General features: G+C 40.9%; 5 protein-coding genes across 7 annotated transcripts; 2 read left to right on the plus strand and 3 right to left on the minus strand.

Moving 5' to 3' along the window:
• Nucleotides 1-29,016: 29,016 nt before the first annotated feature.
• CMC2 (C-X9-C motif containing 2) lies at nucleotides 29,017-43,143 on the minus strand. Of its 2 annotated transcripts, XM_081118406.1 has the most exons (5): nucleotides 42,799-43,027; nucleotides 35,713-35,828; nucleotides 31,438-31,509; nucleotides 30,923-30,959; nucleotides 29,017-29,385 (listed from the first exon to the last, which is right to left on the minus strand). In XM_081118406.1, the coding sequence occupies exons 1-5, from the start codon at nucleotides 42,980-42,982 to the stop codon at nucleotides 29,324-29,326; spliced, it is 471 nt and encodes a 156-aa protein (XP_080974532.1). In that variant the 5' UTR covers nucleotides 42,983-43,027; the 3' UTR covers nucleotides 29,017-29,323. The 2 variants fall into 2 exon arrangements, with proteins under 2 accessions (XP_080974532.1, XP_080974533.1); XM_081118407.1 differs by lacking the exon at nucleotides 30,923-30,959 and having other exon boundaries at nucleotides 42,799-43,143.
• A 59-nt stretch (nucleotides 43,144-43,202) lies between these two features.
• CENPN (centromere protein N) lies at nucleotides 43,203-60,973 on the plus strand. The gene is made up of 11 exons (XM_081118408.1): nucleotides 43,203-43,296; nucleotides 45,971-46,151; nucleotides 48,382-48,427; nucleotides 50,648-50,707; nucleotides 51,009-51,085; nucleotides 55,433-55,609; nucleotides 57,157-57,258; nucleotides 58,692-58,755; nucleotides 59,256-59,368; nucleotides 60,251-60,377; nucleotides 60,737-60,973. The coding sequence occupies exons 2-11, from the start codon at nucleotides 45,981-45,983 to the stop codon at nucleotides 60,817-60,819; spliced, it is 1,020 nt and encodes a 339-aa protein (XP_080974534.1). The 5' UTR covers nucleotides 43,203-43,296; nucleotides 45,971-45,980; the 3' UTR covers nucleotides 60,820-60,973.
• Nucleotides 60,974-64,452: 3,479 nt separating this feature from the next.
• ATMIN (ATM interactor) lies at nucleotides 64,453-78,411 on the plus strand. The gene is made up of 4 exons (XM_081118409.1): nucleotides 64,453-64,802; nucleotides 74,599-74,724; nucleotides 75,433-75,632; nucleotides 76,391-78,411. The coding sequence occupies exons 1-4, from the start codon at nucleotides 64,476-64,478 to the stop codon at nucleotides 78,201-78,203; spliced, it is 2,466 nt and encodes an 821-aa protein (XP_080974535.1). The 5' UTR covers nucleotides 64,453-64,475; the 3' UTR covers nucleotides 78,204-78,411.
• Nucleotides 78,412-88,278: 9,867 nt separating this feature from the next.
• LOC308547721 (uncharacterized protein C16orf46) lies at nucleotides 88,279-100,374 on the minus strand. 2 transcript variants are annotated; one of them, XM_081118490.1, is made up of 5 exons: nucleotides 100,273-100,374; nucleotides 96,154-96,247; nucleotides 94,686-94,755; nucleotides 93,046-93,302; nucleotides 88,279-90,833 (listed from the first exon to the last, which is right to left on the minus strand). In XM_081118490.1, exons 4-5 carry the CDS (start codon nucleotides 93,253-93,255, stop codon nucleotides 89,835-89,837), a joined length of 1,209 nt encoding a protein of 402 aa, XP_080974616.1. In that variant the 5' UTR covers nucleotides 93,256-93,302; nucleotides 94,686-94,755; nucleotides 96,154-96,247; nucleotides 100,273-100,374; the 3' UTR covers nucleotides 88,279-89,834. The 2 variants fall into 2 exon arrangements, with proteins under 2 accessions (XP_080974616.1, XP_080974615.1); XM_081118489.1 differs by having other exon boundaries at nucleotides 100,146-100,374.
• A 4,954-nt stretch (nucleotides 100,375-105,328) lies between these two features.
• On the minus strand, nucleotides 105,329-116,241 carry GCSH (glycine cleavage system protein H). Its single transcript, XM_081119973.1, has 5 exons — nucleotides 115,984-116,241; nucleotides 112,695-112,774; nucleotides 111,386-111,449; nucleotides 107,325-107,456; nucleotides 105,329-105,467 (listed from the first exon to the last, which is right to left on the minus strand). The coding sequence occupies exons 1-5, from the start codon at nucleotides 116,129-116,131 to the stop codon at nucleotides 105,370-105,372; spliced, it is 522 nt and encodes a 173-aa protein (XP_080976099.1). The 5' UTR covers nucleotides 116,132-116,241; the 3' UTR covers nucleotides 105,329-105,369.
• Between the last annotated feature and the right edge of the window lie 3,970 nt (nucleotides 116,242-120,211).

Below are 120,211 nucleotides of genomic sequence, written 5' to 3' on the forward strand. Positions count from 1 at the left end.
GGGCTCAAAGTCTTATCTCTGTGATGCAAAATTCAAAATCCAGAATGCAAAATTCATTCTTTGTGCCAATTAAATGAATGAATCTATTTTTATTATACAAATACAAAATAAATACATGTTAATTGTAGAAATTTTAGAAAATACTTAAGCCAAAGGTGGAGGGGGGGGATGGCAAAGAAATGGGAGGATTAGAAATAATCATAATCATTACCCAGAAAAATCATAATTTCTCATTAATACGTCCTGCTAACCTAGCAGGGGTTAATATGCTCATTTGGTGCCAAGCCAATCTCTCTCTTGTTCCTGTTCATCCCTTCGTTGTGCAAACATTTGTTAGCACCTACTATGTGCCAGGCTCTGAAGCTACAACAATGAATAGGCAATTATGATACAGTGTGACGCCTGCCATGATGGGAAATAAAGAGGGCATGGGAAGGCTTCCAACCCTGCCAGGTTGTGGGGCCAAGAAGAGATATTTAACTAGACTTAATGAATGGGTAGGAATTAGCCATGCAATGGGAATAAGCTGTGGGGCCCGAGTTGGCTGGTTGTGCAGAGAGTGGCCCACACGTTGGAGAGACTAAAAGATTCATGTGGCTGGAGCCTAGATTGCAAGGAAGGGAAGGCCAGGACACTGAGCCAAGATAACCCGCCAGGGTAAGATCATGAAAGGCCTTTATCCTGAGAGAATGCAGAGCGTCTGTGGCCTGTGTGTGACTGGATTTGAGGAGGGGTCATACTGAAGACAGGGAGGGGAATTAGAAGGATTCTTTACTCGCCAGCCCTGGCTAGAGATGCTAGAGGACTGTAGAGAGGGAAAGGAGAGAAGGGACAGATTAGAGAAACACTTAGGATGGAATCATCAGGGCTTGGTGAGTGTCTGAATATGGGGGTGAAGGGAAGAGAGAAGTTGCAGATGACTCGTGGGTTTCCACATAAGCAGGTAGATATACTCATGGTATTAGTCACTAAGAGGACACCAGGCAGAGGATGAGTTCATTGCTTGACATATGGAGCTCCCGGTTTCTATGGGATCTCCAGCTGGAGCTGAACAGGGGGAGGTGAATGCGGTTTGTGCTTCTGTCACTTGTGGCTGGTTTTCAGGCTCCCCGTGTGGCATCTGTCCCCATCAAACTTCTCCTCGTTGTTAATTAGTTGTGTCTCTGCTTGGATAGCGTGTTTTGGACTCTAGTCCTTAACTAATTCCAAAGCAAATGGTCACACAGAGAAAAAGTTAAACAACTTGTTTTGTCTACACGGCACCAACATTCAAAACAAACAAAAACCAAGCAGTGGATTCATGTAAGTGTTTAAGCTCTTAAACTCTCCACCCACAGCATCTGCTCACCCAAAGGCACGGCCCTCCTGCTTACCCAAGGTTACCAAAGGGCCCATGTCACCAGGTCTGTATTCTGTTGGGACTCAGGGGGTCACCCTGCTGAGTTAGCGTGACTCGGGTTAGGCTGAAAAGAACAACACATGAAGACAGCCGGCCCCAATATTCTACAGCTGGCTGAAGACTCAGCTCCTGATGGTGGCTACAGGACATCTTACAAGGGAAAACAGGAAGACTAAGGATGTGAAAAGAGGCTGCCAGGGCTCAGGAAACTGGCTCAGAAGATTTGACAGTGTTTAACTCAAATAACAGTCCAGTAACAGCACCTTCTTGTGCCTATTAGCTGTCTTATGTCTGTTCCTTTGAATCTCCCCTCCCCCTGCATCTGGGAGAGATCCCCCATCACACTGAGCCCCTCCTCTCTAGCCTTGACTATCAAAGTGAGCCACCGGCAGACCCTCCATGACTTGTGGGATTCTCATGGAGAATCTGGACATTTCTGAACCCCCCACAGCATGGGTTGGGTTCACTTTTCATCCAGATCTTCTGCATCTTGGATCCTACACCCAAAAGCCTGTCGGGTGGCTCCCTTGTCCCCATCTAAAGGTCTGCCTTCCTAACTCACTTCCATTGCACCAGGAGGGAAACATGGTCGGCTTCCTGAATGGATTTATGCAATGCATGCCTTTGTAGCTCCAGGAAATGAACCAAAAAGTTCTCCGTTCATCATTTCATCCACCCACCCTCCATCCATTTAATAAAATATTTATCAAGCACTATGTTATGAGGATACAAGAGTAACAAAAACAGACACAGCCCTTATCCTCATGGAAGTTACAGTCTAGTGGTGGCAACAGGCATAACGCCTGGGGCTCAAGGAAGCTGTTCCTGTTCAGCAAGGCATTGCACCAGGGGAAACAGAGGAGAGTGTTTCATTCATCTCTGGCTGTGACCAGATACCTTGGAAAACCCCAGATTCTTTGTCACATGCTGTCATATGTGACATAAGGTCCAAGAGTACTTCCCATAAGTTACAAGAGTACTTACACAAATTGGGTTCCATGAGCATTCTACTTCTCCCACATATCTCCAAGGAAGCTTTGCATGCTCAATCCTAAGAATGGCCTGGACAAAGAATCGGAAGTAATTTATCAGCTGCTTCAGGGGTTGGGAGACTAGGTGAAAGCGTTGAAGGAACTAAGAACAAACTGGTAGTTACAAAACAGTCACGGGGAAATAAGGAAAGCATAGGGAATATAGTCAATAATATTGCGATAACTATGTACGGTGCCACTTGGGGTACTGGAAATATCGAGGGGAACACTATGTAAAGCAGATGATGGTCTAACCACTAAGCTGTACACCTGAAATCAATACAAAGTAAAACTGAAAGAAAAAAAGTTCCTAAGAAAAATGCTTTGATTACCTGAGTATTCAACTAATATAAAAACAAATCATTCCTTGAATTTAAAGTAATGTTTACTCTCCATAAGCCAAGGTATCCCAACCAGTGAGATGCCACCTCACTTCCTCACCCTATTCTACCAGCCATTCATCCTTGTCTCCAGGAAAACATGTTTAATTTTCAGCATTTTCATTGCTGCCACTAACAATTAAAATTCCATTAACGTTGAGAGCTCATAGCAAGAGAGCTCTCAGGATTGTGCCACTTTAGCTAAGACGCCCAGAATTTGGCCCACAGAGGTAGAAGCTGATGTGTTGACAAATGGCAATGAAAGGACAATGGATAAACATGGATTATGCTTTTCAGAGGTTCTCTTATTTGTCAAAGGAACTGCTTAACATGCCAAGAAAAAGGATTGGCTGATAGATTTAAATATTTAAGAGTCAAAAATTTTAGAAAGGAAGATGTCACAGAACTAAAACTACAAGGCCCTGGTTGGGTAGCTCAGTTGGTTGGAGCGTTGTCCCCATAAGCCAAGGTTGTGGGTGCCACCCCCAGTCAGGGCACATACAAGAATCAACCAATGAATGCATAAATAAGTGGAACAACAACAAAAAAATCGATGATTCTTTCTCTCCCCCCCATAATAAATAAATAAACATTTTTAAACAAAAAATACAAGAGTTAAAGCAGAAAGGGAGATAAACAAACCGTGTTACAGCCATGCAATGGAGCAGTGGAACACGACGCAGCAAAGAGAAAGAACACAACACGGGGGTTACACCAGGGGAGAGCAGCCAGACTCAGAGGCCACACAGCACATGTTTCATCTGTACGACATTCTGGAAAAGGCGAAACTATGGGGCGGAAAAATAGATGGGTGGTTGCCAGGGTCTGGGGTTGGGGAAAGAGGCCCAAGAGGGAATTTAGGGGGGTAATGAAATTGTTCTTGATTTAGTGGTGGTGACACAACTGTATGTATGTGAAAACCCCTAAAAGGGTGGGGTTTTGCTGTAGTAAATCTTACCTCAATTTTTAAAAATTTAAATGTGAAGAAACAGAAGAAAATATTTAAAATATGTTTTTGTTGATTTTTTTAAAGTGAGAGGAAGGGAGAAGGAGAGAGATAGAAATACTGATGAGAAAGAAATATCGATCAGCTGCCTCCTGCACGCCGCCTACTGGGGACTGAGCCCACAGCCCAGGCCTGTGCCCTGACTGGGATCCACTGGTGACCTCTTGGTGTCTGGGACAATGCTCAGTCCATGAGCCACACAGGCTGGGCCAGGGGAAAACATTTAGATTAAATATGTCAAGCCCTGAGGTAATTCAGATTTATATGGGCAATTTAAGACCCAATAGATTGATAGGTAAAAGACATAAATAGACAATTTATATGGGTCAATACAATGTGTAAAAGAGCATAAGGAGAAATCCATGCTGTTCAATTTTAATACAGGCTAAAGCAACCTTGACATATCATTTTAAACTTACACAGTTTGGCAAATTTTCACAAAATAAACAATAGGTAATGGGGGCCAAGTTGGAGCAAAACTAGAAACTCGTTCATTATGGGTGCTATTGTAAATTAAGAGGACCTCTTTGAAAAGCAATACATATTATAAAACATTCCCAATAATTTCATTCTGGGAAACTTATCCTAAGGAAAAAAAAAATTCAACAAAAGCAAAAAGCTACATGGCACAAATATGTTTATTACTCTCTCAGCTATTACAGGAAAATAACAACTAGAAACGATCTAATAATGTCCAACACTAGAGAAGGGCATCGTAAATTATGACACAGCCAGTACAAATGGCATCTGGCACACTGAGGAGAACTGGAAATGCTAATGATGTAGTCTTGGGTTAAAAAAAGATACAACAGTATATGTGCAATAATTTTTCACCAGAAGCAAGAATTAAATTTTATTCCCTATGGACAAAAACATCTCAGATGCCCTGGCCGGTTTGGCTCAGTGGTTAGAGCATCGGCCCGCGGACTGAAGGGTTCTGGGTTCGACTCCCTCGAAGGGCACATACCTGGGTTGCAGGCTCCATCCCCCCCCAGTCGGGGCGCATGCAGGAGGCAACCAATCGATGTGTCTCTCTCTCTATCTCTCTATCTCCTCCCCCTCCACTCTTTCTGTAAAGCAATGGAAAAAAATAACCTCCAGTGAGGATTAAAAAAAAAATCTCAGATATTTCAAGATAGCAGAAGCAAATAATATTTGGAAAACAAGTATAGGGGTTGTATTAAACTTCCATTTCTCTTCTGCTGCTTCTCCCTTTCTAGCTGCACAGAAAAGTCATACCTTCTAAGCTTTGGTTCCTTCATTTGGAAATCGACGTAAATAATAATGTAAAGTTAAAAAAAAAAAAAAAGGAAGGGAAAATACTTTCTAAACCATAATATACCATATAAACAAAATGTTCAATGACCAGGAAATAGCAAAGACTTAAGGTAATGTTTCTACAGGAAGTTGGAAGACTAATAAAGAGCAGGGCTGATGACAAGATTTTAAACAATTTCAGTTTTTGCTGTGCTTTTTCGTGTGTGTGTGTGTGTGGTGTGTGTGTTTATGAACTGGTTTTAAAGTAAACTTCGCTGGAAATGTTTTGTGTGTTTTTTAATTCTCACCCAAGGATATGTTTATTGACTTTGGGGGGGAGAGAGAAACATGGATGTGAAACAGAAACATGGATCAGCTGCCTCCGGTGCTCTCCCCGGCCAGGGATGGGCCCTGTAACACGTGCCCTGACCGGAAAACAAACCCCAAAACTTTTTGGTGCAGAGGACGACTCTCGGACCAACCGAGCTACTCAGCCAGGGCTGGAAATGTTTTTAAAATTGAAAGAATGTGTTCTAACTTAATTTATTCCCCAAGCTACCTCTTAACAACTTGAAAAGAGTTTCTTCAATTTTTCATTTTTGGGGTAGTTCTTACCTGATGTGACAATACTCTCAATTCAGTTAAACTGTTTGAATAAATTTGATATGGGGACATATACTATGTGTAATTTGGAAACGACAGTGAAGAAATAATATAATTACCACAGTGTCTTGAACATAAATATTGAAGGAGTGAATAAAGGATCGAATGAATAAATATGAACAACAAGGGCCAGGAAGGACTCTTTTTTTTTTAATCAACGTGGTGGGCCTTTGGCCAACTGGGTGTCATGGACAGAACACAACTACAGAAATTCCAGGTTACCAGGTTTAAGATGGTGATTGAAACTGCATCTCAAAATTTCCCAGCCCTAACATCTAACACAATGAGCAAAGTAGTTAAACCAGCAAGTGTGTGTGTGTGTGTGTGTGTGTGTGTGTGTGTGTGTGTGTGTGTGTGAAAAGTCATCAATAGCAGTAAAAGAAGAGCCAAAGGGTAAACTAAAGAGAAATCAGTTAAGGAAAGAAAAAATTGGGGAGCAAAGCAAAAGGTATAACATGGCACGGCTCTCAAGCCACCCCCACCCCCTAGTAGTTGTAACTATAAATCAACAAAATCTAGAGCAGTTTTACTTAATCCCTCAATGCTTGCCTTCTTCTCTTCTGATATAGAAATAAGGGAAAGGGCTGCTGGGAAGAAAGAGGGAGAGGGCAGGAAACAACCGAGAAAAGTGATCAGAGAGAAGGGCAAGCTCCAAACCTCTATGGTGAATTGGAAAACAAATCACGAGGCTCTCCCAACCCCCAGGGAAATGGTAGACACCCTCCACTGAGTGGAGTGAACCTTGATCCAGGATGTTTGGCATCGTTTAGAGGAGAGAACAGAGCCCAGGCAATTCTAACAGAAAGCATTTTTGCTGGCTGATCTTTTTCCCAATCTCCATCATTCTCCCAGGCCTCAGATAAATGGATGGAACACAAAATACCTGGCCCTCAATCTATAGCTTGGAGAGGAAACAATCTGGTTTCGGATAGGGTAGGAAGACAGTCAAAACGTCATTCATACTATATAATTGCAAATAGAAGGTCTGCTCAGAGCTGCCCCAGCATAAGCAGGATGAATAGAAAGTCACATAAACTATGCAGACTCACTGCAAAAGAAAGACAGGAGGGGAGGGAAGGGAGGGGGGGAGGGAGAGAAAAAATGTCAACCAAAAAGAAAGTATGGCTCAAACAAGAGAAGGAAATCCCTTATAACTACTTCATACTGTACAGCAACAAATAAGAATGTGGATCTCAATAAAACAAGAGCTCTGAACAAGATAATAGAACAACAGAGTGAGATTTTCTAAATGGAGACTGTGAAAGACTAAGGAAACAAATTGAGGACCCAAACAACAGTATTATGGAACTAATAAATCATTCGGACAGCAAAGAATGAATAGCTCTTGTGCTGAAAATTGAATTACTGAAATAAAAGGCAATTAAAATGACAAACATCTTAAAACTGTTGAACAGAAGCTAACAGATATGGAAGGCAAAAATTATCCAACATATGCTTGGCCGGCATGTCTCAGCAGTTGAGCACTGACCTAGCATCCAGGAGATCAAGGTTTCGATTCCTGGTCAGGGCACATGCCCGGGTTGCGGGCTTGACCCCCAGCACGGGGTGTGCAGGACAAGGCCGATCAATGACTCTATCATCATTGATATTTCTATCTCTTTCTCCCTCTGAAATCAATAAAAAATATATATATTTTTTAGTTACCCAACATACGGATATTTGATTCCTTAAATTGATAATCCAACAAAGATTTAAGATGTACTTAAAATACATAATACAAATAATTTTCCTGAAATAAAAATTAGAATGACTTTTCAACTCTAAAGGGCACAGTCCATTGCAGGAAAACTTTACTCAGAATACTTAATACCAAATATATCCCAGTTAAGTTTGGATGATATAGGTCAAGATACAGAATTCTTCCATCATCCAGGAACAAAAATAAATTACCTACAAGGAAGGAAAAAAACAAACAAACCTAGCTATCTTCAAACAACTCCAGAAGACAACGGAATAATGTCTACAAAGTTCTAAATAAAAGAAAATACATATTAAGAATATTATACCCGGCCCATAATGTTGTTCAAGCAATATAGGAGCTATAAGTCATTCTTGAAACAATGATTGCATTCTTGAAAAACAAAATCCAGACAATTGAGAGCTGGCCTTAAATAAGTAATTCAGGAATGTAAAAGAAATGGAAAAAGGGTTGGTGATGAACATTGAGTTTCTTTAAAAATAGAATCAACAGTAAAGAACTATGGGAAATATGTTTCTATAACTAAAGGGGAATGTTATACACCTGGAAAATTAAAAATAATCATCATGTAACTTTTACAAGTGAGGAAACAAAGAGGTGATAAGAGAAAATGCATAAATGTTAACGCTCTCATCTTTCTTAGCAAGAATTAATTGGGGAGGGAGGTAAAAAGAAGAAAAAAAAGAATTAATTATACTATCTAAAAACTGAAACATGGAGCTTTAAAAAATCTCCAACCACTTAGTCTCATTCTCTCTTCCTTCCCCCTCCTTCCTTCCCCTTTCTTTCCTCTCTCCTTAAAGGAATATTTTATTATATCTCATGATAAAGATACATTTATTTAAAATTCAACAATTCCTTCCATTTCACTATAATATCTTGTATTGAATTCAAGTAAAATAAAAGCAAGTTATGAAGTTGAATACTTTTTAATAAAAGCATCTCATTTTTACAGTTCATATTTATAGCTATCCCCTAACTGAATGCATAATCATAACACAATAATACCTAATAAAAATATGCTGGGGGCAGTGCTCAGCCAGTGTTGATGGCGGTTGTTTTCAAGTGGTGGGGTTTTTCCTTTTTACACGTGTGAACTTTTCTCCACCTTTTGACCTCTTTAAAAGCAAGCACTTTGTCTCTTAAAAGACAATAGATGGGTTGTATTATTAAGTGCTGATTCCACAATCGACTGTGCCAAGATGTTCAAGGGGAAAGGAAGAGAGGGGAATGAGGAGAGGGAGGCAGGTGAGCAGAGAGAACAGGGGGGAGAATGGACCAGGCAGAGGGGAGGGCAGGAGAGAGGCATGAGGGGAGGGGAGGCCGGGGAGGCGGCGCCCAGGGGAAGGACAGGGCCGAGCGGGGAACTGGGAAGGGGGGGAGGCAGCGAGGCAGGGAGGGAGGGCGCCGTGAGAGGGGAGGGCCCCAGGGCGGGGAGAAGCCAGCAGCTCAGCCTGGCCGTGTGCTGACCTACTTTTCTTGGGTCGATCTGTTTGCTGCCAAAGCTACTGTTGAGACGGCCCGCTGCCTGGGTTAGAAGCACAGACTTGGGAGGAAACCAAGCCGGATCCAGTCGCTGCTTCCTCCTCTGGGCGCCTGAGTTGTCAGTCTCATCCACCCCGGCTCCCCAGGGGAAGGCACAGTCCCTTCGCAGGCTCCGGGGACAGCCTTCTCCAAGAGATCAGCCGGTTTCCTCTGTCAATCCCGAGGCGCCCCACGGGATCTACAGCCAGAGAGCAGGCTCCCTTCAGCCTGGGCAAGAGCTAGACCCCTGGGCTCTGGGACCCGCACCTCTCCACTGATGTCCCCTCCAGGCCTCAGGGAGGCCCACGTGGTCACACACACACACACACACACACACACACACACACACACACACACACTCTTCTTGGTCCAAGTCAGCCTCCCAGAACCTGCCCCTGACTGGTAGACCAACAGGCTCAGGTTGAGAGTGGCAGAGCTGAGCTGACAACTTGGGCAAGTCTCCTATATTTCTTGTTTTTAAGATGGAGAAAATGCCATCTACCTCTCAGGATCGGGGTGAGGACTGACTAAAATAACCTGTGTGAAGGTGCCTCAAGTGGCAGTGGGCACATGCTGTATGCTCCTGGTGCATAGTGGGTGCTCAGTATGTTCGTTTCTCCATTCATGAGGAAGCTGCTTTACAGGGGGCGCCAGCTGAGGGCTCCAGGTGCTGGCCAAGTCACTCTACCCACACTGGCCAGGAATGATTTATGTCATCTAGTTCCTTATACCCTGAGGCATGAAGTCCCCAAGCACTTGGGGAAATGCCTCCTTTCTGAAATATTTCCTGTGAAACAGCTTGGCCCTATCCCATTACCTAGAGAACTGTTTTGGATTATTGGTATAAAAATAATAATAAACACTTAAAAAGCAATTGTTTTTGGTGCAGATGGAGGTTGCCAGAGCTTTAGATGAAATAACTCTGTTAGGCTCCCAGCAGCAAACTGAGTCTCAGGAGGTAAACTGAGACTGAAATAAACAGACATTTGTCATTTGGTGGTCACATGGCATCCATTCCCTCTTTCTATGGTTAGTATCAGCTTGATTTCTTCTGGGGAAGTTACCTCCAGGTGATGCCTCCTGCCTCTAGGCCTTCCCCTCCAACCTCTCTTCCATGTTGTAGTCAGGGCAATATTTCTAAAATCTTACATCTCGTTATGCCAAGAGCTTGAAACTCTTCAACACCCTGCCCCTTTCCCCTCAGTAAAACCCAGACTCCTAATCATGATAAACAAGGTCTTGTATTCCTTGTGACTCTGCCCCATTTCTTCTTATCTCTCAACACCCCAACCCACGCACCTTCCTCTAGCTACATGAAATTCTTCACTGACTCCTGGACAGTCTTTGCTTCTTTGAGCCTCCAAGCCACTTCATGTGCTATTTTCCTCTGCTTAGAATGCCCTTCGCCCTCTTCTCTATCTAGAAAACTTGCTCTTATGCTTTAAGACCAAGCTCAAACACCTCCTGTTCTGAGAGACCTTTGCTGATCCTCACAGGCAGAAATATGCCATTCCTTCTTCTGAGCTCCCATTTCACCTATTCCCCAATTCTGCTGAGCACATGGTTTACTGTTTTGCATTAATCCTGCACGTCATGTCTCAATCTGTTCCCTCTATCCACATACCACCTCACATGGAACTGGCTGAGTGAATGGTACTGGTTGGGGATGGGAAAAGGAGTCTTCGGTTTGCTTTTTTTCCCATGGGAAGCTGGTCTGATGTGGGCTTGTTTACATTTCTGAGAGTGAATAAGACATAAGCATGGAACTGTGGGCAGCCATGCTGCCACTTACGAGGCAAACACTGCCTGGGAATGGAGCTCAATCCAAGGAAGACACGGTTTGTGCATAGAGTGAGTCCAAGTTCTCATGGCGACATTTGAGCCCCTAGATGCAGCTGTGCCAGAAGTCAGGCACAACTCAAAAATTTCAGTTGTGTAAGCCATTCCCTCCTAAGCCATTTTGAACATGGATTTTTTCATCTATGGCAAGCAAAAAAAAATCCTGATCTTGATATCCTTAAAGAACACTGAAGTAAGAATACCCCTGGATATAAAAACTTTAAAATCCACATGCCATACACCAAGAAAAATATATAGGATCAACTTGAAGAGACAGAATGGCCCTGTGGCTGGCAAGACTTGACTGCAACCTAACTGAACAAAGACTCATTGGGGCATACATCATGCCTGGACTCCAAGACCTGACATAGAACATGTCCATCAGAAGGAGGGTTAGTCTGACATGGTGTCTGGACAAAGGAGGGTAGTGAGGGAAAAGTTGGCAGTGCCCTTCCAAGCACCATCCAAGTATCAGTGTCCTTGGCAAGATTCCTTATCTGGTGTGGGGTCTCTGAACTGGGTTCCATGGCTGAGCTTCCTGGAGTTTTGTTAACCTCCTGAAATTGTATGTGCAATGGTGCATTTTTCACAAAAGAGTGTCCGTAGCTTCAATCAGATTCTCAGAGAGGTTCATTACACTAAGTAGGTGGATATTTGCTCATGTAGTAAGTGAAAGTGTTTCAGGCACCCCAGCAAAGAAACTCTTAAAACTGTACAAATTCTTTTGTATATTCCAGTCTCATTCTTAGGACACTACCCTCTGATAATCAGCTTTCCCATTTGGCTTGCCTCCAGAGAGAAAAAGCAGAGAGCAACCAATAGGGGTGCTTGGTTCCACTGAGAGCTGTGTTTCTCGTTGTGAAGAAATGGGGGACATCAGGGAAAGGAGGGAATGCATTGTCCTAGGCAGTCCCAATGCAAGTATATCAGAACTTGGGGATAAGTATTAGTATTGTTTGAGCATGTTCCAGGTGCTTTCATGTTATCTCATTTAATCATGACAAACCTGTGTGAGAGAAATTATTATCCCAATTTTTATAGGAGGAAGTCAAGATTTATAGAGGTTAAGGAATTTCCTCAGGGTCACACAGCTGCCAAGACTTTGTGTTTTCCATTCTGCCAACAACTACCACAAACTACATCCAAGTGATAATCACCCATTGGTCTTTGTGGTCATTTTGGTTATGGTGCTACTGTTCTGATACCCCTTCCACATAGTTCTAGCAGTGAACCATGCCTCCACCCCTGGCCAAGGGTATATGAATCTAGGTACAGCTCCCTGAGATACCCCCTGGACAGAGAGATTGATTTAGGGATGGAAACATGACCCAAGTCAGGGCCATCAGAGTTCTTCCCTGGATTGTGTAAATGGAGACAGCAAGGAGGCCCTTCACCTCTTGGGTCTTAGAGAAAGCTCATCTTCCAGAGGAGAGAATAAAGTCAATCAGAAACTAGAGGAGATGAGAGATGGGCAGCAGGAGCTCCAGCAGCACTTGGCTTCCAGTTCCAGTGCTTTGCATTCTGTGAACTCCCATAATAGCCTGGACAGACAGAATCAGTCAATGGGTAGAAGGGTGAAAAAATAAAATTCATAGCTACCTTTCATTGCACTTATTCTTCCCATGAAAACTCTAAAGTAGGTTCTAGTCTTTTTACCAAAATGAGAGAAAAAAGGAACAAATTGGTTAAGTAAATTGCCCGAGGTCACACATAGGTAAGTGGCAGAGCAGAACTTAGGATGCAGGGCTCCAACTCAATCACCATGTTATATTGCCTTCCATCAACATGATGAAAGTGCATGCCAATTTTTAATCCTACCAGTAAAAGCAGAGAGATGCTATGCCTCAGTTTGAGGAGGGATCTCGAAGTAGTTTAATACCTCCAATGAGGAATGTTTGCCCCAGAAAATGAATTATTCCTAGCTTACCTAGAGAATCAATGTATTAGTCAATATTTTGCTATAACAAACAACTCCAAAAATCTCAGTGACTTACAACAACAATATTTATTTCTTGCACTCAGGTTAGCAGCTCAGTCGCATCTCTGCTCAGCTCTAATCCCCATGTCTTCTCACTCCAGAACTCAGGCTGAAGGAGCAGCCACCATCTGGGGCATGCCGAGCTTATGGCAGAAGGCAGGAAAGGCGAACTATGCAATCTCAGTGAAAGCTTCTGTTGGGACATAGCATAAATCATGTTCACTTACATTCCATTGGCCAAAGCAAGTCACATAGCCAACCCTGACAATATTTCCACCTACTGGAATAACTTCTAGAAGAAATATATTCCTCTTACTGGCATCACTCCTGGAAGTCAGGTGGCACAGTGTGGGGATTCATAGTACCCTCACAGAGAGAAAGGAAACGGTTGCAAACAATAACACAATCAATTATACCAACAAACAAGCATGTGCTGGAACAATGGAACATATGACAAATCTACCTTTCATCACAGGCAGCCCTCCAGCAGGGCTGATGGGAGAACACAAAGCTCCCAGACTTTCTTAATTGAGTGAAGACAGCCTTAGCTGCAGACAGGCCAGATTTCAATGGCAAAACAGAAAGTCTTGAGAACTAAAGCATTCAATATCTGGAGCCCAGACAAGGATACACAAAAGGCCACAGAATACACAGTGGCCCAAGGGGATACCTGATGGGTGTGTCATAAGAATAATCATTTTCTCAGAACATTGGGTTGTGAATAATTTCCCCTTCTGTTTTCTTTTCTTTTCTTTTTTTGTTTTTTGGTAATCCTCACCCAAGGATGCTTTTTCCATTGCTTTTCAGAGAGAGTGGAAGGGAGAGACAGGGAGAGAGAGAGAGAGAGAGAAACATCGATGTGAGAGAGACACATCGATTGATTGCCTCCCACATGCTCCCTGACCAGGGCTGGGGCTCAAACCTGCCACTGAAATATGTGCCCTTGGCCAGAATCAAACCCAGGACCCTTCAGTCCTCAGTCCACAGACACTCTAACCACTGAGCCAAACCAGCAAGGGCCCCCTTCTCTTTTCTATTGAATTACTGTGCTACTTTCATTTTTCTTAAATCCTCACCTGAGGATACATTTCCATTGCTGAGAGAGAGAGAGAGAGAGAGAGAGAGAGAGAGAGAGAGGAGGGGGGGAGAGAGAGAAACATCCATCTGTTGCATCCCCTACGCACAAGGATTGAACCTGAACCTTTTGGTACATGGGACATGTGCCCTGACCGGGAATCAAACTTCGATCTTTTGGTATGTGGTCCAACACTCCAACCAGCTGAGCCACCCGGCCAGGGCTTATGCTACTTTCTTAATAATAAAAAATAAGCATTTGTTTAAAAAGGTATGTGCCCTGCCTGGCCAGGTGTGGCTCAGCGGTTGAGCATCAACCTAGGATCCAGGAGATAGAGGTTCAATTCCTGGTCATGGCACATGCCCGGGTTTTAGGCTCGACCCCCAGTGGGGGGCATGCAGGAGGCAGCTGATCAATGACTCTCTCATCATTGATGTTTCTATCTCTCTTCCCTCTCCCTTCCTCTCTCTAAAATCAATAAAGATATATCTATATCTATCATCTATCTATCTATCATCTATCTATCTATCTATCTATCTATCTATCTATCTATCTATCTATCAAAGATATGTGCCCTTCCTGAACTTTAAACAGCATGGGCAACGGCTTTTCAATGCCAAAACACACAGTGTTGAAGAAGATTTATATGTTGATGGCATTACCAAGGGTGTATAACTTCAGTCCTGTGGGGGAAATGGTCCTGCCGCCTACTGCAATAACTGACAAAAGGAAAGGTGGTGATCAGCATAATGTCTTCCCTCAGGTTGTGTGTATGTGAACAAACTGAGCTTCACTTCCAAAACCTAGATGTTCCAGGAATTTTACACTCACAGATCCCATCTGAGGTTGAAGACAGAAAAAGGAGACCATGAGTTCAGTATGAGTTGGAGATCTTGGGTTTCCTTCTAGCCCAAGAAGGGAGATTAGGCAGCATGGGTTTTAAAATGTCTTAGCTGGAACTGAATCTGTGAGAAGTCAGCCCTGTGGTTTTTTAAAAGTTAAAAATTAGTTTGGGCCCGTTTAAGCCCAATTTGATGCAATATGCATAGGAACCTAAGGCATGGCTTTGGAGTTATACAGACCTTTCAACATTGGTCCTGTCACTTGATGGCTCTGTGACGGTGGGCAAGTAATTTAACTTCTCTGTGCCTTAATTTTCTCCTTGAAAAATGAAATAATAATAGCGTCTACCTCATTGGGGTGTTTTTAGGATTAAGTACATACCCCTAAAGCTCTCAACACAGTATTGACTATATATAGTAAGCAAATGACAAGTTTTGGTTATAAATACTAATGTAACAGGGACAGAAATGGTTGATATATGTGTTTGTAGCTTTCCCCCTTCCTTTTCTATTGAAGAAAAGCTGGTGTTACTTGATCAGTTTCCTCCTGCTCTCCTCCTCTTTGGGTCCTATTGAAGAAATCCAGCTAATCAATGGGAGAAGACCAGATAGGTATTTGTAATGGAAAGGGTTAAACCGAACAACAGCAAAAGCAACCAATTAATAAGAAAGGGAGGGAGCAGCAGAAGGAAGCGGGGAGAAGTGGGCCCGAACAGTGGGGTATTTGTGAAAGTTCTGAAAAGAGTAGAAAATGAAAAGCAGGATGAGATATTTGGGAGCTGTTGCATAGTATGAGAGGTAGTAACTGATATATGCCAAGGAAAGGGATTCAATCCATTAACTATTGCTGCATAATAAATTATACCAAAATTTAGCAGCTCAAAACAATAAAGATTTTTTTTGTTCTCCCCATGGGTCAGGAATTTGGGAGAAATTTAGCTGGGTTGTTCTGACCCAAGGTCTCTCATGAGGGTGCAGTAAAGATATTAGCCAGGGCTGCTGTCATCCGAAGCCTGATAGACTGGAAGACCCGCTTTCGAGATGACTCACTCATGTGGCTGTGGGCAGGAGGCCTCAGTTTCTTACCACAAGGGCTCTCCAGAGGGCTGCCCAAGTGTCTTCACAATGTGGCAGCTGACTTCCCCAGAGTGAGTGATCCAGGAGAGAGAACAAGCAGGAAGCTTCAAGGCCTTTTATGAACCAACCTCGGAAATCACTCACCATCACTTCCACTATACTCTATAGTGAGCCACTAAGTCCAGCCTGCACTTCAGTGGGAGGGAATAGGACTCCATTTTTGGAAGGAGGTAGTGTCAAAGAATTTGTGGACATATTTTAAAACCACTGACAGAACTGAAGGGAGTGTTGCTGTGGGTGGTGATTTGGCGTCCCTTGAATATTCCCGGGGGACTGCATGTGAGGCTTGGAATTATTTTTGCTTTGACTACACAGGTTTTGTTGTTGTTGCTTTAATAAGACATGGTCCCTAGATTGGTCTATATAGTTCAGTATCGTTTCCTTTATTCCTGAATGATACCCTTTAGCATTTCTTGTAATCCAGGTCTGCTGGAGGTAAACTCTCTTAGCCTCTTTCTCCTTCTGGACTCTAATGACACATATATAAAACTATTTAATATTGTCCCACAAGTCCCTGAGGCTTAGTTCATTTTTCAAATCTTTTCACTCTGCTCTTCAGAATGGATCATTATTACTCATCTGTCTTCAAGTTCCCTGACCCTGTCTTCTGCTATCTGAAATCTGCTGCTAAATACTTTCAGGTATTATTCATTTGTTTTTACTCTCACTTCTAGAATTTCCATTTGTTCTTTTTTGTGGTCTCTATTTCTTTGCCAAAATTATCTACCTGTTTATTCCTTTAATTCTCTGAACATATTTATAATCGGTCTTTTAAAGCTTTCATTTTCTAAATCCAATATCTGGGCCATCTTGGGCTTAGTTTTTATTGCCTGCTTTTGTCTTAATAAAAGATCACATTTTTCTATTTCTTTGTATGTCTAGTTTTCTTGATCGAAAACCAGATGTTGTGACTAATACATAGCAGGGTATGTATTACTGTGTACATATCTAGATTTTGTTATCTTCCCCTGAAAGACATTGATTCTGAAGTTTAGTTACTGGCAAATCATTTTGAACTAATGTAGAGTCAGTTTTATGACTTGTTAGTGTGGATCTGTAGAAAACCGAAAGTGTTTCCCAAGACCCTCCAATTTCATAGAACTCAACTTCCAAACTCTGCCTCTACTGCAAATGTTGTCGTGGCTTCATTTTGGGTTTTGTTAGGGAAGGTCAAGGAGGTCTTATCCTAAGGCAGTGGTTCTCAGCAGGGGTGATTCTGCCCCTAGGGGACACCTGAGAATGTCTGGAAACACAAGTTGGTGGTAGGGCACTACTAGTATTTAGTGGGTGGAGGCCAGGGATGCTGCTAAATAGCCTACAGTGCACAGGACAGCCCCTCACAACAAAGAACTCTTCCCTCCAAAATGTCCATAGGATGAAGGTTGAGAAACCATGCTCTAGAGCACAAGCCTTCCTCGTAAGGTGTGGTCTTTCTAGCATCTCAGCCGATGACAGGGGTATTAACAAGCCATTAATCTCTCCACTCTAGCAAAGCTGAAAATCCAATGAGCCCCAGCCCTGCGCACCCTCTAGTACCTAATACTGTGCTCTCAAACCTGTAGCAGCTGCTCTCTGGTGAGCCCAGGTGGTCTTGTTTGCACATGTGTGTCTCAGCCACAGGCTCAGAGGGGACTTCCACACATGGCTCTCTCTGTACAGCTCCCTGCTCTCTGATATTCTGCCCCATGGATTCTAGCTTCTTCAGTTGCCCTGATCTCTGATCTCTGCCCCCTTCAGCCTGTGGGACCCCTGTGCTCTGCTCAAATTCCAGTTCTTTCTGCCATAGTTGGAATATTGTCCCCAGGCAAGGAGCCGGACGATTATGGGATTCAGCTGTTGATTTTCTTATCTCTCAGGGGTCACAGGCTTGCTATCCTTGTTTCCACTGTCTGACATAAGTTTCCCTCTATATTTCATCAAGTACATAGTTGTTTGTGGTAGAAAGGTTAATCTGCCCCAGTTACTCCATCATGACTAGACACTGAAGTCCAATGTGTTTATCTTGGTCTTTCTACTTCTAGTTGGAGCCTTGTAGAATTTGATGAACCTGAAGAATTACGATAACATGTCCACACTGTAGGTGTTCCCAACCTGTCACCCACTGAAGACATTTCTAGTTCAGATCCTCAATCAACAGACATGTCCTGTAGCCCCATCATGAGCAAGGTTCTCTTACAGAGGACAAATCAGTTTATTCTCATAACAACCCTGAGAGGTATGCATCATCATCCTCGCTTTTTTATGAAATAAACTTGTGTCAGGAAGTGCAATTTTCCTAAAATTTAGAGAGATAAAACAGATCCGGGGATCATATGGAAATAATGTCAGAAACGTGAATTGGTCTCTCTGATTCCAAGTCCCATATCCTTTCTTTCCTTTCCAACGTCCACAGCTGTCTTTCTGGGATCTATCTACAACCTCTCAGAGGACAGTAAATGGCCTCAAAACGTGACTAGTTTTTCCCTTCTCACACCCTTCTGCTCTCTGCTAATTTTATTCATACATTTCTTTTCTGGCAAACCTGTATCTGCTGCTGGGCCTCTTTGTCCACATTTCTCCTGGGACATAGCTGAGCCCAAACATTGCCTGTCTCCCAGGGAGCCAGGAACTTACACTGTCAAGAACATGTTGTCCAACATTTACATCATGCACCTTCATTTCCTTTGTTAAAATCTTTTTTTTTTTTAAATCACCTCTCAAGTGTTAACTAAGCAATTATCCAACTTGGATAAGAACTTAATGCTTTCTGTGGAACACCAGTGAATAGTGACCTATTTATTCCTATTCTTATGAATTAGGAACCACTTTTTAGGTTGAAAATACAACCATGTCACCTGTCTGCACTATCAAATCACAACAAAGAGCAACTATGTTGTAGTGAGTTGAATGCTAGCACCCCAAAAAAGGTATGTCTATGTCCTAATCCTCAGAGCCTGTGAATGTGACCTTATTTGGGAAACCAGTCTTTGCAGATATAATTAAATTGAGGGTCTGAGATGAGACCATTCTCGATATCCAGGTGGCCATAAATACTCTTACAAGTGTCCTTATAAGAGACAGAAGTGGAGACACAGAGACACAAGGAGGAGACTATGTAAAGAGATCTGAGTGATGCCAACAGCCATCAGAAGCTGAGAGAGACGAGGGACAGAATCCCCTCTAGAGCCTTCAGAGAGAGTACAGCCCTGCCAACACCTTGATTTCATACTTCTGGCTCCCAGAAGTATGGGAGAATAAATTTTGCTGCTTTGAGACACCTGGTTTGTAGTAATTTGTTATAGCAGACACAGGAAACTAATACACATGTTCTCAAAAAAAGACAATCTGACAATAACCACACTGGACTCTTTAAGACCTTTCCCATTAATATTTGGTTTCCTCCCTATTTGTGGGTTTCCTTGCTAGTACTGATAGCCAACCATCAGGGTGGGCTATGAATGTTTAAGTAAAAATAGGAGGAAAACTTAAAATTGAGTAAATTAAGAAACACTTGAGTTTCGGGCTGATTAGCAAATGATTGCTGTGTGCTTCCATAGCAACCTATGTGGTAGTTAGAATGCTGCAAGACGATGGAAAATCCAATCCAAAGGAGCTTAAACCTCAAGAACATTTACTGGCTCACATTCTGGAAGAGCAAAGGTGGGCTGGGCTTCGGAGCCGGAGTGATACGGTCGACAGATGGAATAATCTCTCCACTCTGCCATTTACAGGGCTGGTAGCTTTTTAAGGCTGCCCCCTCACTGCTGGAGGAAGGCTGCCATAGGCAAGCAGGCTGGCTACATGCTTCCTCTTTTAGGTCCAGGAAGAGAGTCAGAGAATGAGAGACAGAGACAGAGACAGAGACAGAGACAGAGACAGAGACAGAGACAGAGACAGAGACAGAGACAGAGACAGAGGAGGCTTCCTGCAGCTCTAGCCTTAGAGAAGGTGCTTCCCAGAAGACTTCAGCAAACCTCTCCAAGTTCATTAGCCCCAACTGAACCACGTTAGCCCTTTTTTGAACCAATTGCTGGTAAGAATGATGGGTCACCCTCAAACCAATGAGGGTGGGTCAGCTTCCTTGAGGCTCCCATAGGATGCATAAAATGGGGTGTGGCTCAAAGTAAATAAAACAGAGGTTCCGTCAGGAAGGACAAGGAGGGGAACAGGTGATGGGTAGCTATTGTATATAAATGATAACGCAACAATACTAATGTGCCCACCATCCCATTTACCTTAAAATATAAAATACAGCCATGGTTGAAGATACCTGCATTCCCCTGCACAATTACATTCCTTCCTCCTCCTTAGAGTTACCTGCTGATTTAAATTCAAGGCTTATCATTCCCAAGTATTTGATTCTACTTTTACTATATGTTTGTATGCCTAAGCAGTACGTTTCATTCTTTTGTGTTTTCGAACTTAATAAAATGGGATCATACTGTACATACACTATTCTGCAACTTGCTTTTATTGTTCATCAGGTTTGTGAGACATGTCCACAGGAATATGTGAAGTTCCAGTTAGCACCTTTTCACGGATGCCTCCCGATGTGCGAACGCATTCATTCATTCTCCTGTTCGTGAACTTAGGTTAATGCTCCCCCCCCCCCCCTTAAATACTCCAAAAAAGCTGCTGTGACCATTGTCAGTACAGGATTCTGTGTATCCCTGAGAGTGTCTTTTGGGTATATAAGTAGGAGTGGCATTATTGAGGTATAAGGTATGTACATCTTTAACTTTTGTTATTCCACAGAGGCTATACCAAGTTATGTCTCCATCAGCTGTGTGAGAGTTCTGCCCCCCCCCCCGACACACACCCTTGCCAACATAGATGAATTCAACTTTAAAATGTGTTAGGCTTTTGTTGTTGTTGTTGACAGTATTACAAATGTCCCCCATTCCCCCTCCCCACTCCACCCCACTTTGCCCCTGTCCACCCAGCCCCTGTCCCAGCCCAGGCCTTCACCGCACTACTGTGTCCATTGGTTAAGCATCTAAGTTCTTGGTTAATCTCTTCCTAGCCCCCCAACCCCCTCCCCTCTGAGATCTGTTGGTCTGTTCCATGCTTCCATGCCTCTGGGCCTATTTTGTTCCTCAGTTTATTTTGTTCATTAGATTCCACATATAAGTGAGATCCTGCAGTATTCGTCTTTCTCTGGCTGGCTTATTTCACTTAGCATAATAATCACCGGGCCCCTCCATGCCGTTACAGAGAGCCTTCCTTTTTACAGCAGCATAGTATTCCATGTGTAAATGTCCCACAGCTATTTAACCCACTCATCCGTCCACTGTTGGGCACTTGGGCTGTTAGGTTTTTATCTTCCTTAAATAGTCTGTCGCTCTTACTACTCTCCAAACTCCGTGTGGGCAAAGACTAAGTTTGTTTCATTCATTCCAAGCCCCCACACAATGCTTAGCGCTTGATAGGTTTCACCAGGGAGGGCAGGGTCCCAGCCTCACTCTTCTCAGTGTAAGTCCTTTACTAAGTCGTTAGCAGTAAGAAGGGTCAGTGGACCAGGTGGCCCCAGTAAGATAACTTTGGAATTAATTGGTGTTAAGAATAGGCACCTGGCCCTAGCCAGTGTGGCTCAGTGGTTGGAGCATCGGCCCGCACTCAGGTTTGATTCCCAGTCAAGGGCATGTACCTGGTTTGCAGGGTCAACCCCCAGCTCCAGTCAGGGCAAGTGCAGGAGGCAACCAACCGATGTGTCTCTCTCACATCGATGTTTCTCTCTCCCCCTCCCTCCTTTCCTTCCTCTCTCTCTCTTTCCTTCCCTCCCTCCCTATCTCCCTTCCATCCACTTTCTCTAAAAAATCAATAGAAAAAATATCCTCGGGTGAGGATTAACCAAAAAAAAAAAAAAAGAATAAGCATTTAAATCACTGAAACAGAACAGAAAGCCCGGCAATAGACCCACTCACATATGGTCGATTGATTTTTGACAAAGGCACCCAGGCAATTTAGCGGGGAAAGAACAGTCTCTTCAACAAATGATGTTGGAATAGTTGGGTATCCATAGGGAAAGAAGGAAACCTTGACTCACCATACACAAAAATTAACTTGAAATGAATCACGGACCTAAATGTAAAAGCTAAAACTATAAAATTTCCAGAAGAAAAATTAGAAAACCTTTGTGACCAGGAAATGTACAAAGATCTTTAGAACACACACACACACACACACAAACCATAAACAATAAAAGAGAAACTGGTAAATTAAACTTCATCACACGTTGCTAACAGGAAGGAGGGGGGGTCCAGGGGAAAATCTTGCTATTAGCTGAAGCAGCACATACCCAGGGTCTAGAGGATGGGAGAAGGTGTCTTCACCTTTGCCCTCAAGCTGCTATGGGTCTTATCAAGGAGCCCTCCACTCCTCTCTCCTTCCCCCCCAGTGCTCCTGGTCACTTAACCCCTCACTAGGCCTCCTGGCCAGGGTCTTCCTCTGTCTCTGGCTCACGCTCAGTTACTCAGGTCCATCTGGTTTACCCTTTGGTGGAGACTGGGGCTAGGGAGCGGTAGTGAAGTAGGTGGGTAAGCAGGGAGGAGGGGACGAAAAACACAAGGAAAGCAGCCTCCCTGGTCCCACCTCTGTGGGGAGCATATAAACACATCAACTTCTCAGTGCAGGACGCTGAGAAATGGATTTCGTTTTCCCTCTGCTTTTGCAAATACCTCCTTCTACTGTCCTTAATATGAGCCAAATTTCTAGAAAAGGACAAGTGTGTACCACACCCACAACGGTGGGGACAGCATCCAAACTTTTCCTGCTTGTTCCAAATCTCTTCCCTGCAGTGGTTCTCAACAAGGGGAAGTAGCGCCCTCTGGAGGCATGTGGGTGCAATGTGTGCGGGCATTTATGCCATCCTGCTTGGGAGCTTACTGGGGCCGGGCTGGGGATGTTGACCAGCCTGCAATAAGCAGGACAGACCCGCACAGTGAGGAACTGGCTGGCCTAAAATGCCAATAGTGCCTTCATTTAAAACACTGTGGATGCTGGGAGGCAGAGTGAGGCCTGTCATGTTCACAAGTATGTCCCCAACACATAGCGCAGGGCCTGGCACAAAGTGGGAGCTCCATAAATCCTTGGAGAGTGAAAGGCGTACGTGAACGCGGCATTCTGTGGCACCAGCTCACAGAACTCAAGTGCCTGCTGCACTTTGAAAACGAGGGCGTTAACTCATCAGTCAGGAACACTAAATATCTGAAGAAAAAATATCCTCCCTGCCCAGAAGTGAAAATTTTCTTTAGATGTAGGGAAGAAGATTTTGTTCTCTATCCCTGAGAAGCTACTGAATCCTGTCTCCTCTCCCATTCAGAAATCTGAGTGGCACTGAATAGAGTTACAGTAAAAAAAAATAAAGAATGCAGAAATGCGCAGGTATCACAAAGCAGCCAAAACCTTATGCACTTTAGCCCTCCCCAAGGACAGCGATCAAGATTGAACACAGCAGAGCAAAACTTGCCACATGGGCTTTTGAGAGGAAGTAAAGGGAGCTCTCAAGCCCATCTTACTAGAGGAGAGGGCAAGTGGCTAAGAGCTGAGCTCTAGATCAGAGGTCATGGATTCAAACCTCAGCTGTGACACCTAGTAGACTAGATACCTAGACTTTGGGTAAGTTGCCAAATTTCTCTGTGCCTGTTTCTTCATCTATAAAATGGGGGTGATGATACCCTATAGGGTAATGTGAGGATTAAATGAGATGATGCAAGTAAAAGCACAAAGCACAGTGCCTGGCACTTAATAAATGCATTATTATTGTTTTAATTATTTGAAAAGCAACCCTAGAAAAATGGCCAGTAATAAAACCACTGACCACTTGGGGAACAAGGAGACACTCAGCCATTTAACCAGAGGACATGAGCAGATGAACAGAACGTGGTGTTCTTCAGTGACACAAATGAAGTGATTTTATTCTGCCTCGAAGTCATTTTGTTCCCTGGTTGAACAACAGTGTTATGACTCACATTAAATTATAATTGTGTTTCTATATCCCTCTGCTGATAAATATTTCATTTTTAGGACTCTTTTGCAAAAAAAAAAACAAAAAAGACTTCCAGTCAGCTCATTCCTCATTCAAACTTGACAAATCCATTTTTCTTCCTCCACCCCCTGCCCCAGGCCACTGTTGACATTTTACTCTATCACGGATTAGATTTGTGTTTTACTCCAATAACTGAACATCGATAATAACGAAAAGACTTGGCATCTGTTTTCTGTTGAAATGTGAAAGCTTCAGAGCAATATTTACAAAACCCACTTCCCCAATCACTGCTCTCAGATTTAATTAAGTAACAGTAAAATATGACATTTCAAATCAGAGTTACAAGCTGTTCTTAGCTGTGGCAGGCCAATCCTTTATATGTTCAAGTTTATTAGTACGCTACTTGAGAAACATCACTTACCCAGCTGATCCAGCAAATGCTCTCTCCTCTCAATCACATGCAATACAGTTGGGGTTTTCCAGACTCAAATCCCAAAACCCCCTTCCACATGTTTGAGAGGCTGGGGGTGATATGGGGAGTATTTCAATATTGGTAGTGTATAAATTGAGGTATATTCATGAGCTAATCAATTGTTTAGTAAAGATAGTCTGATATTAAATCAATTGTTTAGTAAAGATAGTCTGGTATTAAATAAATCGAAGTAGGAGCAGGAAAGAATTATTTTTTATTAAACTCAAGTCCACATTCAGAAAGCTGAGGAAATTTTCCCTGGGAGAGCATGTGGACAGGCAGCAATGCTCACACATCCAATTACACAGCCACAGTATGTAATTTAAAGCAAACTCACTATTATTAAATATGACTAGGTGTGGTAATATTTACACAAATAAAAGGCAAATCACAATAGAGTCAAGAATTTAGCACTGGAAAGAATGTAATCCAATCTTTCTTCTATTCCCATTTTACAGATCGGGAAGCTAAACAGAGGGGAGGTCAAGTGCCATAAATCCACAGGCATAGTGGGAGGCAGAGTCAGGACCAGGTCTTCCGAGTCTTAGCTCTTTCTTAAGAAGGGAAGTCATGCCTTTGGCCTGCTTGGGTGCCCTTCTAACTTTCTCAAAATGTTTCCAGCACTGTCTAATATGGCAGCCACTAGCCACATGTGGCTATTTTTAATAAAATCTAAAATTCAGTCCCTCAGTCAGAGTCACAATTCAAGAGCCCAACATGTGGCTACTGGCTACTGAATCACACAGCACAGATACATGAACGTTTCTATCACAGGAAGGTCTACTGGACAATACTGGACCAGGTACATGGAAGGCCCCTGCCCACCTTTCTCCTCTCATCTCATTCCAGTGTCTCCCTTGCTCCCAGTGCTCCAACTCCACAGCATTTTCTCTTTCTCAAACTCCTTTCCCAGAGGGAGCTAAAAAGGTAGACAGGCCTCATATTGCCAAGGCCTTGAGTGTGTACTTTATTCTACAGGGATCAGGAACACCAGGAATATTCAGAGTAAGACCTTATCAGTCGTGTGGGGTGTTTCTCTGGCAGTACTGTGAGGGTTGTATGGAGGAAGGCCAGACAGGAGCAAGGAGAAAAGTTCTGAGCAGGACTTTGTGACCTTCTATATTTAGCCTTAGTGCTCTTGACGGATATGATACACTCCTGTAAGTAAAGGTGGCCATCCCACAGAGGTAAAAGAGGTGAAGATGGGGAGCCAAGACCAAGATGGGATGGAAATTTAAAGAAAAAATGACACAAAACAACAACAAAGCCTCGGGTAAGATTGCCTTTACAGTTACAGCATCTTTTATTGCAAACAAAGTTATCCCCTACAGATTATTTAGTGCTTAGGCCTGATATACTAAGGATTCAGTGGTAAACAAAACAGTAAACTAGTCCAACAATCTCATTTTAAAAATAAGAGTTGAAATCCAGACTGAAAACCCTGTCAGAAGTCATACAGCTAGGTAACAACTTATAATTAGCCCAAGCCCATCTTTGCAGGTCCCAACAGTTCTTGAGATGGCTGGCTATCAAGGTAACATGATTATAAAGAAGAGGATTGTGCTCAGCAGTGGAGCATCGACCTATGATACAGGAGATACCGGTTTGATTCCGGGTCAGGGCATATGCCTGGGTTTTGGGGTTGATCCTCAGTAGGGGACATGCAGGAGGCAGCCAATCAATGACTGTCTCATCATTGATGTTTCTCTCTCCCTCTCCCTTCCTCTCTCTGTAATCAATAAATATATATTTTTTTAAAATAAAGAAAAAAGAAGAGGGTTGAGGGCATCTGAGCTCTTAAACTCTGCTGCCAGGGCACAAATCCAACCATCCATAATGGCATAGGCAGGTCTCACTTCCTTCCTAATCTACCTGACATATGGTTATTTGCTCTTCTAGAAAATGACATGCCCCTGGAGACTCTTTGAACTCCAATGGTCCTCAACTACAGCTGCTGTCGCACAAGTCATAACAGTATTGCTTTAGTATACATTTTATATTACAGGTGCTTCAACTGACAAAACATTAGCGGTGAGAAAGGTGATCATCAGTGGGCAACCATTTGACTTGATTCTTTGCAATTCCTTCTGCACAGCAGTGGTGTGCCATGGGGGGCTGGACTCAGCTGGTACCAGCTCAGGAGAGCCTACTAAACATACATCTTCCCAACTACACCTTCGGTGACATCAGCTTGGTAGCTTGAAGTCTGCCTTGGCAGGAATATTTACAACACAAAAAATGGCAAATGGTACAAATTAGCACCTTTGATTTTGAGAGCCAGTCATTAAACATTTACCGGCATATCACTGGTTATTGGTGGCCATATTGGTGTATCTGAGATTCTGGTCCTCAGAGAGCAGAAACAGAGCCTTGCTCTTAATTCTTTGTAGAAGAAACATTACATCCTGCACAGAAAGGCACTTATTGCTCTCTGAAAAGAATACTTTGCATGTCCTACAGTGCTTCAAGTTTTCAGTTTCTAATTTGTTTTCTAGAAAAAACATTATCACTGTCACCATGGGCCCTGAATCTCATGCATTTCTGCATCCTCAAATATTTCACTCCATAAATTAGTCACTCCCTCTTTTCTGGCATTCTTTCAACATATACGCATTCCCAAATGTCACTCACCATTTTCTTTTGGTTTTGTAAGAAGTCCTTCTCTCAATCCTACACTGTCCTTCCCTTCAGAGCCAAGCCTTTTCAAATGTGCTTATATCCTCCAGTTCCACTTCAGCTTCTACCCACTCCTTACCACACTAAAGGGCTCTAAGGTCACAGACGACAGAGAAACCCAATCAACTGCCACTTCAGCCCTTACTCTGATCCAGTGACACTCCCTCCTCCGTAACCCTCTTGGTAACCTATGGTACCAATCACTGTGGTTTGCCTTCTACCTCTATGCCTGCTCCTTCTCCATATGTGGGGCTCCCCCTCCAGTCCTGAAATATTAATATAAATGCCTAGAAGCCCCACCCAACTGTCAACTATAGATACTTCTGGGAAATTGTGATATTGGGATATACAGGATAACTTTTAATCTGTAAAACTTACAAATTGACTGTTCCATAAAAATGTAGTACTTATACAACTTAAAAATTAAGTACCCCAAAAATTTCATTCTGTTCTACAAAACCCACATGGTCCACTATCAACATTGGCCAAGGATTGTTAGCTCTGATCTGCATGCTGCTGTCGCCCAAGTCTGTTCCAGTCCAGGCGACTCTAGTAAGCTCCAGATCTGAATACTCAGAAGCCTAAAAGCCATCTCCACCCAGAGCATCCACACACCTCAAACTCAGCACTTCACACCACACCTCTCCTGTACTCCCTCCCCTCAGGGCAAGGCAGCAGCAGCTAGCAGGCAAAAACCAAATAAATACCTGAGACCTCTTAGGCTTTTCTTATATGCTACACCTTGTCCATCATATTGATTCTATATTCAAATTCCCTTCAAATCTAGTCACTCCTCTTGATCCCAAGACACTGCTTTAATTCAGGCCCTCATTTTTTACCTAAATTAGGGCAAAATCTAATCCGTCTCCCTGGATTTAATCTCCAAACTATAACCAGAAAAATCTTACTAAAAATACAAATGGAAAATATTCGCCCCCCCTAACTAACCCCTCAAGAAACCCAAATCACCATATTAAAATTTGCAACTGGTCACCACAGTATTGAAGAAAAAATTCCAACAGACTTAAAAGCCATTTCTGATCTTCCTCAACCAACAGTTCTCGTATTCCAGTCATGCTAAATGACTTGGATGTATTCCATTTTCACTCCATCTGTCAAAGGTCACCTGTGCGAAGCAGCTGTCTTGGAATGGCTCCTTCTTCCTGAGGGCTAGGCATGGATGCTCTATGTTTTCTGACACCTACCTAATCATGGCTCTTACTACATTACTGTAATAGTCAATTTGTCAGTTTACTACAAGCTTCTAAAGACAAAATGTCTCATTTCTGTACCTGTACTGCCTGACACAGGAGAACACATGACTGAATAAATATTCATAAACCTCCGTCTTGAAAGCGACCTCAGAATTAATTCTGCATTCTGCTTCTTCCTCCAACCCTTCATCAAATGTCTGTTATCCTGTGTAAACACCTCGCTAAGTGAATGTCCAGTCTCTTAAACACTTCTTGTGATGGGGAAATCACTCATTAAACACTGACACCACCAAGGTCTCATGCTGAACATACAAAGATATCACGAGAAGTTCACAGTTCACAGTCTGTTGACAACTTATCTGACAAGATCAAGCCCTGCTGTCATGTGGCTGGAAGTTGCTGACTTTCAGATTCTTACAGGCTCAGAAACACCAGGCAGAGAGAATGCTGCTAAAAATGAGTATGGGAAGAAGAGCCCTGTACCCAGCAAGAGAAGGCATGCTGGCCTAAGGTTAATGCCCAGGAGTTAACTAGCACCTAGGGTGGTGGGCACATCCAACCAAACAAGAACCAAAGTCTGCCAAGACTTAAATCCTAATTAGAAATAATTTCATCAATGTTAAACATTTAACCTTTCAGAAAACAGTTCTTTAAAAGCAATAAAGTTGAAACATTTTCATATAGTTAACACAGCTGGGAATTTTCTCAAACTCTTTTTGCTTTAGCTTGTATCTTCAATGTTTAAGCTTCAGAATTGCCACGTTGTCAAAAAGGAAAGTCTAATGGGACCATTTTGCCCTAATTCCAGGAAAGTCTAAGAGAACAGAGAAAATAGGATTCAAGTCAATTATTTTATTAAGGGAGATAGGTTACTCGGATATTAACTGTACATTAAACATATTAAAAGTCAGGTGCGTTGGTAAAGGAATCAGAATACTAAGGCTCTGCCCAACATATGTTCTGAATCCAGGGTTTCCATATTTCTCCATGGCATGATTTCTCATGGGTCACTTGCTATTCAAAAGATTCTGGAGACCGAATGAGATAGGATTCTTTTGGTTTTATCAACCAAGAGTCTTCAGGTCTTCTCTCAGCCAAGACATCGAGTGAAAATACAATTTATGCTTCAGATTCTCCTGAAGAATTAGAAAGTCTCTTTCGCATCTGATTGCCATGCTCCCTGCTCCTGGTCCTCTTTTCCATGTACTAGAAAATAAAAGGAAGGGGGAGAAAAGAGCAGATTATAGTGCCATTTACATCAATTAAGTTCAATATTTTAAAATAATTGCAAAATAAAAATGTTTTTGCTGACAAAACTCGTCTTTTATTTCCCTGAATCTGAGACTGGAAACTGTGACCTTAGAGTCTAGTACAATTTTATTCAATACAGTACAGTATTTACATCCTAACAGATGCTGAAGTCTTTTCTGTACTGAATTAATTTCCTCTCAAAATATGAATTCAGGAAATATTTAAGATGAATGAGTTTTGTCCCTTTTCTCCAGGAGCTCAAAACCTATTGAATCACCCAACTTCTGATTGAATACTTCTAGTTATAAGGAGCTCACTATCTATTTAATTATTGTTCCAGAGTTTTTTATGTTGAACCAGTGTTTCCCAGTAAATTCTCCTACTGCCCTTTATTTCGTATTGCCTGCTATAGTCTTTCAAATATCTGATTACAGATAACCCACTCACAATCTCTGGAGGATGAAAGGACAGAAAAATGTCGATATATCAGGTAATGAAGCAACATAAAAACCATACGGAGGACATAGAAAATAAATTGAGGAGAAAATCTGAAATTTATATGAAAATATACTCAGACAAAATAAGAGTATGTACAACATTCTATCAAATAGTCACTAACAGCTCGGAACTACCTCAGAAGAAAATATCCTATGATCTAATCACCAAACCAATGGCAAAATCATTAAACAGTAAGGAGAAAAAAAATCTAAACTTAGGAAAAAAGCTATGTTACACAACTGAAAGCATGTGAGAAACAAACAGCTATACCAAATAAAACAGTGTGGGCTTCATCCTTCCATAATCTTATTAAAAAGGAACACAGCTCTATGTTTAGTTGCCATCTAAATGAGCCTTTGCATATAAGGAAAAACTCTTCTAAAATATCAGTTTAAAACACTTAAACACGTACATGTTTGTTCACACAAAGAAAATTATCACCCTTAACTCAGAACTCTGGAAAGTTCTTTAAACAGTAAAGACACTTTGGAAAGGGATTCCAGGAAGGAAGGGGGAGACCAAAGTAGAAAATATAAAAATGAAAGATAGATGCTGGACAGCTTCAAATATTATATCTAATACCTTTCAATACAAAGCTAATGGGGGTAAATCATTCAAAATCACAGAAAATGAAAGAAAATTAGAAGGCAGATTTTTAGTAGTTATAGATTTTTAAAGGTTCTAGACGTAAAACATCTGACGAACAAAACAGAAATGACATTAAATTTCTTTTCAACAGTTTAAAATGCACCTTGTTTTGTTAGCAGTACCTGTAAAAAGACAATGAATTCAGTATTTTGGCTATCTACCCAAGTCCAAATCTTAGCCTAAAATTGGGTTCAGGAAATGAGTCTTTGCAAATAGTCAGACTAGATCCCTATGGTTTATACAGACCATAATTATAAAGAAATTCAAAATTTTAAAGCTGTAAAGAGCCTAAGTCCAGCCTCACCATGTTATATAAGGAAATTGAGGCCCAGAGAGTTTTAGTTACCTGCTGTAGCCAATTGCTGATTGACAGGTCCTTTTTGCTGAAAAGAGATTCAATTTCCCAATTTTTTTTTAATTGAACAAAGACAATTATAGATCAAGTCCTGTGAAGAGAATCCTCTTTTCCCATTGCATCTATATTTTTTTCAGTTAGTTTACATTCAATATTATTTTGTATTAGTTTCAGGTATACAGCATAGTGGGTAGACAATCATATACTGTATAAAGTCAGTTTCCCAAACTTTAAAATTCATCCAGGGGAATTACAGTGATTATAAAAAGAAAGTTGTTTTCATTTATGTGCATGCTTAACAACAGTGATATTCTAAAATTGTCCCCAAAGGGGCTTTCATTTCTCCCCTAGGTTTTAGGGGGGTATATACATATAAAGTCAACTATTCTCTATTATACTAAAATTTTAGGGGGGAGGGGAATATAATAATAGCAGTAATATATAATATTGTTTAAAAATGTTCTGTTCTATTGGTAACCATTTCCATCCCGCAACACTTTTCTTACCTCATTCTTCAAGCATTTTCTCATCTCCCGATCAAGGTCATTGCAATGACCAAAAAATTTCAGAATGCTGTGCTAAAAGGAAGAAAAAGTGTAAAATACTTCATCCCATAATATGCTAAGGTCTCTGGCACATAGAATTTAAATACTTATTCTTATAGCATGGGTTTAATGTGTCACCTTGTTAATAAGCAAATAGTTAAATCACAAGTATAAAATATACAAATAAACAGGCTTACCCTGGCATTCCTAAAAAAGAGGAATAAACGCTCTATAGGTAGAAATAAAATTAAAAAAATACTTTTCCTTGCTAAACGGGAAGCCTACTTAGCTGCCAAACCTCACAGAGCAGAGTGTGAATTTTATTTCCTAATGTCTCTTTAAGGGCATGTTAAAGTCGCAGCACAGTTCACCCTCCATTACAGGGAGAAATGTCAAAGAGCAGTGGGGCCACATTAATGTGAACTTCCTTCACTAGCAAACACTGCCCCGTAGAAGAGCTACTAAATAAACACTTGGTGCCAAAGCCATTTTTTCATTTACCTCCTTTCAAAATGTTATCAAAATAAATCATAAACATGTAACACTGTTATTAGATGGCCTATATGGGTTACATAAATAAGCCACTAATTCACAATATAAGGAAATCTATGTCTGAAGTTCAGTCTGCTTTGTTTGAAAAGCAAAAATAAAAATCTCCTAGTGGTTTCAAGTCCTGTAACTACTATCACGGCAAAAAGTACGCTCCAAGCAGATTATGATGAAGACTTAAGTCAATAACCTCAATTTTAGTAGGGCCATATCTAATGTGTTTGCATATCGCCATTTTTAAGGGTGGATTGAAGAGAATGGTAATCTCCTATAATGATACCGTAAATGCTGAACTTGTAGTTGTAATAATAAGCACGTCTTTTCCTTTTCTCTCTAATTAAGGCTTTCATGAAAACAAGGCAACACATAATTAGTAAGCTATGCCTCATGCTATTACTTTTTTTTCCTAATTCATTACAACTTTAAATGTACTTTTTTGGTCCACACTGGAAAACCACCAAAGTTTTTCTGGCAATCATTTAAGATAGACTGACAGCTCCTACTGGTTACCTAATGACCTCTTCAGAATGAATAGTTTCTGTGTATTTTTCCTAAACTACTTCCTTAAAAACAAATAAGCAGGGACAATGCAGTTTCAAAACACACCTTCTGTCAAGTAGAAATAACAGAAAGGATTAAACTTTTAGAATGCAAGGCAATATTTCATAGTTTAGCTTACATTTATTCCTATCATCCCATATACATACATCTTATTTTAAAAATCCAAGAAAAACAACCAATTTATATTTTTGCTTTCACCTGAACATTAAGACCAAATAAGAATTATACTCTTGTGACATTATGTGAAAAACCCAAAATGCCCAATGGAATTGGTAAAAGACATGCCCATGTACTGCAATTCTCTTGTACACACATAGCACATCTCACTAGTGCCTGATGTCTATTTCTAGAGAGCCAAACTGGCTAAGCAATTGATTGAATAAGTGAATCAATTAATCGATGTGTGGAAGACAATGGCCCAGGTGCTAGGATACAACAGTGAGCAAGGTGGGCCTAGGTTCTACTGTCATAGCAAATAGTCAAAGGGAGGAGACAAATAATGAAGTGATTGCTATAAAGCAATGGTTAGCAAAGTGTAGTCCAGGGACATCCAGGAGTCCTCAAGACCTTTCCAGGAGATGCATAAGGTAAAAACTATGTTCCTAATAATCAAATATCTTATTTGTTTTGTTCACTTTCATCCTCTAACATGGGTACGGTAGAATTTTCCAGAGGCTACATGAAGTGTAATGTCATCACAGATTGAATGTAGAGGCCGTTATGAGAATCCAGCTGTATTCTATTAAGTCAGACATTAAAGAGAATTGTAAGAATGCAAAAGTAATGTCACTCTTGTTTGTTTGTTTTAGAAACTAAGAGCTTTTATGAAAAATAACTACGTTAACATATGAGTTTATTATATGTTTATGAGTTTATTATGAGTTTATTATATAATGATTTTTAAAGAAATCATTTTTTAATTTCTCAGTTTTAATTTCTAAATTCAGTAAATATTGATAGATACAGTCCACATAAACAAAGTTATGGTCCTCAATAATTTTTAAGAGTGTAAAGGAGTCCTGAGACCAAAAAGTGTGAGAACAACTGCCACAAAGTAGGAAATGTATTATGTATGGTGTTACAGAGTGACTATCCCAAGAGAATCTAGGCCAGGAAAGAAGAAAAGGAAGAGGAAATGACAAATTAAGCTGAATAAAACCTGGAAGGTGATAAAAGGGCGTAGCAAATGGGAAGTGAAGATAGTAAGAAAGGCTCTAAAAGATAAGCAGAGGCCAGTTTCATGAAAGGTTTTATTCTATAGACAAAGGGAGCCATTACAGGGGATCAATGATTAAACTTACATTGGAGAGGTCACTCTAGATGCAGTGTGGAGCATGAATTAGGACAAAGAAGAATACAAAACTGTCAGGGGACCAGTTGGCCCCAGTAGAAAACTTTGGAATTAACTGGTGTTAAGAAGAGACATATACAGCGTGTCCCAAAAAAATGTATACACACTTTGAATAATTATAAAGGCAGTATTTCTTAAAACACATTTCATTTTCAAAATGTAATAGAATCAGCTGTTAAAGTGTGTATACATTTTTTGAGACACCTTGTGTGTATGTGTATACATATATACATACATACATACATATATATATATGGTCATGGAGCAGACCAGAGAGCCCAGGAATAGCATATATATCAAGGGAGCAGACCAGAGAACCCAGAAATAGACCCACTCACATATGGTCAATTCATTTTTGACAAAGGCACCAAGGTAATTTAGTGGGGAAAGAACAGTCTCTTCAATAAATGATGTTGGAATAATTGGGTATCCATTGGGAAAGAAAGAAACCTTGACTCATATCTCACACCATACACAAAAAATAACTTGAAATAAATCACAGACCTAAATGTAAATGGTAAAACTATAAAACTTCCAGAAGAAAAAATAGAAAAATCTTTGTGACCAGGAAATATACAAGATCCTTAAAACATAAAAAACACAAACAAAAGAAAATACTGGTAAATAAGACTTCATCAAATTTACAAATTGCTCTTCGAAACACGTCCTTAAAAAATGAAAAAGGATGCCACAGACTGGGAGAAAATATTCACAATACACTTATCAGACAAAAAGAACTTGTATGCTTAATGATAAAAGTAATTCTGACAACTCAATAATAAGACAACTCAATTTTTAAATACTGCCAAAAGGCTTTATATGAATGGCCAATAAGCACATGAAAAGATACTCAAAATGATCAGCCATCAGGGAAATACAATTTAAAACCAAATGAGATACTACCACATACCTATAGAACAGCTAAAGCTAAGAAGACTTACAATATCAATTCCTGATTTAAATGGATGGTGAATACAGTTTTCCTAAAGCACATTATCAACAACATTCTTTGAACCAGTCAAAATATCTGACTTCACATGTCATAGGTTTTACTTACTATCTTACTTTTATTCTTAAAATTTTGCTCATTTAATTCATACTTACTACTATTATAATTTGGTACACCTACAGTTTATGAATATCATAAGAAAATAATGCAGCATGCAAAATTAAAGAATACCACAAATGCTCCTTATAACAGTCTCATGCATCAGCTATATGAAAAAAAAAAGCTAAATAGTCGACATCTGTAAAAATATCAGCTCAATTTAATGCATTCCAAAAATGGGCTTCTTTCTATTTTGGTTTTAACTATGGAATTTTACTTCTAGTCCACTAACAAGTAAACCTGTCAAGTTAGGTCGATCATAATTTAAATTAATATCTAATTATAAAAATGTTTCCATTTCCTTTAAACACAGAATGGTAGACATCAAGGAACAGAAAAATCTTAAGACTAATTCCATTATAATCAGAAGAAGAGTCAGAACTGATCATAATTGTTCTAGTGCCCTGTACTTAGGAAAAGTATTTCATTGTAAGAATATGGATTCTAACACATATCATTTCAAAAGATCCCTAACAAACTTTCATCCTTGATTTTTACTAATCATAAAAGGAAGTGACTTCTGAAAAATTACAAGCATCAATTGCTAATCTTTACTAAGCTAAGACATTATCATTCCCTTCCATTAGTGAAGATAACATTTAAATTACATCAGTGTGTCAAAGCTAAGTTTCACTTTTACTTTATGGCCATTTTTCTGAACTCTTACATTTTTGTGACATTCCTTAAGTAAGTTAATCAAGACGTTGCATTCTTCAGTGTGCAAGTGTGGAGATAAGTCAGGATGCATCTTTAGGAGAAGGTGATGGAGCACAGCAGAGCAACCTGTGGATACAAGAGTGTCTTGAATATGTGTGACTATATTTGTTAATGCAACCTAAAACTATTTTCATATTTTCAGTAACAACCTCCAGTGACCTTTATCAGAAAAGAATGTTGACCTTAGGCAAATTATTAAAATTGAGCCTCGGGTTCCTTATCCAATGATTTAACAGATTCAGTAATTTATCAGGTGTTTAGAGAACATGGAAGTTCAGAAATAAGCAGGACTCCTTGACAGACCTGATCCTGGAAACAAGTGATCAAGCAGAAACAGCTTGCCTATATTAATAAGCCCCACAGTCCTGAAACTGATTACAACTCATTTTGTTCAGATGAAATTCTACCAATTAAGAGAATTGGCTTATTAATCCTTTAAAAATGTGTATTCCTCTGAGAGGTTAAAGGGAAAATTAACCCTCTCACATTAGTGTGAAATAATATAGACTACTTTCTTCCTGACAGCTGGCTAGGAAAATCTAAACAATGAAAAGAAACAAAAAGCAGGTGGAAAATAAATTTTTCAAATTTAGCAGATATACCCAGAAAATGCAATTATTACAATGAAAACAAGAAGCTGAAATCCCTGAAATTGGTTTGTTTCATTTACATAGAAAATTAGCAGCCAAGGTCAAAGGAAAATCATTATTATGAGGTGTGTGCTATAGTTATGTAGCACTATACACCTATTGTTTTGTTGGGTTTTTTTAAAACTTGGGAGACATTTACTTACTTTCCCATATCACTAATTACTGATGAGTAGCTAAATCTTATACCTCCTCTGGAAAAACCTACTGTCTTTTTAAAACCTATTCTTTTTAACTCAGAAAAGATTACCAAAAGAAAGGACCAATTAATTGCTTTAATCTTTTAAAAGTTCTAAAAAAGAAAACATTGGAGAAAATTATGACCTTAAATTGGGCAAAGAGTTCTTAGATATATAAAAGGCACAATCCATAAAAGAAAAAAAATGATAAAAATTCGTAAAAATTAAAAACTTTACAGGCCACCCACACTTTGGTGACATGTCAATGTAGGTTCATCAACTATACCACTCTGGTGGGGGATGTTGATAGTGTGGGAAGTTGTGAGTGTGTGGGGGCAGAGGGTATACGGGATCTCTCTACTTTTTGCTCAATCTGGCTGCAAACCTAAAACTGCTCAAAAAATAAAATCTACTACAAGCCACAGAGTAGGAGAAAATATTTACAAATATTACAAATATATCTAGAATAATATAATATAAAGAATGCTTACAAACAACCCAATGTTTAAAACGGACCCCAAAAATGGACAAACGATTTGAGTAAATATTTCACTAAAGAGGATACAGAACTGCTTAAGCACATGAAAGACGCTGAACACCATTAGTCATTAGGGAAACGCAAATTAAAACCACAATAAGATACTACTACACATCCACCAGCATATCTTCAACCAAAAAGTCAGACAACACCAAGCATTGGTTAGAATATGGGGAAAATGGACCTCATGTATTGCTATGGGGAATGTAAAGCAGTACAGGCAATCTGGAAGGCAACTGGCAGTTTCTTAAGAAGTTAAATGCAAACTTACCATATGACTAGAAACTGCACTCCTAAGAATCTACTCATGAGAAATGAAAACATACAGGGTGGAGCAAAAGTAGGTTTACAGTTGTTTGTATGGAAATAATACAAGAATAATTAATACAAGAATAAATTGTTTCATGTACTCACAACTGTAAACCTACTTTTGCCCCACCCTATATATCCACACAAAGATATGTATGTGAATATTCATAGCATTATTCATAACAGCCAAGACTGGAAACAATCCAAATGTCCAATAACCAAGTAAGTGGATAAACAAATGTAGTAATATTTACACAAGGAATACTATTTCTCAATTAAAAGAAATTAACAGATGTGTCAACATGAATGAACCTCAAAAGCACTAAGCTAAAAGAAACCAGCTTCAAAACACTACATTGTATGATTCCATTTATATGCAATGTCTAGAAAAGGCAAATCTGTAGACAAAAAGCTGATCATTAGTTGCCTAGGCCTGAAGGTGAGAGTGGAAAATTAATTTGCTAATGGACGTCAAGGAATCTTTTTGGGTGATGAAAATGTTCTAAAATAGGATTGGAGTAATGGTTGCGCAATTGTATACGTTTACTAAAAACACTGAATTCACTTATAATGGGTAAATTTTATAGTATGCAAATTATACTTTAAAGCTGTTAAAAAGAAGTTCCGAGAAATTCATACTGCCCATCCACCTTCCGCTCCCAACAAATAAAATCCTTAAAAATGTCGACAACTCCAAATAATCACAACATACCTATTTCAGATTTCAACTTAAAAAAATAACATCATTATTTCACTGAGTAACTCACACACACACACACACACACACACACACACACACACACACGCTATACCGCAGGTGAAGACTGAAAATCAGGCTTTCACCCAACTGAGCATTTGAAATGGAAACTGGAAATGCAGCCTACTTCAAGTTTTTTTGCCTGTCACTGATTAAAGTCTTTTTAATAATATAAATTTTTTGCCTCAGAAAAATGAGGTCTCATACAGTACAGCAATTTAAGTATCAATTATGCACGTATATTTATGTATAGTATCAGTTATCTGGTTTCTTCCTCACTTATTTTTTCTGAAGGTAGATGTACACTGGTTCAGTCACCTAGCAAATGTCTTTAACATTTTATTTTGTAAATATATTTGACAAAGTATTTTTGCTTATTTCTATCAACCAGCCCTCAAATTTGTGCTTTTGCAGTTCAGAAACAAGCTGATGATTTACTGAAATGACTTCTTTAATTGGCAAAGTAAACACCTGAGAAGACACTTGGCTGCAGAGATAAAAAACATACACGTATGTTATATATAAACATAAATGTATATCATGATATATATAACTCTAAAACAACAGCACTGTTCTTAGAACACACTTAAATGAGTGTTGCTACCTTCCAGTAGTCATCTTAAGAAGCCTATTCTAGCCCTGGCCAGTGTGGGACAGTTGGTTGGAGAGTAGTCCCATACACAGAAAGATTGCGGGTTTGATCCCACCAATTGATGTTTTATTCTCACATCAATGTTTCTCTCACTCTCCTTCTTCCTTCCCCCCCCCTTCTCTCTAAAATCAATAATTAAAAAATTTTAAGCCGATTCTACTAACACTATTATAAACTCAAAGTAATTTTTATGAACTAAAGAAAAGCTAAATAGCCCTGGCTGGTGTGGCTCGGTGGATATAGTGTTGGACCAAGCACCAAGGTGTTGCGGGTTTGATTCCCAGTCAAAGGGCACATACCTGGGTTGCAGGTTCAATCCCGGCCAGGTCTGGGTACATGTGGGAGGGAGCCAGTCAATGTATCTCTCTCACATCTCCCTCTCTCTCTCTCTCTCTCTCCCCTCCCTCCCTTTCACTCTCTCTAAAAAAAAAAAAAAAATCAATGAAAAAAATATCCTCCAGTGAGGATTGACAAAAAAAAGAAAAAGAAAATCTAAATATATGTTCCAATTCTTATTTGAAATTTCTTCAAGGCCATAAGAACATACCTACATTATTTGTGTGCAAAATAATTTGTTAAAGATTATGTGCTAGGCACAAGTCTAATAATCCTCCCAATAACTATAGGAAGCAAGTACCTTTCAGTTGAATCATAAGAAATTGTCTTTTTGTAGGTCAAAATACGCATTTCCCACATTTTCATGGCAAAATTAAGTCCCAGTCACACAGTAAGTGGCAGAGTTACTACCAAGGTAATCTCTCACAACAATTTTTTTCCCATGTTCAAAAAGGAAAGACATACCTTCCCAGTAGTTTGTGAATGAAATAAATTCAGATAGAAATTTCCCAAAAGGCTTCCAGTTAGCTACAAGTTCAACAGGCACTAATTCTAGGCCTAGTTTCCAAAGATGTTAATGTAATATTATCCTGTATTATTAGAAATAGAGGGTCTGTCTACATCAAGAAAAAAAGCAGTACTATACTAAACCTGATCAGCCATGTCCAGAATATTTACAATTTGAATATTCCTGGGGAGAGTGCTCAGGATAGTGACCGCTCTGATGCTAGATTTAAACAGGAAACTATTAATGAAATTGGTAATATTTGCCAACTTAGGGGAGCCCCAACAGAGGAGACAGATAAAAGGAAAAACTTGGTTAAGTTGGACAAACAATGAATGTGAAAGGAGAGGGTGGTTTGAAGGCAAAAATTGTAGACTCAGCTATTCGTAAGTTGTATCACTTTGTTTGCTTGATCTGAGACCTAAGTCTCTTCTTTCTTTCTTAAAAGGGAATTAACTCTTAACCTATATATCTCCATGTTTGTCATAAGGTTTAAAATAACACATGTGAGAGTCTCTGAAACAGTGAACAGTGCATGTGACATATGTAAAGTGTTATTTGTATGTCTGAAATGCTCTGTCACATAACAGAAAAGGCTGAACTGAATTTACTCTGAGGTGTTTCTGAGAACAGGATTAGAAACCAAAGGGTGGAAGTTACAGAGGCAGATATCATCTTCATGGAACTGTCCAACAATGAAACAGGATGCTATGTGAAGCTCTTGGTTATCTGTCCAAAAGTGCGCAAAAGAGACAATTAGGGATGTCACAGAGTATATTTTGGCATTGTATTCTTAAGTTTCTTCTCAAATCTAAGCTCGCAATTAAATGACTAAGACATTTCCAAAACCAAAATTCATATTCAAATGATAAACACCTGTTACTACTAGGAATACAGAAAACAATTTCTAAAGGGTACTGCCAAGGTACTTATGAACATCAGCTGCACCACTGAAACAAAGAGGGAATATTCATTTGTGATAAGCCTTCATGCAAGGGTGTTTGCAATGAGAAAGAGAGGGATAAATCTCATTATTAATCAGTTAAAAAACAAAATTTCAGTCCCACTGGCATTTAGAAAACATCAGAAGGGTTAACTTGTCACAATTACAACACTTCCCTCCCCATGCCAACTCCACCCACAAGTAGGCACCCATTGATACCAAAACAGTCAGCTTAAAAATAAATGTTCATTAATAAATAAGTAAGTAAATAAATAAATAAATAAATATTCAGCTATGACAATTTGATGTTTTGATAACTGGCTAATAGGTCCATAACAAGAAATTTAAAATTTTACTTGAGGGTAAGCTGGGAGGGTAGAAGCAGTAGGGTACTCTTACTAACAAATATAAAAATTAGTCATATTGTATTCACTCCTTTACCTTATCCTACGAAGACTTAAAGGTAAAATATTTCTAATGAGTATCCTATGATAGAAGATTTCAACCACCAGGTGGCACAATGTCAGAAAATTAACCAAGAGTAAGCAATACATTAACTCATAAAGAAAAGAGAGTAAGCCTTCTAATAACACATTTTACCAGATCTATGATTACAAGGGGGAAACCCATATTTTAATGTCACTTTTGTTTTCTTTGGAAAGATTCTTCTATTGTGTGGCTGTGCCAGAAAGAAATTTACACTACAGTCGCAATTTCTAATGTCATTTTAAAACAAGCAGAAAACAAGACCAGAAAAGTCTCTGAAAAAATCTGTTCTCCAGAAAAACCTGTAAACTAATATTTAAAGCTTTCTAAAACACATTTTTAAAGCCTACATTTCAGAAAGCATTGGAATGAGTTAAACTGGTTTTTCTCCAACTATCTTAAACTATGCATCATATTCAGCAGAGGTAGCAGGCAGCAGGTAACAGGGAACTACCTACCCTACCCACTTCTACTTATCACTGCTGCAAAGTGACCAAAATCTAAACACATGCTATTAAGTGACTGGTACAGACCACGCCCCACTGCTACTGAGAGCAACCGCTGGGCCTCCGGGAGGGCTGGACTACTCTAACTTCCACCACATGGCTTCTTAAGAAATGGGCCAAGTTGTAGCTTTCCCTGAACACTTAGCAGCACTTACTCGGTACTGAGCACCCTGCCAAATCACGCGAATTTCAGAGGAGAAAAAATTAGTCCATACACCTCCAAAGAATGCACAGGCTACTGAGGGAATATTCTTATAACTGCACATAGTAAATGCTCAATAAATGTTTGCTGAATGTTGAGTTTAGGATTATCATAGACGTGAAAACTGGTTCAGACCCCAACAGGTGTTTTTTTTAAAAAAAAAAAAAAAAGGAGGGGGATGGAAACCAGGCTCATTTTAAATCAACTAAACAAGTACAGAAGCCTGTATTGTATAGGAAAGGGGATACAAAGGGTGTCACAACAAAATTCCTTTGCCCGCGCAAACTTCTTTTATGCATTTAAATTTTTAAATGAAGGTTTCCAGAACTCGGATTTACTTCAAGCACCTATTGCGCAGCCACAGGCACGGTCACCGAATAAAAGGGACATGAACGTCTACATTCCTGGAAAAGTGGACTGACTGGTGGCGATCTTAGGGGCCTCTCCCATCGCGAGACGGATTGGTGGCAACTCTGGCTGCAGCTGAGCCGCGCCCGGACAGCCTCTGCTCCCCTACATGCAAATTCTAAGCTACACAACCAGCAACGACGAGCATACGATGCACTGAGCGCTCACCACGCGAACGCCGTGCTCGGGGCTCCCCTCCTCACGGTCGGCGCGATGGGTTTACGCCCTCAGTCACAAGGCTCGAGCGTGGCGGGACAGACCGCAGGGGAGTGAAGGATCCAGGCCAAAGCCTGCCCTCTACGAGCAGGTCCTCGGCAAAAGCCTGAGGGCGGTCAGCTCAGGACGCACCTGTAGCCACCCTGACCAAACCCTCGGCGCGGAGGCCACGGCCGCCCCGGGGACCGAGCGTTCCAGGTCCCAACCTCCAAGGACGACGGAGAGTCCCGACAGGACGCGGCACGGAGGGGCGCACGCGAGCAGAGGACAGAAGGGCACAGGTGGGTGTCCCGCGGCCTCCCCGGTCGGAGAGAGAGCGCTCCTCTGAGCCCCCCGGACCCCCAAGACTCACCCGACTCGTTGCCACACGAGGACGGTTGAAGATGCCGCACGCCAAGGCCAGCCCGCCTGGGCGCAGAGCCGGGCCAGCTCCCGGCCCGTAACGCTCCTACGCTCTCCACAGCCGACCCGCTCCGCCGGCCCCCGCCGCTCGCGGCCTCTGAGGCGCATGCGCCACCCGTCCAGGACGGGCCCATTTTTCGGGAGCTGGAGGGGAAGCGAGTCCACAGAGGCCCTGCAAAAAGCAAGCTGAACCAACAAGTCAGATGTCGCGGCTGAGGTTAACTGCATTTAGACAATATTTTCTGCTGAGAAGAGCGATGTGGGGGCTCGCCGAGTTTCGCTTCGGTCGTTCCTCCCACTCGGCCCCCCCTGCGCTAGAGGTACAGTCCAAAGTTTGGGCCCCCCCCCGTGGGCGGGGCTCAAGGGCGGTGGGAACTGCAATTGGTGGCTTTGAAGGCGCAGCGGGCGGGAACCGCGGCTGAGGAGTGAGGCGCTGGCGATGTGGAAGGTAAGGGAGCCCCTAAGGGCGTGGAATCGGGACCCGGAGGGCGGCGGGAGCCTTGAGGAACCCGCATCCCAAGGCTCTGGGGCGACTTTTTCGTGACTGCCATACGTCCTACTGGTTCGGGATTGACGCTGGGTCTCGGCCAGGGGCGGCGGGGCAGTGACTAGGTTGAGGCTTAGGAGAGGGCAGTGGCGCCTGGTCGTGACCTCACATCCGCCCGCGTTGGGGCGGGGCCTGCAGGAGCTGGCGTCTGCGCAGAGCCGCCCCCGAATTGTCACGTGACGGGCTACTCCACTTTCCCAGCCTTGCGTTGCCGCTTTACCCGGAGTTGGGCGTTTTGGTTTTTCAGTTAAACTTAGCTTCTGTCTTTTTTCATTCATGCAGCCTCTCGCGTTACTTCTTATGCTCCTTGTTGCAGCTCTTCAACGGTGTAGCTCTACAGGAAAGTTACTTGAATGGACTGTTCTTTTTGTCACGCGTTCATTCAACAAATATATCTTGAGCACCTTCTGTAACCCAGGCACTGAGGTGCTAAAATGCTAGGAAATAAAATTAGATCCTCACAGGGAATCAGAGTTTACTCAAGAATTTTCCAGCTTTGTTGGTGAGATTGAGTGCGCTCTTTCTACTAAAATTCTTTAGAATGGCATTCCACAGACTTTACCCGAAATTTAGAATCTTCTGAGGCCCTCTAAAATGCAGAATCTTAAGCCCTACTTGGTGACCCCACATCCCCAGTTTAAATAGATAGGGCGTAGGAATCTGCATTTTAGCAAGGCCCTCCCCCTCCTCCATTGTTTTTGATGTTTCACTGATTTAGTTGGACCCTAATCCTTCCCAGGTTACCCATCTCCTCAGGCACACCGCTTAGGGAAAATAATACTTCATTCCACAAGTATTTGTCATCTAGAGATATAACCATGAATAAGATGAACACAGTTTCTACCCTCGTGGAGCTCAATAAAATATTGTTAAGCAACACAGTAATCAATAAGCAAGATAATTTGAGATAGTTCTGTAAAGACAAGCAGTGGAAGGTGGGTAAATAACTCTAGATTGGATGGTCAGAATAAGCCTCCCTGAGAAACGTCTAAACTGAGACCAGAAATACAAGAGTTGCCCATGTGAGTATGTGCAGGAAGAATCTTCTAGGCAGGGGTCATTGCAGATGCAATAGACCTTGCTAGAAGAATCATTTTGTTTTAGAGGAACTAGAAGGCCAAGGTAGCTGGAGCTCAGAAAGCCAAGGAGATAGTGGTAGATGATGGGGACCGAGGCAAGATATCAAACAATGCAAGGCCTCGCAGACCATGGTGTCAGGATTTTAGTCTTGATGTTAAGGCAGTTTGCTTCTGTATCTGGACAAGGAAACAAATCAGGCCAAATTTTCATGAGACTGATTCTTTTCTCATGTTCTTAACTCAGTTATTTTTCTCTTTCTAAATAACTCGTAATAGTTCCTGTTTATTTTTATTTTAACTGTTGTTTTCAGTATCTTTTTAAAATACTGTCAACATCCATATCCTTTTGGAAGTAGTCAGTGGTAATAAATTATATGCAGTGTTCAACAAACACTTAAATGGTAGAAATAAATCACAGGATTCTTGGATACTCCTCTGTTTGTCTTTGGAAATCCTGTAGTTATAGTGGCAGCAGATGAGACTGACAGACTGACTTTGCCTCTTGTTTAAACACAAGCACCAAGGTCTGTACACTCTTTCCTAGAAGATAGGCTGTTAAAGGAATCTAAAGTCTGAGGATATCTTTGTTTAGAAATCATGCTTGCTTGCCTTTTTATGTTCTGTATTTTGAGAGAGAGATACCCATTAGTGTTCCCCAAATGAGGTAACAGAGTTGAGATCAGCTGTCACCCTTGGCCTACAGTTTCTGCTCTGAAGAAGGTAATAATAGGGCTCAGAATCCCCTTCCCTATGCCACAGCTCTAAGAGAGCCACTAAGTTATGTCTGGAAGATCATTACCCTGTCTGTTGCTGAGGGAACTACACCAGATTTGGGGCTCAAGACCTTTTGGGCAGTTGAAGCATCTCGCCTTCAGGCATGGGGCAGGAAAAGTGAAGTAATAGTTTTATGTTAATTGGCAGTGCATTAAAGGAGAAACTGCAATCCTCTCTACCTCCAGCTTTTACTGTGTCTTGTAAGCTCATAAATCCAGCTGTTTATTCAGTTTCTCCACTTTAAGGTTACAATTAACCTTAAAATTTACATGTTCAAGGCAGAATTCTTGAGCTTTCCTCTGCCTTCTCATTGCCCCCATTAGTATTCCCCATTTGGGTGTTTGACCTACAAATCAAAATCCCAGCTAAAAATATGATGCTGGAAAAAATTCACTGTTAAGTTAAACTTCTGTGCTTGGTTGATTTTTTTTTTATTTTTTATTCCTCACCTGAGGATATTTTTCCACTGATTTACTGAGAGTGAAAGGGAGGGAGGGGAAGAGAGAGAGAAACATCGATGTGAGAGAGACACACATCAACCAGTTGCTTCCTGCACGAGCGCCAAGGAGGACAGGGAGTCAACTGCAATCTAAGTATGTGCCCTTGAGCCGGACTCAAACCCACGACCTGTCCATCCTTGGGCCAACACCCTAACCACTTAGCCACACCAGCTAGAGCTGTGCTTGGTAATATTTTGTTGTGCTGTTTTTGTTTTATTAAAGTGCCAAAGAAATGGATGAAGTTGTTGCTGAGTTTATCAAGAGGACCATCTTGAAAATCCCAGTGAATGAAATGATGACAATCCTAAAAGCCTGGGATTTTTTATCTGAAGATCAACTGCAGACTATAAACTTCCGGAAGAGAAAGGAATCTGTTGTTCATGACTTGGTTCTGCTTTGTGAGGTAATAATGTTCAAAATGATTAACCCTGGCCCAGCTGGTGTGGCTCAGCGGTTGAGCATCAGCCTATGATCCAAGAGATCGAGGTTCGATTCCCGGTCAGGGCACCTGCCCGGGTTGCGGGCTCAGTCCCTGGTAGGGGTGGTGCAGGAGGCGGCCAATCAATGACTCATCATTGATGTTTCTATCTCTCTCTCCCCCCCTTCCTCTCTCTGAAATCAATAAAGATACATATTTTTTTAAAAAAGATTAACCCTGAACATCATGCTACCCACTTTGGTTTTTTCTTTCTTTCCTTAGTCCAAAAGAGACTTAAGGCAGCTGCTAAGGTATGAAGTGATGAGGCTATGTACTACTATAATGGAGAAGACACTAATTTTTAATTGGTTTTTCAACTTAACAAAACTGCTTACAAATCACTAAGAAAAAAAGTGAATACCATGGGGGAGAAAAAAGAAAAGATAACCAATACAAGTTAAAGTAATGAGCAGTATTCTTTTTTTACCTGTCAGATTGTCAAAGATGAAAAGATAATACTCAGATGTATTGGTCAAGTTGTGCAGAAAGAGACACTCTTTCACATGTGTTTATTGTTTGCTTTTTGTTTTAAAATGATTTCAGACTTTCAGGAAAGTTGCTACTACAAAGAACTCCCATTCCCTTGTTCACTTTTTTTTAAAGAACAGTTTATTGATTTTGACTTTTAGAGAGAGAAGAAGGGAGAGGGAGAGGGGGAAAGAGAGAGAGAGGATCATTGATATGAGAGCATGACATTGATTGGCGGCTGTCTCCTATATGCCCCCTACTGGAAGCCCCAAAACTCAGGCATGTGCCCCATCTGGGAATCCAACCCATACCTTTTAGTGCACAGGATGACACCTGACCAAGTGAGCCACATCAGCCAGGGCCCTTAAGTCACTTTTTTTTATCTTTTTAAATTTTTTTAATCTATTATAATTACTTGTTTTAATCCTCACTGAAGGATATTTTTTTCATTGCTTTTCAGAGAGAGTGGAAGGGGGAGAGAGCGAGAGAGACACCGATGTGAGAGAGACACATCAATTGGTTGCCTCCCGCACGCACCTCAGCAGGCTGGGAATTGAGCCTACAACCAAGGTATGTGCCCTTGGCCGGAATCTAACCCAAGACCCTTCAGTCCGCAGGCCAACGCTCTCACCACTGAGCAAAACCAGCTAGGGCCCTTTATTCACTTTTAAATAAATATACTTTATGGCCCAATAATTCTACTTCTGGAAATTTATGTGGAAAGACCATAAAAAATAAAGATAGATATGTAAATATAATTATTAAACATTTACATATATATAGTTATAAACATGTAAATACTGATATATAAATAAAAATGTTCACTAGTATTGTTTAAAAAAAAATTGCAGACAACTATACATAGAAGATCAGCTAAATAATGATACATCCACATAAAATATTCTTCAGCCATTAAAAAGAATAACCTAGAGCCTGGCTGTTGTGGCTCAGCAGTTGAGCATCTATCTATGATCCAGGAGATCATGGTTCTATTCCCACATGCGTGAGCTTTGGGCTCAATCCCAGTAGGGGGCGTGCAGGCGGCAGCCCATTAGTGACTGTCGTTATTGATGTTTCTATCTCTCTCTCCCACTCCCTTCCTCTCTCTGAAATCAATACAGATATATTAAAAAAAGAAAAAGAAGAATAAACTGGATCTTTGTGTACACACTGAAAGAAACCATGTGCTATGCATGCATATAAATGTGTATGTATAGAACAGTGGTTCTCAGCTGGGATGATTTTGTCTTCTGGAGGACACACTGTCTGGAGACATTTTTGGTTGTCAAAACTGGGAGTGGGGTGCTACTGGCTTCCAGTGGATAGAGGCCAGGAATGCTCCTTAACATCCTACGAGAACTCTCCAAACATGGGATTATCTAACTCAAAATGTTAGTAGTGCCTAGTTAAGAAACCCTGTTATAGAGGAAGTCCAGAAGGACAAAACAAAAAATTGAAAGTGATAAATGAGGAGTAGATTGTGGGAGAACAATTGTGAGTACCTATACTAAACATTAATCAGAAGACATATTTATTCCTCAATGGGAGAGCATAGATCAGAGACAGGTTGTCAGTAAGATATTGAGAAGGTACTCTTACTCTGTTCCAAGCAATTCTAAAACATGCTGTAAATGGGGTAGAATCAAACCTACAGCCATGCATACTGAATATTTTACCTCTCTTTCAGGAGAAGCATGCGAGTGTCAGTGACGCTGCCGTTTTAGACATCATTTGTAAGTTCTGGTGACTTGTATTTACATTTAATCAATCCAGTTTCATCAGGGAGGCAATTTTGTATGTACGGGCTTAGATTCTAGAGTCAAGTTGACCTGGTATGTGAAATCTCTCACTTGCCAGTCTTGTGCCCTTTGTCAAATCACATTACCTTTCTAGGCCTCAGACTTCTACTAAGTAAAATGGAAATAATAATAGCACCTATTAGTATAATAATATTACAGTATAGCACAGGATCATTGTGAGGGTTAAATAAGATAATGCTTGAAAGGCTCTTAGCACAGTAACTGGCATATAATAAGCACATAGTGAATATCTGTTAGGCTTTATATTATTAACAATTGAAAATATATTTCTGAAAATTTGTTCTTGTTATAGTGCACCTTGTAAGGAATGTAAGGATTAAAACTGACTGGACTTTGCACATGGTGTGGTGTAGGGGGACTGAGTGGGAGGAGCACACATGGCTGCAGAGTCTATAGGTGCAACTAGAAAGAAAGTATAGCCCCTTGCTAAGATAGGAAACACTAGAGGTAGACCAAATTTGTCACAAAGATCATGGATTAGTCTAGGACGTGTTCTATTTGAGGAAATGTCTTCATGTGTATTTAAGTTTTACCACTTATCATCATGAACTTTGTGTGATTGTTTAATGGAATCATTAACAACCAAAAATTTTAATTTCTATTATTAATATAACAACCTTATTCAGAGATCAGTTAGCAGGCCATTCAACTCTGAAACACAGAACCAAGAAGAGAATACCAGAAAAGAACAAAAACCCATCAGATGCTGTCTCTTGGGCAGGCATCACGTTGTGCCAGATTACACCTGTTTTAGACAAAATTTAGGGAATCAAGAATTGTCAGGCCATTGCCGTAAATGAGGTGAGAGGGAGAGATGGGGCCACCACAGTACCAAATAAAGAAAAAAGAAGACCCTAAACTATAGGAACGACAAGACAGTACAACAAACACAGCAAGTTGATGCCCTTGAGTGTTGGAGCCAGCAGCCCCTTTTTATGGGGTCGTCCTAGGTGCAGAGACACAGGGATGCAGACAGAGGTCAGTGCAGGGACAGTAAATCCTGGCTGATAATGTGGTGGGATTGAATTTAATAACTTCCTAGGTCCATTTTTACTCCAAGACACTCCTTTATTTTATTTTATTTTTTTAATTGTTCAAAATATTACAGATGTCCCCTTTTTTCCCCATTGACCCTCCTCCCCTCCCCAGTCCCTCACCACACCATTGTCTGTGTCCTTGGGTTATGCATATATGCATATAGATTCTTTGGTTAATCTCTCCCCACCCACCCTCCCACCCCCACCTTCCCTCTGAGATTCAGCAGTCTGATCCATGCTTCCATGTCGCTGAATATATTTTGTTCATCAGTTTATTATGTTCTTTAGATTCCACATAAAAGTGAGATCATGTGATATTTGTCTTTCTCTGCTGGCTTATTTTGCTTAGCATAACATTTTCCAGATCCATCCATACTGTCCCAAAGGGTACTCTGAGACACTCTTAAGTTTGTAACTTCTGAAGGGTGTCTTCTATATCGTACATTTGTTCATTCAAATATATACGTAGTGCTGATTTCATGCCAGCCAGTGTCTAGACACTGGGAATACAACAGTGAACAAGACAAAGTCCTATATTCCACAGGATTCTACACAAGCAGTATACAGATGACCATCTAAATATATGATGTGATGTCAGATAGTGGTAACTGCTATGAAGGAAACTAAAGCAGGGCAGGATGGGGAATCAGTTTAGGTAGGGTGGTCAGGGTAGTCCACTTCATAGGTGGCATTTTAGTAGAGACTAGATGAGGTGTGGGAATGAGTTGTGCAACAAGCTAGGAGAAGAATGGTCCAGACAAAGGAACAGCCAGCCAGTGCACACGCCAGTTACGGGGAGCATGTTATTCCTGTTATACTCAACAAATGCGGCATTCTGTGTGGAAACAGAATAAATGATCTGACTTAAGAGTAAATGCTAAAGCTCTGCTAGACTGAGTAATTCTTTATGATGTGTTTTATTTGTCTGGAGTATATTTAATACATGTAAAATTTATATTTGAATAAAAATGTATAACCGAACTTGTAAATTACTATTATTTTCTCCACCTTCATGTTGTTAAAAATATGTATTCATAAGCACATTACTTAAAAGTTCTATGATGTAATAGTAAGAAGTTCTTCCTCCCTCTCTCAGATACTCAATTTCATCGACACCAGAAAGTTTGGGATGTTTTTCAGATGACTAAAGAACCAGGTAACATTTTCCCTTTTAAAAGTGAACATTTATATTTGATATTTTGGCAATTTAAAAATGAATAGCAGTATGTTCCTCTGAAATCTGTTTCCTTTCAAAATGAGGTGATTATTACTCATTTACCGGAAAATGAAATATATACTTGGTGATGCTGTGTCAGTACCAGCAGCATTTGTGTGATTAGGTCATTATTGCTTTTTGAGGTTATGCAAAATGCTCACCTCAGGGTCTTTGCAAGTGTACTTATTAAAGACATTGTAGCTCCCTTAATTTTTCTTTATTTTTCTTTTCACTTTTACAGGTGAAGACATTGACCTTTTTGATATGAAACAATTCAAAAGTTCATTTAAGAAAATTCTTCAGAGAGCATTAAAAAATGTAAGAATAAAATCTTTCTGAATGTCCATGACATTCAATTTCATGGAATCTGTGCACTTAAAATTTGCTAGTACTTTTTTTTATTTTTAAGAATTTCAATTAGTAATATTCCATACTATTCTAGTCCATAACAAAGACAAACTTTTTATTATGAAAACTTTCCTTTTCCCTCACTTCTCACTTCAAGGGCAAATGCTTCTTTCTCAAGAGCAGCCCCATCCAATAAAACTCTGTGATGATGGAAATGTCCTTTATTGGCACTGTCCAGTATATTAGCTAATAGCCACATTGGCTGCTGAGCACTTGAAATGTGGCTAGTGTGACTGAAGAACTAAAATATTGATCTTATTTTAGTTAAATAGCCATGGGTGCCTATTGGCTCTTGTATGGGTCAGTGTAGCTTGAGAGCATCCACAGAATTTTACTGCCATTCCATTTCCACAAGCAACACCTTACTATCTTTAAAAAAAATATATGTGTGTGTATACACACACATATATACGTCTTTATTGATTTCAGAGAGAGGAAAGGAGGAGAGAGAGATAGAAACATCAATGATGAGAGAGTCATTGATCGGCTGCCTCCTGCACGCCCCCACTGTGGATCAAGCCCACAACCCGGGCATGTGCCCTGACCAGGAATCGAACCTCCTGGCCTGATCCATCGAACCATCTCCTGGATCATAGGTCGATGCTCAACTTTTGAGCCACACTGGCCAGGCAGTGTCCCTTTTTTTTCATACACAAATTCCTTAATCTGTCTTTCCATCTCTTTACCTCATCTTTTGTAACTTGTCATTCTTTCTACATATCCAGTTGTCACTGAACATATTTTCTCCTTTCTTATAATGACCTTTCTATGTGTACTTTGAATCCACCTCCTACATCCTCATAGGGCCTGCATGCTTGGTTTTTCTCTATTCTTTCACATTCTCAACCTCTTCATCTACTGATGCCTGCTCTACCGCTTATAAACATGCCTAAATCTCAGAAAAGTACATCCATTGTCCATGCTCATCCTTAAGCATAAAACTCTTTGGGGGAAATATTTCTTGCTCCTGACGTGTCCCTCAGGTCTCAGAAGAAGTCCCTTCACCACCACCCCTTCACCTTTTTCCAGCAGAGCACTGACTTAACCTGAGTGAGAGCAGCTGCTTGCAAGGGACACCTATTCTGGTCTCTTGCTCCAGGACTGGCTCTGCCCCTGTGAGGGAGGTCACCCAGAGTGATTCTGCCGATCGCCACATGGGCAACTCTGGCTCACTCTGGGTTTTATTGTCCAGAGGGCCACTTGCCTGCAGATATGAGCATATCAGTAGTTTCTTTGTAATACAAGTTATATGTTTGCCTCCACCTGCCAACTCTTTTGCCTTATTTCTTAGTTGTTCCAGAAGGATAGAGAAGAGGGGTGTTATTTATCCCTTCAAAGACCTCCCCAAAAAGACCTTTCGAAAGGGTAATCCCTTTTGTCAATTGACTGAGGATTCCCAGCTTGTCTTTAATTTCCTCCTCCTAACTTAACCAGCGACTGGATAACCCCACTTTCCCAAAGGCTGATGATGGTGATGTCATGCCAAGTAGCATCTCCTGGTACTTAGGATTGAAGAGTGACTCACCTGCTGCTCTAGGACAGGCATCTTAACCCTTTTTGTGCCAAGGACCCCTTTCGCCATTAGTGAAGCTTATGGGCCATTTCTGGGAAGAGTGTTTTTAAATGCTATAAAATAAAATACGTAGAATTACAAGGGAAACCAATTACATTAAATTAACATACAGTTATTAATGTATTAAAATTCTAAATTGTGATATAGTAATGCATGTGCTTCTTTTTTAACATAAATAATCTCATGGTGGGTCTACAAACAACTAGTTTCAAGGTAGTAATGGGTGTAAATACTATTTTTGAGGTATCTGCAACAATTGTAATGTGATAAAAAATATTTGGAATTTCTGTGAACAACAAAGTAACCGATCCTAAAATTCTTTTGTTTCCTACCTTCACAGTTGAAGGAGATGATAAATTTCAGTTGAAATTCGTGCAAATAAAAATGTCATTTTTTTCTCCCACCAAGTTCATAGATGCCCTGAATTCTAACTATGTACTTTAGGTTAAGAACTTCTGCTCTTGAATTAATTGGGTATAGAAGGTGGTGTGAGAAGGCACAGGGAGGCAATGGATGGAGCCTGTGGTTCAGGGATCCAGTCCAGAGCCTGAGAGAGAGATAGAGAGAGAGAGAGAGAGAGAGGTAAAACTATTCAAAATACAAAGTTCTTGGAAAACTTACAAAGAAGAGACAAACAAAAAATGTTTCAATTGTAAAAAGCACATTTACTCGTTTTTATGCCTGTATATGCATGTGTAATATGGATAGTCTGTATTAAATATGTGGTAATTCTGTGTGTTCTAAGCTTTATTTGAGTCTCAACACTAAACTTTTTTTACTATGTTCAGTAGCTTGCGGGTGGTAGCCAGTAACTGACAGTTTAGGGGTATGGTCCCAGGTTAGCCAAACCACTGAGGAACCTTGGTGGGATTAGTTACCTGGTTAAGCTTGAGCATTATTAATCTGAGCTATCATTTGTAAAAAGTGCTTTATCCCACTATTGCCAGGCGATATCTATTGCAATAGTTTCTTTGGAAAATAATAGAGCCTGCATTTGGGCCCCACCTCTTCAGGTATCTGAGTATCTTACTGTAAGAATGGGAGACGGAACACCTGAAAGCCAGCCGGGTCAGCGTTATACTGACTCTGTGGACATCCTTTTCTCTTAGCCCATTGATTTTTGTTAACCATTTTGGATCGTAGACCCTCCTGAAAATTTTGATAAGCGATACAGTGCCTCTCCAGGAAAGCATACACTTAGACATATACACATGACCGTGCATCCAATTCAGGGAGGTCACAGGCCTCTTTGAGCCCCTCCATCAGCCCTCACTTAAAAGGTTGTCATTCTAGTTCTGGCCGGTATGGCTCAATGGTTAGAGCATCGGCCAGTGCACAGAAGGTCGTGGGTTCGATTTCTGGTCAAGGGCACATACCTGGGTTGCGGGTTCGCTCCCCGCCCCCGCCCCTCCCCCCCCAGTCTGGGTGGCTGGGGAAGGCAACAAGTCAGTGTGTCTTTCTCACATCAGTGTTTCTCTCTCTCCCCCCACCTCTCTCTCTGTCCTTCTTTCCCTCCCTCCCTCCCTTCCACTCTCTGAAAAGCAATGGAAAAAATATCCTCAGGTGAGGTTTAACAAAAATAAAAATGTTTTTAAAATAAAGACAAGGCTCTCATTCTGGGCTAGAGAGACTACCTGAATATGTTGAGTGCTACCAGTTTTCCCCCTCTAGTTAAAGTGTGCCGTCTATATACTTTATTCAGTCTTGATTTTACAGGTGTTTTTGCTTTGGTAATGTGACACAAAGAAGCTATTCAGAATAAGACCCTATCTTCCATTCAAGGCAGTAGTGGTCCCCCTGTTGGGGCTAATTGCTCTGCTGCGCACTCAGTGAAGGCCAGACAGCTGTGCAACCTCTCTGCCTGGGACTGGGAAGGGTTCCTTGTCTGATGCACCAAGGAAATTTGGAAAAGCAGGCAAATAAAGAGTGGACAGAGTCAAAGTGACTGCCTTCTTAATGCCAGCAGCCACTTTACAACCTGCTTTACTGAAGTAAGATACAGGAGGGAGGAAATAAAGGGACATGGGCCAGCCAAGTACACCTGTCTCAAATGCCTCCTTTGCAGGATCTGAGCTCTAAGAGGGAGCTAATCCAAAGTAGGCTACTGAATTCCAGACCAACTGGTAATCATATTTAAACATTTAGAAACGTCTACATTTTATCCATGAAATGGAAACCAAGTAGAATTTTCTATATTCTCACCACATAACTTTTCTTTAATTTTTAGCATCTCAACTAAATGCATAAAAGCATTAAGATTAGTATATTTTTAAGCCTATTACACGTAAAAATGTTACTATTAAGTTTACAGTGCATGCTGGGTCTATGCTCCATGCTAAAAAGGCTCCATTTTATAACAAATAGATCATTTGTAAGGCTGCCTTACTTCATAAACTCTTACAGATAGAGAGGAACAGTTTTTCAGGACAGGCCCAGGAAATTACTGACAAATTTTTATATCACCCTGATTGTAGGTTTTTTAAATTTTCTTCTTCCAAAAGACTGCAAAGCATATATATGTCTACAAAACAACCACAAAATATTTTCTCAAAGATTCCCAAAACACTAATGAAACGTAGAAGAAAAGACTGGAAGATTACAGTGAAATCCGTCACCCTTAGAAAGCACATGTTGTTGGTGCCACAAGATTTTAATAAGGAAACTTAAATATTTTTTTTAATAAGGTCTCGGTCACCTTCAGAGATGCAGAAGAGAATGCAGTATGGATTCGAATTGCCTGGGGGACACAATATAAAAAGCCAAACCAGTACAAACCTACTTACGTGGTGTATCATTCCCAGACTCCATATGCCTTCGTTTCTTCCTCCCGGCTGAGGAGCAGTATTCCCCTTCTGGGTCAGGTACGGAACCAATTACTAGAGCTATAATATTTTATTATCCTCTCTCAGAGGCCCATGTGGGTTTAAGCATTGTATGTAAAATGCCACATGTAATTCTTGATTTCCTAAAATAGGGAAGTGTGGCTCTTCTGCAAATGGGAAAGCAGCATAAGCATTGGTTTGGAGCTTTTCATTATTGTCTTTTAATCTAGAAGTAATGCATGTTTAATGTAAAAATTCCACCAACACACAAGTCTCTAAATCAACAGTCCTTTTAAACTTGATACTCTTTTTCCCAGTCCCAGTTACCCAAGATAACTACTGTTAACAATTTTGTTATTTGCTTTCAGAAGATGTTTTATTATAAAAACCATAGTAGCATAGCATGTATCATTGGTGTGTGTGTTTTTAACATTTCCATGTAGTTCCATATCATATACCTCACTACTTTTTTGTGACTGCATAATTTGCCTATTAATGAACGTTATTTTCATTTGTAATATTTTCCCCACATTCTGTACACATGACTGCTTTAACATAAGAAGGAGCCTCTCTATTCAGAGCTTGCTGCTTGTTACAGCTCTGGCTTCCTAGCAGCTTTCCCCAGAATAAGCCATCCCTACCTAGACCTGGCGGCGGCTGCTGCTTCCACTCTCTATTAATATTCACAACTACAGTGGCACCTCAGTTGGTTCCAGAGCTGCCACTTGAGCTGGTTGTAGGTGAGCAGCTCCACCATCCTGGCTACGTCATCTCTAATGCTAAGTGGAACGTGCACTCCAGAGTGTGGATCTAAGAGCTAGAGGATACTGGTGGGTGGACTTGCTTGTCATTTAAATTCCTTGGCTGTTTACTGAAGTGGCAGAAGGATTTCTACTGCTGCTCACTTCTACTTCCCTTTAGCACTTCACTCTGCTTCTTTACATTTGGGATCTCTTCCCCATAACAGATAGTGGTCGCTCAGCCACTTATAGCCAGATGAGTCCACCCTGCCACAGCTGGTTTAAACTTTACCCCAAAAGCTAGTGTTTATTGTCATTGTGTATCTTAAGGCAAACTTACCTCTACTCTCTAGTGCCAGGTAAATATTATTAATTCTGTTTTAGCCTCCTAATTTGTTTCCCCAGATAATGGGAAGCTTTTATAAACTGCACTTAATATGTACTTTTTTCTTCAATATTTGTCCTAAAGCATACATATTTGCATTTTTGTGTGGCAGTATCATTATAGTATTATTAGATGACTGGTATTCTAAAATGGTAACATGTGAGTATTCATTGTTTATTCCTAAATCTGAACTTAATTTATTAAAACTCCTAACTTTAAATAGGATCGCATTCCTAAAAATGGTACAGAAGACTTTGTATTTATGAGAATTTTAATGCCATTAACCTTTTTCTGTTTTTTAAGCTGAGTAACAGGACATGAGATTACATTTTCCTGGATTTCTTTTTACTCTTAAGTGGAAACTATTCACTTACTGCAACTGCTAATTTTACTTTAACAAATATTATAAATGTAGGAATAGACACAGTAATCCTAATATTCTTGCTCATTTTCACTTCCAGGCACTGACAATTGCTAGCAAACACCATCGGATTGTGAAAATGGACTTCAGAAGCCGATATCTGGACTCTCTTAAGGCTATTGTTTTTAAACAGTATAATCAGGTGAGCCAGTTAGTGACTATTTAAAATTAAGTGTCCATTTTCTCTTTACCCCTGAGTTAGAAGCCACTGAGCAAGTGGGAAAATCCACCTCCAACAAAAGAAGATCACTTCAGGTATTATTGAAGTCGAGAAAGCTTTCAGTTAGTTAACATGAAAGGAAACAAAATAATGCCTCACTATCATCTTTTGATAATCGTATTGTGTTTTTTACTGCTCATTAGTCATTGGAGTCTATGTTATAGATCCCAGTTTCCAGGTCAGCTATTCCCATTAGAATTTATTTTCTCTTTAGAATAACTTAGCATTCCCTTTTCAAGATAATTACAAAAAATTAATTCTACTTCTCTCCTATTATGCAAATGACAAGTAGAATTAATTTTTTGTCCCATCAGTCAAGCAGGTGATACAGGGGTTCAAAGTAAAAGAAAAGCATTGGCTTATTAAGTCCCACAATTTATTTATTTATAAAAATTTTTAAATGCATCATTTCCTTTTAATGATAAGAACAGAGCTGGCCTTACTCACGGACTCGGGGTTATTTGCTCCTCTGCATGGCATCTGTGTGCTCATATGGTCAGACTCCTATAGGATGATTGTCAGTGCTCTGTGTATAGCTTTGAGCTCTTAGATATATTATTATACAGGGTGGGGCAAAAGTAGGTTTACTTGGAAAACAAGTACCATCTTTATCTGTATGGAAAATAATACAATAATAATACAAGAATAAACTCCGTGTTTTGTGTACTCAATTGAAAACCTACTTTTGCCCACCCTATACTTATGTATTTCATCTGTTCTAAAAAGAAAGAAGTGATAGCTCTGTGGGCTACTCTAAGGGACAAAAATCTAACTTTAAGAAGTTATATAATGATTTTTCTCCCATAGCAGGCCCCTCCCCTCTTACCCATCACCCTCCCATCAAATTGATATTAACTGTTTTGCACTGACTGTTGCATTCCTAGGAAAATACACATTGTCAAATACTATAAAAACAGTGGCTTTAGTGGGGGAAAGTCAGAGAAGGGATTTGAGAAATTCAGACTTCCAATAGGGAAAGATATTTTTCCAAAAGGAATCTCAGTGCGTTCTTTAAGGTTATAAAGATATAGCATAAAGCTGAAACATGACACTGCAAATTCTCCCTTGATTTCTCTAGCTTTTGCACTCATTATATATTTTTTCCAGATCCATTTATAATAACAAAGTACAGAGCTCCTCAGGTAAAACAGCCATGTTGCTGGCCCCAGCAGTCTCTGCCAATATCCTGCTCTAGGAGAAATGCTCAACTCAGCCTGGACACAGCCTCAGTCTCTTCTTGTTGGAAAAAATAAAGATAAAATTAGACATACTTTTATGTACTAAAACCAATTAATAGCTGCATTTTCAGGTGTAAAAATCAGGAAAACATTCACTTTTTTTCTTCTTTTCCATAGACTTTTGAAACTCACAACGCTACTACACCTCTACAAGAAAGAAGCCTTGGGCTAGATATAAATAGTATGTGTGTTTTAAAATAAAAACTGAAATTTGGAAGTACACTCTTAAAAATGAAAATTTTCCTATCTCTTAGGGATGAGTTGGCAGTGAAGTGAAGTGGTATAGCCATTCTGAAACACTTTTATAACTTTCCGATGGCATAGGAACTGCCGTTGATTTCATATTAAATAAAGCAAGATAGAAAATTGTGTGTATTTTATAATCCCAGTTTAAAAAATACACTTCTTTTTATTCACTGAAAAAGGGGCTAGACAGGAATATATTAAAATGTTAACAGTACTTATTTCTGTGTGGTAGAATTATGGGTGGTTTTTATTTTCTTTTTTATCAGCACACACTTTCCAATTTTCCCACAGTAAATTATTACAATCAAGAGAAGAAACAGTAAACATTATCTTTAAATTACACAAGCAAGTCGAAAGGTTAGGATTGAAGGGAGGATACTTGAAGGATGAAGTAGACTCCTAACAGCTGCTGTATTTGAAATCTCCCACCTGTAGTGGACTCGAGGATTATTCATGAAAACAGAATAGAAAAAGACAGAATCCAAAGAGCAACTCAGGAATGCTTCGGAGACTGTCCCCAGCCAAGACTGGAATTCGCACAGTACAAGGTAGGGCTTGGCTGTAAACTGTCTACAGGTATCAATATTTTTTAAAAGAACAAAACCTTTAAGTGAAAATGGTTCAAGAAACTGTTTTTTATTCATTTGCCGCCTTAATTTTGTATAATTGATGAGTTAAAATAGACTTCCCTATCATATGTAGTAAGTTCCTCTATTAGTAAAGAAGAACGTTGGAGATTTTGAATTTGCCTTTTCTTTTCATCTTTCCAAGTAGTAATCCTTGGATATTTGGTGATATTATTAATTTTTTTATGTGTGGTAATGTTATGGGAGTGAAAAGGGGCCCTTTTTAGATGTTCGGATACATACTGAAATCTTTACAGATGGAATACTATGGTGTCTCTGGCTTTGCTTCCGAATAATCCAGTGGGGGTGGGTTGTAGGGAATGGGAGATGGGGTAGTAAATGGAAAAATACTGACCATTAGTTGATCAGTTTCAGCTGGGCGATGTGCACATGGGACTTGTTATGCTGTGCTCCTTACTTTTATATGTTTTTTTAAGTCTTCTGTAATGAGAAGTAAAAAAGAAACCCTGGTAGTGATTCAAAAGACATGACATTTTTATATTGAAATAGGTTACAAAAGATAGTGCTAATTTTCCATTAAGAATTCAAAAAAGGGCACCTGTGGGTGGAACTGACATCAAGGTCTCCTGTTTGTCGAGCACTGTGCACACTTGTCATTTCGTGTGTGCTATCCTTTGACCTGCTGGCTGCCCTCTACATTTGCAGTTAGCAAATTTATGCTTCCCCCACTCATTAATCCCTATATTTCTTGATGATTATAATTAATGAGTAATCCAATTCTGTTATATTTTGCCATTCCAACCAAAGTATTTAATAGTCATTTATAAATATACTTGTTGACAGCTTGAAACGAAATTCAAAAGTGACTTAAATAGAGGCATCTTGGCTGAAAGAAAAGAACCCCTCCGGTGCCTAGTAAAGTTCTCTAGTCCGAATCTTCTGGATGCATTGAAATCCTTAGCACCAGCAGGTAAGTAGTTTACTTTGCAAGCTAGAAGAATTAACAACATACTACATTCACTTCATGGCTAGCTGGATAGCTTCTGTCTAAAAAATTGTGTTTTAGACATGAACCCTTAATATTGACAATTTAGAAATGTTCAATATAATTGTTGGGAGTGATTCTTTCCGCTTCCTCTTTGCTAATTTTACCTTTGAGCTTTCTCATAGCCAGTCTGGTATCCCATTGTGCCCTCTATTGCATATTCTGCTTCTGCACTTAATGGGGGTCCATAATCCACACTCTAATCTTGCCCATTTTTAAACTGACTCAAATCTTTGCCCTGTGATTATTTTCATTTTCTCTTCTTTTTCTTTTTTTAATTTCAGGTATTGCAGATGCTCCACTTTCTCCATTGCTCACTTGCATACCCCAAAAGAGAATGAATTATTTTAAAATTAAAGACAAATAAGATGTATATGGTTTTGTAAGCATCGCATCTCCCTGACTATATTACATAAACATTTCACTTCATGGCTAGCTGGATGGCTTCTGTCCAAAAACTTGTTTTTTAAATATGAACCCTTAATATTGTGAACCCTGAATATTAAAAATGTTCAATATAATTGTTGGGAATGATTCTTTCCTCTTCCACTGGGTGCTCCCTCTCCCCCATATCCTGCAAAGCATAGCAATTGTGGGCCTTTAAGAAGTGACAGGATGTCACTTTTTCTCACACTTGTCTCTCTGTCCTAGAGAGGTCTGGTTCCAATTGCTGGTTTTCAGGAATTTTCTCTTAAGCTTTGGATCACATAAAGAAGCACCAAGAAACTACCCAATTCAAAACTTCCTAGAGAATCATAAAATTGGTGCATTCATAGGGTAGACTTGGGTCTATTAAGTTATTGCAGAGGTAGCATATCACAGATGATTCAGTTATATAAAATAATGGTCTCATTGTAAATATATTTTTCAAAATCTATTTTATCATATATATGACATTCAAACTGACCAATTTTATACTGATTTTGTGAATAAAGATGTTTAAAAACTGGTACATAAGTTACTTTTGATGAAAATCAAAAAGAGGCTTAATGTACAGATACAGTCAGAAAAAGGGTTAAAGTATGCTTTATAATACAATGGCATTTTCTACAGATTGTAGGTATCTTACGTGAAAAATATGTTTTTAGATTTAGCAATGACAAAGATACTTTGATTATCTCAGAGTGAGGCACTGAGTCTTCAGGGGCTTAATAATGCTAATTTCCTTATAGATCATAGTGGTTGTTTAAAGCATCTGTGCGCCCAGGGCAGGCACTTTGGCTTGGTGCCTAAATGCCTGCGTTAGGTTTGCACAAAGGTGCTGCATGTTCCTGGGTTGGCTTCTCACAGCTCACAGCCCTCCCTGGTGATTAGCAAGGGTGTGCAACTGGAACCTGAATGAGAAGGTGCTAATCATATTACCCAGGCTACAGTGGGATCACTTGTGGTCCCACCCTGAGGCCCTCCCAGACAGAGGCACCTGCTTAAGGAAATGAGAAAAGACGGAACTCTTACAGAAACACATAGTGTATTCAAATGCAATCTTGGAAACAGATAGAGCAGTAAATATACATCCAAGGACTTCTATAGCCAGAGGAATTTACTACCTAATGTAAAATTAGGTAAGGGGAATTGCTTCAGAATAATGCAGTGGGATTTTTTAATTTTTTTCTAATTAAGAATTTACCTAATTTTACATCAGGTAGGTTTCCAAAAATGAATAATAGCTAACATTTATTGAGCACTTAAATATATGGCTCAATATATGTAAGCACTCAATAAATATTAAGTGTTCAATAAATAAAATACTGTGCTAATTATTTTATATGCGTTATCTTATTTTCATAACAATCCTATAAGGCAGGCAGCATTACTAGTCTTATTTTGCTTATGTGAATAACAAAGCTTAGGCTAGTAAGTGACTGAGGGAGCCCACATTAACCACAGGCAGTCGGACCTTAGAGCCTGCTCTCTTAGACACAGTATCCCGTGGATCCTATCCCACACATGGATGTGCGGGTTTTCTGGCCCACAGTACTTTTTCAATCAATTAGTTCCTATGGTGGGCAAAATAATACCTCCCTGCTGAAAGATGCCCACATCCTAATCCCTGGAATCTGTAAATATGTTACCTTACAAGTAAAGGGACTTTACAGATGGGTAGAGTTCCTCAGTGGACCCAATGTGATCATTAGGGTACTCAAAAGTGAGAGAGAGCAAAAGGACATCTGACTACTGAAGAAGTCAGAGTGAGATAACAACTCAACTCACCATCACTGACTTTGAGAAGCTGGGAAAGGCAAGTAAACATTCTCCCGTAGAGCCTCCAGAAGAAATGCAGCCCTGCCAACACCTTATCCTAGCCTAGTAGACTCATTTTAGACTTCTGATCTCCAAAACTATAAGATAATGAGGAAGGAGTGAAGATAGGGAATATATAAATTGGAGTCATTTTCATCAAGCTGCTAAAATTATTAACATGAAGGTTGAGGCATGAAAGATTCCATTTTTGTTGTAACTAGCCTGGGAACTTAAATTTTTTTGAACTCTCCAGTCCTGCATCAATTCCTGGATTTACAAAATGGACTTCCAGATAACCCTCTGATTATCCACTGAAGAATTCAGGTACCCAGACTACCTGATTACCCCCTGAAGGACTCACATATACATCCACCTTGACATCCATTATCCAGACCACAGATTGTGACCAAACCTCCTGGTATCCATCATCCTGACTGCCTGACATCTGACTGATAACCATCCTGGACCAACCCTAGGGCTAAGAATGCAGGACTGATAATTCTCAAGAATCTGCTTTTTACTCTAAGAACTTTTAACTTTTCTTTCTTCTTTGGAACACTTTTTTGCCTTCCTATGTACCCAGTTTGCAAACGCCAAGACCCTTGAATCAATCTATCATTTCTTTCTTTTCTTTCTTTTTTATTTTTAGAGGGAAGGGAGGGAGGAAGGGAAGGGTAAGAAAGAGAGTAACATCGATGTGAGAGAGAGACATCAATCGGTTGTCACCCGCATGCACCAGGACCAGGGCACGGGATGAACCTGCAACCCAGGTTCCGTTACAGGGAATTGATCCTTGGACCAACACTGCAACCACTGAGCCACACAGGCCAGGGCTATCATTCTAGCCAAAGCCTCCAGGTTCTTTTTGAGTTCCTTTGACAATAACAAATCTATGTTTTAAGCCACTAGTTTGGGGTAATTTGTCATTATGGCAATAGAAAACTAAATCAGATGCTAATATATAAAAATTGGATGTTTTCACATAAAAATCTTGAAAAACAAACCTAGTGATATCAAAGATGGGTAGCAGCTGCTCTCCTTTAAACAAAGGATGTATTTCTCATTTCACTAAAGCCCTCACCCCTCCCTTATGTCTACACCTGACCTACTGTTCTCATTTACATGACCTACCTAGTCTCTCTAGGTACTTAGGTTTTAGAACCCTGCCCTGAGCTACACTGTCTCCCAAATAGTAATTGAATCTCATCTGTTAAAATACAGGTGAGTAAATCCAGCCTCCCTAAAATGAACTCTCATCCCTTCGTTTGCATAGTGTGACCTAGGACTAGTTAGTTCTCGGGAAAATTTATAGTACATGCCTGCTATGGCTGTTTTGAGGGCAAAATGAGACACTAGACGAAAAGTGCATTCCCGGGTGTCTGGCACATGTAAACCCTAAATAAAATACAACCGTTAACTAACATAATGTTGCCTGTCCTGTTGAACATTTGGGTTATTTCCAATCTTTGGGAAGTAAAGTTTCTGAACGCATTACTTTTTCTTCTCCAATAACTGCCTAAGGTCAAGTTTCTAGGAAGGCAGAGAATGGATGAGTGGAACCGATACCTTCTACCTGTTCGTAGGAATACCAGTGAAGTATAGCAACCCGCCCGCCTCGCCTGGCAGCGGCTCCCCAGGTATGCACTTCAATACCGGCAGGGGGCGCCGCGCCCAGCCCGGCCTGGACGGACGCTAATAAGCCGGGCGGCCCCGCCCCCTGCCGGAAGTGGCAGTGGCGGGAGGCGGGGCCTGCGAGGTGGGCCCGGCTGCTGTGCGGGAGCCATGGCGGCTTCTGAGGCGGCGGCGGTGGGACCCGCGGCTGTGGCCTCGGGAGCCCCGGCCGGCCCGGCGGCCGCGAGGGGAGCCGCCGCCGCCTCTGGCCTGTGGCGGCCACCCGGACGGCTGAGGGGCAGCCGGCCTCGGCCCGCGGCGGCGAGGCAGCAGCCCGCGGGTCCGGCGCCGCCGGCCGGAGAGCTGATCCAGCCGTCGGTGAGCGAGCTGTCCCGGGCCGTGCGGACCAACATCCTGTGCACCGTGCGCGGCTGCGGCAAGATCCTGCCCAACAGCCCCGCGCTCAACATGCACCTGGTCAAAAGCCACCGCCTGCAGGTGAGCCCGCCGCCGGACGCCGCCTCCTCAGGCCTGGCGCCGACCGAGCGCCTCGCTCGGGGGCGTGGGCGCGGGTCCTGCCCCCAGGGCGGCGCGGGGGGTCCGGAGTGCGCTGAGGGAGTCGGCCCTCCGCCGGCCAGCGCCCGAGGGGCTTCCAAGAACCTAAAACTAGTCAGAGGGAGGAGGGCGTCCCGGCCGGGGAAGGTGGGAGCGAGGAAGCGGGAACTCGTGATAATAGGAAAACACTGTGTCATGCGGCTCCGCTGTCAGGCTCCGAGCGGCCGCCGCTGCCGGCCTCGCACCGCGCGCCCCGGGCGTTTACCTGGGCAGTTCTCCCTGCAACCTCGCGAGGCCGGGACCTGCCGTCTTCATTCCATTGATGAGAAGCAGGTTACGAAACCGGGGGAGTGCTGGTCTTTAAACCTGGTCTCCGGCTCTGAAGCCCGGGTCCTTCACCACGCCCACAATGCCTCCTCCTCGGGCCTGGAAGCCCTGCCCTGCTGTTAAAGGGGCGCTGGCTGCAGATCAGGCCGCGCACCGGCGCCGAGGAGTTTCGGTGTCGATAAAATCAGCGCAGGAGTGAGACCTAAGGGAGATTTCCCCAGTGAAGGCGGTATAATAATAGTCTGAACATCCCTTCCACCTTTTGTAAAATAGGGCGGTGATTTTCAACTTCTAATGCACATCTGAAAAACTTATTAAAAATCCAGGTGTTCAGTCCCACCCAGACCTATTAAATCATAATTTCTCAGTCATTACAATAGGAGGTTTCCTTCCACCACTTAGAGAGCCTTTCTTTGCCAACAGTGACATAATTCAAAACCCCAAGTCACTGAAAGCAGTTTTGTGAATGTGTAGCTTTTTTAAAAAGTTTTTCTAAAATATGTTTTTATTGATTTCAGAGAGAGGACGGGAGAGAGAGAGAGAGAAACAAGGATGAGAAAGAAACATCTATTGGCTGCCTCATGCAGGCCCCTACCCAGGTAGGTGCCCCCATCAGGAATCCAGTGGGCCACCGCCTGGTACATGGGATGACACTCAACCAACTGAGCCACGCAGGCCGGGCTGAATATGTAGCTTCTGACAGTCTGAACTGATGCAGGAGAAAGTTTCAGTTACCTAGTATATAGCATGTTCTGTCTATTCCCAGGTAAATCCTCCTTGGAAACTTCCTTAGAACCAGGCTTCTGATAAGAAGTAAACAGAAAGTCTGAAAGGGCAGATGTGTTGCCCATTAAGAGTAACCTTTTAGTAGGCACCAACTAAACAGAGATGCAACAACGTTCTCATAGGAAGATCAGGAGCCCCAAACAGGAAGTGTACATGGAGGTATGCTGAGGAAGACCCTGCAGGTGGGGTGTAATTCTCCTCAGAAGTTTAGGGTTTCCTCCAGGACACAAGTGAAGTAACTCTGGAAATGGGCTTCTCTTTCATGCTAAATTTTAACTAAATCCTTCCTTTTCTTAACCGTATAACTTGACTGGTTGAATATATATTTGTAGGAATTCTGCAGCCTAATCCCTTGGTTCTCGAGCTCACGTACAATAGCCATCACCCACCTTCAATATCTTCCCCTCCCTGATAGACATCTAAGGCCAACATTACATCTCTGAGCACAAATGAAGCTGCCGGTCTAATGAGGACCGTCCTTGTGTTGGCCTGGATCATAGGTCGATGCTCAATTGTTGAGCCACACTGGTGGGGCTAGGAAGCACTTTTTAACAGTTTATATTGTTCTTTTCTCTGGAATTGCTGACTGGAGCTCTACATCTCTCAAGACGTCATGAAGCATCTGTTAAGCATAAAGATAGCACTTACTCTTCAGGACTTTGGTAGTATGTATACAATAGGTTTATTTCTAATTCGTTTTTAAAATATGTAAAGTTCAGGAATTCTGAAGATACCAATACAGAAAATATAATAGGCCTAAGAAGGAGGATTATGTTTGAGGAAAAGACAAACTTTTACAGTCAGGTCTTTACTTGGACTTCAGCATTTCATAGTATCAGTATCCTCCCTTGCTTAGAACCTGTGTAAAGACATTTCTTCCAGTTCTAGTCATATTCATTTTTCAGATTTCTCTTTTCCGAAGACAGCATAGTGTACTCAAGATCCCTTTCTGAACTAAAAATGTTGAACAACAAAATAAAGGACTTTTCTGAGTTTCCTTCCTAGATTACTAGAGAGACCCGTTTTAGCAGGAATTAAAGAAATCTCACTGACAACCATCATTGGTTTTTTCTTGTCAAACAGGCTCACTTTCCTGATTGATTCTGCCTTTCTAACCATGGTACACAGCAGCCTCTGAGCATCTGCTGTCTTGGTGGAAGGAGAGGGGGTTCATTTTCTTTAATGAAAGTGGCCTATGTGACAAAATAGCCATATCTGTATGGCAGTACCCCAGTGTGGCAAGTCTATACCCTCATTCTGGATCCTGAATAGAGGCTCTTGAGTTTAAGCATTACTCTTGACACTTGATATTCTCAAAGTATTGGAAGGAAGAGACCTGGGGACAAGGGCTGACTGGGAGTTCCTTGTGGTTTTGAAAGCAGGCTGTGTTTAGACCAGAGATTCCACTGCCAGTCAAGTGTGCACCTGCTTTCTGCTCTGAAGCTACTCTGAGTATATCTGGTTGGCACGTTTGCATAATATTCAGTGGAAATTTTCCCTTTCATTCTCTTAGTTACAGCTACTTGCATAATTGTAATTTCTCTCTTGGTTTTTCTTTTTTTCTAATTATGATAATTTTTTATTCCATTCCCCATTAGTTGTTGTGTGATTCTTATTCTATTCTAATCATAGAGATACCCTGCCCCTAACCAAATATTCCTTAACCTAAATGATTAGCAAACCCTCCTGAAGGATGATGGATAAGAGTGGGATTGTAGATAAAGGGAGCATGCTGCCTTTTGGTTTTATGTGGGTTCTTAAGATACATGTCTCTATTTCTATCCTATAAGGAAATCTGGAAATATCCTAGTTCAGCCTTGCCTATGGGGGAAATCTATGGAGAAATGAAAGCTGGTGATTTAGGGAAAGGAACAGTAGGAGTAAGTGGGCATTTCTGATGCCCACTTACTCGTACTTTTAGAAATTCTTTTACTCATTATGTTTGAAAGCAGTGAAAAGGACAGGAGGACCCTTAAAGAACCTCTTATCCGGCAACATTTATATTTTTAAAACATGGCTTAGAGGATTTTGTATTGTGTTCAGCCCAGGCGTTTGCTTTTAATGATTTGCCAAGAAGGTTTTTTAAAAGCAAAGGGAGGAAGGAACAGTTCCAAGTTGCTCTATAGACCATATTGTACAAAGACTTCTAATTTTAAATTTACAATAAGAAGACAACAAAGTTTTCTTCTTGGATGCTTTCTGTGAAGGCAATCAGGTGTTAGAGTAGCTATAATGCCTTTTTCTTTTCTTTTTTTTCAGTTTTTGCTATGATTATTACCATTCTTTCCTAGTACCCTCTCCATTTGTTTCCTTCCTCTTGCTTTTCTCTTCTGTATGTTTACTTTTTCCCATCTTATTTTTTTATTGTTCCCCCTCACGAGTTCTTTTTCAAATTCTTTTACTTAAAATTTTTTTTAACATTTTATGAAATGTTTATTTTTATTTTAAAATATTTCATAAATAGGTACTCCAAAAAAGTACACAAAACATGAAGTATTTTGTGTACTTTTTTTTTTCAGTTATGTATGTACACAAAAAATAAAGTACAGCCCTGGTCAGTGTGGCTCAGTGGTTAGAGCGTTGACCTGTGCACTGAAGGGTCACAGGTTTGATTCCTGGTCAAGGGCACGAACCTGGGTTGCAGTTCAATCCTGGCCCCAGTTGGGAGGTACTGAGGGAGATAACCAATCGATGTGTCTCTCTCACATCAATCTCTCTCGCTCTTTCTTCTCTCTTCCATCCCCCACCCCTTTGCACTTACTGTCTCAGAACAAGAATGGAAAGAAGGCCCAGAAACTAGGGTGGAAAGGTGGTGATGTCAAGGTGATGACCCTCAGAAAGCTGGAAAGTGAACAGTGTCAGGTTGTTGCCATGCCTGTAAATAACAGCAATAGGGAGATTGTTGATGTCTAATATAGCTGTCTTTAGTGTCCTGATGCATGATACAGTTTTGGCCTTGGTGGCCACTTGAACATATTCAGTATAATGCCACAAGTTTTTATTGAACATTTACTGTTTAAAACATTTCCAGATGCAACAGAAAATACAAATATATTCCTTTCCTTTAAAAGGTTTGGGGAATTTTAAGTAGTTCCATTAGATATAAGAGAAATGACAGAAGAACGTGGTAGTTTGAAGCTATATGATAAGGGACTAGAATGTCCCAGGCTAAAGAAATTTGGACCTGGGTACTATTGGGATGCTATTGAAAATGTTTAAGTGAGGTAATAACATGATGATAGCTATACTTTACAAAGATAAATCTGACAAATTTAAATGAAAAAGAGATTGAAGATCTAGAAATTAGTTAAGAGGTTGATGACACAGTTCAGAGTCAGAAGAACTTGAAAAATGATGGTAGCAGTGAGAAAGGCAAGGCAAGAAGGTAATAGAAATTTAAAAAGAGAAGACATGCCAAAACTTGGAGTCAACCAAGATGTCCTTCAGTAGGTGAATGGATATATTGTAGTACATCCAGACAATGGAATATTTTTCAGCACTAAAAATAAGTGAGCTGTCAAGCCATGAAAACACATGGAGGAAGTTTAGATGCATATTACCAAGTAAAAGAAGACAATCAGGAAAGGCTACATGCTGCGTGATTCCAACTATATGACACATTTTAGAAAAGGCAAATCTTTGGAGAGAGTATAAAGATTAATGGTTACCAGGGTTTAAGGAAAAGGGTGTTATGAATAAGCAGACACAGCCTTGGCCGGTTTTGCTCAGGGGTTAGAGCGTTGGCTTGTGGACTGAAGAGTTCTGGGTTCGATTCTGGCCAAGGGCACCTACCTTGGTTGCAGGCTCGATCCCCTGCCCCTGTCAGAGTATGTGTAGGAGGCAACCAATCAATGTGTGTCTCTCACTTTGATGTCTCTCTCTCTGTCTCTCTCACTCCCTCCCCCTCCCCCTCTTTCCCTCTCCCCCTCCCTTCCTCCCTCCCACCCTTCCACTCTCTGAAAAGCAATGGAAAAAATATCCTTAGATGAGGATTAAAATTTTAAAAAATGAGCAGACACAGGATTTTTAGGGCAGTGAAAGTATTTTGTATGATACTATAATGTGGGTACATGTCATTATATATTTGTCAAAACCTATAGAATGTACAGCACCAAGAGTGAACTATAATATAAACTATGGATTTTGGGTGATAGTGATGTGCCAGTAAAGGTTCATCAATTGTAACAAATGTATCACTCTAGTAGTTGTTAGTGGAACAGGCTGTACTGTTTGGGGACGGGGTATATGGGAACTCTGTACTTTTCACCCAATTTTGCTGTGAACCTAAAACTTCCCCCCAAAATAATAAAGTTTATTAATATTTTAAAAGTGAACAGGTATATGAGAACATGATAGGGAGTCTGAAACAGGATAATAAAAAGATTTCTAAGTAGAATTGAGGATGTACTAGAAGTGAGCATGAATTTTGTAGTGCCCCTGTAGGAAGAGTTTCATGGAACCGTTGACAGCGTAGAACATAGAAGGGGGCCATCTCCCTGGCGTATAACTAAGAAGAATTTGATAATGCTCAAGTGAAGGAAGGATTTTAGAGTCTTTCTTAATATTCTCCCCACATTTCATTTTCTCTCACTGATAACAGTAGATAGAAAATATAGAAGTTAATTAAACTTACTTCATTAAAAAGCACTGGATGAGTTGGTGAATGGGATGAGTTTGGTAATGAGAGACAGTGTCAGTTGTTAACGCCAGCAGATGCCAGTTTAACAAACATTTCAGAAGGCTTTTATTTTTTTAATCCTCACCTGAGGATATTTTTTCCATTGCTTTTTCAGAGAGAGTGGAAGGGACAGAGGGAGAGAGAGAAACATCAATATGACAGAGACACATTGATTGGTTGTTTCCCGCATGAGCCCCAACCGGGGCTGGGGATTGAGCCTGCAACTGATGTATGTCCCCTTGGCCAGAATTCAACCTGGGACCCTTCAGTCCAAGGACCAACACTCTGACCACTAAGCCAAACTGGCTAGGGCTCAGTAGGCTTTTAAAAGGACAGTATTTAAGTTAAAGCACTAGTTTAAATTAGCTTATTGGCATTAAGTTGGTTGGCAAAAAGCAGTAAAAGAAACAAAACTCTCTGCAGCAAATATCTAATAGCTATAATAATTAATTGAATAATTATGTAATAAGCATTTTTCTAAGCCCTATACATTAACTAAATCCTCACAACAACCCTACAGCCCTGAAGTAGGTTCTGTTATTATACCTACTTTGCAGGTAAAGAAACCAAAACAGTTAATTTTTTCAAGGTTGCAGGAAAGTGGCAAGGTAGAAAATTCAAACTCTGGCAGTTCATATTCTAGAGCCCATGGGTTTAACCACTACACCAGTGGTTTGTCGTCTTCTTTTTTTTCTTGACTCCTGCAAGCCGCCTACTGGGGATGGAGCCAGAAACCTGTACATGTGCCCTGACTGGAATCTAACTGTGACTTCCTGGTTCATGGGTTGATGCCTAACCACTGAGTCATGCCAGCCCGGCACATCAGTGGTTCTTAAGCTAAGGCTATTCATTAGGATCATCTGGGGAGATTTTAAGATCAAATATAGATCCCCAATCCCCAACCAAATCTAATTATATCAGAATAACCTGAAGTTGGGACCAGGCATGAGTGTTTTTTTAAGTGCCTCAAGTGATTGACTTTTTACAGGCCAGGGTTGAGACCACTGCTCTACACTGGACTGCCTTTCTAAAAATGCTTTGCTTTTAGCATGCAATTGCTCTCTTCTTTAAGCATGAAGGCAATACCAAGAGGTATATAAAATAGTTTATGCTCCTAAGAAATTTAGTTGGGAAGACTAGAACTCTAGAAGAAAATGATAGTATTTAAGATAGCTTAAGTTAGTTACTATCTTGGAATTCATTCAAGGACTAGATCTTTAGATCTGGGTGGTGAGCAGAACAAGGAAGTGCTGTTTATTGAGAATGTGTTCTGGGCTAGGCACTATGCTAATCCAATTCAAGATAATCCTGAGAATTAACTATTTTGTTCTAGAAATGAGTAAACTGGCTCAGAGAGGTTAGAGACCCTGTCCACGGCCATACCACAAATCCATAGTAGAAATGGCTTACAGCCACAGCGCTGTTTCCACCATTGCATTTTGCCTGAAGGGAGACAGGAGGATGTGGGACAAACTAGGCTTTTTAAAGGACAGTCTTCCAAGAATGCATATAGAAGGTGGAATTGGAAGTGGGAAGAATGTTAGGCTGAGTAGGGTAGTGTATGAAAAGGGAACAGCAAAAGATACAGTTATAATGATAGACTGAAGGCATAGTGAGTTGGGATTTATTTTACATACCTTTTTTTTAAAGAGCATTAGGTGAGCCCTGGCCGGTGTGGCTCAGTTGGTTGGAGCTTCATCCCATGCACCAAAGGGTCATGAGTTCAATTCCCAGTCAGGGCACATGCCCAGGTTTCAGGTTCAATCCCCAGTTGGGACTCATGCAAGAGGCAATAAATTGATGTTCATCTCTCCCTCTCTCTCTCTAAAATCAATGGAAATATATCCTCAGATGAGGAGTAAAAAAAAAAAAAAGCATTAGGTGATATATACATATAATTTTTTGGAATGTCAAATTTGTTATAACATTAGAATAGGAAGTAAAATTATTTAGGAGACCATTTAAATATTCCAGATGCTTATGAATATCTAGACAGTGTACTGCAGTACGATTATAAAAGGACCTGTGTGGAAGACATAGAGGAATAACTGACTGAATATGATATCATTAAAAGGTAAATTATGTTGTTTAAAACAAGAATGGCTTCTTCTCCCCTCTAAATGAATGGACTCAGATGCAACAAGATCAACATGTTCTGCTTGAGATCCAGTGAGAAAGCAAAGGGACAGAGTCCTAGCCAGGCAGTTATTAATTTCTCCCTTCTTTGGTACACACTGAAGGGAAAGAAGGAGGTAGGTATGTTCCAGAAGTAATGAATCCTTTCTCATCAGTAGCAGCTGAGGCCTGAGCACATGTCCTATTGTTTCCAGTAACCTGTAGAGAGGTCCAACACTTTCTTTTAGGGCCACCTGGAAGGAAATTAGACAAGAATTATACTGCAGGTAATCAGGGGTCTCACACCTAAGGTATGTCAACAAACTATGTCATCAAGGGCAACAAGAAAGAGCGCTTCAAGCTAAATTAACTTACCAGTTACAGTGGAACATCGGTTCTTGAACTTAACTCATTCCCAAAGGCTGTTCGAGAAGCTATTTGTTTGAAAACTGAATCATTTTTTCCCATTAGCAAATGTTCTCATCACAATTTCCTGAGATGTTAGCAACTTGAGGTTTAGCAATAAACTGACTCATACTCTTGCATTCTCTCCTTTGTTTCTCACCTGAGAGACCCATGACTGATCTAACAGGTATCAGTATGAAAGGGTTGTTCTAAAACTAAGACATCTTTTTCGTGAACAACTTGGTCAAGAACCGAATTGTTCGAGATGGGAGACATTCGAGAACTGAGGTTTGACTTTTGAAAACTCCTAGCCAAAAAGTCAATCACATACAAGGTTACTTACGAGTTAATATATATAAAGTGCTTAGAACAGTGCCTGACAGAGTAGTAAAAGCTATGTTAGTACTGGCCATTATAATAATTATTCAATTTCAAACATAGCATGCTATATAAAAGTTGTACCAACTAGCTTTAGCTACTTTCGGGGCAGTGTGATAATCAGAGAAAGTCACAGTATTATTTATCTGGAAGGCCGACACCAGTCAATGGAGGTTTTTACAGGAGTTCATACTAAGGCACTGGGTGTGGGATAAAAGGGAAAGGAAGGGAAGACTTAAGGATAATACAGAAATCTTGAGCCTGATAAACTGTAAATATACGACTTGCAAATAGAGAAGGTGGCTTTAAGGTGTTAACTAAACTTATAGAAAAAAAATTTTATGAGTTTGTTAAGAGTTTATGTGCCCCAAACAGAAGACATGCCTGGAAGCAAAATCTCAACAGTGAGAAAAATGCTTCCCAGAATGACAGTTTTCAGTTTCTTTTAAACATTTGGAATAAAGAAGGGAAGTGAAAAAGATTACATGAAAATGGGAAAAAGCAAGGCAGAGAAATCTTTATGATAGGATTACAGGATAGTTGAAATGCTTTCTTGAGATTACATATCTGAGGGATGAAAAAGGTATTTCAAAGGTATGTTAACCTAGATACACAAAAACCATGGACAGGACTTGCTTAAGGCAAAGGTAAACTTTCACTAGGTAAGTTATAAACCTGAAGCATGACTACCCATCATGATCTTCCTAGTTAGGAATTTATGATCAGACCACCCTGTGAAGTTACTTTTAGTTAGATTTATTACAGAGCCCCTTTTCGTCCACACAGGGAAGAAATTGTAGGTTTAGAATGGATAGAATTTTAAGCAACGTAGTTTGAGCTATAGTTTATATACCATAAAATTTACCCATTTTAAGTGAATAAGCAATTATTTTAGTATTGTGCAACCATTACCACAATTCAGTTTTAGAATATTTTCATCTCCCAAATAAGATCCCTTGTTCCCATCTTTAGTCATCACTTATTTTTACTCCCAGCCTGTTGTATTGATTTTTTTGAAAATAATTATTTAAAGTAATTTTTCTTTTTCAGGATGGCATAGTAAATCCAACAATAAGAAAAGATTTGAAAACCGTACCGAAATTCTACTGTTGTCCAATTGAAGGATGTCCTAGAGGCCCTGATAGGCCATTTTCTCAATTTTCTCTTGTAAAACAGGTATTTTACTTATCTTAAATATACTTCTCTGAGGATGAACTGCAAATGGTATAAGCCTAGTGTGCATTCTAATTACTTACCAAATATAACTAGAGAATTGAACAGAAAGTTGCTTGTAAGGATAGCCACCCAAGAGTCTCCAAGAGGCCCGGAAGTGGATTCAGAGAGAAAGAGAAAACGACCAATTCAAAGAATGAGAACGTGTGTACTTCATTTCTCTTGTGTAAATCTGTATGCCTCCAAGGTCAGACAAGCAAAGGCACAAAGGAAAAGTTCTCTCAAAGGATTAAGAAACTGCAGAATTTCACAAGCAGCTATCTTAGGAGGGAGGGGCCCAACAACTGGGGAAAGGGATGATTCAGGACTAGAAGAAATTGGCAGTTGAAATACATCCCTGAGTATTTGCTGGAGGGGGTCCTATGAAAAGCATTGCAAAGACTTTTTCTTCTGTCTGCAGCACTTATTTATAGATCAGAACCTAAAGGCTGGGTACTATGGATTGTTTCCAAAACTGTCTCCACACTTTTCACAAAGCAGAAGTGATAGGGAAAAGAGGCTTATGCTAAACTGCCTGGTTTTACATTCTTTTGATTTGGACTGCTATGTTTTATCATGTAAAATCATTGTTAATTTGGGTATGTTGATGATTTTTTAAAATGTTTTGAGCAGTTGCAGTTTTTCATTCTGGTCCCTTTGTGTTCTTCCTAGCACTTTATGAAAATGCACGCCGAAAAGAAGCATAAATGTAGTAAGTGCAGCAATTCATATGGCACTGAATGGGACTTGAAAAGACACGCAGAGGATTGTGGGAAGACCTTCCAGTGCACATGTGGCTGTCCGTATGCCAGTAGAACTGCATTACAGTCCCACATCTACCGAACTGGCCATGAGATCCCTGCAGAGCACAGGTAAAGGGTGGCTCAGAAGTCAATAGCTGTGGGAAGGATTTCAAATGCAACTTCCTGGAAAGTCATTAGTGTAGAAAGAAAGGAGGAATAAAGGAGAAAAGAGGAGACGTTGAAGAAGGGGTCTTTCAGAAATGGCAGCAGTACTAGCAAAGGAGCCGTGTCTGCTTGACCCAGTTGTTCTTCCTTATTCTTTCTGCCAACTCCTTTTAAGGGTTTCGTATGAAAATATATTTCATTTTATTTATTTATTATTATTATTTTTAATCCTCACCGAAGATATGTTCATTGATTCCAAAGAGAGTAAGGGAGAGAGAGAAACATCAATTGGTTGCCTCGCATACACGCCTCAATTGGGGATCAAACCCAGCAACCTAGGTATGTGCCCTGACTAGGAATCAAACCCACAACATTTTGGTGTACAGGAGGATGCTCCAACCAACTGAGCCACCCAGCCAGGGCTGTACTTCATTTTAAAGGTAAAATTTGTATTTGGGGTACTAGCAGCTTCCTACTTTAGAAATGATAAAATTTGCATTATATAATGTTAGTTTTCTTATGCTTACAAATCTGAGTTGAGTTCTAATACTTAGAGCTGCCCCCCCCCCCCCAAGAAAAGGTATGCTTCCTCCTTCCCTCTGTGCATGTTTCTGAACTCCTGCCTGCCACAGAGTGGGCTGAGTTCTCAAAGAGCTTCAAAAGAAGGGATTTCTCTTCACTGGGTTGAATCTGACCTCTTTTTACTCTGTCATTGTTTTCAGGGATCCACCTGTTAAGAAGAGGAAAATGGAAAACTGCCTGCACAACCAGAAGTTGTCCAATAAGCCCATTGAATCATTGAACAACCAACCAATCCCAAGACCAGACACTCAAGAATTAGAAACTTCAGAAATAAAGCTAGCCACTTCATTTGAGGACTCTTGCGGTTCTAATACCAGAAAGCAGACTCTTACAACAGCTTCAAAATATCCTCAGAAGTTGCTTTTACCAAAGCCCAGAGTGGCTTTGGTTAAACTACCTGTTATGCAGTTTTCTCCTATGCCTGTCTTTGTGCCTACAGCTGACTGCTCGGCCCAGCCTGTGGTGTTAGGTGTCGATCATCAGGGCTCTGCCCCCGGTGCTGTGCACTTACTGCCTTTGTCAGTAGGAACTCTGATCCTTGGCCTTGATTCAGAGGCCTGCTCTCTTAAGGAGAGCCTCCCTCTTTCAAAAATTGTAAATCCTGTTGCTGTTGAGCCAATTAGTACAGGTGTTCAAGTGAACTTGGGTAAAAGTCCGTCTAATGCTATGCAAGAACTAGGGAGCACATGTCAAAAGAACGGCATTTCTTCGATCAATGTACAGACAGATCTGTCTTATGCCACGCAACACTTTATACCTTCTACACAGTGGTTCAGCCCTGATTCCTCTGTATCGTCTTGTTCTCAAACTGATCTGACTTTTGGTTCTCAAGTTTCCCTTCCCATTAGTGTTCATACTCAAACCTTTGTGTCCAGTTCTAAGGTAACTTCATCTATAGCTGCTCAGACTGATGCATTTTTAGATGCCTCTTTCCAGTCAGGTGGGATCTCCAGAGAAACTCAAACCAGTGGAATGCGAAGTCCGACGGATGACCGAGTACAAATGGACCAAGCTGTAATGTGTGGAGACATTTTTGAGAGTGTCCATTCATCATACGGTGTTTCTACAGACAATATTATAAGCAGCACCTTAGTAGGAGAGACTGTCACTCATGGTTTGTTACCTCAGAACCATCCTAAGACTTTAAGTCAAGATATTGAGAAATCTGCACCAGTTATAAATTTCAGTGCACAGAACAGTATGCTTCCTTCACAGAACATGATAGATAATCAGACCCAAACTATAGATTTATTAAGTGATTTAGAAAACATCTTGTCAAGTAACCTGCCTGGTCAGACACTGGACAATCGTAGTCTTCTGTCTGACACAAGTACTGGACCTGACACCCAGCTCCCATCTGGCCCAACCCAGAATCCTTCAATTGATTTTGATATCGAAGAGTTCTTTTCGGCCTCAAATATCCAGACTCAAACTGAGGAGAGTGAGCTCAGCACCATAACCACTGAGCCAGTCTTAGAATCACTGGACATAGAGACCCAAACTGACTTCTTGCTTGCAGACTCTTCTCCCCAGCCCTACAGTTATAGGGGGAATTCTAATTTCTTAGGCCTTGAAATGTTTGACACACAGACACAGACAGACTTAAACTTCTTTTTAGACAGTAATCCTCATTTGCCTCTGGGAAGTATTCTGAAACACTCCAGCTTTTCCATGAGTACTGATTCATCTGACACAGAGACCCAAACTGAATGCATCTCCACTGCTAAAAACATATCTGCTCTGGAAAGCAAGGTTCAGTTGAACAGTACGGAAACACAGACCATGCATTCTGGCTTCGAAACCCTGGGGAGTTTGTTCTTCACCAGCAATGAAACTCAGACAGCAATGGACGACTTTCTTCTTGCCGATTTGGCCTGGAACACAATGGAATCTCAGTTCAGCTCTGTAGAAACCCAGACATGTGCAGAACCACACACGGTCTCCAAATTCTAAAAGGAGTCACATGGTGTGGGACGGCATTTACAATTGCCTTCTAGATTTAGAAATGAAGAGTGAAAACAACAGTATTAACTCTGTTGAATGTAGTTAATATGCAGTTGCTTCAATTCTTTGAGGTTCTTTGCCTTTTGTACTTGTAAAACATGAAATTTGTGTATAAATGTGAGTGTATTATAAAGTGAAAATGTTGATCTAAAAAGGATTATATTGTGTTGCCTACATTTGCCCTTCCACAGCTAGTCTTCCCATCTTTTAAAAAAAAGGGGGGGAATCTCACACCTTTTAAACCCATCTATCCATTTAGCTGAAGCCAAGCTTACCAAGTACTAGGGTACAGACTTTTCAAATCTCCAAAATATTTTAGTCCAAGTGTGACTTACTTAAATTGCACCTAAAATATTTTTGACAGTTCTTGTTAGAAATTCCTGTTCCCTGATAGTAACACCTAAAGAAATTCAATGCTGCGCCATCAGATTAAAATGCCGGTGCTTAGATGGTTTGAGACTCCTGCTGCCTGCAGCTTCACCTGCTTTGACATCTTACTGTCTTCTGACTTGCAGACACAAGTGAAAACTACATCTGTCTTTAGCTTTCCAGACAGTTTTCATGTAGTCATTGCCATCTCTCCCTTTACGTGAAGTATTATTGATACCAATGTAAGTGTACACTACTTTCCTTACAAGAAATGTGTTGTAAAATTACTGCTTAAAGTAGTAGTGGCAAGCAATTAGTGTAAATAGTGATCCTTCTAGTCTGAATAACTGTCATTCCAATGGGTTGTGGAATCATGCCTATTAGCTCATACCGAGTGTGCCCTATAAACACCCTCTCCTATTTTCTAGAGTAGGCCAGGGTGGTGCTCCAAGGCTGTTTGTCAAAGTACACAGGCTGGATCTGAGTTTTGTCACTAAATGTTTAAAAAACAAACATGGAAAGGGAAAGGGACATCCCCTCTTACATTTCAATGCATTGCATTAGCTTGAAAGAGAAGAGTGCAGTGAACAATTATTTTAAAGTGAATCTTTTCACCCACCTCTCATCTTTTCCTTGAATAAGGAAAGACATTAGTCTAACAAGGATATTATTTGTGCCTTGAGGATAGCAATTATAGAATAGGTCCAGCTTCTGCATTTTGTTGCTTTATTTTTTTAGAAAGGATAATACCAACCAGTCTTCTTCAAAGAAACAGGTGAAGACCAATTGCTTCAATAATCAAGGACATGTATGTTTTGAGGTGGGAGCATGGTCAAAGATGCTTGGGGGGTCTGTATTTAAGAGATCCTGAATTCTTGATTGTTGGCAAACTTTCAGGCAAGTAAAAATCAGTGTAGTCTGTAGGTTTTTGAACTTCACACACACCAAAAAAATGCTCTGTTCCTTCCATGGCATATGCTTGTGCCACTCAAGGCTAAATCCTCAAAATATAAGGAGGGGACTAATCATTAAATTGTGTTGCTAATCCCTATTTCATAGAATTATTGTTCATAATGGATAAATAACACATCCCAGGCAGATGAGCTCTACCTGGTAGATAAAAGTTTGCTTTGGTCACAGTTGCCAATGAATATGGATTTCAAAACAAACATAAGCCTTAACTTAGGATTTCATTATGTTTTAGAATCATCACTGCCTTAATGTTCAAACACCTATTTAAATCCTCCTGGTAGAGGAGAAATGCATGTTTGTTTATGGCTTTTTGTAAATATAAATGCAGTGATCTATGGCTTTAAATTTTTTTTGTTTCCGTGGCTTTAAATTTTTTTTGTTTCTGTGGCAGTACTTGTTATTCCAGACAATAGAGTTATTTACAGAAAGTGGAGCATGTAATAGTTCTTCATGTACAAGTAAGTGCTGTTTCCCCCAAAACCTTAGTTACCTGAATTGTTCTAAGATTATTTGTAAAAACTGAAATTCGGTGATTAAAGAGATGTAAGAATTCTCCCATTTTTTTGTGAATTCTTTGACCTACTCATAATGTAACTTATGTTGTTGCCTTAATTTTTCACAAACTCATTATCTTCTAAAAGTCACATGATGAAATGATTGTGCCTAGTTATTTTCATTATTGTTTTACCTCTGGTCATAAAAACATATTAACAGTTTTCCTAATAGAAAATGAAAAGATACCCCATTACCAAAGTTTCTATTTTTATGTAAATTTATTTTGATAAAAACTATACACCTTACAATATAAGTTTTTGGAAAATATATTCAAAAGAAAATTAATGCATTTGCCAATTATACAATGGAATGGCTTTTTGTAAATAATGTGGTTCTGGCTTAAGAGGAAAAAAGGAGTTAAATATGAGTTCTTTGTTTGGTCACTAATTTGCAGAAAAACCAAATCACTGCTTCTGATTTTCTTAACATAAAGGAAAAATAAAGGTAGAAAAATTTTGTAGGCTTACTTGAAAGATACCATGTAAAGTTTGAAGCTACTTTTTTTTTTTTAATTGATTTCAGAAAGAGGAAGGGTGAAGGAGAGAGAAACATCAATGAGAGAGAACCGTCGATCAGCTGACTCCTGCAAGTCCCCTACTGGGGATGGAGCCCACTACCCGGGCACATGCCCTGACTGGGAATCAAACCAGCGACTTCCTGGTGCATGGGACTACACTCAACCAACTGAGCCACACCAGCCGGGCTGAAGGTACTTTTGATGGAAAGAAAATGTATCAGTGTCAAACTCGTTGTGCAGTTGTATTGTTTTACTTATAATGGCAAATGACATGTTGATATTTACATATAACCCTTCATGGCCTTAATTTTAGAATGTCTATCTTAATTGCAATACAAACATGCTCATCAAAACCTGCCACCTAATATTGACTCCAAAGAGTATTACTATCTAGTATATTTAGATCAGTGCTTCTCAAACTTGTCCTCGAATGCTCTTGTAATTTGGCGGGGGGTGGGGGTGGGGGGTGGTTAGGGATGAAGCTTTTGAAGTCTCACGTATTATGCAGTCTTTTTTTCCTTATATTTCACAATATGTGTGTGTGTGTGTGTGTGTGTGTGTATTCTCATCTGAAGTGTATTAAAGTACCACTGATTAGATTTGACCCTAGGAAAGGAAATGTCAATCTTTTGGTTTATACATACTCCCAACATCTAAAACACTTTGTTAAGTGATATGAATTTTAATCCAGCTTCTTCAGCAAGATGTTGGCTAGTATAATATTCTTATGGCCAAGAAGGTAGTCTGCTAAATACTATTGTTGTTGCAGTGTTTACATCCGAAAGATTCTCTCAGTCATGCAAACTGTACTTATTAGCAGATACACTGATATATTGTTTACCTGTTGAGAGAGGCAGGCTACAGAGCAAGTGGAGAGAAGTCTCAGGTTGTCAGTGTTGTGAAACATTAACAAATGCGAGCACTACATTTAAAAATATGTATGTTTGAGCCCTGGCCAGTGTGACTCAGTTGGTTCGAGCATCATTCTGTGCACCACAAGGTTGCTGGCTTAATTCTGAGTTCAATTCCCAGTCAGGACACATGCCTAGGTTGCTGGTTCAGTCCCCAGTAGGGGTGCTTATGGGAGGCAACCGATCGATGTTTCTCTCTCCCTTCCTGTCTCTCTCAAATCAATGAAAAATAAATAAACAAAAAAACTTTCCAAAAAAATTTCAATAAATAAAAATATGCATGTTTGAAAGGAGCAAGTGCCCAAATGATGTGAATGAATAAAAGCATTGTCTTTAATACTTGACCCAGAAGAGTACCAATATTCATTCAGTTCTTTCAACAAACTTAAGAAAAAACTCCAAATTTTATATTACCTTACTAATAAGCACATTTGTAATTTTATTCTAATGCCACAATTTCAAAAATAGTGAAGGTTAGCAAGCATGGGAAAAACTATTGCCAAGGCCCTTCCATCAATTTTTGGTACTTTACTCTCAAGCAAGTTAATATTACAGGACATAAGGCTAGAAAAATAAACAACAAAATTAAAACAAGCGATACACTTTTTTTTAGTTTATCGATGAAATTATTTCAGAAAATGAAAAAAATGTATCTCCATGGCAACTTTGTCATTCTCAAAAGAACATATGTTACCTCAATGTGAACAGACTTTTTTTTTCTTCCCCTAAAAAAGTGAGCTTAGTAGCACGGTATGCATCAACAAGACCTTGTTCCAAGCCTGGTGGCATCTTCTTACTGCTTCTGCTTCTGCTTTGTATTCTTTGTTTTCTGGTGATCCGCTGCTTTTCCATGCCCTGGGTGAGACACTTGGTTTTATAATTGCATCTCAAACATGTTGCTGCTTAGGGCTGAATTTGAAACAAACCCCTCTCCTACTTTGTCCTGTCTTCTTTTTCCTGTGCTGTACTGAGAAATTTAGTGACTTCAGAAAATGTAGAGTTCATGCTGCAGTAAAAATTTGGCAGAGGTCTATGCATTTGAATTAACTTTTCACAAAAGGATATTTAACCTTAAAAAGCTCCTCAATAACTTTTCCCTATTTAAAAAGTGAGCCTTCAAAAATTGAGATTTTATATAATACTTTTGAGAAACCATCCAAACCTTGGCAAACTATGCTTTAGGAATTATTTACTCTACGTTGTCTTATTTCAGTTCATGGTAATAATTTTTGTTTAGCTATACTTAAGAGTCTAATACCGTTTGTGTTTTTGCAATCCTCACTCGAGGATATTTTTCCATTGATTTTTTTTTTAGAGGGAGGGAGGGAGGGAGGGAGGGAGGGAGGGAGGGAGGGAGGGAGGGAGGGAGGGAGGGAGGGAGGGAAACAAACATCAACATGAGAGACACATCCACCAGTTGCCTCCTGCGTGCACCCCAGTCAGGGTAGCAAACCTGCAACCCAGGTATGAGCCCTTGACCGGGAATCGAACCTGAAACCCTTTGGTCTGCGGGCATGTTGACGCTCTAACCACGGAGCCACATCAGCCAGGGCAAGAGTCTAGTACGTACTATTTTTTTTTTAAATATATCTTTATTGATTTCAGAAAGAGGAAAGGAGAGGGAGAGAGAGAGAAACATCAATGATGAGTCATTGATCAGCCGCCTCCTGCATTCCCCTGACTGGGGATCGAGCCCCCAACCGGCATGTGCCCTGACCGGGAATCAACCCCGATCCCTTGGATCATAGGTCAATGCTCAACCACTGAGTCACGCCTGGCCGGGCTAGTACATACCATTAATGAATTGTAAGTTGATCCCAATTTTTTTTCCTTTTTCACATTTATTTTGTAAGATATGGTATATATTTAAACCATTTGAATCACATTCTGCAATGAGATATGTGCCTAAATAACAGGTCTTCAGATTTAAAGTTCTCTAAATAGCTATCTACCATAATAGTGTCTCCCTGACATTCCATTTTCCTGAAATTACATTAGAGAAATCAGTCAAGAGGATTTGGGTGAGTAGCCACAGAAATTAAGCCTTCACAAGTGAAGAGTATCAGGACCAGTGGCATTTATCCCAAATTAAATGTTTAATTCAGAGATTACTAGTTTTCTTCAGAACAACATGCAGACTAAAACCAATGAAATTGCTAACAGTTCTTTCCCATTTAGAGGCTTGGTTAAAAGCCATAACCCTCCTGTGGTGCTGAAAGTAAGACTAGTTTATAGTATGTTTTCAAGTTTGCTGATTTTAAGTTTTAATAAGCAGATAAATTGTTTCATTTTAACAGATACACAGGGAAGAAACATCTGTATTTTGAACTAAATGGGAGAAAAAGACATTTTCTTATGTATTTGTAAAGAATCAATTTTCCAGTGGTTACTAAGGAATGTCATGCATAGTGCTGACTGCCTCTTAATTTTAACACCGATTTAGCACAAGCAGTGAATGTAAAGAGAGTATTGCTTAGAGAGTAGAGATTTCCTAATAATGGCATCAAATGTGAATACATTAACTTAGCGTCTTAGAATTTTCTTGAATAACTCACTACAGTGATAATGCACATTCTCCTGAAAGAGGGATGAGTGAATGCCAACAGCTCTTCCTGGTTATGGCTAAATATGCCCTATGCTGCTATGAGAGAGATTATCTCAGAGAAAAGCAGGCTTGTCGTCGCCTCCTTCTAGACAGGACCTAAGCAGGTAGTACCAGAAGACCCTGAAGGACCAGGTCAAACCTGAGGGCACCACAGGGCTTTAGATCCAGAATACCTGTGCTTTCCAGGATGAAACCAGCAGATCTCCCACATTTCCTTCACCTCTGTAGCAAGGTTTCTGCTTGCTCTATAAATAAAGCTGTCAGAAAAGCTGCAAACAAAGGCATTGGTTTCTAGAATTACTAAATCTCTAAAGCGGTGGTTCTCAATGAGGCTGATTTTGCCCTCGTGGCACTTGGGAACATCTGGAGACATTCTTGACAGTCACAACTGGGGTTATTATTGGCGTCTAGTGGGTAGAGAACAGGGATATTGCTAAGCATCCTACCATGCACAAAATAGCCCCCACCACAAAGAATTACCCGACCCTAAATGCCAACAGTTCCAACGCTGAAAAGCCCTACCCTAGGGGTAGGCCAGTTGGTGAGGTAGAACTTAAGGCATCATGGTAGACACAACATCAAGCGGGGCTGTTGGGTTCTTTAAGAAGTATGTGTTTTTGAAAGTGTGTTAGTAGAAAAGGTTGAGTCCTCATAGTCTTATGTAAAAAATAATTTTAATCTCTAGGAATTTTATTATCAGCAACTTTTGCAATGTACAAATTGAAATTCATTTAGATTTTTTTAAAATTTCACACTACAAAGCAGGATCCAGAGTAAATATGATTAAAATCTCTGACAGAAATAACTATTTGTGCCCTGGCCAGTTTGGTTCAGTGGTTAGAGTGTCAGCCTGCGGGATGAAGGGTTCCGGGTTCGATTCCCACCAAGGGCATGTGTCTCGGTTGCAGGCTCGATCCCTGGGCCTGGTCTGGGCATGTGCAGGAGGCAACCAATCGATGTGTCTCTCATATTGATGTTTCTCTCTCTCTCTCTCTCTCTCTCCCTCCCTTCCACTCTCTCTGAAAATGCAATGAAAAAATATCCTTGGGTGAAGATTTAAAAACTATTCACCATTTTGAGTCTCTCATACTGTTTGCAGGCAAGTTAACTAGGCTAAAATGACAGAAATAGAAAGGACTTTAGGTATCAACTCCCTCATTTCATAGGGCAAAGGCAGCAATGCTCAGTGGCAAAGCTGGGCTGTTAAAAAAAAAAAAAAAAAAAAAAGCCCTGGCTGGGTAGCTCAGTTGGTCTGCACACCATCCCCATATGACAAGGTTGTAGGTTTGATACCTGGTCAGGGGACCAACCAACGAATGCATAAGTAAGTGAAACAACAAATTGATGTTTCTCTCTCTCTCTCTCTCTCTCTCAAAAATCATTTAAAAAAAGAGAAAGAAAATATCCTAATGCCTCATTCTCAGCTCCTAGGGAAAAAGGAAGATGGTTCTATTTTTACTTATTGCACTGGACACCGGAATTACCCTAAGACAAGAAGATATGCAGCAGCTTTGATTGGGAAATTGAACTCGACAAGTAAATTTTTTCTGTAGCATCCCAGCAGAGGACACAAAATCAGTGCGAGAAGCATGTACTCTACAGAGTGGTGGTGTTTAGACTGGTGCAGTGAAAATTCAGGCAAAACATGGTGAGGAAAAGAACCAGGGTATGAAGATGGCCCAGGGATTGATTAACAGGGTCCCAAAGAGCCTTAGTCAACAAGTTACAAAGCGGAGTTTTGAGGACTATGGAAGAGTGGAGGCCCATCAAGCTCCAAGGAACAGCTCACCACGCCCACAGGATGGCTCTACAACTTTGAAGTCAGTCATCCATTCAGGGAAATAAATGATCCAGCTATTTATATTTGACCTGACCAGGACATTCAGGAAAACCACAAATCTCTGTTGGCGTTTTACACACATGACCTCATCAGGATCCTTACCACATCCTGTGTCTGAAGTTGCTCCCATCTTACAGAAAGGAAAGACGCTCTCCAGCCCTCCTTCCTGCCTTATGTGTTTTCCACCCAGTCTCCAACTGTCCCCCACCTGGGAGACATACTGGGAGCCTTCAGAGGCCCAGGCTCCAGACCTTGCCCTGGCCTGACTGAATTCAATCTCTGTTCATTGGATTCTCCTTGGGTTACAGAAGTAAACGATCCCTGATGTGCATGCATATGCTCGGGATAAAAAGAGATAAAAAAAGGAGGTCTGAACTCTTAGAAAGAGCAGTGCCTTGAAAACAAGTGGAATTATTGTATCGGGTGACTGGCCAGTAGAACTCAGGGCAGAGTTTAGCCTGGGCAGCAAGAACAGCACGACACCGAGGCTCTCGCGGCTCCCAGTTAGACCAGCAGACAGCAGAAAGTGTTTTCTCTGGTAGCAGCAATTGTCCTGGTCTGCCCTCTGTCACGGCCACAGGAGCCCCTCCGTTTCTTTCTTCCCCACCTTGCTTCTCAGGAGCCCCTAAACTACAGCACCAAGTGGACCCAAGTTTAGATGCCCCAAAAAGCCCCAGATGTGAGGCCTCCAGCCGTGCAGGTTGGCCTGCTTGGCCAATTGAGGGGAGCCCACAGAGAGATGGGCTGGGGCTTCTGTGGTCTCTCTGGGTCCTGAGGCTCCTACACTTAGAGGGAGAGATTGAAAGCAAATTTGATTCTGGGTTCAGATCATTTTATAGCATCATCTTTAGAGTATAGGTACATTTCACAATAGGGGCAAAGTCCAGAATAAAAAAGAAGGAAGCTAAACATTAGGAAAAGTGTCCCTGAGGAGCCCAAGTCCTGTGTGCTTGTCTAAATGTACACAGCCAGGTCCAGAATCAGAACATACTTAAGGTCTCCCCCTTGCTCTTCAAACATGCCATTCCCTCAGCTCTCTCTTGTCAGGTTGACATTCTGTCTGCCCAAGATCTCCTGCCCCTCGGGCCCCTCCCTTGCCTCACCTAGACCCTCAGCAGCATTCCCAGGCCTCAGCCCAGCCTCACCCAGTAGGTGACCTCAGGCCCTGTGTCAGGTGCTGCCACTGTTCCACTTTGTGATTTTTACGTTTTCAAGAAAAATGGGAGTTTAGAAAATTTTACTCATGAGACATCCAAAAATAATAGAATGAGGGATGGAACACAGAGCTCTCCATGCTTGGTTTGGAAAGGACTAGAGGGACCAAAGCCTAACTGAGATCATGACGTTGAGGTAGGTAGGAGGCTGCTGGCACCTGTATTATAACATGCTTGACTCCTTACAACAGTAAGATTTCCCCTGTAAGTTTTCTTAGTGACCTAGAACCCTAATGGGGTCTGCATTCTAGTAAACATTTAGCCTTTATCTAGTCTTGGACATCGAAGACCAGTTTGGGTGACCCAATTCAATCTGAATGGAAATTGGGACAAGGCTCAGGTGACTTTATCCACAGAGAAACAAGCTAAACCTGGGCTAATGCAAATAGGATCCCCAAAGGGACTTCATCAGATATCTAACAAAGTGATGCCAACAAAACAGTCTTATGTATTTACAGAGGAATGTTCTGCTCAGTATTTTGTTGACCAAATTATTTGCTTAAAAAGGATACTATGAATCTTTAATAAATTGGGCGACTCCTTTGTTCAGACTGGCCTTCCACTTAATTCTAAATTATTGCTATATGTTTACCCCCAAATCTGCAGAATTTACAACCCCACCTCAACAAAAAAGCTTCTCATAAGAAAAAAATATTCAGTTGTAACTTATATCAGTGTTTTCAAACTGCCTCAAGATCTCAAAAGTAAGTACATCTGGGCTGAGTAGGTGGGGCTCCATCCTTCACTCATGCTGGTCCATACCCTTCCCTCCCAATCAAATACTTTTGACTGTTCTGCATATTGAGCTTATTACTCCGCTGCTTGTAAAGGGGGCTTGAGAAACCAGACTTAGGCGGGCAGGTGCCATTGCTGGAGTGTCCTCAAACAGTACCAGGGCCAACACCCCCACTGTCCAGAATCGGTGGGGAATCAGGACCTTTTCTTGGGGATGGAATCCAGATGGCTCCTTCATTCAGGGAAGAAGGGATGGGCGGAACCTAAAAAATGCTTCTAGACTATAAAGAAGTGTCCAACCTAAATAGGCAAAATATACCTTTTAATGAGACTGCTGTACTATAATCATTCCTGCATCTCCGGTGTTTCCTAAAAACAAAGGAACAAAACAAAACGACCTACACTAAAGAGCAGTTATGGAAAGCAGATGTGTACAAATAAAGTCATCATTTAGGAAATGGAAAGTCCAGAGTTCAAGTCCAACCTGCCTAAAGCAAATTCAAACTGGAATTACAGAGCAGCTAAATGGTTATTCATATTACAATGTTTTGGTGTGTTTTTTGCCAGAGCATTCCTCTACATAGCATTGTTACTTGGCATTCAAAATATAACTCATTTACAAACAATGTGTAATTTACATACAACTTCAGGAAATATGCATTGGAGTAAAATGAGCAGGGAGAAGGGAGAAAGTAACAGCCCCATTCTGTGAGTGTCTGTCTGAGGTTGTAGAGTTCCCAAATATTAGATGCGAAGTAAGGCTGGAGGAAGCATGTGGGGTGACAATAATCACAGTGACTTTTTTCCCTCAAAAAAACTATTCTTAACCTGCTTTCCATGATGGATTTTGTGGAACTGTGGCTAAAACTTCCCAGACACAGAGACTAGCATGAGGCAACAATATAAGGATATGTCACTTTGGACACACAGGATATGATAAATACGGTAAACCCATGGATTTAAGTCACTTTGGACATACAGGAAACAATGGATATGGCATACCCATGGATATAATACAAGGATATGTCACCTTGAACGCAAGGATATTCATTTAGACACAGGCTGGAGTTTTTCTATTAAAGCAATGCTTCAGATTTTTGTTGCAAGAGAAAATGAGGGACCAGACAGATATCTCCCTGGTTTAAAAGGCCAGGAAAGCTCTGGCCCATGCGACTCAGTCGGCTGGGCATTGTCCCAGGCACTGAAGGGCTGCCGGTCCGATTCCTGGTCAGGGCAGGTCAAGGCATGTGCCCAGGTTGCAGGATCGATCCCTCAGGAGGCAGCCGATCAATGTTTCCCTCTCATATTGATGTTTTTCTCCCTCTCCCTTCCTCTCTCTCTAAAAGAAAATCAATTTAAAAAATCTTAAAAATAAAAAAGATTGGGAAATAATTTTATCCAAAAAAAGCCCAGTACACTTAGCCTAAGGCACTGGGGTAGGGCAGAAAGAACCCTTTCCAGTGGGTTCAAGGGTGACACCGGGGCGTCACTGAGAGAGACCCTCTTCAGATACCCCACCCCCGCTTGGCTTCCGTTGGGAGAGCACATGTGAGGCAGGCAGAGGCTGACACTGGCATTACCAGTTTGCATTTTGTAAACGACTAAGCAACCGAAGCAAGCAATGCATAAATATGGGCGTTTTGAGAGTAAATCAAAATCCATACGACGAATTTATTTCCTCTGGTTCTACTACAAAAAAGGGTCAAGAGAGGGAGGGAAGCAGAGAGAGAGCAAAAAGGAAGGGAAAAGAGAAAGGGGGGGGTGAGGGAAAGGAAGAGAAGAGAGTATGGGCTGGGCGCAGGAGAGGGGGCGCGAGTGAGTTTCCAAAGGTGCTTATTCCCAGGGAGTGACATTGTGGTGGTTCAGAGGAATCTGTGAGTGGAGACGGGAATAACAACTCTGCTCACGGTGAGGGACGGCAAGAGAGGTCTTGGGAGCACACTGGTCTCCAGTGTACGGGGCCTGGTTTCCTGCTTGGCCTCCTTGAGAACGCACTTTTGGATGTTCGTGGGAGGTCTCAGCTCCCAGGCTTTGAATCTGGCTTTGTAGCTTTGCACTCTCTGTTTCTGCAAAAGCTGCACGGTGGTGAGAGAGTGAACAGTGTTGGAACTGGGAGGGCACACCAGCTTTTTCTCACCCAGGAGGGACCAGTGCAGGCAGTCCAGCTCCGGATTGGCCAGCAGGGGTGTCTGGACCACTGGGGAAGGAAAAGGCTGCATGCAGTTGGCCTTAAGGTGCTTGGCCAGCTCAATGGGTCTCTTTCCATCTTTCCCACCAACTATTTTCAATCCATATGCACAAGCCACACACTCATCATTTTCCACACTCAGCACCTTCTCTTCTGGCTGCAAGAGAAAGTTCTTACTCTTCTTACCCAGAACATCCAAGCCATTTGGGACTGAAGCCTTCAGGGGAGGCAGAACTAAAAGGGCCTTGGAAGTCAATGAGTCTGACACAGAGGGACCTCGATCAGTGCCTCTGCTGGGGTTCTGGTCCCTAACAGTGTTGGGGAGGGCCCACTCTTCCATGCACCAAATAAACTCCTTTATTTGGAGACTTTTTTTCTCTTCCTGATTGTAGGAGGGAAAGCACATCTTGCTAATCCTCCTGGAGGCAGTGGTAGGGCCTCCAGGGGGGCTCTGAGTCTTGCAGGGGCTACCTCGATCCTTCTCTGGGCCTGCTTCAGCCAGAGCCCCTGACTCCAACTTCCCAGCCTCAGACTGAGGCTTGGTCTCAGGGATCCCTTGGGAGAGACCGACACAGAGTAAGCAGCTGCTGACACTTTCTCCCACCTTCATCTTTTTAAGCTTCTTCCTGGGCCAGAGACAGGCAGTTGGAGAAGTCTTTCCCCAGCCTTGAACCTGCAAATAAAGCAGCGTGTTACTCTCAACTGAGCTGCTCACTCTAGCTGCCCCAATTCTGGTCACAGCCCCATTTTGGCCATCCCATTTGAACTAATATTTTTCTTTAAACAGACATTTTCTTCTACTTTTAATACCTATTTTTAGCCTCATATTAAGCAGTAGTATTTAAAATCTGAAATACTAGCAATAGGATTTATAAAATACTAAGCAACAGTATCTGTAAATGGCCACCTTGATGTGCTGACTATATTTTTTCAGATGTACATTAAAATAAATTTGGAACTATTAAATAAAAATAAATTAAAAATTGTTTGTCTTGTTCCCCCTTCCAGGCTCTGTTTACCATACTGGGGGAGACTGCTGCATCGTGGGGCTGGAGGGAGAGCGGATGAGCAGAGGCAGGTCCATGCCAACAGCCCTTAGACGTGTATTTCAAAGTAGTTACCTTCAATAGTAAACTGAACCTCTAAACTTAAAATTCTTAAATAGGACTATCTGGCACGGGAGTATGCGTTTGGAAGGTCATAGATGGGTGGGGGTGGGGAAGTAGAGAGAATACTAGAGGGCTCTTGAAGACATGATTAAGACATGATTCTTTCAACTGTCAAGTGGACTTGGGCGAATCACTCTGCCTTGTCTTGGCCTCAGTGTCCACATTTATAAAATAAACCAAGTAGATTGGGGTTTCTCACCCTTGGCACTACCAACCCTTGGGGCTTGTTATGGACTGTATGTTTGTGTCTCTCCAAAATTCCTATGTTGAAACCCCAATCCCCAATGTGATGGTATTTGGAGGTAGGGCATTTTAGGTAATTAGGGTGAGATAAGGTCAAAAGGATGGGGCCTTCAGGATGAGATCAGTGTCCTTATAAGAAAAGGAGTCAAGGGATCTCGCTCTCTCTCTTTCTTGCTCTCTCTCTCTCTGCTTGTACACAACAAAGAAGGCCTCCCTGGCTGGTGTGGCTCAATGTGTAGAATGTCAGCCCATGCACCAAAAGGTCGCTGGTTTGTTTCCCAGTCAGGGCACATGCCGGGTTGTGGGCTTGATCCGCAGCAGGGGATGTACAGGAGGCAGCTGATTGATATTTCTCTCCAGCATCAATGTTTCTCTCTCTCCCTCTCTCTTCCTCTCTAAAATTAATAAAAACATATTAACAACAACAACAACAAAGGCGGCCTTGTGAGGGCAAACCAGGAAGAGGGCCCTCACCAAGAACCCAACCATGCTGGCACCATGATCTTGAATTTCCATCCTCTGGAACTGTGAGTAATAACTGCCTGCGGCTTAAGCCACCCTGCCTGTGGCATCCTCTTACAGCAGCCTGAACTACGATGGAGCTGGATGATTCCTTGTGAAGGGTGCTGTCCTGGGCCTTGGAGGATGTGGGGCAACAATCCTGGCCTCGACCCATTAGATGCCAGTAGCATCTCCTACCCCTCACCCCTTGTTGTGACATTGCCAAGAGTAACCTAGAAACGTTAGATCAAATTTCCATATAGTTCTAAATTTAGGATGCTATTATTGATTCTATGGATAGTTTAAGATTAAACCCACAGGATTCTGAGTAGAACCACTAGGACAGAAGTCTCAGGGTCTCGGAGTTTAGTACAATAGTTGAGGAGCTCAGGTTCTGGAGTCCAGAAGACCTTGGCCACCGGCTGGGTGACCTTCAGCACATTATTTCACCCTTTGGGTGCCTCAGTATCCTTGTCCAAAAAGTCAGGCTGTTCATAATACCCGCCACATAGGACTATTGTGAGGTTGAATGATGTGATATACGTGAAGCATTTAGTACTGTGCTTGCCAATACTGAGTGGCCCATAAATGCTCAATAAAAGGTACTGCTATCCTCATTAATATTTTACCTGTGTTCCAAAGGTTTCTATATTTCATTGTTTACACGGTTTTTGGTAATAGTAACTATATTTGAAAATAGTAAAAATGCTTGCATCAAAACACTGACGTGCAGGCCCTGGCCGGGTAGCTCAGCTGGTTAGAGGTTCGTCCTGATACGCCAAGGTTGTGGGTCCGATCCCCGGTCAGGGCACATACAAGAATCAACCAATGAGTGCATAAATGAGTGGAACAACAAATCTCTCACTCTCCTACCTCTCTTTCTCTCTCAAATCAATAAAAAAGTAAATAAAACTTTTATTTTAAAAAAATAAACGCTGATATGCAAGAGACCTAACTCAAGAAGATACTCACTGCTTCTTCCCATCCAGTTCCAATAACAAACTTGTGGACTTTTCCATCTTGTTCAGATGTAATGTCGCTGATATTGAGAAGACAACGAACATGATTCTTTTCCCTTCTCCCATCTGAACAAGCGCAGGTTGATTCCGTTTCTCCCGTGCTCTGAATTTCATTATTTCCGCTATTTCCTAACTCCACCTCGTTTCTCTGACAGAGATCCATTCCTGTGATTACTCTGAGGGCTGCTTAAAGTCTTTAACATCTTCTTCCTGAAGTTCGAGATGCGGATTGAACTCAGTTTTTAATTTTTTTTTTTTAAAAGCATAACTCAGGTGAAACATCTTCGACACATTCAGGGATAGACTCAGAAGAAATATTACAAAACCATCCGTTGCCAACTATTGACATTATATAAGTCTAATTTTAAATAGAGACTGGTGGATTTCAGTAAGGACCAAAGTTGGGAGTGAAGCAAAAAAGGAGAGGAAGATGTTGACACAGGCTCTCTCCCTCCTGATGGGGTTCAGGCTGCAGTAAGCAATGTAGGTTTGAGCACCCCCCTCCCCCCTCCCTCCCCCCTCCCCTCCCCTCCCCTTCCCTTCCCGTAATGTCCAAATGATATTGTGCTAATAACAAGGGAACTGCAGTGGTTGTGTGTGACTTATGCACCCCGGCCCCCGCCCCTTTCCCTTCCCAACAACTCTGGATATCAGCGGGGGATCCTTAGGCTTCTGGGGAAACTGGTAGGGCCTGTGATCTAGGCTCAGTCAGTCAGTTCATCCTAATCCACCGTATGCAACAGTGTCCTTATTCAAAGAGGAAACCTGGGCACAGACACGCATGGAGGGGAGGTGATGTGAAGAGACATGGAGAAGATGGCCACCAGCAAGCAAAAGAGGCCTGGCACAGATCCTTCCTCACAGTCTTCGGAAGGAATCAACCCTGATGACACCTTGATTTTGGACGTCGAGCCTCCAGAACTGTGAGACAATAAATTCCTGTGGTTTACGCCACCCGGTCTGTGGCCCTATGTTATGGGAGCCCCAGGAAACTAAGAGTAGGTGATGGTGGTAGTAGTGGTGGCGGTGGAGGTGATGACAATAATACTATCTATCCTTAAATTGATGCCTTTCCAAGTTGAAAAATGGGACTTGGCATTTATAATCCAGTCAAAGGGCTAGGAAATTTATAATCCTGATTATGAGAACAGACTCGAGTGCCAAACAGCCAGGGTTTTTTTTAATTTACTATTTATTAGCTGTGTGAGGCTTAGATACATTACTTTTCTGGGTCTGTTTGCTCATAGATGAAAAGGGCATGATTATAATACTTTCCCACAGACAGATGTTCCTCCTGCGGACCCCACAAGCTGCACAGGTGAACTCCAATCCCTAAGCAGTGACGGCCAATGATCCAGCCGTGTGCTAATGAACACCCAGTGCCTTTGCTTGTAATGAGATAGAGTTCACTGGGGACCACATGCCTTGCTTTCTCTCACCTCAACATGATCCCTGCCAGAAACCCACATTTTTTTCATTTTTCTGTTGAGGTAGAGATAAGTAACTTCTTGTAACAGTATCTGTTCAATTACCATTTCAGCTTTTCCACTTGAGCTTAAAGTGACATTTTGATGGTGATAAAGTTCCATTTACCTGTGGAAGGTCAAGTATCTTTGGACATCCTAATCTTTTCCAACATGACATCAGAGGAAATGAATCAGATCTGAAAGGAAAAAACTTCTATTACAAGTGACTTAAAACTAGAGGCGCTACTTTATTTACAAACAGCAATGACTGAGGACCTGACAGATTGTGCGAACCAGCCTGATCCTCTCATATTGTGAAATTTCACTTCAGTCACTGCCCAGCCCACAGAAGTTCCTACAAATACACTCTGACCTTTTGTCTTCTAAATTACAAGTACCACAGAACCCCACAGATTCAACAAGTGTACAGTTCAAAAGGGAAAAAGCAGAGAATCAAAAGCAAAGCCATTTATTAAATAATAAAATAAACAAACTTGAGGCTACTATAGCAAAGAAAGAGATATTGTTTAGGAGAGATTAAGTAGCGTTAGGACGTTCAAATCAATAAGGAAAATGTTTATTTTTTGCTTAAAGTATCTCCACCGACAAGGCATTCACTGTTTAGAGAGCCTCCTCAAATGGCAAAGTAGTTTACTGTTTCTCAAACTTGGGTGCACCTTGGAATCATCTGGGGAGCTTTATAAAAATAAAAATGCCCAGATCCCACCACAGAGATTCTGATTATAATTGGTCTGGCCAGAGCCCGGCCATCAGGATTTCTAAAATCACCCTAGACAGTTCTAATATCCAGCAAAGTTGGACAACTACTGCTCTGTTAGAAAGTTCTTCCTTATGTCGAACCAACACTGCTTTTCCTGCTCCATCAGCATCCTCTGCTCCCTGGTCCTAGTTTTGCCCTCCAGAGCAAGGCTCTGTGATGGGAAGCCTTCCCATCCTTGGATGGGGTTATGAAAGTCTATGATACCTCTGAAGATGCTCAATGGTTTTTTTCAGGGAAGGGCCTGCATCAGAGTTACAGAACAGTCTGTCACTACAAAAGGTTGAAGAATCATTGATCCAGAGATTGCCCACTGCCTCTCAACAGCCCTATGAAAAAGTGCGATGTACTCTGCTCTTTCAGGTTAATCATCTCCAGCGCCTTCAACTATTTCTCACACGCCATGAGAATATGTAAAATCCGAGGGGAAGACTGTATCGCTATCCTATATATCTAGAAAGAGGAACAGCAGAGGTCAAGGATGCAATACTGGGTAAGCCCGTACATTGAGTCAGTAGAATTGGACCCAGTGAGGCCACCAGAAGAGGTTCCAGTCACATAATATTACAAAGTGCCAAAGAAACCCAGGTAACAATAATAACTTAGTAATACAACTTACTGTTACATAGCTCTTACTATGTGCCAAGCATTGTTATAAGTACTTTACCTATTTGTTATAAATACATTTTTATAAGCACTTTACTCATTTAATGGGGGATCATGGGAAATATATTGACTCCTTACAACTATAAACTAAGAATCATTTCTGAGTCAGTAAACACAGTATTCTTAGTCAAACGGGCAGATTCCTACATACCAGACTGCTAGGTGCTTCTCCAGAATCCTGCTAGTCTTCAAGCAAGCTGGATCAACATACTCCACAACTAAGATGGAATATTGGTGGTCTTTTCCTAATTAGAAAAAAATTCAGTTAGTGGAAAGCATAGTCTTAATTTTAAATTTTCCTCCTATAAAAATGTGCCTTCAAGTTTTATTGCCCACTCTTGTCTTCTAGGTCTTGTAAGAAATGACAAATAGAACTGTACAAAAAGCAATAAAAAATCAGCTAAAGGAGTAGATAAGTGATGCCCTAGCCAGTTTGGCTCAGTGGTTAGAGCATCGCCCCGCAGACTGAAGGGTCTCAGGTTTGATTCCAGCCAAGGGCACATACCTCGGTTTCAGGCTCAATCCCCGGCCCTGGTCGGGGTTCATGTGGGAGGCAACCTATCGACGTGTCTCTCTCATATTAATGTTTCTTTCCCTCTCTCTCTCTCTGAAGAGCAATGAAAAAAAAAAAAGTAAATAAGAGTAGATAAGTGACTTCATACAAGTTATATGCAGTTTTACTTTTATGTTGGAACGCAGAAGTCTGCACTGATAGAATACTCATATTTTCTGATAGTAAAATTGTGCCTACTTTACAGATTTAAAGTAAATCAACAGCTCAAGCTATTCCACTTCTTGACTTCCAGTGAGCTTAACAACCTGATTCTGTTTGAGAATCACTGGAATAAAGCATACATCAAAGTCCTTATTAATGTTTTCCAAGAAAATCACATTAAGAAAACACAAAGATCATAGTGAAAAATGCTACCATGGGAAAATGCATTTGCAGATGCAACTAGATAATCTGGATTTGGAGTACAAAGCAGGAAGGCTCACAGATGTAGGCCAGATGGTATTAAACTCTATCACATACGCTACTGCACTGACTCAAACCAAAACACATGAAGAAGAAAATGTTGACTGAGGTCCAAGCCCCCAAAGTACATGCTTGGGTGAATGAGAACAAACCCAAAGAAAACTTGATCAAGGAACTTAAGATATTTGGAAACGAAATAAAGAAGATGAATCAAAGTCTAAGGCACAGAGCCTATGGAAATTCAAAATGATCCAGAAAATATCTTTTCTAGTAGAATTTTTTATTTAATCACTCACCCAAGATTATGTTTGGATTGATTTGAGAGAGAGAGGAAAGGGAAGAGAGAGAGAGAGAGAGAGAGAAATACTGATGTGAGAGAGAAACATCAGTCAGTTGACTCCTGTACTCGCCAACCGGGGATCAAACCCATGACCTAGGGATGTGCCCTGATGGGGACTGGAACTCATAATCTGTTGGTGCACAGGATGACGCTCCAACCAACTGAGCCACCCGCCAGGGCTCTAGTAGCATTTAAAGACAGAAATGGAAAGGAAATGATCAGCAAAAACAAAAAAAACAAAAAACTGTATCATTCTTTTATCAATTAAACATAAGCCATAAGCCATCTTGATTTGCTTCAACATAATCCTGCAGGGAGTGTGAGGGCCGTGGGGCGTGCGGTGGGTGCGGTTGGAGAGAACACGATGAAATCAACGTGGCCGTAAGCCCTGTTCGCCGGAGGTGGGTGTGAGGGCACGGAGGTTAACTATACACTTCTCTCTACTCTTAGGTAAGCGTGAAGTTGCCCACAGTAAAAAAATGAAATAAAAATTTAAGCCATTACGTGTTCACAGTGGTTCAAGAAATGAAATGTGGGATAATGGTGGAGGTGAGCATAGGATGAATTCTACCTTAAGCAAATCTACACTTATTAATTCAACAAAGATTGCTATATATTTTAAATGCTATATCCCAATCTTTTTTTTATTGAGAGAGAGAGAGAGAGAAAGTGGGAGGAAGGGAAGGAAGGGGGGGAGGAAGAGAGAGAGAGAAAGGGAGAGAGAGAGAGAGAAAGAGTTGTTGTTCCAATTATTTATGCATTCATTGGTTGATTATTGTATGTGTCCTGACCAGGGAGGAAACCCACAACCTTGGCATATCAGGATAACACTCTAATTAACTGAGCTACCTGGCTGGGGCCTATATTTCACTCTTGAATAACACTGAGCTTGAGGTCAACTACAACTTCTAAATTTTCTTTCACATGAATTGTTAATAATCCCTGTCCTCTTGATTCTGTACCCATGCTGTTGATTTTCTTTAAAAATGTTCTTTCTGACATCCAAATGTACCAAATTCTTCTAAAATTTCCTTTTCTTGGTTTTGGATTATCATCCCAACCTGCTTGGATAATTCTGAGTGATTTCTTCCCATTCCCACTTTAAGACTTCATTAATTCACTGGACATACCCTCTGTAACGTCATCTGAATCACTGATATAAATGTTGGTGAGGAAAGGATAATGTCTTGTGGATATCTCTGGTACTTGGGTGTTTACTAATTATCCAACCTCACTATACAATTATCTGGCCCACATTTCTAAATTTCATCTACTGGATTCCTGATCCACCTATTTAGGTAATCCCATTGAAAACAAAAAGGAATCTTACCAAGAGTTAAGGAAATTTACATTTACATTTACATTGATGCCTATTAATTTTTTTTACATTTATATCTACATTAGGGATGAAGAATATGTTCCAAATTATCAGTTCCAAACAAGTAGTGGCTACCTAGGGTGCTGTGTTGAGAAAGATCTTAAGACTTGGCCACTATAGGAAAGAGTTCTGTGATTGATTAATGATGTCTGTCAGGGAACAAATAAGGAATCTGGTAGCACATTTACCACATATTTTTCATTGCCTGTCTACATAGACTACAGATGTCTTACCCTAGATTCCTACACCCGGTTGACATATTCCTAATCAATTAACAGCAGGGGTAATGTTGTTACCCCTGGAGAGGTAAAAAGGCCATGGTGTTTAAGTCAAAGCAGGCTGTTTATGTCAAAAGCAGGCTGTAATCCCTCAAAACTCCTTACCACTTTCCTGGCTCTACACCATGTTCCCACACCTGCATCTTCCTAGAAGTTTCAGGTTTAAAAGAATCTTTAATCTATGTCAGAATTTCAGCCAGGGAAAGATGGGTTTCTGGCAGCCTCTCTTGAAATTATAAATGGGTGTTCCTGTGGACCTTACCAGTATGTGTTGAAGAAATCAATGAATAGAAACAGCTATGGTGGAAGTTAAGTTTCTTAATACAAAGCAAAGCTTCATGCATATGAACTGGTTAAATAGGTCTTGGAGATTAGCCTGGATATGCTGACCATTGGTAATATAGTTTCTAAAGGAAAATGTCACTGGGGCTTCAATCTAATGCACAGTTTTGAAACACACAGTTCTGCAAGGAATTGAAACTTTGCCTCAAAGTTAAGCACCTGCGCCTCCCAATTTGAGCAAATTGTGCATTTCCAAGAGTACAAATCTTCTCTCCCCATGTGAATTATCTGTGCCTTATGCTTATTATGTGCCCACAGGGCACAGCAGCTGATTGTTCACAGGAGCATGGTTCCTACAACCATCCGTCCTCGGATCAGACCAGGTCTATTCCAATCACAGTCTCCAACTCTTCCACTTTTTCCATTCACATTCATTCACTCATTCAGCGCCCATTAGATGCCTAGCACTGGGAATAAGATGGTAAAGCAACGCCCATCTTCCCAGTTCTCATACAGCCTACAGTCTACACGAAAACACAAGTCATCAAACACACACACCCAACCTGTCTCTCCCAAGGCCAGACACTTCATACCTGGATCTTCCCTTTCCTTTAATAGTCCCTCCCTTCCCTCAGGCATGATCCTTCCTTCTCCATCTACCTCCACCCCTTCCTCCAGCAGTTCCTACCTAGCCACAAAAGATGTCTTTTCTTCATTCAAGAGCTAACCTCTCCAGCAGAACATCCCCACCTGCCTCACCAAGCCCCACCCCCTCCTCCACTGGCTCCGCCCTCACAGGGTCCCGCCCTCAGCGGCCCCGCCCGCGGCCCCACCCACTCCGTGACGCCACGCCCAGGCCCCGCCCTTAGCCATGGCGGGGTCGCAGTACCTGTCCCCTCTCCCTCCCAGCCTCAGAGGGCAGCTGCCTCTCGTCCTCGGCAGGGCTCTCGCTCTGCGGCGCGTGGGGTGGTGCGGGGCCCGGCTCCGGGGGCGGGGAAGCGGCCGCCACCACTCACCCCTTCACATGTGGCCAGCGAAGTGGGAAGCCCCCTGCAGCTTAGTTTTCGCAGGCGGCCGCCAAGAGCGAAAGTTGCCCTGGGTTACGACGCACTGGAAGCGGGGTGGTGGGCGGGCCCGAGGGAGGGGGGCGTGTCCACAGCGGAAGTGACGTAAGTCCTCCTCGCGCAACAAAACTTAGCGCGGGAGGCGACGCAGGCTGACAGCAGCGAGCGCGTGCTCCCAGCAGGCTCTGCGCGCCCCACACCTTCGGCAGCGCGTGAAGATGCCCCGGCTGCGGGAGCCTGAGGCGGTGTCGCGAGGTACGGTGCAGCCTTAAACGCCAGTCAGGGAAGTAAATGAGGGGCTGTATGCCCGCCGGGCCCTGGGATAAGAACGCGAGGTCCCTTTGGGCCGACTGCCCCTCAGAGACCCGGGCCTCTCACCAGCCATTCTTGCTTTTGGGGCCTAATTTTTCCGAGGTGGGGCCGCCGTGCGCCCTGCAGTATTAAGGGTTAGCAGCATCCCCGGTCTCCATCCACGAGTGCCAGCCAAAAATGTCCCCAACGTTGCCAACCGGCCCCAAATAGCCCCTCCCCCGTGAGAATGACTGTGCTAGGGTGATTCAGGCCAAATACTTAAAACTTGGTCTTTAACTTCGGCGCCTGCGTGCGTGGCTGGACAGCACTAGACTGGCTAGTACGTGGCTGGCAGCCCTCACCAGCACTTACCGAACTTGTGTAGCAGTACAGCTCTGTGCAGCGGGCATTGGCGGCTTTTTGTGGTCTGGGGTTTTAACAAATGAAGAAAAGTAGCCTCGCGTCCTTAAATCAACTGTGAAACTCTTTGAAGACAGTGCAAGGCTACCCTCTTACGCCCTCCCACCTCTGGTGCTGGGACTTTTGAGCACCCAGAGGTGCAGCTGGGGTGGGAACCTGTGCCCAGGCAATAGGTGGTAGACCTCAACCCAACTCAGGTCCGATTCCAAAGCCCTTCTTCTTTCTGGTTTTAGAAATGTGAATATTTCTGCTGTAGAAAAGTACTAGAATGTAAGTCCTTCATATCACTGATTAAAAGGCATTTGGAAAGATAGCTATTCCTGCTTTTTTACAGAACATAATGAATTAGAAGGCCTTTAAAGTTCCATGCAAAGACTATTTTATATAATGTCTTCGAATATTACAGTATTCTAACATGGTAGGACAAAGTACTTTTATAGAATATGACTACTTTTTTAGGTATCATTTCTTTACCTAAAATATACATATTTGGATAATTTGGCTTTCACAACCTGGAAGGAATGGTATGCCTGCATGCTTCTAAAAGAAACTGTAGACAAAACTGCATACCCTATTGCATTTTTATGCGTTAAAACATACAGTTTTAACCCTAAATTTTAGTAGTAGTCAAGGATGTAACATCCAGAGTATCATGAATGCAGGCATTTTAAAATGTTACATTACTCTTTTAAAAATATTGAAATCTAAATTTAATGGCAGTTTGATACCTATCAACATTTAAAAATACATGAATAAACTAAAAGATGGAAACTTCTTTTGCTTTTTCTCCTTAAATTCATAATTGTATTTTTATTCTGCTTCCTCCACAGAATTTTATTCTAACATTATTTATGGGCAAAGACTTTTATTAAGTACTCTATCATTTCTCTGTGCAGCAGAAATATGTAACTTGAAAATGAAATTTTAAAAATTGTCTTCAGCCCGATTGATCGTTGACCCATGAACCTGGAGGTCACGATTCGATTCCCAGTCAGGGCACATGCCCGAATTTCAGGCTCATTCCTCAGTGGGGGGATGCAGGAGGCAGCTGATGATTCTCTCTCATCATTGATGTTTCTCTCTCCCCCCTCCCTTCCTCTCTGAAATCAATAAAAACATTTTAAAATAAATTATAATTGTCTTATGACAGTAAGGCTAAAATAGTTCTTTCCAGATGGAGAATTATCTTTATTCCTACTCATTTGGCAAACAGTAGGAATATATTCCATCTATCTGTGGGTAAATACTGCATATTGTAAGAATGAGACAGATTCAGTGCCAATTTTATCCCAGTTTTTTCATGACGTAAGCTGATATACCTTGTTCATAGGAAGATGCACACAAAAGGGGTTTTGTTATAGCAGTCTCTTAAATTTTTTTAAAACCCCTTTCCACACCAGAAACCACAGTGATCAGCAACAAAAATTAATGATCAGCTGACAGTTTGTTTGGATCCTCCTTTAGTTCTATTGAAAACAGAAAATTTGAAACCATCTGACTAGGATTTGTTATCTAGTCACTAAAGTTACTTTCTCAGTTTCTGAATATACCAGTCTTAACTAAGATTTACTAAATGATTATTAAACTTCTTCCCTGAAAGTACATTCTCATAAGTATATGTGGAAATTGTAAGATCCAGTAACTGATTTTCTTTACACTAATCATGCCTGCATGTTTTAAATGTGCTAGTAATCACTAATGAAGCCCAGCAGGTAAAAGTCTAATAGCATGATTGAGTAGAAACATTAAGGGACAAGTGTTTGGCAAGTCATGTTTATAAAGAGCCAATCTAGATTGAATCAAGATATCAGCAATTCTAGTACAGTATCTCAGAGTTGGCAAAGGGATGTTTCCCAAACAGAGAAAGATAGGGTCAGGAGATATAGGGAAACTGTACTTTGTGCTCAATTTTTATCCTAAATCTGCTCTAAAAAATAAAGTCTATTTAAAGGGGAACAAAAGACTGATGAGGGTAGGTGATCAGTAAATCCCTAGATTTTAATCTTGATGTAAAGTGAGGACCCTCTCTGAGGAAGGCAAATGTGTGATTAGGTCTGAATAATAGATTGCACAGCAATAATGAGGGCAGTTATAGTTAGCATGATTTTTTAAACTGAAGGTAAGCAGTACATTTCAGCAGCCCCAGAAAACTTGGGGAAATTTAGAAAAAGTCAAAAAAATTTGCTGAGTTGATCTGAAAATACCAGCCTCATTTTCACACTAGCATGCCTATGCAGAGCCCTCTAGTGGTTTTTCATTAAAAATACTGTCAACGGTCAACTACCTGGGAGATTATATAAAAATTTCGAAGAAATTATTTTAACACTTCCAGAGTAACCTGTTGCATTGAGTTTTAATTATTAGAAAGCATATTCAAAACCTTTATTACGCTAATATATTAAGACCAAAACCCTTCAAAAGGAATATGAGATCTGAGAAATTGAATTGTTACTTTATTCCCCACTCAGGCCTATTATTTTTGGTAGCACTATAACAGAAATGAGGGTTGAGGGTTGAACTGGCTCTGTATTCTACATAGTGAAAGAGCAAGTTGCCGTAACATGCTGCTCTTTGAAAAAATTCAGACTGGGTATAACAGACCAAGCGTGTGCATTTTTGGGAAAAAAATGATAGAATAAAAAACTGCTCATCTCTTTCAGACTACAATCACAGGTGTACTTTTACTTTAGCAAGGCCATTTCTGCTTCCCACCTTTAGAACACTCATCCTTTGCCCCTCCAGTTCCCATTTAAGTATTTTTTATAGTAGCATTTGCTAAGAAACTGACAAAGAGGGGAACAGGAAATGTGAAAATCCTAACCGTGACTGCATAGCTTTTTAACAATCTCTTATCCCCTCTACCACCTTATTTGTGAAATGGTGGTAGCTATCTAGCTCTTATTGTTGTGAGCATCAAAGAAAGTAATATATGAGAGTACCTTCAAAACAAAAAAAGTAAAATGTATGTAATTATTGCTCATCCCTTTTTATTTCCAAAGCAGTCAAATTAGTTAACCTGAAAAATACACAAACAGGGAGACCAACATCCAGGGTATTTTGGAAAACTTAATAAGGGTGCAGAGATACAGCTCAGCAGTGAGACAGCCATTGGCACAGTCTTGGAAAGACTGGTTTCCTTCTGCTGAGGAGCAGGAAAGATTTATGTTACTTACCTCCTTCCCCTAGGTTCTCACATTTGCTGTTTATTCACCATCAGAAGGTGGTAGTCTGGAAATTTTCCTTTTCCTCTAGTAACAAGGAACATGATAGAGGAGTTTGTGTGCTCTTGCTACGTGAGTATCTCCCCCCAAAATACCAGCATACTACAGTTCGCTGAATTAAAATACCATTTGGCACTCTAAATATGCTTATACTACAAGCACATTCACTAAGTCAGTATCTGAGCTCAAAAAGTTTCATTTCTATTCCTATTACTTAAGTGGAAACCTGAATGTGGTTTAACTTTCTTAAGGATGCCATCCAAGTGCTGTATTGATCAAACTTTCACCTTTCCTTGTTTTTCCTCTTTTCTAACTTAGCATGAAAGAAAAACAGTGTCAGTGGTTTTGTTTTCATGATATTAAAAATGACCAAAACAGTACTTAATATTATCAGGCAATTAGATGTTTGCTTAAGAAAAGCACATTTATGACTAAAGGGAAACATTTTCTTGGAACGTTTCATTGTTATGTCTTCAATTTCCTTAAAAACTTTCCATAAGTTAAAATTAGCATCTTCACAAATACTAGGAGAGTCACTCAATGAAATATTAACAGCAAAACAAAAAACATGATTAATGAAGAAGTGGAATGTTTTATTATTAAACTTTCTTGTTTTCCTGCAAGGCTGCTGCTTCAGTGTATAAAAATAGCACCAGCAAACTCATTATATTGCTAAATTAAGACAGCATTGTTCCTCATTTGACACCATAACAACAAAAACTTTTTTCTACTGCCCGTTATTTCCAAAAGAAAGATCATTAAGTATTTTGACCCAAACCCAGAGACTGATATAAGCAAGTTACAATATTATATAAGGCTTAAGATAACAATGTTATCCTTGAAGTACATAATTTTTATAACTAGGTTTTACCACAGATAATTTCAGGAATTCTGAATATTATAACTGTAGTCTAGCCTAAAAATCATAGGGTGTTGTGAAAAAGATGCATATTGTGTTTATTTGCCATCATTAGAAAGTTAAGGGGTATTTTTGTCCAGTAGCATTACTGTAATTTTTTCCCCCATTGGTATTACTAAATCTTTTATCCACCACTAATTTAAGACAACTATCTAGATCAAGTTGTTTCATACTACTTTATTTAGGGGGGTTCCATTTTCACTCCTCAATAGATTTAATGTATTTCTCATATGCTTCTTCACTCATTAGTTCATCTAGTTCTGAAGGGTTACTCAGTGTCATCTTGATCAGCCAACCTGCAACCAAAATAAAGGACCTTATATTCCAAATTATCTTTTCAAAAAATAAAAGTCAATTTCATTCAAAGTATAAAATAAATAGTTTTATTTTCAATTAGTTTATATTCATTATTTTGTATTTTTTTCATATGCACAACATAGTGGTTAGACAATCATATGCTTTATACAGTGATTACCCTGATATTTCAAGTACCCACCTGACACCATACATAGTTATTACAGTATTATTGATTATTGACAATATTCCCTATGTTAACTACTTTGTAACTACCAATTAGTACTTCTTATTCCCTTCACTTTCTTACCCAAGCCCCAAGCCCCTCTCCTCCAACAATCATCAGACTGTTCTCTGTACCTCTAAGTGGATTTCTATTTATTTGTTCATTTATTTTGTTCTTTACATTCTACATGTAAGTAAAGTCATACAGTATTTGTCTTTCCCTGTCTTACTTATTTTACTTAAGATAATACCCTCTAGATCCATCCATGCTGTCACAAATGATAAGATTTCATTCTTTTTTATGGCTGAGTAATATTCCATTGTATATATATACCACAGCATTTTTTATCCTCTCATCTGTTGATGGGCACTTGGGTTGCTTCCATATCTTGACTATTGTAAATAATGCACAATGAACAGAGGGGTGCATATATTCTTTTGAATTAGTGTTTTGGGTTTCTTCGGATATATACCCAGAAGTGCAATTGCTGGGTCATAAGGTAGTTTCATTTTTAATTTTCTGAGGAACCTCCGTACTGTTGTCCATGGTGATTGCACCAATCTGCATTCCCATAAACAGTGCACCAGAATACCTTTTCTCCACATCCTCACCCACACTTGTTTTAAAATAAATTCTTTAGTGCCTCAAAATTAATGTTGTATTATTTACCTAAATGACTCATTATTTGTTCGAGTTTTGAATTTTAGCATTAAGAAATAAATTAAACCCGGCCGACAAGGCTCAGCAGTTGAGCATCGACCTATGATCCAGGGGATCACAGTTCGATTCCTGGTCAGAGCACATGCCCAGGTTTCAGGCTTGATCCCCAGTGGGGGGAATGCAGGAGGCAGCCAATCAGTGACTCATCATTGATGTTTCTCCTTTCCTCTCTCTGAAATCAATAAAGATATTTTTTTTTTTAAAAAGAATTCATATCCTTGCACATCACAATAGAGAAGATTACAACTTGAATGTATTCCACCATAATGGATTAAGAACTCTTAGATTGTAATAAGCATCAACAAATGACACTGAAGACTTTACATAGGGATCCAAGTATATGAGAGACCAGGTATAGCTTTCATTAACAACAGGAACACCAACACTGTTAACAACTGATGTGAAGGACATTAAAAAGTAGAGTTAGAAGAGCTTGGTGACAGGCAACAAAAAACTGCAACCTAATCCTAATTTTGTCATTTATTGGATGTGTGACCTTAACAATCCTTTTGGGCCTCATTTCATCTACAAAATGGAGAGAATTGCTACCAGCCTACCTCACTGGGTTATTGTAAAGATTAATATGTGAGAAAAGTGAAAATTAATGAAATAAGTATTATTCTATTACAACCTACATCACACAATATAGATGCTTTATGTTTGAAGAAGTAAATACTTTGCAAGTGTTTGATACTAAGAACCCTGTAAAATAAGGCAGTGCTTTTATCAACAAACATCTTAAACATAACCTTAGATACTCAGCTACTCTGTGTTTCCCTTTTTAAAAGCAGAACATCTCTATTTAGTACCAAGTGCAAAAATATGAAGTCACAATCAGCTAAATCTTGCTTTAAATTCTAGAGTAAATGTTATCTTCAGCTATAATCCTTTAAAAAATTTCTTAACAACTTACCATCTTCATAACAAGATTTGTTGACAAGTCCTGGATTTTCTGCAAGAGCTTCATTAATTTCAGTTACTTCTCCTGACAGAGGAGAATAGAGTTCACTAGCAGCTTTCACACTTTCCAAAGCACCAAATTCATCTAAATTGAGAAAATGAAAGATAATATTAAATGTCAAAAGTTAATGACCTGAAAATGGGAAATATGGAAAAGTGGTCACCTTGAATACAACCATGATAAAATTCTAAATATCTTTAATTAAAAATAAAATCATAGGTTTTGTTATGCTTGTATCACCTGTGAGAATATCCTCAATGAAGCATACCTGTCTCTTCTAGACAGAGGAAACAAATGGTGATGTATCCGAATACCAGATGTGCTTGAGTTCAGCGAAACTCAACTTTCTTTCAATTTACTGGGGCTCAGAAAAAAATTTTTTTAGAAGATTCCAGTAACTGTAAAGTACCTCAGACCAACCTTCCTACAGATAACAATTATAAACCCCAAACAAAACACACACACCATTATATGTAGGATACCCAAAAGGAGAGTCAATGATTGAAAAAAAGGGACCCAAACTCAGTGAGATCTTCATTTATAAAATGTGTATCACTCTATCCAAAGAGCACGGTGTAACTGGAACACAAGTAGAAAACCAGTCTTTTTTGAGAGGTCAGAGGATGGAGTATGGAGCTGCCAAGGTGACTAGAAAATGAGGGTTGAAATCCTAGAAAGAAAGGAGCCATGATAAAGAGAAAGAGTACTCAACAGAAAGATCCTCAAATGACCCACAGACCCACCTGAAGGAATTACCAAGGAACCTTAAAGTAGCTATTGTAAATATACTGAAAGACTTTTTTAAAAGATCATAATAAGTGAACATATGGGGGAATACTTGCAAAGACATAGAAATTTTAAAATGGATATTTTAGAACTGGAAAGTAAAGTATCTAAAATAAAACATTCACTGAACGGCATTAACAGCAGACTGGATACTGAACCTGAAGAAAGATTATTTGAAATTAACAAATTTAAAGAACAGAGTTTTAAAAAAAGGCTGAAAAATTAACAGAGCCTTAGCCATCTATGGGACAATATCAAGCGATCTGAAGTGAATGATAATGAGAATACTACATACCAAAATATTTGGGATATAGCTAAAATAGTGCTTAGAAGGTGCATAATGTCTTTAGCTTTTGTTTAAAAAGAATATCTTAAAATCAAAGACCTGGGTCCCAAAGACACTAGAAAATGAACAAAACAGTCAGTTTATGGAGAGGAGGCAACACTTGAAAGAAGGAATGTGAACACTGCTGATTGTTTAAATGACTTTGCCTGAGGAGAGGCACCAATCTCTGTCATGTGGGGCAGACAAAATTGTGAAAGAAAAATCTCAGTTTTGCTTGCTTAAAGAACCAGAAGGCAAGAGTTTGGGGCTGCTATAGCTACTTGAACATGAAGTAGGAAATCCCAAGGAGAGGAACTGAAAGGAAGAGCCCCAAATTCTGTGTATAAACTCTGCCTAGGTCTCTGAATGATCCCACGCGTGCACATGGCTGACTCCAAGTGTCCTGGCTAAGGTAAAAGAATGAAACTAAGATTTTAGATGCCATGCCACCACAAAGGATCCAGTGTTTTATAGTATGAGTAAAAATGTCATGTAAAAAAGTACTTACACCAACAAAACCTCAAAATTCCACCTTAAGAAGCTAGAAAAATAAGAGCAAATTAAATCTAAGTTAAATTGAAGGGAAAAAAACAATAAAAATATGAATAAAACTAATGAAATGGAAAACAGAATATTAGCAGAGTAAAAATTTGGATGTTTCAAAAGATTAATGAAATTGATAAATAGCTGGCACATCTGATTAAAAAAAAAGAGAGAAAACAAATTACAACAAACATGAAGGAATGAAAAAGGGATCCTCAATACAGATCCTATGGATATAAAGGGATAATAAAAATAAGCATCTTTATGCTGAATCTGACAACATGAAAAGGAAAAATTCCTCAAAAAACACAACAAAACTGTGCTCTGGCTGGTGTGGCTCGGTTGAGTGTCATCTTGGTCAAGGTACATATCCAGTTGGCAGACTCAATCCCCGTTAGGGCTGTGCAGGAGGCAGCCAATCAATGTTTCTCTCTCATCGACATTTCTCTCTTTCCGTCTCCCTTCTCTTTCTCAAAAATTCAATGAAAACATATAAAAAATATGTATTTAAAAAAGACCCATAACAAAACCAATGTAAGATAACATAGGAGATATGAATAGTCTTCTCTCTATTAAAGAAATTAAATCTGTATCAAAAACCTTTCCATAAAGAAATATGGCTCAGATCTACTGGTTAATTTTATCAAACATTTAATGAAGATATATTAATCCTGCACATTCTTTCAGAAAAAAAGGAGGTATGAACATTTCCAAACTTCTTCTATGAGGACAATATAGCTTATTCCAAAATTCGACAAAGGTATTATAAAGAAAGACCAATGTCTCTCATGAACATAATGTGAAAATTAACTAGCAAATCAAATCCAGCAATAATTAAATCATTCTTTTTCATCACATTAACAGAATAAAGAAAACCGCTATAATGTCAATAGATGGAGAAAATGAATTTGACAAAATTCAACATGCATGAATAACTCTCAGTAAACTATAGACAGGGTCCTCCTCATCTGATAATGGGCACCTGTGAAAACCCCACAGCTATATATCACACCTAATGATAAAATGTTAAATGTTTTCTACTAAGGCAATGATGACTATCCTTACACTTATATTCGACATTATACTGAGGGCCCTGGCCAGTGCAATTAGACAAGGAAAAGAAATAAATGTATAAAGATCAAAAGGAAGAAATAAAACTCTTTATTTACAGACAGACGATCTAAAAGAATCTATAAAACTAAAACTATATGAAGTTTCAAGAACAAAACACAGGGAATATTTTTGCAAACTTGGTACAGGCCAGAGTTGCTCAAACTTTCTCAGTTCAGTGCCCTTACTGTCTTAGTAACTTTTTATGGTGATCTCTTGACCAAAACAAATAACACAATATTCTATACATAATTAAAACATTAATAACTTGGACTTGTTAAAAATTAAAAGCTTTTCTTAAAAATAAACATTTGCCTGGCCAGCGTGGCTCAGCAGTTGAGCATCTACCTATGATCCAGGAGATCACAGTTCAATTCCCGGTCAAGGCACATGCCCAAGTTGCAGGCTTGATTCCCAGTCGGGGTGTGCAGGAGGCAGCCGATCAATGACTCTTTCATCATTAATGTTCTCTCTCTCTCTCTCTCCCCCTTCCTCTCTCTGAAATCAATAAAGACATTTAAAAATATATATACTTTAAAAAATAATAAAAACACGAGAACGGAAAGGCAAAACCACAAGCTATGACAAAATACAAAATATATACCTGATAAAGGATTTGTATCTAGATTATATAAAGAATGCCTAGTCCTGGCTGGTGTGGCTCTGTTAGTTGAGCATTATCCAGTGCACCAAAGGGTCGCTGGTTCAATTCCCAGTCAGGGAACATACCCCAGGTTGCAGGCTTGATCCCAGGTCAGGGTGCATGCGGGAGGCAACCAATTGATGTTTTCTCTCCCTTTCCCTTCCTCGCTCTCTGAAAAAATCAATAAAAATGTATTTTAAAAAGAAGATACAGATCCCTACTTAGTCTACTTTTAAGTTTCTGTTACTTGAGTAAAAAGCACTTTAATTGATCCTCGGTACATAAAAGTTATTATTCAAGCCCTGTCCAGGGTGGCTCGGTTGGTTGGAGCATTACCCCATGCACCAAAGGGGCCTCGAGTTTGATTCCCAGTCAGGGTACACACCCAGGTTGCAGGTTTGATCCCCAGTAGGGGCGAGTTCAGGAGGCAACTGATCAATATTTCTTACTCACACAGATGTTTCTCTCCCCCCGCTTCCATCTCTCTGAAATCAATGAAAACATCCTCTGGTGAGGATTTTTTAAAAAGCTATTATTCAAGGTAAAGGTCAGGTAAAGAAAATTCATGGTATGATGATGACATACCAAGATGAGAAAAATACTCACCTTGCTTGTTCAATTTTGTCCCAATTTCAGGCAGACTACAGTAAACAACATCTCCTAAAGCTTCCTAAAAAAAAAAACACCAAAAAAACTAAGAAATCAAATTAAACCTCCTAGTAAATAGGTACGAGCCAAATACCAAATCCCCTATAACTTCAGGTAGTAGTACATATTTTACACTTGATGGGCCACATTTTTTGTTTTTTTTCTTACAGCCCTTTAAAACACAAAACTATTCTTGGCTCAGGACCTGCTAGAAAACAGGCCACTAGCTGGACTTCCCACAAGCAGTAGTGACCCCTGTTACAAACCATATGTACCCCAAAAGATGGCTACCCCCTCTGAGAACAAACACACTGCTTTTTCACCTCCACAGTTTTACTCAGGCCATTTCACCTACAGTAGTTGCTGAAATCGTACTCATTAATTCTTCAAATCACAGTCATGCCTTGCACTCCTTGAAGACCTTGACTCCAATAAGAAATGACCTCCCCGGCAGGTGAGTGGGTTACCATCCCTTCCACCACTCAGGTTATCCATCATGTAATGTTTTGTATGTCATTTTCCATGTAGGTAATTACACTTATAAATAAACTCTAGGAGGTGAAGACACTTATACACTATTTCACAAAGCACCCCGTACTGGGTTTCAGTAGGTTCAGAGATATGCCAAGATACAGTTGTCATTGACTCTCAATACCTGATATTCCAACATTTCTAAAAAATATTATATATTTCCATCAGTTAACATCCCCTTTCCCCCTAGTGCCCCACCCACCTCCTACACAGATCCAGTTGAAAATCACTGACTGGTACTGTTTGGCTTCTCATTTTCTTTTACACAGTATTTCAAATATGGGATGAGTGGGAATAGGAGAGTTAACAGATAAATAAATAGGCTAAATAAAAGGTTTCCCTCTGTGCCAATCTAGGTTTTTCCCTCTTCATGTTCCCCTGGTCATGTGTACGTCACGATATCCACAAAATACTGTAAACACTCCGCCCTTTAACTCACTTTTCTTTTTCTGTTTCTTTCTTTAACTGCCCCAATATGAAACAAACACATTTCTTTGTTGAATAAGGTTTGTTTCCTACTTTTAATTTTAAATGTTAACCTTTCAATATCTCTTAAAACACTACATACTGCCCTAACCAGGTTGTTTTTCAATTGTTTCACCTATGATTAATGTTTTTCTAAGGGCCTATAAAGGGCCCAAAATACTAAGGGCAGAATCAACAAATTTTAAACAGCAGAGACAATCCAATTTAGGTGAGAGCAGACTGTTTTAACTATTTCGAGATAATCCAATACCTGTGCAAAATTGCTGATTCCCACTGTTCCAATACCATTTTCTGTTGTTATCCATTCATGTTTCTCTGTGAATTTACGCACTAAAATAGAAGACCAATATTTCAGAAAAGCAGTAGCATCACGTCTTATAATGCACTTTTTATATCAATACTATCAAAAGGCAAAACTTTCTCAGTATTTGTGTCTGACTTACTGACACTGCCTTTCAATAATAGTACATGCCCAGGAAAAAAACCGATCATGTGAAAAGATGGCACATCTTGCCTGGCGAGTGTTGCTCAGTAGTTGAGCTTCGACCCAAGAACCAAGAGGTCACAGTTCCATTCCTGGTAAGGGTACATGCCAGAGTTGTGGGCTCAATCCCCCAGCATGGGGTGTGCAGTAGGCAGCCAATCGATGATGTTTCTATCTCCCTATCCCTCTCCTTTCCTCTCTCTAAAAATCAATTTTAAAAAAAAGATGGCACATCTCAACAGTGGTATCACGTGGACAAAGATGGCTTGATATGAATGCCTTGTGCACCTCTTGGAGATTTGATTACCTGCTAACCTTACTTAGTCTAAATCACACACAAAAGATTTTGGAGGACATTTCAAATGTGTACTTATCTACTAACTGGTCTGTCTTGCAGAAAAAGTCTGTCCCTCCAAAGACAGACTTGGAGTGATGAGGTTTAGGGATGAGCACAGACTGCTCATAAATTATTTAACCTAAAAAACAACGTGCCTCTTTAGAGTTGACCTAAGAGAGCTTCACTGCAACTTGGTTGTAAAGTGGAATCTTACGGGAATGAAACTGACCTAAAACAACTGAAACTTTTAAATTCTTAAAATTCCAATTTAATGGAATTCAGGCCTGCCATGGAAGAAATAGGCTACCATCATTTAAAGAAGCAAACTACAAGATCAGAACTCAACAGTCACCTCGGAGCTAAGCCATTAACTGGTAGAAAGTCAAGCTCTGCTGAACATTCATTGGACAGGTTAGCCCTTGGCTTTATAGGCTTCTTCTCTTCAAAGATATGGTCGAACTATTCAATGATTCCTGGAAAAAAGACTGACCAAAGTTCGAAAGATGTGAAAAAAATTAAGGATTTAATGTTAAAAGTACTTGCTTTAAGGAATAATTTTTTAAAAAGCATATGCTATCGTAAATATATATTACTTTCCAAAGTGAAGTATTTTTCTAAAAATAATGCATCAGAAGTTAATTGGAAAATGGTTCATTAATTCCAATACTGTTTTAAAGTAAGCCTTGCTGGTTCACTCTTCCCCTTTACCCAAAGATAATTGTACTTAAAACAGCATTACACAGCTCTGATGTGCAACAGAATGTAAACAGACTATAGCTTTATCCCTAAGCATTAAAAAACTTTAATTTTAGCCCAGCCAGTGTGGCTCAGTGGTTGAGCATCAACTTATGAACCAGGGGATTGTGGTTTGATTCTTGCTCAGGGCACATTCCCAGGTTCCAGACTCGATCCCCAACAGGGGGCGTGCAGGAGGCAGCCAATTAATGACTCATCACTGATGATTTTCTCTCTCCCTTCCTCTCTGAAACCAATAAAAATGTATTTTTTTAAAAAAACTTTAATTTTACACTCTTCAGTTGAAGGAGCTACAAAACCTGTCACAAAGGAATGTGTTTTATTTTATTCCACTTCAAATAACTGAATGCCTCAGATCAATGTGATCTTTCTATAAAAAAGTTAAGGTTTATACTTGGTGTTTTGACTGCAATACTGCCCTGGCCTTTCACCTTTTCTTGACTATTTCAAAGTTCAATTTAGCTCTTTCCTGCCAGAAGCCTTGTCTAGCCCTCCAAGACTGGGTTCCTGGGCCATCCAGCATGCTCCCACAGCATTCTGCACCACTCTCCTCCCACCCTGGCCCCAAACACACTCATAGAATTTAACCTGCTACAGATTCAGCCCATTTGTCAATTTCCCCCAGGAAGTAGACTGTAAGTACAAAGCGAGCAAGAGCAGAGTTTATTTCATTTGTATTCCCAGTTCTAAACAATGCTTGGTATATAGTAAGCTCTTAAAAGTTGGAGTGAAGTAGTTTTTAAAGTTCAAGTAAAGTAAAGGGGATCCTGAGCAAAAAAATATTTAGTATATAGTTATTTGGCTACAACACTCAATTGGACCTATCATTCTCTTACAACTCTAGAACTGGCAGTTTAAATCTAATATATCTTTTGAAGGGCTGGGGAACTATAAATATGACCTCTCTGAGGCTGCCGTCCTGATTTTGGCCTTGCCATCTTACCTAATTGTAAAGATAATCTTCGGAATAAGATTGCTGTCATACTCAATTTAGCAAGTAGGCAACCAAACATTACTAAGCTAAATGCACCTAGGTCCACTTGCCTCCTAGTCCATTGAAGTGTTTTTCCTCGGCCATGCCATTTAGGCTCAATGATCAGTGCACTTCTTTAACCCTTGGTCCAACAGGGAAAAAGTGGAAAGGAGATTAGGTATTATTTACTTTCTTACTGAGCTTTGAAAAACAGCGTTAGGCTGGAGAAAATTAGGCGTTTTGAGTAATTTATGAAAAGCCTGTGATTTTCCTTCTTTCAAAAACAATACATAAAATATATTAATGTTGGTCCATTTTTTTGCTGTTTATTTGATTCTATGAACTAAAATTTAGTAAGTAACATCAAGTACTTACTATGCGTCAGGCTATATGTAGAGCAGTTACGTTATATCATTTCATCCTCGCAACTACTGTGAGGTAAGATTATCATTTCCATTTTTCTGATGAGGGAAGCTGACTCAAAGTTTTGCTCGCTTCAGCTAGTAAAAATCTAGATCCAGTGCTTTTACGTCAATAAGTGCTCTTGCTTTAATTCTACTTCGGAAATCTCAGTCATGGTCTGTGGAGCAAACTGAAGCCTATTATCTGTCTCCACTTTTAGGGCCCACGATGCCCACAATGAGAGAGAACTAAGGTCACGAAGAAGCTTAGCGACACTGGCCGGACTCTCCTGCGGCGAGCGGCCGACGCTCCCGCCCCGGACACCGCGACCGCGCGGACTCCAGCCCCCCCCGCGCGGGTCCCTAACCGCGGGACAAAGGCTGCGGTGTCGCGCACGCCGCTCAGGGAGGGCAGCGGGGCCACACAACTGGAGATCCCAGCAATGAAGGAAAGGTGCTCGGGGGGCCCTGGCGTGACCCGGGAGAGCCGCGGCGGGGACCTGAGGTAAGGACCGAGGCGAGGAGGGAGGGGCCCCGCTCTCCGCCACCCCGAGGCAGCCCGCTCGCCCACGTGCCCGCCGCGCTCACCCGACAGCAGGCTGGCGCCGGTGCGCAGCGTCCGGAACGTGCCGGTCCTCAGGCCCCAGGGCCGCGGCGGGCAGGGCGCAGCAGACGCCGACGCGGCGCGCAGGCTGCAGGCCGCGGCACGCACGCTCCGCGCCGCTCGGAGCGCCATGTTCGCCGGAGGGCTCGCGGCACCACTCCAAGGCTCCCGGGCGGGCGGAGGCGGGCCAGGGGCGGCCCCGGACCCGCGCAGGCTGGAAGCGGGGGCGTGGACCCGGAGGGGCGGGGCCTGACGGCGCAGGGGGAGGGGCTTGGATGGAGTTGCCCGCGGGAGCGCCGTGAATCTGCCGAAGGTCCTAAGGCCGGGAAGGGGCGGCGAACTGCGGGCGAGGACTGGCGCGGCCCCCGGGCTGGGCGGGGCCGCTGGGCGGAAGAGCGGGGCCTCCCGGGAGGGGTGGGACCACGCCTCTGAGCGTGGCTTCCGGGCGAGTTCCAGCCCTGGGTCTGCAAACCCGGGCGCGGCGACCCACCTGGACGGAGAGGAGGGCTGTAGGCACCGAGGGCTCTGCCGATCCAGCACGTTCCCTAGCCTGTTGGCCCAGGGGTCCGGGGGAGTGCGGGGTGCTCCCAGTCCTGTTGAAGGATGCAGTACCGCCCTCCTATGGAGGACCAAGGTCGCGCAGAGTGGGATTCATAGGTGCAAACGGAATCATTCTAGCTAAAGATGGTTGTTGCAACTACAGTTTTTTTAAAAAATTAAATTTATTGGGGTGACATTGGTTCATAAGATCATATAGGTTTCAAGGGTGCATTTCTATGATATAAGATCTGTATATTGCACGGTTTGCCCACCACCCAAAGTTGAATCATTTTCCATCACCATATATTAGGCCCCCTTCACTCCCCTCCCACACCCCCTTCCTCTGGCAGCCACCACACTGCAGTTTGTGTCTACAAGTTTCAGTTTTATATCCCACATATGCGTGAAGTAATATGGTTCTTAGCTTTTTCCGACTGGCTTATTTCACTTAACATAATATTCTCAAGGTTCATCCATGTTGTTACAAATGGCAGTATTCCATCCTTTCTCATGGCTGAGTAGTATTCCATTGTGTATATGGACCACGTCTTCTTTATCCAGTCCTCTATCACAGGACATTTTGGTTGTCTCCATGTCTTGCCCACCTTGAATAATGCTGCAATGGACATAGGGGTGCATATATCTTTGTGAATACATGTTTTTGAGTTTTGGTGTATATACCCAGGAGAGCGATTGCCCAGTCATATGGTAACTCTATTCTTAATTTTTTGAGGACTCTCCAAACTGTTTTCCACAGAGGCAGTAGCAGTCTGCATTCCCACCAGCAGTGAATGAGGGTTCCCTTTTCTCCATAACCTTTCCAACACTTGTTATTACTTGTCTTGTTGATAATAGCCATTCTAACAGGTGTGAAGTAGTATCTCATTGTAGTTTTGTTTGCATTTCCATAGTTGCTAGTGTGATTGAACATCTTTTCATGTATCTGTTGTTTGTTTGTATGTCTTCTTGGGAGAGGTATCTATTCAGGTCCTCTGCCCATTTTTAATTCAGTTGTCTATTTGGTATTGACTTTTATGAACTCTTTATATATTTTGGATATTAAAACTTTGTCAGAGCTATTGTTTGCAAATATCTCTTCCTCTCTCTCCTTTTCTCTCTCCCTCTCTTTCCCTTTCTCTCTCTCTCTCTCTCTTTCTCCCTCTATCTCCCTGTCTTTTTCGCTTTCCCTTTCCATCTCCCTTGCTCTCTTTCTCTCCCTCTGCCCCACTTCCCTCTCTCACTCTCTCTCTGTATCCCTTTCCCTCTCCCTGTCCCTGTCCCTCTCTCTCCCTGTCCCTCTCTCTCCCTGTCTCTAGCAACTCTCTTTTCATCTTTCTCCATCTCAAAAAAAAAAGAAAAGCAGAGTTGAGACCTAGCATCAAGGTCTTCCGAGAAAAGCAGAGGACATGTTCCCACCAAGCAGACAGAAAATAATTACATTCTGGGAAAGACAGATTTTATGGAGTGGGCATGAATCAGCAAAGAAACTCTGAGGCGTGAATCAGCAAAGAAACACTGTGTTTGGGAGGCCCATGTGTTGTTACACCAAGCTTCTGCCTCATTTATTAAGTTGGGATTGTTGGCACATCTGTTCAGTGCCTTGCAAGGGCTGTCATGCTACATTTTCATCTGAGCAAATAATAGTCATTTTTTGAGACTTTGTTATGTGCCTAGAACTGCTGGGGGCCACGAGAACACCAGATGTTAGACCAGTGGGGTCACACCAGACCTTAGTTCGGCAACCTCAGTACTTGAGTTCTGGCTAGGAAAGAATTCAGAGCCAAGACTCAAACTATAAGAGAACGTTTATTTAGAAAATCACAGAGGTAGGAGTAATTCATAGGAGAAATGGGCTTAGGAAACAAGTTATAGAGGCAAAGGAAGAGCCCTTGGAGCTCAGAAGTGAGGATGGTAAAGGTGACATGCCTTGGGGGAAGGTGGAGGGGAAAGGTGAGGGTGTGCTCCTGGAAGGTCCAATTCGGCTAGTCCTGAGGTCAGCCTTGGTGTTGCTTGTCTGGTTTTTCTCCTTTTCTGGGCCTGGAGCTGAAATGCTACTGAGGCCTAGATGTTATCTCTAGGGAGGAAAGGTCAGGGGGTCCAAACCACACGACCAGACCATGGATATGCTAGGGGAGGAAAGGTCACCCTGGGGATGAGGTCCCACCCTGCAATTGTCCTTTGCTAGGCAACCTGGGCTTTCCACCCTGATGACCTTCTGTAGCTAGCCCATCATCCTTGTCTAACTGCCTACGACAGGATTATGCAAACATTATCTTTTTAATCCTCGATAAACCCCTTTCTGGTAAGTATTAAATTCATTTCATAGGTGAGCTGGAGGCTCAAAAAGTCTAACTAACTTGCCCAGGAGTGAAATGGGGCATGGCAGGCGATAAAGAACTATATAGAACAGAACAGGCTGTATTGGTGTACTGGGGCGTAACCTGCCCCACATAGGGAGAAATGCCTTAATTACTTGCCCCCAGCAGGGTGACAAGTTCCAGGAACCAGCAAGCCTTGAGGCATATGGGAGAAATGGCTCAGAGGGTCTGTGAGGAGATTTAAGGAAGTAATCTGTATTGTGGCCCAGATCTAGCTAGCTCAAGGTCGTCAGGGGTCACATCATGGAACTGTCTCTACTTAACACATAATGTGATTGAAGCAGAGTGGAAAGATGAGAAAGAGAAATAAAGAATTTACAACTTCTCCAGATTTCCTATTTAAAACAGACTGTTTTGTATGTATCTGGGTAGGTTTCTGTATCAGTTTATCAGAAGACATGTACACCTTGCTGTGGGTTATTTGATGAGCACCTCTGCATGTATAGCTCATGTCCATACCTGACACAGTAGAGAATGGTTGTGGCCTTTTGGGTGGATAGAAGATAATGAAATCACCAAGGTTTTATGTATACTGCATGTTATGTGGCTCTCTATTTATAAAGGATCCTGGGCTTTGATTGTCAGGGTAGCAGAGTGGGATACTGATTCAACCGTCATAAAAAAAATTTAAGCTCTGTCCAGATAAAAGGCTGGCAGTAGTTCAGTTCCAGCCTTGATTACGTCAGATGTTTAAAGACCTCATCAGGCATTCATGTTCCTCTTATCTTTCTGCTCTGCCGTCTTCAGATTGTTCCCCTGGTCTCAAGGTAACTGCCAAAGTTCCAGGAGTCTTACGCAGAGCACACAATGTCCAGCAGCATAAGAGCGCATCTCTGTGTGTTTCTTTTTGTTAGCAAGCAGACCTTTCATGTAAGTGTCCTAAAGACCTCTCATTTTGCACTGGCCAGACTGGGTCATGTGCACACTGAACTGCTCACTGTCAAGGGACATGAGTTACCATTACTAAGACACATCATATTTTACCTTGAGGTGGTTACAGGGTCACCTTCCCAGGAGTCATGTGGGAGAAAGGTAGATGGCTACTGAACAAAGTCGGGATTCTGATAGCAAGAAGGGAAGCACAGAATGGATTGAGGGCAGACAACCTAGAGTATCTGCTACAATGGGTGTGTGAAGAGGGACAAGATACAGTAAACTGGAGAGGATGAGTGAGGTGCTTCCTCTGCGTGGGGGAGGGGAAACTTGCACTTGTCCACACAGACATCTGGAAGCCTTTTATTATCTAGATCTGTGGTTCTCAGAATTAGGGGCATGGTTATCAAGTCTGACTGCA

This window comes from Miniopterus schreibersii, assembly GCF_964146895.1.
Source record: "Miniopterus schreibersii genome assembly, chromosome: 18".
Lineage (NCBI taxonomy): Eukaryota > Metazoa > Chordata > Mammalia > Chiroptera > Miniopteridae > Miniopterus > Miniopterus schreibersii.

What these genes read in the sequence shown, in the direction of transcription:
- CMC2 (XM_081118406.1), bottom strand. Translation starts at nt 42,982, where the DNA reads ATGGGCCCGTCCTGGACGGGTGGCGCATGCGCCTCAGAGGCCGCGAGC. An exon ending in CTCGTGTGGCAACGAGTCGG is followed by an intron (nt 35,829 to 42,798) that starts GTGAGTCTTGGG and finishes TTGTATCCACAG; the next exon opens with GTTGCTCTGCTGTGCTCCAT. An exon ending in TTAAGGAATGTCACAAAAAT is followed by an intron (nt 31,510 to 35,712) that starts GTAAGAGTTCAG and finishes TCTTCCTTTTAG; the next exon opens with CACAGCATTCTGAAATTTTT.
- CENPN (XM_081118408.1), top strand. Translation starts at nt 45,981, where the DNA reads ATGGATGAAGTTGTTGCTGAGTTTATCAAGAGGACCATCTTGAAAATC. An exon ending in TGGAATTCGCACAGTACAAG is followed by an intron (nt 59,369 to 60,250) that starts GTAGGGCTTGGC and finishes ACTTGTTGACAG; the next exon opens with CTTGAAACGAAATTCAAAAG. An exon ending in GAAATCCTTAGCACCAGCAG is followed by an intron (nt 60,378 to 60,736) that starts GTAAGTAGTTTA and finishes TTTTAATTTCAG; the next exon opens with GTATTGCAGATGCTCCACTT.
- ATMIN (XM_081118409.1), top strand. Translation starts at nt 64,476, where the DNA reads ATGGCGGCTTCTGAGGCGGCGGCGGTGGGACCCGCGGCTGTGGCCTCG. An exon ending in TCAAAAGCCACCGCCTGCAG is followed by an intron (nt 64,803 to 74,598) that starts GTGAGCCCGCCG and finishes TTTCTTTTTCAG; the next exon opens with GATGGCATAGTAAATCCAAC. An exon ending in GAGATCCCTGCAGAGCACAG is followed by an intron (nt 75,633 to 76,390) that starts GTAAAGGGTGGC and finishes CATTGTTTTCAG; the next exon opens with GGATCCACCTGTTAAGAAGA.
- LOC308547721 (XM_081118490.1), bottom strand. Translation starts at nt 93,255, where the DNA reads ATGGATCTCTGTCAGAGAAACGAGGTGGAGTTAGGAAATAGCGGAAAT. An exon ending in GAACTGGATGGGAAGAAGCA is followed by an intron (nt 90,834 to 93,045) that starts GTGAGTATCTTC and finishes CTTTATTTGCAG; the next exon opens with GTTCAAGGCTGGGGAAAGAC.
- GCSH (XM_081119973.1), bottom strand. Translation starts at nt 116,131, where the DNA reads ATGGCGCTCCGAGCGGCGCGGAGCGTGCGTGCCGCGGCCTGCAGCCTG. An exon ending in GAATCAGCAATTTTGCACAG is followed by an intron (nt 111,450 to 112,694) that starts GTATTGGATTAT and finishes TTTTTTTTTTAG; the next exon opens with GAAGCTTTAGGAGATGTTGT. An exon ending in CAAATCTTGTTATGAAGATG is followed by an intron (nt 105,468 to 107,324) that starts GTAAGTTGTTAA and finishes TTTTGGTTGCAG; the next exon opens with GTTGGCTGATCAAGATGACA.